This window comes from Pongo abelii, chromosome 20 (assembly GCF_028885655.2).
Source record: "Pongo abelii isolate AG06213 chromosome 20, NHGRI_mPonAbe1-v2.0_pri, whole genome shotgun sequence".
Lineage (NCBI taxonomy): Eukaryota > Metazoa > Chordata > Mammalia > Primates > Hominidae > Pongo > Pongo abelii.
In genome coordinates, this window is record NC_072005.2 from 17,936,964 (window position 1) to 18,073,961 (window position 136,998).

Genomic DNA, 136,998 nt, shown 5'->3' on the forward strand with positions numbered 1-136,998 from the left:
CTGTTAAAATGAGAAAATAATTGCCAGGAGAAGATGAGAATATCCAGCAGTCCTGAGGGCCCAGGGTTCCATTTTCCCCACAAACGCCATCATCTGACCCCTCTGGGGATGGTGACCTTGAAATAGTCATGGAGCTGGGCCAGAAACCAGAGACCTGAGTCCCATGCCTGGGATTTGAGCAGTGGTCTCAGAGGCTTCTCAATTTCTAGGGAAATGCACCCCACATGTCCCACACCAGAGTCCTCAAGCTTGGGAGATGCTTTGGCACAGGAAAACCTCATGGTTCCAGGTACTCAGGACATTATCTCCCAAAAACCTAATGGGGGAGACCTTCACCCCCAAATCAGATCCCCCTAGTGGAGACATTTCTTCAGGCCCTATAAGACCAACTAGTAATAGAAGTAATACCGACAGGCTGGTGCAGTGGCTCATACCTATAATCCCAGCACTTTGGGAGGCCAGGTGGGGCAGATTACTTGAGGTCAGGAGTTTGAGACCATCCTGGCCAACATGGTGAAACCCCATGTCTGTACTAAAAATACAAAAACTAGCCAGGCATGGCAGTGGGTACCATAATCCCAGCTCCTCAGGAGGCTGAGGCAGGAGAATCTCTTGAACTCAGGAGGCGGAGCTTGCAGTGAGCCGAGGTTACACCACTGTGCTCCAACCTAGCCTGCTTGACAGAACAAGACTCTCTCTCTCTCTCTGAGAATGATTCTGGCATGGGCGACAGAGCGAGAATCCATCTCAAAAAAAAAAAAAAAAGAATTAGTACTAACAATCATAACTCACAGTGTGGGCAGAAGGAAGTGGATAGACTTCCATTCAGAAGCTCCTGGGTTCGAATCCTGGACCCATCCATAAATACACAAGGAAGGAAGGAAGGAATGAATGAATAGTGGACAAATAGGCCTTTCAGCCCATTCCAAAAGACTTTATCATATCCCTTCTCAGATGCCCAAGCCTTGTGTTGCACAAGGCCAGGGCCCCAGAGAGGTCTCAGGCTTCCAAAAGTTTCCAGCCTTATAGGGGAGATAGTGCCCGACACAGACACTCCCACTACTATTACTGCTCACAGCAATAACAGAAAAAATCACAGGCAGGCGAGACACAGGGAAGGGAGCCAAGGGGGAGGGACAAGGATAGAGGAAGGATGCCAGAACCAAAAAGAGAGAGAGGAAGTGGAGTGCAAGAATGGTAGACGGCACGTGGCCAGTGGCTGTTACACACTGGCCAGGGAGGAAGTTGGGCTGAACAACCTAGATAATAAACAGCAGCGGGAGGCTGATTCGCCTTCCCAGATCTTTCCCATTTCTGTCCTGCTTTTCTTTGCATACTCCCGGAGACAGGGAGCTCACTCCTGAGGAAGGACGTTCAATCTTTCCTGGGCATGGGCCACTGTCCAAAAGTTCCAAGCAAGATGATCTGTCAAGTAGTAGCCCCTATGGGTCAAAGGGCTAAAGGGGGCCAGGCACAGCGGCTCACGCCTGTAATTCCAGCACTTTGGGAGGCCAAGGCAGGAGGATTACTTGAGGTCAGCAGTTCGAGACCAGCCTGGCCAACATGGTGAAACCCCATCTCGGCCGGGCACGGTGGCTCACACCTGTAATCCCAGCACTTTGGGAGGCCGAGGCAGGCAGATCACGAGGTCAGGAGATCGAGACCACGGTGAAACCCCGTCTCTACTGAAAACACAAAAAATTAGCCGGGCGCAGTGGCGGGTGCCTGTAGTCCCAGCTACTCGGGAGGCTGAGGCAGAAGAATGGCGTGAACCTGGGAGGTGGAGCTTGCAGTGAGTCGAGATCACGCCACTACACTTCAGCCTGGGCGACAGAGCGAGACTCCGTCTCAAAAAAAAAAAGAAACCCCATCTCTACCAAAATACAAAAATTAGCAGGGCACGGTGGTGGACACCTATAATCCTGCTACTTGGGAGGCTGAGGCAAGGGAATCGCTTGAACCCGGGAGGCAGAGGTTGCAGTGAGCTGAGATTGTGCCATTGCACTCCAGCCTGGGTGGCAGAATGAGACTCCATCTCAAGAAAAGGAAAAGAGAGGAGAGGAGAGGAGAGGAGAGGGGAGGGGAGGGGAGGGGAGGGGAGGAGAGGGGAGGGGAGGGGAGGGGAGGAGAGGAGAGGAGGGGAGAGGAGAGGAGAGGAAAGGAAAGAAAAGGCTAAAGAGGATTATCTGGGGAGAGAGGGGTACCCATGTACACAACGCAGGTAGTCCCTTGCACAGGCTGGATCTACAGTAAGACCCACTTGGGTTCAAACCTGCTCTACCACTTACAGGCCTGGTGACTTCATCCCTCCAAATCTCAGTTTCCTCTCCTTTCCTCTGAAAGTGACCACAGTAACTGTGCCTACCTCATCGCTTTGTGCTTGTATGTAATGAGCTAATGCAATAAAATGCCTGGCGCACAGGAGGTGCAGAATAAGTGTTGCCCTGTTCCAGGCAGGCCCAGAGTGCTCCGGTTGTGTCCCAAACACACATGTACTTTCTTACCTCTAAAACTTTGCACGTGCTGTAAACTTCTGCCTCACCTGCTCTTGACCCACCACCCACACAAGGCAAACTCCTTCACATCCCTTAAAGCCCTACCTACAAGATAGATTTCTTTTCTCTGTTCAAGCCCTGACCTAGAAAGCTGGGAGCATCCATAGGCACCGGGTTCTGATGCGGCCTACTGTCATGTGATGTGAGTTCCTGGAGGGCAAGAGTTCTGACCTACATGCGGCAGGCACGCAATCAAAGCTTGTTCAATGAAAAAAAAAATGAATGAATGAATGAATGGTCACTTGGGAGACGCGGCTCCCAAGCGGACACCCAGGAATCCGCCAACCCCTTCAGCGCCCGCATCCCCTGCTCTCCACGACCTCAAAGGGCCTGTAGGTGGTCGACAAAAAGGGGCGGGGATGGAGTGGTTCGGGGCGGGGATGGAGTGGTTCCGGGCGGGGTCTTCAGCCCTTCCGGTGCGGCCCCTTTAAGAGGCGGGGCCTGCGGGGCGGGCGCCGAGAACGCCGGGGCGGCCCGAAGATGGCGGCGGTAGCTGGACCTGGGGCTGCCGCGGCCCCGAGCTCGCTGCTCCTCGTGGTGGGCAGCGAGTTCGGGAGCCCGGGGCTCCTCACCTACGTCCTGGAGGAGCTCGAACGAGGTCGGGCTGGCCCAGAGGCGCGCGGGAGCCCGGGAGGCGGGCGCGTTCGCGCGTCTGGGCCTGGGGCCGGCGGGGTGGGGCGGCGGCGGCGGGGCCCGGGCTCCGGGGCGGGGGTCGCGGGCCTGGGGCTGAGTCCCCTTCATCGTTAGGCGCACGACGCGGGCAGAGGCGGGGTGCCTGTGGGTGCCCGCGGAGGAAGTGGCATCGGGGCCTGGGCTGGGCAGCGCTGCCCCGCCCCAACTCCGGGTGAAGATAGGGGAGGGGACACGGGCCTGGGCTTGGGGACCCTTGCAGTTGGACCACGGCTCCGCTTCCCGCCTGACTGGCCCCCCCGGGGGGAGGGCCTGGGGTCGCTTTGGATCTCCAGGTCTTAGCAGCTTAGAGATCTCCCGGAGGGAGAAGCAGATATGGGGGAGGCTGGGCCTGGAGCCCCGGGGCCCGCTTTCTGTTGCCGCACAAGGAGCTGCTAATTTGGATGTGGGCGGGTGCGGCCTGCCCTGGGGATTTGGCACCTAGGGAGGTGAGTCATAGGTGCACCTGCCAGGTTCACCTGCAGCCACTTGGCACAGTGGGACTGGCGGGCGTGATGCGCCCGTGGGTGGAGATGGGTGTTCATCCCCCATCCCTCGGAGCATCTGGACCTGCGCGTTTCATTGCGTGTAAAATGGGACAGGAACACGCACCTCGGCTCATGTGCTTGAGGAGTGTTTAGTGAGCACCTGCTATGCGCCAGGCCTTTGGGCAGTGGGCACAGGGATATGGCCGGGATGATAGACAGGTTCAGCCCTGCCAACACAGGTCTGGTTTGGGGATGGACCCAAAGCGAGTGAGGAGATGGAACAAGCTTCCAGCTCACATGGTGTCAGGAAGGATCAGAAGGCTGCAAGGGACTGAGAGGGCAGTCAGTCTTAGCACCTGAAGGTGCTGAGGGGGAAGGGCCCCTGGCCAGTAGGAACAGGTGGGGGCGGCAGGGGGATGGACTTACAGGCAGGGGGAACAGCTGTTGCAAGGGCAGTAAGTGGAAACGGGTCTGGCAGGGCATAGGAGCAGCGAGGAGGTGGAGATGGAGGAGGTGGAGGCTTTGTTGCTGATGAGTCTTGTCTGTAAAATGATGAGGTGTGCTCTGGGTTCCTTGGCTCAGCTGCAGTGAGACCTGAAGGTGTTCGGTACTTCTGAGTCTCCAAGCTGTGAGTGAAGGGAGGAGGCTGGGGCGCTCCCCACCCACGGGGTGCTAATTATTGAAATATTCTGGGAGCTGGGGGGCCCGGCTAAACTCCTGCCTTGATCCCGCCTTCCCACCAGGCATCCGGTCTTGGGATGTCGATCCTGGCATCTGCAACCTCGATGAACAGCTCAAGGTCTTTGTGTCCCGACACTCTGCCACCTTCTCCAGCATTGTGAAAGGTGAGGCTGGGGTCCCCCTGGCTGCTCCCTACCTCTTGTTCATTGGGCAAGTGCCAGCCGTGTGCCAGGCATGGGGGGTGGGATGCAGCTATAAATAACAACAGTAGTAGTACAGTTGAGACCTTTCAAATGCAAGCCGTGACCCGGTGATAACCCCCTCAGTCCTCAGCAACCCATAGTGCAGGAACTGGTGTTTTTGTCCCTGATTGACAGATGAGGAAACTGGCATTGAAGGGGGAAGAGGCAGGGAGATCTCTGAGGAGAGGGTTTTTTGATGAGAAACTGCTATGACTGGTGTGTCCAGTGGAAGAGAAGGGCTCCAGCCAAGACCCAGCAGTGGACAGAACATCTAGAATGGACCAGGCGCGATGGCCCACGCCTCTGATCCCAGCACTTTGGGAGGCCACAGCGGGCGGATCACTTGAGGTCAGGAGTTCGAGACTAGCCTGGCCAACATGGAGGAACCCTGTCTCTACTAAAAATACAAAAATAACGGCGTGGTGGCAGGCACCTGTAATCCCAGCTACTCGGGAGGCTGAGGTGGGAGGATCACATGAACCTGGAAGGCAGAGGTTACAGCGGGGCTGAGACTGTGCCACGGCACTCCTGCCTGAGTGACAGAGTGGGAGGAACTCTGTCTCAAAAACAAAACAAAACAAAACATCTGGAAGGTGGAGGGGGCACTGAGCAGGCCCTGGAAGATGGAGTGTGGGCCCCTTGCAGGCAGGGACTGAATTTGGTTCACAGCCACAGACCTGGGTATACAGTAGGTAGGGAACTGAAAAGGAGTGAGATCAAGAAGGGCCCAACTCAGCATGAGGCTCCCTTCTGGGGTGACCCAGGGTGAGCAGGGGAGCAGGTGGGCAGGCAGGGCTTAGGTGTTGCCTGCAGCCGCCCCCCTGCTCCTGATGGTCTCTTGAGTCACCTCCCGGCTGCTGCTGGAGAGGAAGGAAGTGTCTGTAGTCTCATTGTCCCAGTAGGTCCTCGTGGCTTCCTAACACTTCATGGGGCAGAAAGTGGAGCTGGAAATCCTGTCTGCTGTGTGTGAGCTTCGTGGCCACTTCCCTTCTTTATGGCTTGATTTCCCCACCTGAATGGGGCAATATCCCTGTGTGGCAAAAAGCGTGCTGAGGCTGGGTGGGGTGGCTCTTGCCTGTCGTCCCAACACTTTGGGAGGTCAAGGTGGGTGGATTGTTTGAGGTCAGGAGTTCAAAAGCAGCCAGGGCAACATGGTGAAACCCTGTCTCTACTGAAAATACAAAAATGAGCTGGGCCTGGTGATGCACGCCTGTAGTCCTAGCTACTCAGGAGCCCGAGGAGGGAGGATCGCTTTTACCCAGGAGGCAGAGGCTGCACTGAGCTAAGATTGTGCCACTGTACTTCCGCCTGGGCAACAGAGTGGGACCCTGTCTCAAAAAATAAATAAAGTTAGGCCTGGCATGGTGGCTCACGCCTGTAATCCCAGCACTTTGGAAGGCTGAGGTGGGTGGATCACCTGAGGTCAGGAGTTGGAGACCAGCCTGACCAGTATGGTGAAACCCCATCTCTACTAAAAATACAAAAATTTGCTGGGTGTGGTGGCAAGCGCCTATAACCCCAGCTACTTGGGAGGCTGAGGCTGGAGAATTGCTTGAACTCGGGAGGCGGAGGTTGCAGTGAGCTGAGATTGTGCCACTACACTTCAGCCTGGGCAATAGAGGGAGACTCCATCTCAAAAAAAAAAAAAAAAAAAAGAGAGGGAGGGAGAGAGAGAGAGAAAGGAAGGAAAGAGAAAGCTAAATGTGATAAGGGCGAGAGAGAGAGAAAGGAAGGAAAGAGAAAGCTAAATGTGATAAGGGCGAGAGAGAGAGAAAGAAAGGGAAAAGAAGGAAAGGAAGGAAAGAAAGAAAGTTAAATGTGATAAGGGCTGCCAACATCGGAGGGTCTCTGCCCCTCCAGACTCCTTTGTTCACAGTTCAGTCCTGCCTCAGGGCCTTGGCTGGTGCTGTACCCTGGTCCAGGTTGGCCCTCACTGGCCCTCCCCTGACTCTGGCTCCTTGCCACCCCTCTCTCTCAGTACTGATGTTTAAAACACATATGGACCCTTGGGGACAGAGCAGGGTCAGGATCCCAGAAACAGCCCCACTTCAGCCCCGGCCCTTATGCTGCTCCACCCCAGCTGAGTCCTGCCTCAGGGCCTTTGCTCTGGATATACCCTGGTCCACGTTCCCCCTCATTGGCCCTCCTTGAGCTCTGGCTCTCTGTCTGAAAAATAAATGTGGCCGGACAGGTGCAGTGGCTCACGCCTGTAATCCCAGCACTTTGGGAGGCCAAGGCAGGTGGATCACTTGAGGTCAGGAGTTTGAGACCAGCCTGACCCACATGGTAAAACCCCGTCTCTACTAAAAATTCAAAAAATTAGTGGGGCGTGGTGGCGTGTGCCTGTAATCCAGCTACTCGGGAGGCTGAGGCAGGAGAATTGCTTGAACCCAGGAGGCGGAGGTTGCAGTGAGCCCAGGTTGCACTGTTGCACTCCAGCCTGGGCAACAAGAGCAAAACTCCATCTCAAAAAAAAAAAAAAAGAAAAGAAAAAGGCTGGGTGCGGTGGCTCACGCCTGTAATCCCAGCACTTTGGGAGGCTGAGGCGGGCGGATCATGAGGTCAGGAGATGGAGACTATCTGGCTAACACGGTGAAACCCCGTCTCTACTAAAAATACAAAAACTTAGCTGGGTGTGTTGGCGGGCGCCTGTAGTCCTGGCTACTCGGGAGGCTGAGGCAGGAGAATGGCGTGAACCTGGGAGGAGAAGCGGAGCTTGCAGTGAGCAGAGATTGCACCACTGCACTCCAGCCTCCTGGGCGACACAGCGAGACACCATCTCAAAAAAAAAAAAAAAAAGAAAATGGTGGCATCACTCACAGGGGTGACAGCTGCAAACCAGGCCCTGCGCACGATGGGGCCCTCTGGTTACTGCCTGTCTTAGGCCAGCCGGGGTGGTTTGAGTTTCTCTTTCTTGCCTGGTCCTGACCTGCAGCTCTGCCGTGTGCCTGTTAATCTCCATATGATCCCTGGATGGGTTCCCAGAGGGGTTCGTGTTCCCTGAGGGTCACACAGGGAGGCAGGATTTGACTCCAGGACGGCCTGATTCCCCCACAGGCCAGCGGAGCCTGCACCACCGTGGAGACAACCTGGAGACCCTGGTCCTCCTGAACCCATCAGACAAATCCCTGTGTGATGAGGTAGGCAATGGCTGACGTCCTGGAGGGGGCAGGCTGCTGGGACCCGTGCCTTCTCTGTCTTCCTGTCTCGTGTCCTTGTCTTCATGCTGCCCCAGATCCTCTCAAGACACCCGGCGCCACACTTCTTCGCCCACGAAGCCTTCCCTGTGGCTCCAGCCTCCGCTTCTTCCCTCCTCTGGGGTGGGAGCAGAAAAGTCTGGAGTTTGGGAGGGAGGGGAGGGTAAGCACTGCCAGCTCAGGGCCCAGGACAGCGTGGGTCTGGAGGTGGGAAGGCCAGAGCAGACTGAGGTTTGCGTCCTGTGGGTTCCCTCCAGCTAGGCCCCAGGAGTTGTCTGAATTGACTCACTAATATTAACCGGCTTGTGGCCATCTGTACTCTACCAATTATACATCCAGAAGATGAACCAGACAGAGCCCTGGGGCATCCCACTACAGACCTTCTTACGGGTTGATTTCTTGGATCAACTTTTTCCTTTTGTTCCCTTGAGGGGCTCTCAGTCTTTAGGAGATAGAGCGAGACGCAGACGCCCCCAGCCCTGTGGCATCAGGGCTGGGCTGGAGGAAGAGGTGGACTAGAGAGAGCCCAGAAAGGGCAGGGAGTGCCTTCAGGAGGAAGGGACATCAGAGCTGGGCTTTGTAGGATGAATAGGAGTTTGCTAGGGTTGCTCCAGGGCCCAGCAGGAGACCTGGAGACTGCCTTCATAGCTAGTTGAGCACTGGGCTGGTCGTGGGGTGAGGACAGGAGAGGGGTGGTTATGTATCGACTTGAGGCTACCCCAAAGAGGACTGCTGGATGAGTCACTGCACAGAACAGGGCCTTTAGTGTTCACCCCCTCCCTCAGCTCCGGAACCTTCTGTTGGACCCTGCCTCTCACAAGCTACTGGTGTTGGCTGGGCCCTGCCTGGAGGAGACGGGGGAGCTGCTGCTACAGACAGGGGGCTTCTCACCTCACCACTTCCTCCAGGTCCTGAAGGACAGAGAGGTAAGCCACCCCTTTCTTTGCCATCCCCCGCTTCCGCAGCTCTGAATCCTGGCTTGTGTGCATCAGGCTGTGTGGCACCAGCGACCTGCTGTTTTCCATGGCCTGGTCTCCCCCTCCTGTGTAGGATGGCAGTGGTGACACATGCCTCCTGGCTGTCCGGGGTCAGTCCCATTGCCCGCGAAAGGGTGTGGTGTGAGCTGGGTTTGTAGGTCAGCAGATGTCCCAAAGTCCTGATGTGGGATGGAGCCAAATGGGTCCTTCCTGGTGCCCGCAGTCTGGGTAGGACACATGGGCCAAATGGCAAACCTCATTTTCACATTGTAGTGGGGCACTTAAAAGTGGTGAGAAAAGGTTCAGTAGACAGAGGTGGGGCGTGGAGAGTCTCCTTGGAGGGAGCTGTGCCCTGGGAGGAGAGAACGGTGAGTGTAAAGGCCCTGGGGCAGGGAGGCATTTGAAGGGGAGGGAGAGACAGGAGATGAGGCCAGATCGAAGAGCCTCGTGGCGCTGGAGAGGGTTGGGTTTTGGCGGGAGGGCCCTGAGGAGCAGGCCTGGGGGAAAGGATGAGGGTGTCCTCGCCCAGTTTTCCCACCGGGCTAGATGTTGCCTGGCTCTAGGTGGTGCTTTACCACTCCCCCTCCATACAGATCCGGGACATCCTGGCCACCACGCCCCCACCTGTGCAGCCGCCCATACTCACCATCACCTGCCCCGCCTTCGGTGACTGGGCTCAGCTGGCCCCCGCTGTGCCCGGCCTTCAGGGGGCGCTCCGGCTCCAGCTGCGGCTGAACCCCCCGGCGCAGCTGCCCAACTCCGAGGGCCTGTGCGAATTCCTGGAGTACGTGGCTGAGTCTCTGGAGCCGCCGTCCCCCTTCGAGCTGTTGGAGCCCCCGACCTCCGGGGGCTTCCTCAGGCTGGGCCGGCCCTGCTGCTACATCTTCCCCGGAGGCCTCGGGGATGCCGCCTTCTTCGCCGTCAATGGCTTCACTGTGCTGGTCAACGGTGGCTCAAACCCCAAGTCCAGTTTCTGGAAGCTGGTGCGGCACCTGGACCGCGTGGATGCCGTGCTGGTTACCCACCCTGGCGCCGACAGCCTCCCCGGCCTTAACAGCCTGCTGCGGCGCAAACTGGCGGAGCGCTCCGAGGTGGCTGCTGGTGGGGGATCCTGGGACGACAGGCTGCGCAGGCTCATCTCCCCCAACCTGGGAGTCGTGTTCTTCAACGCCTGCGAGGCCGCGTCGCGGCTGGCGCGCGGCGAGGACGAGGCGGAGCTGGCGCTGAGCCTCCTGGCGCAGCTGGGCATCACGCCCCTGCCACTCAGTCGCGGCCCCGTGCCAGCCAAACCCACCGTGCTCTTCGAGAAGATGGGCGTGGGCCGGCTGGACATGTATGTGCTGCACCCGCCCTCCGCCGGCGCAGAGCGCACGCTGGCCTCCGTGTGCGCCCTGCTGGTGTGGCACCCCGCGGGCCCCGGCGAGAAGGTGGTGCGCGTGCTGTTCCCCGGCTGCACCCCGCCTGCCTGTCTCCTGGATGGCCTGGTCCGCCTGCAGCACTTGAGGTTCCTGCGAGAGCCCGTGGTGACGCCCCAGGACCTGGAGGTGCCGCGGCGAGCCGAGAGCAAAGAGAGCGTGGGCTCCCGGGACAGCTTGAAGAGAGAGGGCCTGCTGGCCACCCACCCTAGACCTGGCCAGGAGCGCCCTGGGGTGGCCCGCAAGGAGCCAGCACGGGCTGAGGCCCCACGCAAGACTGAGAAAGAAGCCAGGACCCCCCGGGAGTTGAAGAAAGACCCCAAACCGAGTGTCTCCCGGACCCAGCCGCGGGAGGTGCGCCGGGCGACCTCTTCTGTGCCCAACCTCAAGAAGACGAGTGCCCAGGTGGCACCCAAGCCCCGCAAAGCACCCAGCACAGCGCCCAGCACATCCCACTCTGGCTTCCCGCCGGTGGCAAATGGACCCCGCAGCCCGCCCAGCCTCCGATGTGGAGAAGCCAGCCCCCTCAATGCGGCCTGCGGCTCCCCGGCCTCCCAGCTGGTGGCCACGCCCAGCCTGGAGCTGGGGCCGATCCCAGCCGGGGAGGAGAAAGCACTGGAGCTGCCTTTAGCCGCCAGCTCAATTCCAAGGCCACGCACACCCTCCCCTGAGTCCCACCGGAGCCCCGCAGAGGGCAGCGAGCGGCTGTCGCTGAGCCCACTGCGGGGCGGGGAGGCCGGGCCAGACGCCTCACCCACAGTGACCACACCCACGGTGACCACACCCTCACTGCCGGCAGAGGTGGGCTCCCCGCACTCGACCGAGGTGGACGAGTCCCTGTCCGTGTCCTTTGAGCAGGTGCTGCCGCCATCCGCCCCCACCAGCGAGGCTGGGCTGAGCCTCCCGCTGCGTGGCCCCCGGGCGCGGCGCTCGGCCTCCCCACACGATGTGGACCTGTGCCTGGTGTCACCCTGTGAATTTGAGCATCGCAAGGCGGTGCCCATGGCACCGGCACCTGCGTCCCCCGGCAGCTCGAATGACAGCAGTGCCCGGTCACAGGAACGGGCAGGTGGGCTGGGGGCCGAGGAGACGCCACCCACATCGGTCAGCGAGTCCCTGCCCACCCTGTCTGACTCGGATCCGGTGCCCCTGGCCCCCGGTGCGGCAGACTCAGACGACGACACAGAGGGCTTCGGAGTCCCTCGCCACGACCCTTTGCCTGACCCCCTCAAGGTCCCCCCACCACTGCCTGACCCGTCCAGCATCTGCATGGTGGACCCCGAGATGCTGCCCCCCAAGACAGCACGGCAGACAGACAATGTCAGCCGCACCCGGAAGCCCCTGGCCCGCCCCAACTCACGCGCTGCCGCCCCCAAAGCCACTCCAGTGGCTGCTGCTGCCAAAACCAAAGGGCTTGCTGGTGGGGACCGTGCCAGCCGACCACTCAGTGCCCGGAGTGAGCCCAGTGAGAAGGGAAGCCGGGCACCCCTGTCCAAAAAGTCCTCAACCCCCAAGACTGCCACTCGAGGCCGGTCGGGTAAGTACTGGAGCTGGGGCCCTGGGCTGGGTTAGCAGCTGCTTAGGCTGGAGAGAGCATAGCTCATCCTCCTGTTTTTACGTTTTCAGTTTTTTTTTAAAAGAGATGGTCTCACTCTGTCTCCGAGCTGGAGTGCAGTGGTGTGATCACAGCTCATTGCAGCCTCGAACAATGGGGCTCAAGCCACCCTCCCACCTCAGCCTCTCCAGTAGCTGGGACTACTGGCACGGCCACCACACCTGCCTAATTTTAAAATTTTGGGTAGAGATAGGGTCTTATTATGTTGCCCAGGCTGATTTCAAACTCCTAGCCTCAAGCTGTGTGCCCACCTCAGCCTCCCAAAGTGTTGGGATGACTGGCGTGAGCCACGGTGCCCTGCCAGTTCTGTTTTTTTTTTGAGACAGAGTTTCGTTCTTGTTGCCCAGGCTAGAGTGCAATGGCACGATCTTGGCTGACTGCAACCTCTGCCTCCCTGGTTCAAACAATTCTCCTGTCTCAGCCTCCCGAGTAGGTGAGATTACAGGTGCCTGCCACCACGCCTGGCTAATTTTTGTATTTTTAGTAGAGTTGGGGTTTCACCATGTTGGCCAGGCTGGTCTCGAACTCCGGACCTCAGGTAATCTGCCTGCCTTGGCCTCCCAAAGTGCTGGGATTACAGGCGTGAGCCACTGCACCCAACCAAGTCCCCCTGTTCATAATTACTTTGTGATCTCAGCCGTGCTCACCCTCTCTGGGGCTCAGTTTCTCCTGTGAAATGGAAACTGACCTCAGTGTTGAAGCACTTGCCATTCTGAGGTGCCTGGACAGGTGAGCACGTATGCCAACTGTGGGTTTCTAGAAGCCACAATAAGTAAAATGAAACAGTTGAAAATTTAAATAGCGTATTTTATGTAACTGATTGGTTAGGAGGACCCGGCCTATGGTTGCACTCATAGCAGAGCAAAATCACTAAAGAGAAAAGGCACATAGAGTGAAGTCCAAAGGAAACCAGGCAGAAGCTTCCAGAATCCTCTCCCAGTGGGGCTGCACACCACAGGCTTCATTTCTCCAGTAGCAAGTTGTAACAATGTGTCCCTCATGGAAGCTCATTAGACACAGCATGCCTAGGTTTCCTATGGGGCCATTGCATAGGAATCCTCTGTCTGGCACACACACTCTAGACTCCCCAAAAAGGAGAAATCAGGTGTGTGATCCAGTCCAGGCACAGGGAGCCCCTCTCAGATGGGGAATGGTGGGAACCCTCCGCCTAAGATCCAGATTCCCAGAGACCAGCCAAAGGCTCACATTTTAAGCAGGCCTTGCCGAGAGGAGGGTCTCTGGCCTGCTGTGCTGTTTTTTCTTTGTTTTTTTTCTGAGACAGAGTCTCACTCTGTCATCCAGGCTGGAGTGCAGTGGTGCAAACATGGCTCACTGCAGCCTCGACCTCCCGGGTTCAAGCAACCCTCCCACCTCAACCTCCCGAACAGCTGGGACCACAGACACGCACCATAACGCCCAGCTAAGTTTTTTTTTTGAGACGGAGTCTTGCTCTGTCACCAGGCTGGAGTGCAGTGGTGCGATCTGAGCTCACTGCAACCTCCACCTCCCGGGGTCAAGTGATTCTCCTACCTCAGCCTCCCAAGTAGCTGAGATTACAGGCACGCACAACCATGCCCAGCTAATTTTTGTATTTTTAGTAGAGATGGGGTTTCACCATGCTGGTCAGGCTGGTCTCGAACTCCTGGCCTCATGATCTGCCCGCCTCGGCCTCCCAAAGTACTGGGATTACAGGCGTGAGCCACTGTGCCCAGCCTATGCCCAGCTAATTTTTAAATTTTTCGGTAGCACTGGGGTCTCACTATGTTGCCCTGGCTGGTCTTGAACTCCTGAGCTCAAGTGATCCTTTGGCCTCGGCCTCCCAAAGTGCTAGGATTATAGGCATAAGCCACCACGCCCGCCTCAATGTTTAATTTTGGATGAACTGCCGGACTGTTTTCCACAGCAGCTGCTTGACGCTAGCCGGTCTAATGGGTGTGAGGTGGTATTTCATTGTGGTTTTGATTTCCATGTCCCTAATGATTAGTGATGTTGCATCTTTTCATATGCCTATTGGCCATTTGTCTGTCTTCTTTGGAGGAATGTCTATTCAATTCCTTTGCTCATTTTTAAATTTTATTTTACTTTTTAGAGACAGGGTCTCGGTCTGTTACCCATGCTGGAGTGTAGTGCAAACACAGCTCATTATAGCCTCAACTTCCTGGGCTCAAGTGATCCTTCCAGCTCAGCCTCCCAAGTAGCTGGGACTACACAGGTGCATGCCATCGTGCCTGGCTAATTTTTTAATGTTTTGTAGAGACGGAGTCTCACTATGTTGCCCAGGCTGATCTTGAACTCCCATCCTCAAGCGATCCACTCGCCTTGGCCTCCCAAACTGTTGGGATTACAGGCATGAGCCACCACACCTAGCCCCCTTTGCCCATCTTTAAATTGAGTTGTTTTCCGTTGCTGAGTTTTAGGAGTTTTTTGAATCATTCTGGACATTAATCCTTTAGCAGATAAATGGCTTGCAAATATTTCCTCCCATTCTGTGAGCTGCCTTTTTATTCTTTTGACAGTGCCCTTTGATGCACAAAAGTTTTAAATTCTCATGAAGTCCATTTTGTCTATTTTTTTCTTTTGTTATCTGCACTTTTGATGTCAGACCCAATAAATGATTGCCACATCCATTTTTTTTCTTTTTTTCTTTTTTTTTTTTTTCAGATGAGTCTCGCTCTGTTGCCCAGGCTGGAGCGTGGGAGCACTATCTTGGCTCACTGCAACCTCCGCCTCCCGGGTTCAAGTGATTCTCCTGCCTCAGCCTTCCTGAGTAGCTGCGATTACAGGCACCCACCACCACACCTGGCTAATTTTTTTTGTGTTTTTAGTAGACACAGGGTTTCACCATGTTGGCCAGGCTGGTTTCAAACTCCTGACCTCAAGTGATCTGCTTGCCTCGGCCTCCCAGAGTACTAACATTATAGACGTGAGTCACCACGCCTTGTCAAATCCAACATTGAGAAGCTTCTACCCCATGTTTTCTTCAAGGAGTTTTAAGTTTTCTGTTTCACATTTAGGTCCATTTGGAGGTAATTTTTGTATGTGGTGAAAAGATCCAGTGTCATTCTCTTGCATGTGGAAGCCCAGCTTTCCCAGCACCATTTGTTGAAAAGACTGTCCTTTCCCCATTGAATGTTTGGAACGCTTGTTGACGATCATTTGACCATACATGTGATGATTTATTTCCAGGCCTCTATTGTATTCCATTGGTCTATATGTCTGTCTTTATGCCAGTGCCACACTGTTTTGATTACTGTAGCTTCGTAGTAAGTTTTGAAATCCGGAAGTGTGAGTCCTCTATCTTGATTCTTCTGTTTCATGATTGTTTAATTTCCTTTTCACATTGTTCATTGTTCACATATAGAAATTCAACTGTGTTTTGCCTGTGGACTTTGTATTTTGCTTCTTTGCTGAATTCATTTATTATTATTTTTTGAGATGGAGTCTCACTCTGTCGCCCAGGCTGGAGTGCAATGGCACAATCTCAGCTCACTGCAACCTCCACCTCCCAGGTTCAAGCAATTCTCCTGCCTCTGCCTCCCAAGTAGCTGGGATTACAGGTGCCTGCCACCACGCCCAGCTAATTTTTGTATTTTTAGTAAAAGATAGGGTTTCGCCATGTTGGCTAGGCTGGTCTTGAACTCCTGACCTCAAGTGATCTGCCCGCCTCAGCCTCCCAAAGTGCTGGGATTACAGGCGTGAGCCACTGCACCAGGCCTGATTTTTTACATTATTGTTCATAAAGTCTGTTGAACTGGCATTTTCTTGTAGAATTAAATATCTGTGCCTGACTTTGTTATTAAGACAATTCTGGTCTTATAAAATGAGTTAGGAAGTGTTTCTTCCTCTTCAGTTCCTCGGAAAAGTTTGAGAAAGGCTGATGTTAGTTCTCTAAATGTTTGGTGGCTTCCCCAGGGCTTTTCTTTGTTGGGAGGTTGTAAGTTACTGATTCATTCTCCTTGCTAGCTACAGGTATATGCTGATTTTCTATTTTTGTGATTGTGTCTTGGTAGTTTTTTTGTTTCTAGGAATGCGTCCATTTCGGTTGAGGGTATGCATTTGTTGGTGTACAGACAGGGTAGCACTCTTACCCCCTGAGCTGGGCAGCAGCTGTGATTGTAAGATGCAGGGTCTGGCAGGCTTCTTGTGCCCGAGACCCAGCCGTATCCTTTCATTCCATTGATCATTCACTTGCCCAGGGCTGGTGGCCTTGTTCCCTTTGGCCCTAAGGTCAGGGTTTGGACAAGGACCCCAGAGCTGCTGTCTCATCCCCATCCAGCACCCTGCACTGATCTTGGGCCCGCCTCTCAAGGCTCTGTCCACCCACCCTGGCTCCCCATCACCCTTGGGGCAGGGATTCTGTCTGTCTTGGTCACAGCCCTGTTTCAGGGCCTGGTGCCCAGGAGGTTCTGTTAAATACCCCTTGAGCAAGTGAACCAGACAAATGCTGCAGAAGCAGCAGATGGTCCAGGCACTGGCTGCTTTCAGGGCTCAAACTCTTAAACCCTCTTCCAGGAAGCATTCCCTGATTGCCACCCACTCACCCCCCAGCCCTGAGGATGTCTGTGTCCAGGGACTGGCTGGGGATGAGTCAGGCTCTTGGCACAAAGGGGTGGCCAGTGGTGTTTGTAGAGTGAGTGAAGAGTCACTGGAGTCAAGGCGTGGTGACATGCACCTGTAGTCCCAGCTACTTGGAAGGCTGAGGCAGGAGGATCACTTGAGCCCAGGAGTTTGCGACAAGCCTGGGCAGCATAGCGAGACCCCATTTCTTAAAATAAGATTCACTGGAGTCATGAGCGCACCCGGGCTCCCCAGAAAACTCTTGAGTTCAGGCCTCCTGCTGAGGAGGGAGCTGCTCTGAGTGGTACAGGTCGAACTTGGAGCCTCGGCCCCTCCCCAGCCCCAGGAGCTCATCCCTGCCTCCCCATCCCGCCGCCTGCAGGGTCAGCCAGCAGCCGGCCCGGGGCGTCGGCCACCCCACCCAAGTCCCCGGTCTACCTGGACCTGGCCTACCTGCCCAGCGGGAGCAGCGCCCACCTGGTGGATGAGGAGTTCTTCCAGCGCGTGCGCGCGCTCTGCTACGTCATCAGTGGCCAGGACCAGCGCAAGGAGGAGGGCATGCGGGCCGTCCTGGACGCGCTACTGGCCAGCAAGCAGCATTGGGACCGTGACCTGCAGGTGCGTGTCACCCCAGGGCCTCTGGTGGTAAATGTAGTTAGCACAGGTGGGTAAAACCACCCTCGACCCTCAGAGACTAAGCTATGTCCCCCAGGCCACACGGGAATAGGGGCGAATGTGGGAGTCTCACATGGCTCAGCCCTTAGGGGTCTCTTCGGACTCTTGATTCTGTCGTGTCACTTGTCATCAGCTGTGCTGGAAGCCTGGGGGAGGACGCAGGGCCTCGTGAAGCCTCATGGTTCTATCCCTTCCCCAGACATCTTGTCACTTAGCCATTGTTCCGCTGTGAGAATTAGTCGGGATGGAATAGGTGGGCTGGGTGGTATCTGTGCGGCTGAGAACCCTCCCCCATGGCTGCATGAAGCTGAGAGACTGAAACCAAGCCCTGCAGGGTGAGGCACGTGTGGGCAGAGGGAGGACTGCCTCACACTACGGCTCCTGCCCTCTCACAGCTGCTAGGCTGGCTTCAAAGGAGCGTCCCTGTAGGGTGCACGACCCAGGAAAAGGTCCAGAGGTAGGAAAGAGGTTGGTGTGTTCAAGGAACAGGGGGAGATCCAAGTGAGTAGAGAGGGGTCTCAGGCCAAGGAAGGCCTTGCAGAGGAGGAGCTCTGTCTCCTGTGTGCTGAGAAGGCTCTTTGGGTGCTGGTTGGGAGAAGCAGGGACCTCACAGATGGGCTGACCACCCATTGCAGACCTCAAGGTGGAGCACACAAGATCAGGGAAAAGCCTGGAGGGGTCTCAAATGCCAGGAAAGGAAGGTGACTTGGGCCCCAGGCCAGAAGGGCAGGGGGCACCCCCCTCACTGGTGGTCTACTCTCCCCACACCTCCCCCACCTGCAGGTGACCCTGATCCCCACTTTCGACTCGGTGGCCATGCATACGTGGTACGCAGAGACGCACGCCCGGCACCAGGCGCTGGGCATCACGGTGTTGGGCAGCAACAGCATGGTGTCTATGCAGGATGACGCCTTCCCGGCCTGCAAGGTGGAGTTCTAGCCCCGTCGCCGACACGCCCCCCACTCAGCCCAGCCCACCCTGTCCCTAGATTCAGCCACATCAGAAATAAACCGTGACTACACTTGGCTGTGGCCTCTCTTCTTTCTGTGATGGGAGACTTGGCATGTACCTCCTGGTCCTGCGGGTGGGGACAGCTTCCATGGAATCCCCAGCGACTCTGCGGTCAGGCCCACTCTGGCCTCCATGTCGCAGATGGGAGAAACGCAGGCTTCGCCGGGCCTGGTTTGGGGAAGGAAGTGCCTCTCAGAGTTAATGACCGCTGGCCGGTGGAGCTCCTGACTGGCCTCCACCCCGACCCAGCAACTGTGAGGGGCCCAAGTTATAGGCGTGAAGTAGCTACCTGACTATCTGTCACACAAACCAGTTGGTGGCAGGGGGAGATTGAATACCTGTCTCTGCTCCAAAGCCATCAAACAAAAGCTATTCTGCTGTCCCTAGAGGAGTTGGATGCTTGTTCCAGAAAGTCTTACTCTGCAGGAAGGATTTACAGAGGAATCTGAAACCCAGAGATTACAGAACATCCACTTCTGACTAATGCACTCTGACCCCTCTCTGCAGAAATACAAGCACTTAGGTTTACTATTAGATACAATGTCATCTGTACTGGGTTGAATGGCAGCCAGCCCCCAAAACACATTCAACACCTGACCTCTGACACCTGTGAATGTGATGTTATTTTGAAAAATGATCTTTGCAGATACAGTTTTATTATTTTTTGAGATGGAGTCTTGCTCTGTCACCCAGGTTGGAGTGCAGTGGGGCGATCTTGGCTCACTGCAACCCCCGCCTCCTAGATTCAAGCGATTCTTGTGCCTTAGCCTCTCTAGTAGCTGGGATTACAGGTACCCGCCACCACGCCTGGCTAATTTTTGTATTTTTAGTAGAGACGGGGTTTCACCAGGTTGGCCAGGCTGATCTCGAACTCCTGACCTCAGATGATCCGCCCACCTCGGTCTCCCAAAGTGCTGGATTACAGGTGTGAGCCACCGTGCCTGGCCCTTCACGGGGTCTTATGGTCACAGGGTAGGTGATCAGGAAAGGCAGGTGGAGCAGAGGAGCCATGCCTGTGCCTGCCGCCTCCTGTCCGACGCCTGCTAGCGATGCCAAGATCGCTGAGCTCAGCCAGCCACCTCCCACTTCCACCTGCCTACCCTCCACACCTCTGCAGCGGAAACTGAACAGGGATGGGAGTCCTGGGAGAAAGGCCCCAGCCTAGGCGAGCTGACACAGCAGTGCAAAGCCAGCCCTGCCCAGTTCCCCATCAGCTGGGACTCAGGTTATGGCCTTTTCTCCGTTGCCAGGGTAAGGATGGACCTCTTCTGGGGTCACCATTTATACATGAAGACGATTCCCCTGGGTTTCTTGTTTTGGCCAAACTGTCTAGTGACCCCTGCTGCCTACTTGTTCTTATTTCAATTGTCCCATTATCAAGGAGGTTTCTTTCTATTTATGGGCTTTTTTTTTTTTTTTTGAGACAGTTTCTGTCTCTTGCCCAGGCTGGAGTGCAATGGTGCGATCTCAGCTCACAGCAACCTCAGGCTCCGAGGTTCAAGCAATTCTCGTGCTTCAGCCTCCCGAGTAGCTGGGATTACAGGCATGTTCCACCATGCCTGGCTAATTTTTGTATTTTTAGTAGAAATGAGGTTTCGCCATGTTGACCAAGCTGGTCTCAAACTCCCGGCCTCAAGTGATCCACCCACTTCAGCCTCCCAAAGTACTGGGATTCCAGGCATGAACCACCGTTCCCAGCCCAGGCCTTTTTCCTTCTTTCTTTTGAGACAGGGTCTCGCTCAGTCACCTAGACTGGACTGCAGTGGCTCAATATCGGCTCACTGCAACCTCTGCCTCCTGGGCTTAAGCGATCCTCCCACCTCAGCCTCCTGAGTAGCTAGGACTGCCTGGCTAATTTTTTGTATTTTTGGTAGAGCCGGGGTTTTGCCATGTTGGCCAGGCTGGTCTTGAACTCCTAACCTCAGGTGATCCACCCACCTTGGCCTCCCAAAGTGCTAGGATTACAGGCATGAGCCACTGCACCTGGCCAAATTGCAATTTTTTTTTTTTAAGACGGAGTCTTGCTCTGTCGCCCAAGCTGGAGTGCAGTGGCACGATCTTGGCTCAGTGCAAGCTCTGCCTCCCGGGTACACGCCATTCTCCTGCCTCAGTCTCCCGAGTAGCTGGGACTACAGGCACCCGCCACCACACCCAGCTAACTTTTTTTTTTGTAATTTTAGTAGAGACGGGGTTTCACCGTGTTAGCCAGGATGGTCTCAAACTCCTGACCTAGTGATCTGCCCGCCTCAGGCTCCCAAAGTGCTGGGATTACAGGCGTGAGCCACCACGCCCGGCCCAAACTGCAATTTTAAATGTCTCTCTTTTGTGCTTTGAGAGGTGTTTCCCGCTGTTGGTACAAATTCTCCTATGTTTTCTTCTTTTTCATAATTTAGAGAGAGGGATAGAAGTTGACTCACCCCAAGCGCTCCTTGATTGTCCTATGCTGTATACAGATTTGAAATGCCTTGTCCTCCTTATATAAGGTCCCCTGTGGGTCTGCATCTGTTTCCAAATCTGCTCTAATCCATCACCAACTTTTCTGGCCAAGTCCTTGTTGTTTTCCTTTTCCTTGGCATGGCTTTGTGGGTTTTTTGGTTTGGTTTGGTTTGGTTTTTTATGGAGTCTCGCTCTGTCACCGGGCTGGAGTGCAGTGCAGTGGTATGATCTCGCCTCACTGCAGCCTCCGCCTTCCAGGTTCAAGAGATTCCTCTGCCTCAGCCTCCTCCTGAGTATCTAGGATTACAGGCATGCACCACCACACCCAGATAGTTTTTGTATTTTTTTAGTAGAGTCAAGAGTTTCACCATGTTGACCAGGCTGGTCTCAAACTCCTGACCTCAAGTGGTTTGCCCACCTCAGCCTCCCAAAGTGCTGGGATTACAGACGTGAGCCACTGTGCCCAGCCTAGCTTTGCGTGTTTGTTTGTTTGTTTGTTTGTTTTTGAGACGGAGTCTTGCTCTGTTGCCCAGGCTGGAGTGCAATGGTGCAATCTCGGCTCACTGCAACCTCCGCCTCCCAGGTTCAAGTGATTCTACTGCCTCAGCCTCCCGAGTAGCTGGGACTACAGGCACGTGCCACCACGCTCAGCTAATTTTTGTATTTTTAGTACAGGCGGGATTTTACCATATTGGCCAAGCTGGTCTCAAACTCCTGACCTCGTGAACTGCCCGCCTCAGCCTCCCAAAGTGCTGGGATTACATGTGTGAGCCACCGGGCCCGGCTGCTTTGTGTGTCTTAATATCTTGTCAGGCACGTCCTTTCTCTTTCCTTTTATTTATGAAAGAAGAACTTAATTTCCAGCTATTTCCACATCCTGATTCCTCTTGGAGTTCTAGAATCTCCATGGAGGGGGCCCAAACCCATGGATGAGAAGTGCCATGAACTTCAGCTTCTGACCACATGGTGGACTAGATTCTCAAGATGAACAGCAAATAGAACTAAGAGAAACGAAGAAGCTGGGCCAAGTGGTGTGGCTCATGCCTGTAATCCCAGGACTTTGGGAGGCTAAGCCTGGCAGATCGCTTGAGCTCGGAAGGTCGAGGCTACAGTGAGCCATGATTGCACCACTGCACACGGCACTTCAGCCTGAGCAACAGACCAAAACTCTCTCTCAAAAAAAAAAAAGAAGAAAAGAAAAAAGAGAAGTGAAGTTAATGATTGAGATTTAAACCACTGGACAGGTTTAATAGTAGATTTGAGAGAGTTGAAGAGAAAATTGGGGAACTGAAAGATGGAGCTGGATAAGTTTCCCAAACATGGAACCAATAAAAACAACCAAAAATGCTGAGTTAAAACAAGTTCAGTATAATTTATCAGCAAGGTAATCAGAAAATAAAGAATGATAAGGCCAAAATGTCATTGTAGCCACAGGAGGGGACAGCTTAGGCATCAGACAAGGTGGGTTTGAGTCTGGTAAGGCCTCAAAGTGTGCCCACTCAACATAAAAGTGAACTGGAAATGAAAATAAGTTCCTTAACACACATGTCCCAAGAACTGAAAGGAAACGGTATCTCAGACTTTGCTGTTAGGAAGAGGGAGTGAAATCTTATGTGAGGATATGTAACCTCACATGAATTTGCAACTCCAACCACATGATCTCGAGTAGACAACATGGTTCAAAGCAGTCCAGGCTGGGCGCAGTGGCTCATCCCTGTAATCCCAACATTTTGGGAGGCTGAGGCAGGAGGATGGCTTGAGGTCGGGAGTTCAAGACCAGCCTGGACAACATTGCAAGACCCCCGTTCACCATGAAAATGAAAAATTTTTTTTTAATTAATTTATTTTTTTGAGACAGAGTTTCACTCTTGTCATCCAGGCTGGAGTGCAACAGCACAATCTGGGCTCACTGCAACCTCTGCCTCGTGGGTTCAAGCGATTCTCCTGTCTCAGCCTCCCAAGTAGCTGGGATTACAGGCATGCACCATCACACCCAGCTAATTTTGTATTTTTAGTAGAGACAGGATTTCACCATGTTAGTCAGGCTAGCCTCAAACTCCTGGCCTCAGGTGATCTGCCTGCCTCGGCCTCCCAAAGTGCTGGGATTACAGGTGTGAGCCACTGCGCCCAAACAAAAATAAATTTTTAAATTAGTCAAGTGTGGTGGTGAGAGGTGACAGCGTGCTGGCAGCCCTTACAGCCCTCGCTCGCTCTCGGAGCCTCCTCTGCCTGGGCTCCCACTTTGACAGCACTTGAGGAGCCCTTCAGCCCACCGCTGCACTGTGGGAGCCCCTTTCTGGGCTGGCGAAGGCCGGAGCTGGCTCTCTCAGCTTGCAGGGTGTGGAGGGAGAGGCGCGAGCGGGAACCGGGGCTGCGCGCGGCGCTTGCGGGCCAGCGAGAGTTCCGGGTGAGCATGGGCTCCGCGGGTCCCGCACTCGGAGTGGCCGGCCGGCCCCACCGGCCCCGGGCAGTGAGGGGCTTAGCACCTGGGCCAGCAGCTGCTGTGCTCAATTTCTCGCCGGGCCTTAGCTGCCTGCCCCCGGGGCAGGGCTCGGGACCTGCAGCCCACCATGCCTGAGCTTCCCCCCGGCTCCGTGGGCTCCTGTGCGGCCCAAGCCTCCCCGACGAGCGCCGCCCCCTGCTTCACGGCGCCCAGTCCCATCGACCACCCAAGGGCTGAGGAGTGCGAGCACAGGGCGCGGGACTAGCAGGCAGCTCCACCTGCAGCCCCGGTAGGGAATCCACTGGGTGAAGCCAACTGGGCTCCTGAGTCTGGTGGCGCCTTGGAGAACCTTTATGTCTAGCTCAGGGATTGTAAACACACCAATCAGCACCCTGTGTCTAGCTCAGGGATTGTGAATGCACCAATTGACACTCTGTATCTAGCTACTCTGGTGGAGCCTTGGAGAACCTTTATGTCTAGCTCAGGGATTGTGAATGCACCAATTGACACTCTGTATCTAGCTACTCTGGTGGAGCCTTGGAGAACTTTTACGTCTAGCTCAGGGATTGTAAATACACCAATCGGCACTCTGTGTCTAGCTCCGGGTTTGTGAACGCACCAATCAGCACCCTGTCTAGCTCAGGGTTTGTGAATGCACCAATCAACACTCTGTATCTGGCTACTCTGGTGGGGACTTGGAGAACCGTTGTGTGACACTCTGTATCTAGCTAATCTGGTGGGAAGGTGGAGAACCTTTGTGTCTAGCTCAGGGATTGTAAACACACAATCAGCGCCCTGTCAAAACAGACCACTCGCTCTACCAATCAGCAGGATGTGGGTGGGGCCAGATAAGAGAATAAAACAGGCTGCTGGAGCCAGCAGTGGCAACCCGCTCTGGTCCCCTTCCACGCTGTGGAAGCTTTGTTCTTCCGCTCTTTGCAATAAATCTTGTTACTGCTCGCTCTTTGAGTCCACACTGCCTTTATGAGCTGTAACACTCACCGAGAAGGTCTATAGCTTCACTCCTGAAGCCAGTGAGACCACGAGCCCACCAGGAGGAACAAACAACTCCAGACACGCCGCCTTTAAGAACTGTAACACTCACCGCGAGGGTCCGCGGCTTCATTCTTGAAGTCAGTGAGACCAAGAACCCACCAATTCTGGACACAGTGGCACATACCTGTACTCCCAGCTACATGGGAGGCTGATATGGGAGGATAGCTTGAGCCCAGGAGTAGGAGGCTGCAGTGAGCTATGATCACACCACTGGACTGCAACCTGGGAAACAAAGTGAGACCCTGTCTCTAAAATAAATAAATAAATAAATTTGGAGGATGAGAATGAAATGAAGACAGCAGGTGAGAATTTATCTCCTGCAGACCCTCATTCAAGGAAATTCTGAAGAAGTTTTTCAGGCAGAAAGAAAGTGATTAGGTAGAAGGCTGACATGCAGAAGGAATCGGTGAGCAGAAAAGTAAAAAATTTGTGTGTGAATCGATAAAAAATAACCACCATTAAAAATAATTATAACGTCCAGTGTGATAGGATTAAAAACTAAACTTCAAGGCTGGGCACAGTGGCTCACGCCTGTAATCCCAGCACTTTGGGAGGCCGAGGCAGGCAGATCACGAGGTCAGGGGACTGAGACCATCCTGGCTAACATGGTGAAACCCTGTCTCTACTAAAAATACAAAAAATTAGCCAGGCACGGTGGCGGGCGCCTGTAGTCCCAGCTCCTCGGGAGGCTGAGGCAGGAGAATGGCGTGAACCCGGGAGGCAGAGCTTGCAGTGAGCCGAGATAGCACCACTGCAGTCTGGCCTGGGTGACAGAGCGAGACTCCATCTAAAAAATAAATAAATAAATAAAAATGAATAAATAAAAACTAAACTTCAATAACAATGGCAAATAGGAAGAGCTGAGTGGAGGAAGAGGATCTTAAAATCTTTGTGGGTTTTGACATATTACTTGGGTGAACATAGGAGAAATATTAAAGATTTTGCAGTAAATGACTTCCACATAGTAGAGGGGGTAAAATTAGAATGAAAAAGATATATTCCCACCTAAGGCTCATAGGGAAGGGGTACAAATAGCCCAAAATAAGATGAGGAGAGTACATAGAACTTGCCAGTCATTTCAACAAATGTAGATGGACAAAAATCTCTAGTTAAAAGGCAAAAGGTGGCTGGGCACGGTGGTTCATGCCTGTAATTCCAGCACTTTGGGAGGCTGAGGTGGGCAGATCACTTGAGGTCAGGAGTTCGAGGCCCCCAACTTGGGCAATATGATGAAACCCCATCTCCACTAAAAATACAAAAATTAGCCAGGCATGGTGGCACATGCCTGTAATCCCAGCTACTCGGGAGGAGGCTGAGGCAGGTGAATCACTTAAACCTGGGAGGAAGGACGTTGCAGTGAGGCGATCGTGCCACTGTGTTCCAGCCTGGTCGACAGAGCAAGAGTCTGGGAAAAAAAAAAAAAAAAAAAAGCCAAAGAGTAAACTTTGTTGGTATTGTAAGCCATATAGTCTGTCCAGACCACTGAATTCCTTTGTTGTAGGCTGAACAGACTACAACAAATGGGTGTGGTATAAACATAGAACCAGTCCAATCTGGTTTGGTTTTGTTAGTAACAAAATGTAACAAAATGATGAGTTGTTTTTCAGTGCAATAGACCCCCAGGGTGCAAGTCACATATGCTGGAGCATTAACAGATGAACAAAGCATGCCCAATTCATAACCCTTGAGTGCAATGAAAAAGTCAACCACAGGTAGAACCCAAGTACTGGGATCAAGGAATGGGGACTATGCTGGGCATGGTGGCTCACGCCTGTAATTCCAGCACTTTGGGAGGCCCAGGCAGACGGATCACCTGAGGTCAGGAGTTCGAGCCTGGCCAACATGGTGAAACCCTGTCTCTACTAAAAATACAAAAGAAACTAACGGGGCATGGTGGTGTGCACCTGTAATCCCAGCTACTCAGGAGGCTGAGGCAGGGAGAATTGCTTGAACCCGGGAAGTGGGGATTGCAGTGAGCTGAGGTCCCACCGCCACATTCCAGCCTGGGTGACAGAGCGAGGCTCCATCTCAAAAAAAAAAAAAAAAAAAAAAAAGGAATGGGGACCAAATTAAAAAGAGAAAGCTGGGTGTGGTGTCTCATGCCCAGGAATTGGAGACTAGCCTGGGCAACATAGTGAGACCCCGTCTACAAAAAATACAAAAATTAGCTGTGTGTTGTAACATACGCCTGTAATCCCAGCTACTTGGGAGGCTGGGGTGGGAAGATCACTTGAGCCCCCGGAAGTTGAGGCTACAGTTAGCTGTGATTTCGCCATTGCACTCTAGCCTGGGCAACAGAGCAAGACCCTGTCTCAAAAAATAAAAGGGAGAGGGCGGTGCCTTGTTTATTGCAGCGTGGACTTGAGCACCAGAAACGCATCATCGCCCCTGCACGTGATGCAGTCATATCACCCCCATTGTATTTCTGTATCTCTCCCGTGGTAACCCTCTGCCTATGAAACCTGCCCCCAAGCTTCAGCTTGAAGAGACAGATTTGACCTTCGTCTACTGTCTCCTTGCCAGTTGACTCTCAAAAAAGCTTTTTAGGACAGGTGCAGTGGCTCATGCCTGTAATCCAGCACTTTGGGAGGCCAAGGCAGTCGCATCACTTGAGGTCAAGAGTTCAAGACCAGCCTGGCCAACATAGAGAAACCCCGTCTCTACTAAAAATACAAAAATTAGCCAGGTGTGCTGGTGCACGTCTTGTAATCCGAGCTACTCTAAGGCAGAAGAATTGCTTGAACCTGGGAGGCAGAGGTTGCAGTAAGCTGAGATCGCACCACTGCACTCCAGCCTGGGCAACAGAGCAAGATTCTGTCTCAAAACAAAATAAAAACAAAAACTGTTGGAAGTTCCTCCCACTGGGCAAACAGTGTCAAGTGGGCGAGTGAAACACAAAGAAGCAACAGCCCATGGTGTGAGGTGTGGGGAGGTGGCACGCGCACCCCGAGGGCTCAGAGGAAGCCTTTTAGCGCTGCCGTCTTGGGGGTTAGGAGGCTTCCCAAGGATGCAAAAGGGTGAGGCTTATTAGGGAAGGGGAAGGGCGCTCCTGGAGGAGGGACCGGCAGAGGCAAAGGCCTGGTTTGCTGGAGGAACCGAGAGAAGGGTGACATTGAAGCCCCCGCAAAGGGGGAAGAGTGTGGGAGGCAGCTGCCTGGAGGCCTCACTGAGCAGCTGGGACCAAATCCCATGGGGCCCTGGGGGAGGGGAGACTCAGGGGAATCGGGCTTAAAGTGGATTTGGGAGAGGCCCACCAGTGGAAGAGGGGTGGGGGTGGGGGTGCCAGGTCCTGGTGGGGTGTGGCCAGAGCTCATTTCTGGGAAGATATCAGCTCTTCCCAGAGAGAGGCAGTGATGGGGCAGGGCGTGGTAGAGCCCTGCCTGCTATGGTACCTCCTCCAGGTAGCCCTCCTTGCTACCTCTTAGTCCACTGCCTGGACCCTTCCTGACTCCCTCTCTTAAAAGTGTCCTGGCCAGGCATGGTGGCTCACGCCTGTCATCCCAGCACTTTGGGAAGCTGAGGCAGGCGGATCACCAGAGGTCGGGAGTTTGAGAACAGCCTGGCCAACATAGTCATACCCCATCTCTACTAAAAATACAAAAATTAGGGCTGGATGCAGTGTCTCACTCCTGTCATCCTAGCACTTTGGGAGGGTGAGGCGGGTGGCTCACCTGAGGTCAGGAGTTCGAGACCAGCCTGACCAACATGGTTAGTGGGGCGTGGTGGCACACGCCTGTAATCCCAGCTACTCCAGAGCCTGAGGCAGGAGAATCACTTGAACCTGGGAGGCAGAGGTTGCAGTCACCCAAGATCTCGTCACTGCACTCCAGCCTGGGCAACAAAAGCAAAACTCCATCTCAAAAAAAAAAAAAAAAAATTATTCGGGTGTGGTGGTGGGTGCCTGTAATCCCAGCTACTCGAGAGGATAAGGCAGGAGAATCGCTTGAACCTGGGAGGCGAAGGTTGCAGTGAGCTGAGATGGCCTGGGCAACAGAGTGAGACTGTCTCAAAATAAATAAATAAGGCTGGGTGCAGTGGCTCATGCCTGTAATCCCAGCACTTTGGGATCACCTGAGGTCAGGAGTTTGAGACCAGCCTGGCCAACATGGTGAAACCTCGTCTCTACTAAAAATACGAAAACTAGTTGGGTGTGGTGGTGGGCGCTTGTAATCCCAGCTACTCAGGGGACTGAGGCAGGAGAATCGCTTGAACTCGGGAGACGGAGGTTGCAGTGAGCCGAGATCACGCCATTGCACTCCAGGCTGGGGGACAAAAGCGAGACTTCATCTCAAAATAAATAAATAAATAAATAAATAAATAAATGTGTCGTCCTGTCCACCAGCACATCTCCCTGTTGTATTTCCTTTTAGTTCATAGCCCTAGCAGACTGTTGTTTATATGTTTATATGTTTATATGTCAATATGTTTATATTGGTTCCCCCCACTGTGAGCCCATGAGAGCTGCACCCTCTCCATCTTGGTTGTTTCTGGGTCCCCGCTGACCAGGACAGGACCCAGTACCTGTACCCACACAGCAGGTTCTTGGGAAATGTTGGTTGTGCCCCAGCTTGGCAGCACTGCTGGGTGACCTCGGGAATGTTACTTAACCTCTCTGGGCTTCTCCTCTTCCCCAATCTCAGAAATAAGAAAGTTGGCCTGAACCTCCAGGAAGAGCAGGGAGCCTTGAGCTGTTTTGGCAACTGGACCCTTGAGTTTTCTTCCCTGGCCTGTTCGGCCCCAGGCACCCCAGACAGGCCTGACCTATGTCATCCTGTCCTCCCCACCCCCTAGAGCATCCTTTGGGATCTGGGCCCAGGGCAGGTGTGAGCTGTGGTACCAGCACACCCATGTCAAGTCCTGCCTCTGACGTGTGTTTGCTGTGTGACTTCCAAGAGTAGCTTGCTTTCTCTGAGCTCAGTTTCCCCTGGCCCAGGCTTGGGAGTGGAGTGTCTGGGGAGTGTGGATGCAGTTCAGACACCTGACAGGTGTGGATAGTACCAGGGCCCCTAAGAAGCTCCCAGGCTGTAGGGGGAGGGGACAATGCCTAACATAACATCCCAGTCCTGGGGGATCAGCACTGGCTTGGAAGGAAAGCCAGATGGGTTTTCAGGAGCCTGGGAAGCTAGCTGGAGGGCTTCTTGAAGGAGGGGACCACATGGGAACTAAGAGCTAAAGGTGGGAAGGAAATCTGGGATGCCAGAAGGAGGACGTCCTGGAGGAGGGGACCACATAGGAACTAAGAGCTAAAGGTGGGACAGGAGCCTGGGAGGCCAGAAGGAGGGCTTCCTGCAGGAGGGGACCACAAGAGCTAAATGTGGGAAAGAAGCCTGGGAGGCCAGATGGAGGGCTTCCTGGAGGAGGGGACCAAACAGGAACTAAGAGCTCAAGGTAGGAAAGTTACCAGTCAGATGGGCCCTGAGGTGGAACTGCTTTTGTGCCCCCTGCATTGAGGTGGGTAGAGAGAGGTAAGGACAGGAATGTAGGGAGGGCTGGACCCCGTAAGCATGATGGGCTGCTGAGACAGGTTTGCAGTTTTTACCAAGAGTGCTGGGGAGTCTGGGGAGTGTTTCAAGCTGGAGAAGAAGGTGATCAGTTTCTGTTTGAAACCCCGCTGTGGGTCCCAGTTAAACATTCTGGAATTGCTACACGTGTGCATTTCAATGGAACAGCTGAGCACGTGAAGGTGATGAGGACAGGCAAGCCTCAAAATTGGGGTTGAGTCTGGGACGGTTCTTGGCTTCACCCAGGAAGGAATTCGAGGTCAAGTCAATTGTGTTAAACAGCAACTTTTCTTTTTTCTTTTCTTTTTTTAGATAGGGTCTCACTCTCATGCCCATGTTGGAGTGCAGTGCCATGATCTTGGCTCATTGCAGCCTCCAGGAGTCCTCCCACCTCAGCCTCCTGAGAAGCTTGGACCACAGGCACAGGCCACCATGCCCACCACCAGGCCACCATGCACTCCATCCAGGCTGGAGTGCAGTGGCGTGATCTCCACTTACTGCTCCCTCTGCCTCCTGGGCTCAAGGGATCCTCCCACCTCAGCCTCCCAAGTAGCTGGGTCTACCGGCACAAGCCATGGAGCCCAGCTAATTTTTTGTATTTTTCGCACAGGCAGGGTTTCACCATTTTGCCCAGGCTGGTCTCAAACTCCTGAGCTCACGTGATCTTCCCCACCTGGGCCTCACAAAGTGCCAGGATTACAGGTTTGAGCCACCGCACCTGGCCTAATTTTTGTATTTTTTTTTTTTTTTTTTTTTTTGTAGAGATGGGGTTCCGCCATGTTGCCCAGGCTGGTAAACAGCAACGTTTTCTTCTTCTTCTTCTTTTTTTTTGAGATGGAGTTTAGCTCTTGGAGTGCAATGGCATGATCTTGGCTCACTGCAACCTCCGCCTCCTGGATTCAAGCAATTCTTCTGCCTCATCCTTCCAAGTAGCTGGGATTACAGGTGCCTGCCGCCACACCCAGCTAATTTTTTTGTTCTTAGTAGAGATGGGGCTTCATCGTATTGGCCAGAATGGTCTTGAACTCCTGACCTCAGGTGACCCGCCCATCTCAGCCTCCCAAAGTGCTGGGATTGTAGGCATGAGCCACCACACCTGGACTTTTCTTTTTTTTTTTTTTTTTAGACAGGGTCTCACTCTGTCACCCAGACTGGAGTGCAGTGGCACCATCTCGGCTCATTACAACCTCCACCTCCCAGTATCAAGTAAATCTCATGCCTCAGCCTCTCCAGTAGCTGGGACTACAGGTGCCCACCACCAGGTCTGGTCTGGCTATTTTTTTTTTTTTTTTTGAGACAGAGTCTCAGTGTTGCCCAGGCTGGAGTGCAGTAGCGTGATGATAGCTCACTGCAGCCTCCAACTCCCTGGCTCAAGCAATCCTCCAGCCTCAGCCTCCCGAATAGCTGGGATTATAGGCATGAGCCATCATGCCTGGCTAATTTCTGTATTTTTAGTACAGACAGGGTTTCGCCATGTTGGCCAGGCTGGTCTCGAACTCTTGACCTCAGGTGATCCACCCACTTCGGCCTCCCAAAGTGCTGGGATTACACCGCGCCTGGCCCTAAACAGCAGCATTTACTGAAATGGCCATGTAGAGCAGCATCAGAGGTGCTGTTCCTTGCTGAGCAAGACCACTCTGCATAAGCAGTGCGCCCAGAAGAGTAGCTCGCAGGCACAGCTGCACTCATATGTATACCCACTTTTAATTATATGCAATTAAAGGCCAGGCGTGGTGGCTCAAGTCTGTAATCCCAGCGCTTTGAGAGGCCGAGGTGGGTGGATCACCTAAGGTGAGGAGTTTGAGACCAGCCTGGCCAACATGGTGAAACCCCGTGTCTACTAAAAATACAAAAATTAGCCAGGCATGGTGGTGTGTGCCTGTAATCCCAGCTACTCGGGAGGCTGAGACAGGAGAATCGCTTGAACCCCGGAGGCAGAGGTTGCAGTGAGCTGAGATTATGCCACTGCACTCCAGCCTGGGCAACAGAGCAAGACGCCATCGCAAAAAAAAAAAAAAAAAAAATATATATATATATATATATATATATATGCAAATTTAAGGGGCAGTTTATGCAGAAACTTCCAGGAAAAGGGTGACAGCTTCCGAGTCATCAGGGTTGTTGCCATGGAAAAGGGTGGTAACTTCTGCATGTTGTCACGGCAATGGTAAACTGACATGACACACCGGTGGGCATGTCTTAAGGAAAGCCCCTTCCCTGGGAGTCTGTTTTATAATAGCTAGTCCTCAATTTGGTCCAATGTCGCAGCCCCACCTCTGGAGTTGAGTCCTGCCTCCTACTTTGGAGGGCTGACAGTGGGAGCCAGGTTTCTCACGGATAAAGTAGAAGATCACAGACAAGCAAGGGGAGGAGGCTGAGCTCATGTTCAACCCAATATAGATAGTTACAGCAAAATATGTATAGATATGTGTATATACATATATACACACATACAGCTCCCTGCTCTGTCTGCAGACAGGGCCTACAAGACACGTCACCCCAGTAACAAGTACACATTGGCCGGGCATGGTGGCTCATGCCTGTGATCCCAGCACATTGGGAGGCCGAGGCAGGAGGATAACCTGAGGTCATGAGTTCACGACCAGCCTGGCCAATATGGTGAAACCCCGTCTCTGCTAAAAATATAAAACTTAGCTGGGCATGGTCGTGGGCGCCTGTAATCCCAGCTACTAAGGAGGCTGAGGCAGGAGAATTGCTTGAACCTGGGAAGCGGAGGTTGTTGCAGTGAGCCAAGATCACGCCACTGCACTCCAGCCTGGCAACAGAGCGAGACTCTGTCTCAAGAAAACAAAGAAACAAAAAACAAACAAACAAAACAAAAACTAAAAAAAGCCCCCAAACCTGACAGATGCCATTTGGCCAGGAAGTCAAGGTCAACACCAGCAGAGTAAGTCATGCTGACCGTTTGTACCTTTGATATGGTGTGATGAGATGGGTGCTTCACCTCTGTGGGCTTCCTTCCCCAAATCCATCACCCTCATTTAACTGTGAGAAAGACATCAGAGAAACCTCAATGGAGGGACATTCTACAGAACACCTGACCACCATTCCTCAAAACTGTCCCCCAAAACAAGACAGTTTGACAAACCGTCACACCCCAGAACAGCCTAAGGAGACATGAGGAGTAAGTGTCATGTAAGATTCTGGGACAGAAAAAAGACATTGCAACCAATGACCATACCAGTGGAAGGTGATAATCATGTGGGAGGCGGGCCGGGCGCACTGGCTCACTCCTGTAATCCCAGCACCTTGGAAGGCCGAGGCAGGCAGATCACCTGAGGTCAGGAGTTTGAGACCAGCCTGGCCAACATGACAAAACCGCATTTCTACTAAAAATATAAAAATTAGCTGGGTGTGGTGGTGTGTGCCTGTAATTCCAGCTACACGGGAGGCTGAGGCAGGAGAATCGCTTGAACCCGGGAGGCGGAGGTTGCAGTGAGCCGAGATAGTGCCATTGCACTCCAGCCTGGCCAACAGAGTGAGACTCTGTCTCAAAAAAAAAAAAAAAAAAAAAGGAAAAAGAAAAAGAAAAAAGACATTGTAACAAATGGACATACCAATGGAAGGTGTTAATCATGGGGGAAGCAGGCCAGGTACAGTGGCTCACGCCTATAATCCCAGCACTTTGGGAGGATGAGCGGGGAGGATGGAGTGAGCTCAGGAGTTCAAGACCAGCCTAGGCAACATGGTGAAACTCTGTCTGTACAAAAAAATACACAAATTAGCTGGATGTGGTGGTGCGTGCCTGTAATCCCGGCTACTCGGGACTCTGAGGTGGGAGGACTGCATGAGCCCAGGAGGCAGAGGTTGCAGTGAGCTGAGATGGCACTACTGCACTTCAGCCTAGGTGACAAGAGCAAGACCCCGTCTTACCAAATAAATAAATTAATAATAATAATAATAATAGGCCGGGTGCAGTGGCTTACACCTGTAATCCCAACACTTTGGGAGGCCGAGGCGGGCGGATCATGAGGTCAGGAGATCAAGACCATCCTGGCTAACATGGTGAAACCCCGTCTCTACTAAAAATACAAAAAATTAGCCGGGTGTGGTGGCGGGTGCCTGTAGTCCCAGCTACTTGGGAGGCCGAGGCAGGAGAATGGCGTGAACCTGGGAGGCAGAGCTTGCAGTGAGCCGAGATTGTGCCACTGCACTCCAGCCTGGGCGACAGAGCGAGACTCTGTCTCAAATAATAATAATAATAATAATAATAATAATAATAATAATAGACCAGGCACAGTGGCTCATGACTGTTAATCCCAGCACTTTGGGTGGCTGAGGTGGGAGGGTTGCTTTAGCCTGGGGGTTTGATACCAGCCTGGGCAACATAGGGACACCCTGTCTCTATTTAAAAAAAAAAATTAAAGAAAAAATAATAGGAGAAGCTGGGTGTAGGGTATACAGGAACTCTCTGTACTCTCTTCACAATAATTCTAAAACTGCTCTAAAATAAAAGGTTTATTTGGAAATAAAAGGAACTGGCCAGTTTCAGTGCTTCACGCCTGTTGTCCCAGCATTTTGGAAGGCTGAGGCAGGGGGATCGCTGAAGCCTGGGAGTTTGAGGCTGCAGTGAGCTATGATCACGCCACTGCACTCCAGCCTGGGCAACTGAGCAAGACCTCGTCTCTAAACAAAGAAAGAAAGAAAAGAAAGAACAACTATAGTTGCCTTGGAGAATAGGGATTGTCTAGGGCTGGGATGGAGGGAACAAGAAACACAAATAGGAAACCGAGGCGGCATCCAGGCTGAAGATAATTAGGTCTTCGCTGGGACCACTATGGGGTGTAGGAAAATGGACAATTTGGAACTGTTTCAGAGAGCACTGAATCCACAGGATGAAATGCTGGTAATGAAGGGAAGAGAAGAACCTTAGGGCCTCCCAAGCTTCTGGTCTGTGCTCTTGGGCTGCCCTGACTGAGCCTGGGAGGCTGGTGGAGGGGCAAGAAAATCAGCCGGCTGCCCTGTCCCTAAGCAGAGGGTAGGATGGGGGACTGGCGGGTGTTGTGTAAGTTTCTTTTTTCTTTTTCTTTGTTTTTGTTTGTTTGTTTGTTTTTTAAGATGACGTCTCACTCTTGTCGCCCAGGCTGGAGTGTAGTGATGTGATCTTGGCTCACTGCAACCTCCGCCTCCCGGATTCAAGTGATTCTCCTGCCTCAGCCTCCCAAGTAGCTGAGATTACAGGCGCCTGCCACCACGCCCAGCTAATTTTTGTATTTTTAGTAGAGACAGGGTTTCACCATGTTGGCCAGGCTGGTCTCGAACTCCTAACCTCAAGCGATCGAGTTCGAACTCCAAAAAAGAACTGTCATATGGCATAGGGGGGGATGACCTCCTCTGCAAGGGGCCGGATCCCGGGGCTGCCCTAGGCCGGCTGCAGGCTTGCTGTGTGGCCTCCAAGCAAGACCTTGCCCTCTCTGAGCCTCAGATTTCCCATTTGTAAAATAAAGACCAATAATGTCCAGGTTACAGGCTTGTGGGGGGGTCATCAACTGAGCCCTGCCTGGGCGCTCAATAAACGTTGATCGCTCCTTACCCCTTACCACTGAGTCTCAGGGCGAAAGAGTGTCGCCTGTCTCTTTAAATTATGCAAATAGACTGCGGGTGGCGTAAGGGGGGGGGGGAATATAAAAAGGATCCTGGTCTTAGGCTGGACCAATCAGCGCGCTGGGCTGGCGGAGCAGGCCGCCCAAATGGCCCAATGGGGAACCGCGCGGGATCAGAGCCCGCCCTGCCTGCTGGCGCCGTGGCGGGGGTGGGGACTTTCTAGGCCACGCCCCGGGGGCGGAGCCCGCCGGCAGCCGCGCCGCAGCCGCGGAGGGAGGGGCGGGGCGGGCTCGGGTGTCAGCGACCAAGCCGCAGGTGGCGGCGAGCGCGGGGCTCGGCCCGAGCTCAGGAGGTGAGTGTTGCCCCCCGGAACCCCCTGGGATACCCTGGCCCGCGCAGCCTCCCACGCGCACCGTGCCCTGCAGCCCCGGCGGCTGCGGAGGGCAAAGGCGCGGCGGAACGCGAGGGATGGAGAGCAGGGGGTTGGGGCTACGCGGTGGGCGCCCCGGCTTCCCCCCCAAGTGGTAATTGGGGGTCCGCAGGCGGAAATGGGGACCGCTCCCCAAATCCCCCGTCTCCTGGCCTAGAACACAGCGTGCACGGGGGCAGCGGCGACACGAGACCCCTCCCCAAATTCTTTTATTCTAAGCCTAGATCTGGGTTCTGGGGCTGCAAAGATGGGGGCGCCGCTCCCCTTCCAGCCTGGAACCCTGGGCGGTGGCTGAGATGGGGACCATCCCCAAATTCCCTCTTCCCAGCTCCGGCCTGCAGACCACCGGGGACCGAGACGAGGGACCCCTTCCCTTTTCCTCCACTGTGAACCCCTATCCAGGCCTGGTGGCTAGAGGAGCCGGGGGGTCACCTGGCCCCTCCTCTAATCTGCCCCATTCCAGTCCGCCACCTCAAGGATGGGGTGGGGGGCGTTTCACTGGCATCTTCTATGGGGACCCCAAGGTTGGAATTTTGGGGAGGAGGTCAGTGTGGGGTCTCCTGCCTGGCACGGTTTATCCAGGCCAGGCCTTGAAGGGCCTGGAGCCTGGACTTGGGGGGGGGGTCCCTCTTTTACTGAGGGGCGGGGTGTACAGCTAGCATCTGTTCCTGGGGATTAAAATAAATCGAGGTAAATTAGGATCTTGCCAGAGGCTGGCTGTGAGTGGGGTGCGGAGGAGGCTTGGGGGGTGGGGGGGGCCCTCCATCTGCCCTGGATCCCCCGAGTCACCTGCCCCAGCTGCACTGGGGACCAGGAGGCAGTGTCGAATGGACCTGCTTCACTGGTGACCTTGGGCAGGTGACAGCACCTTTCTGAACCTCGGTTTCTTCTTCTGAAAATTGAGGTTGGGAGCTTCGGACCCTGCATTTTACAGATTCTTAACTCACCCAGCCCACATTTTGTCCAATGGCGATTCACTCTTTTGCTTAACATGTGGGTGGTTTGGGGTCAAGACAGCATTGGGTTTGAAGACCCTCCCACAGTGCCTTGCTATCCTCTCAGCCTCAGTTTACTGCACTGCAAAATGGGTTGATGATGACACTCTGATATTGGGGCTGAGGGCATGGGGGCAGGGAGTAAAACAAAGGACCAAGCTGCAATCGCTGGGACGGGGCATCGCCACCCTGGTCTCACCAGTGGGGCCACCTAGGGCACACCCTGACCCACATACCATCACCCACGCCAGGGGCGAACCTGTTCTCGGGCGAGGTCCTGGGCAGGAGGGGTGGGAGTTGCCAGGCCAGCTCATCCCCTGTCCCTTGGAGCGCCCTCCCAGCGGTGGGCACGGGGCTGGGAGTCTGACACCTCCAGGTTTGAATTTGCCTCTACCTGTGTGTGTGTTTTTCTCTTGGTGCCTTTGTTTGTTCTTCTGTGAAATGGGCTGAATTCTTCTGGGAAGATCAGAGGAGTCTGTGGGAGGAGAAAGCTCTGTAAATACAGACATGATTATTATAATATTAATGACAGTATTAGTGCTCTGTAAATCGGGTCACAGCTGACCAGGAGGAGGGAGGGGAAGGGGGAGTCTACCAAGGGCATTGCCTGAGGAGACTCCAGCACCTGGGAAAATTAGGTACACAGTAGGCATTCAATAGATGTTTGCCAAATGAAGTGAGGAAGAGGGAGGGGACCCATGGGAAGGACAGAAAATTCCTGAGAATCCCTGGCTCAGATTCCCACTTGGCGGCCCGAGTCATTGTGTGACCTGGGGCACGTGCCTCAGTTTCCCCATCGTGGTGCTGGTTGAGATAAGATACTGCCTTGAGGTGCAGTGGCGAGAATCAAGCCAGATTGTCTTAAGTGATCGCCGCCCAGGTGGCGAGGCCAAGAGGGGAGACATGACATAGGGAATCATTGAAACAGCATGGTACCTGCTTGAACCAAGTGACTGGTCCTTGGGAAGGATGAGAAAACCCTTGCTACTGGCCCTACTGTACATACACGGGTCCAAGAGAGAGAGAAATGTGAGATCCTGTTTCCCAGGATCCTGGAAGCCAGATCCTGGAAGGTCAGGAGTGGCCCAAGGTCACCAGGCAAGACGTCAGCGGCTCCGGACACCCAGCCAGGCACCACTCGATTCCCAGGATGGGAGCTCGGGTCTTGCCTTTGTTGCTGATGTGGTTCCTGCTTTGTTTTATCTGTTCTGGGGCTGCTCACATGTCTCAGCCCCAGGTTTGCAAGACTTGGTGCCGGGAAGGCAGGATGGGGACCTCTGAGTCAGCTGGCAATGTGCTGTGTGACCTTGGGCAAATCTCCGGCCATCTCTGGGCTTTGTGCTGGTGCTGTACAGGCTGGGAGACTTGGGTTCTAGCAGGGCTGACTTCTCCATCAGACGCAAAATGCCCAATATCTCAGGCTCACAGCGCTTTTAGGGGTCCCTAGGTTGATGTTTTCACTTCTTTTAAAATCCAAAGGGAAAAAAAATGAACTTTTGGGTTGAAGGAAACATTTTTGTGTATAATATTAATATATTTGTCTTTATGTCAATGTAGTTGTAAAATATAGTTTTGTTTTGTTTTGTTTTTGAGACAGAGTCTCTCTCTGTCGCCCAGGCTGGAGTGCAGTGGCTCGATCTCCTCTCACTGCAACCTCCATCTCCCAGGTTCAAGCGATTCTCCTGCCTCAGCCTCCTGAGTAGCTGGGATTACAGGCATATGCCACCCCACCCAGCTAACTTTTGTATTTTTAGTAGAGATGGGGTTTCACCATGTTGCCCAGGCTGTTCTCGAACTCCTGGGCTCAAGCAATCCACCTGCCTCGGCCTCCCAAAGTGCTGGGATTCCAGGTATCAGCCACCACCTAAAATATAATTTTAAATTTCTTTTGTAGTGAAGGAAAGGGCTCATGAATGCAAAAATGTCTTCCCCTTTCTTTCTTTTTTTTTTTTTTGAGATGGAGTCTCGCTGTCGCCAGGCTGGAGTGCAGTGGCGCGATCTCGGCTCACTGCAACCTCTGGCTCACTGCAACCTCTGCCTCCCGGGTTCAAGTGATTCTCCTGCCTCAGCCTCCCGAGTAGCTGGGACTACAGGCACGAGTCACCACGCCCGGCTAATTTCTGTATTTTTAGTAGAGACGGGGTTTCACCATGTTGGCCAGGACAGTCTCGATCTCTTGACCTTGTGATCTGCCCACCTTGGCCTCCCAAAGTGCTGAGATTACAGGCGTGAGCCACCGTGCCTGGCCATGTCTTCTCCTTTGTGAGCGCATTTCCCTCTCTGAGCCTCAGTTTGCCCAGTCTGTGAAGTGGGTATCGGCCCACCTCGGGATGGCGAGATGTTGAATGCCTGGGCCAGGGTTGGTGCTCAGTTATTTCCCAACTGCCATGATTAATATTTGTTTGATAAGAACAGCTCTATGTTCAGGCTGGGGGGCTCCAGGTTCAAGCGCCTCTTGTTTACTCACCCATGGCCTGTGTGGTTCCAGGGAGGTCCCACGGGTGCTGATCGGGGCGGGAGGAAAGGTGGCGGTTGGATGGTAGGCGGGGCGGGGTGAGCTTCCTGTCCCCCCCCCATGCACACAAGCCTCCAACTTGGTGCTGACGGAAGTGGCCTCGTGGCTGTCTCCTGGCGCCTGCCCCATCAGACAGGGGCCCCATCCCACTCGCTACCCTGTCCGGTGAGTTTGAGCCCTGGCCAGTAGATACCCATCATCTCGCCTGGCCCCCTCAGGAACAGAGGGGAGGCCCCCCTGCCCGGAGCCTGGGTTTCAGGAGAAGTAGCAGGTGTCACTTCCTGGGCTGGCCAAAGCCTTCATGGGGCCACCCGTTGCCCTGCCCCCCGTCCCCCATTCCAGCTGTGAGTGGTGGTTTGGGATGGGGGGGCGGCAGGGGGGGCTTGGAAACCCAGAGAGCCACGCGTGATGGTTTCAAACAGGAGGTCATTGGCAGACAGACCAGGGGCAAAATCACAGTCAGCCGGGACCAATGACTGATCTCTCTGTGCCTCGGTTTCCTTCATAAAGTTGGGGTTGCCTCTGAGGGCATGGCATGAAGATTGGATGAGCAGATGTGTGTGAATAGTTCGGTACAGGGTCGCACACATACTGGTGCTCCGTGTGTATCTGTCTGCCAGAGGTGGCGTGAGGCAATCTAATTGAAACTGTAAAAACAGTAGTGAGATTCTTGGTTTCTGGGGAACTTGGGCTCCTTGGTTCTTGGGATCTTCTAGAACAATGTTGGCCGTAGGACTTTCTCATCTGTGCCATCCAATACAGCAGCCACCAGCCCCCATGTGGCTACTGAGCCTTGGAAGAGAGGCTGGCACAGCTGAGGAGCTGGGCATATAATTGTATGTATGTATGTATATATTTATTTATTTAATTATTATTTTTTTAAGACAGAATCTCACTCTTTCAACCAGGTTGGAGTGCAGTGGGGCAATCTTGGCTCACTACAACCTCCGCCTCCCAGGTTCAAGCGATTCTCCTGCCTCATCCTCCCAAGTAGCTGGGACTACAGGTTTGTACCAACACGCCCTGCTGATTTTTGTATTTTTTGGTAGAGATGGGGTTTCACCATGTTGGCCAGGCTGGTCTCGAGCTCCTGACCTCAAGTGATCCACCCACCTCAGCCTCCCAAAGTGCTGGGATTACAGGCGTGAACCACTGTGCCCAGCCAATTGTATTTAATTTTACTTGATTTAACATTAATACAAAAATTAATACAACAATTAAGGCCAGGGGTTGTGGCTCATGGCTATAATCCCAGCACTTTGGGGGTCCCAGGCAGGAGGATGGCTTGAGCTCAGGAGTTCGAGACTGGCCTGGGCCACACTAGTGAGACCTAGTCTCTACAAAAAAAAAAAAAATTTTTATTTTTAATTAGTTGGGCATGTAGTCCCAGCTACTCGGGTGGCTGAGACGGGAGGATCACTTGAGCCTGGGAAGTCGAGGCTGCCGTGAGCTGTGATCGTGCCACTGCACACTCCAGCCTGGGTGACAGAGCAAGACCCTGTCTCCAAAAAAAATTAAAAAAACTTAATACAAAAATTATTCAGGCGTGAGCCTGTAGTCTCAGCTACTCGGGAGGCTGCTATTCAAGGCTCCCTTGAGCCTGGGAGGTTGAGGCTGCAGTGAGCTATGATCGCACCACTGCACTCCAGCCTGGGCAACAGAGCGAGACCCTGTCTCCGGAAAAAAAAAAAAAAATTAAGTCACCACCTGGGGCTAGTGGTTCCCATGCCAGTCGGCACAGCTCTAAGAGATTTGGAGATGCTTAGGGTTCTGGTCATGGACAGGAGCTAAGAAATGATATGGAAATTTAGGGCTTTTCCCCTAGGGATGTCAGTGTAGCATGCTCACCACCCTACCCCTGCCACCAAACTAGGTTTCCTAAGGGGCTGTGGTGGGGACTGAAGTTTTTCAGGGGCCCTGTCATTAACCAGTGCAGGGTTGGGAATGTTTGTTGAAACAAATAATTCCTTGCCCAGTGAACTCCTATTCATGCTTTAAAACCCTAACTCCCATGAGCCCTCCTTTAGTCTAGGATCTTTTGGACCTTGTCCCTCCATCTGGCCCAACCCTGACCATGCAGGATGGGGATATCTGTGTCCAGCTCTGTCTCTCTAGACTGGGGACTCCTGCAGGGCCAGGCCCGGGGCTGAATCAACTCAGGGACCCTGACATTGTTCTAGTCTGGGTGAGCAAGTGGGAGGTCTTGGGTGACTCACAAAAGTCCCAGGATTGGAGGCTCAACGATAATGGGTCCAATTAAACTAACTTTCTTTCTTTCTTTTTTTTTGAGACAGGGTCTTTCTCTGTCACCCAGGCTGGAGTGCAGTGGGGCCATCTCAGCTCACTGCAACCTCTGCCTCCCAGGTTCAAGCGATTCTCCTGTCTCAGCCTCCCAAGTAGCTGGGATTACAGGTGCCTGCCACCACACCTGGCTAATTTTTGTATTTTTAGTAGAGACAGGGTTTTACCACTTTGGCCAGGCTGGTCTCAAACTCCTGACCTCAAGTGATCTGCCCGCCTCGGTCCCCCAAAGTGCTGGGATTACAGGCGTGAGCCACCACTCCTAGCCTAAACTAACTTTCAAGATTAGGTAAACTGAGGCACAGAGAGGGGCAGCCTTGCCCAAGGTCTTGCTCAGTCCTTTCCCAGGGAGGCCCCAGGAGTTTCCCCATCTTGTGGTCACGGGTCCCTGTCACTCCTGCCACTGTGCCTACCAGGCTCCCAGCTGCTACCGAGCTGCCTGTGGGGTCATGAATTATGCATGAGGCCTGCAGGCTCCAGTGACAAGCCTGGCCTCTAGAACATGCCAAGGACACTGCCTGTCCGTCCCCTGCCGGGCGGCCTGACCCAGCCTCTTGTGCAGAGACACCTGGGGCTCCCCGGCAAGATCCCTTCTAAGCATTCCTTCTTATTTTGCAGATGGGGAAACTGAGGCACGGAGCTGGACAGTAACTCAGACACCAGGTGAACATTGGCTTTTGAGGGCAGGGTTGGGACTCGTGGGGGCAGCAATGCCAGCTGGGTCATCACAGTGAGGAGTGAGCTCTGACTCCCAGGAGGGTACATAAGGTGGGGACTGTCCTAGAGGAATTCAGAAGACCCCAAGGGACCCTCAGGGACACTTCAGGGACCCCCAACCCCCATGTGGCTGATCACAGCCCCTGCATCTATTTCTCTTCAAACCCTTTTCCTGCAGGAGCCGCCTGGAGTGGAGCTGAGAGCTCAGGTCTGGGCTCAGCCAGTCCAGAGTGCAAATCTACTGTCCCTTCCTAGCTGTGTGATCTTGGCAAGTGACTTCTCCTCTGGGGGAGGGGAGGGCTCAGTTTTCCCATCTGTGAAGTGGATCAGAGCTTTCCTGTCAAGGTTAGGGGTCATCCAGCACTGCTCCTACCCACTGCTATGAACTCTTATACATACCTAAAAACCCCACATTCCATGCCCCCTCCTCCAATCTAGACTCCCTCAGCTCTTGTTCCTCCACCTAGTCCAGTTCTGACTCTGTGGAATTGGGGGCATCTGTGTCTTGTTCTGTCCCCCTCTACTGGAGCTACTTGGGACCAGCACTGGGGCTGAATTATCTCAGGGGTCCTGGCACGCTCTTAGCATTGGAGCTTTCAGTTCCTCCTTCATCCTTTCTCTCCTTCCTCTACAGGGAGGGACTTTCCCCCCACCAAGCCCACACTGGCAATGACTCTGTAGCTCAAACTTGCCTCTCTCTTCAGACAGGCACTGGACGGGGCCTGCAGGGGTCTCCACAGAGACCATCAGGATGTCGTATTTTGGGGAGCATTTTTGGGTAAGACCCACTCTTATTTTGGTGGGGGATGCTGTCAGGGCTGTGGGGACTTTTATGGAGATGGGGGGACTGGGTGGGTTGTGGGTACAGCCTTGGACAGGTAGAGGGTCTGCAAGGGATGGAAGTTAAAGTGGGAAGAGTCAGGCTGGGTTTGAATCCACACCCACCCCAGACCTCACAGCCCTTACAACCTTGGGCAAATCATAGCTTGTGTCATAGGGAGACCAAGGCCCAGAGTGGGAGCGTCTAGGCAACCTGAAGTTGCCCCATGAAAAAGTGCAGAGTCAGTGCTCAAACCCAGGGCCAAACTGAACTTCCAGGACCCAGGGTCATTCCAGCCAGGGAATTTCCACCCCCTTCCCATCTTGGAGAATTGGGGGGTTTTCCTGACCTGGCCTCTCATGGCCTGTGCACCCCTCCACTGTCCAGGCTGGAGATCACCTACTGTAGCCCAAGGGCTGCTGAGTGAGACAGAGTTGTTTCCATTCATTCATTTCCTCTCTCCCTGCCACTGTGACCTCATCCCCTGCCAGCCCAAGAAGATGCTGGGGCCTCCAAGAGAATCCATCCCAGCCCCAGCCCCAGCCCCAAGGGAGGAGTCCCCAGTCTGGGGGACCCAGAGCCAGCTTAGACACCTTCAGCCCTGCAGGACCAGGGCTGAACCCAGCCTTGGGGGTCCTAGAGTGGGAACCAGGACACAGAATCGTGTTTGCTGTGAGAAAGCCTGGGCAAAAGACCAGAGATGTGACATTGAGTGGCAAGTTCAGGGAACAGGGACTCCTCCTGCAGAGCCAAGCTAACAGGGTGCCACAGAGGATGGGTGAACAGCGGAGGGCCCAGGAGTCAGGGAAGGACCAGGTCAGAAAGCCCCTTCCCCAGTTGCAAGCCCTGAGCTTGCAGTTAGGAAGCCTGTTGCTAGGCGACTGGTTGCCCCTGGCAACAAGCCCCACTCCTGCCCTTGCTCCCTCCCCAGCTGGGGCTCCTCTTGAAAGCACTTGCTTTCTTAAAGAGGCCGCACTCCCTTGCCACCTGCAGGGGTGTGTCCTCCGCCCTCTCTCCAAAGGTCAGACTCCCCGATTTGCCCCTGAAAGGCTGTGTGACCCCAGTGAGGGGCTACCCCTTTCTGAGCTCCTGTTAGTACTGCTGTGTAATGGAGGTGACCGTTTGAGGATCAAAAGTCACCTGCATTTTGGAACCCCGACAGTGGCACCTACATTTATTTTAAATCCTTTTTAATTGCGTGAGGCGTGCAGGCTCGCTGCAGAAAATTCAGATCAGCAAAGAGAAAATAGAAACCGCCCCCGACTTCCCCACCCCACCCAAAGATATCCTGGTAGAGAATGGTTAAGAGCTTTGAGTTCAGGATTCGAATTGACTCTGCTGGAAGCCCTTGAGCAAATGACTTTGCCTGCCTGAACCTCTGTTTCCCCATCTGGGAAAAGGGGATGAAATTCCTGCACCGCCACTCCCACCCCATGCACCCCACACAGCCCCAGACTCAGGGAGGCCTCCTGTGACATCTGTCATCAGTTGCTAGTATTGAAGCCGCCACAGAAGCCTGGTTCTTTGCTGGGTGATGCTGGGGCCCTGATGGCTCAAAGGAGGCTCTCATCAGGGGAGATTAAGCCAGACAGGGATGCCCCAGTCTCATTGCGCCAGGGCAGGGCCGAAGCATAAAGTGTACTAGGGAGCCATGGGGGAAGTGTGAGCAGGAGAGGGACATAAACAAGGTCTGTTACAAAGACCACACTCTTGGCCGGGCGCAGTGGCTCATGCCTGTAATCCCAGCATTTTGGGAGGCCAAGGGAGGCGGATCACCTGAGGTCAGGAGTTGGAGAACAGCTTGGCCAACATGGCAAAACCCCATCTCTACTAAAAATACAAAAATTAGCCGGGCATAGTAGCGTGAGCCTGTAGTCCCAGCTACTCGAGAGGCTAAGGCAGGAGAATCGCTTGAACCCGGGAGGTGGAAGTTGCAGTGAGATCGTGCCACTGCACTCCAGCCTGCGTGACGGAGTGAGACTCCGTCCAAAAAATAATAATAATAATAAGACCACACTTTGGCTGGCACAGAGGCAAGTCTGAAGTCTAGAAGTTCTGGTGGGAGAAACAGACCTGAGACAGCCCCTCTGAGGACCCTCGGCTGCCAGCCCAGTCCAAGGGAGGCAGACGCCACTGGGGGTTTGCCAGGTCTGGGAAACGGGCCAGCAGTTGGCTCTGAGTCAGACCCAGATGCTGGCCTGGGCGGTGGTGCCTGGTGCAGCCTCACCCGAGGATCTCCTGGGGCCAGCACTGTGCCAGCCTCATCCCAGCAAGACCCTTGGGAGTTGGGTGTTGTTGTTGTCCCCACTTGTCACACAAGGAAGGAAACTGAGGCCAGAGAGGCGAAGTCACCAACCCAAAGTGACCCTGTGCGTATAAGGAGATTGGACACTTGAACTTTGAAAGTACAATTCCAAACACAAGAAGAGAGAAAATATAGGCGGAGCGCGGTAGCTCACGTCTGTAATCCAAACACTTTGAGAGGCTGAGATGGCGGATCGTCTGAGCCCAGGACTTTGAGACCAGCCTGGGCAACATAGCAAGACCCCGTCTCTACTAAAAATACAAAAAATTAGCTGGGTGTGGTGGCACGCACCTGTGGTCCCAGCTACTTCGGAGGCTGAGGTGGGAGGATCGCTTGAGCCTGGGAGGCAGAGGTTTTAGTGAGCCAAGATCATACCACTGGACTCCAGCCTGGGCAACAGAGCGAGACCCTGTCTCAAAAAAAAAAAAAAAAAAAAAAAAAAAAAAAGCCAGGTGTGGTGGCTCACACCTGTAATACCAGCACTTTGGGAGGCCGAGGCAGGCGGATCACAAGGTCAGGAGATCGAGACCATCCTGGCTAACACGGTGAAACCCCGTCTCTACTAAAAACACAAAAAATTAGCCGGGCGTGGTGGTGGGCACCTGTAGTCTCAGCTATTCAGGAGGCTGAGGCAGGAGAATGGCGTGAACCCTGGAGGCAGAGCTAGTGAGCCAAGATCGCATCACTGCACTCCAACCTGGGTAACAGAGTGAGACTCCGTCTTAAAAAAAAAAAAAAGAGAAAATATATTCCTGGCGAGCTGGAGGGAGCAACAGTGAAGTGGGGGAGGGGGTTGAGCAGGGTTAGGGAAGTTTCTAGAGCAGGTGGCAATGATCCTTGGGAAGTGGAAGGATGTGGATGGGTGGAAGGAGATGCAAGCTGGAGAGCTGATGGCGGGAATAGCCTGGACAAAATGTGATGGTGGAAAGGCACTGCCTGTCTTTGCTATTTGCTGTTTTGTGGGTGAGGCTAGGAAGAAGCTAGGAGATGAGGCTGGAGCAGCAATTCCAGGCCATGGACTTGGACTTCAGCATCTGGTGGGCAATAGGGACCCATTGATGATTCTAGAATGAAGTGTGACCATTGGGAGATTTGGGCTTGAGTCTGACCTGGGTCTGCCCCAGTCTTGGCTTCGGTTTCTCCATTGGTGCAGCAGGAAACGTTATCTAGCAGTGACTTCTGGCTTTAACCTTCAAGCTTCTGGCCAAGTGTGGTGGCTCACGCCTGTAATCCCAGCACTTTGGGAGGCTGAGATGGGAGGATTGCTTGAGTCCAGGAGTTCGAGACCAACCTTGGTAACATAGTAAGGCCCTGTCTCTACTAAAAATAAAAAAAATTAGCCAGGCATGGTGTCACATGCCTGTGGTCCCAGCTACTTGGGAGGCTGGGGTGGGAGGATCTCTTGAGCCCAGGAATTTGAGGCTGCGGTGAGCCATGATTGTGCTGCTGCACTCCAGCTGGGGAGACAGAGCGAGACCCTGTCTCAAACATAGAAAAGTATATTTAACATTCAAGCTTCCAGGTACCTGGGAGGGTGAACCCGCTAAGTTGGAGGAGGGCACGGGAAACTACCATTTATGGAAAACCCGCCAAATGCTGCCAGAGGGATGGCTTCACTGATGTGTGTTGGGACTTAAATGGCATCAGATCCCTCCACAAGCCTTCTCTTCCAGTGTTATTACAAGACCTGATTTGGTGCTAAAATGTCCCCAGTTCCCTCAGACCCCAGCTGATCACCTTTTTTTTTGAGACAGAGTCTTGCTCTGTCAGCCAGGCTGGAGTGTAGTGGCGATATCTCAGCTCACTGCAACCTCTGCCTCCCTGCTTCAAGCGATTCTCCTGCCTCAGCCTCCTGAGTACTTGGGACTACAGGCGCCCACTGCCACGTCTGGCTAATTTTTGTATTTTTAGTAGAGATGGGGTTTCACCATGTTGGCCAGTCTGGTCTTGAACTCTTGACCTCGAGTGATTTGCCCGCCTCAGCCTCCCGAAGTGCTGGGATTACAGGCGTGAGACACCACACCCATCTAGTCATTGATTTTAAAGTTGTAATGGTGAGTTTTAAGTCCAAATCTAAAGGTGTCCAATCCCAACAGCGGGCACAGAGGACCAGGTCTCCAAGGGGTGGAGAGAAGCGGGATCAGAAGGTGTGTATGAGGCTGGGTGTGGTGGTTCACGCCTGTAATCCCGGTACTTTGGGAGGCCGAGGGAGGCAGATCAGTTGAGGTCAGGAGTTCAAGACCAGCTTGACCAACATGGTGAAACCCTGTCTATACTAAAAATACAAAAATCAGCCAGGTGTGGTGGCACATGCCTTTAAAAAAAAAAAATCCTCATGTTTAATCTATATTGGTCTTGCTTGTAGCCTCTTCCTCAGTTCTATTCATGTTGTTTATTATTTTTTGTTTTCTGTAGATGGTCATATAATCTGGTCTCAATTATTTTTCTTATCTTACTGCATTTGCCAACACCTCTACATCGGCATTAAATATTAGCCATTATTTGAGGCATTCCTGCCTCATCCTGAAATATGTTGTGTCTCCTGTTTTGCCATCTTTTTTTTTTTGCATCGGAGGCCAGAGTCTTGCTATGTCACCCAGGCTGGAGTGCAATGGCACGATCTCAGCTCACTACAACCTCTGCCTCCCAGGTTCAAGTGATTCTCCTGCCTCAACCTCCGAGTAGCTGGGGTTATAGGCATGTTCCACCACGCCTGGCTAATTTTTGTATTTTTAGTAGAGACGGGGTTTCACCATGTTGGCCAGTCTGGTCTCGAACTCCTGACCTCAGATAATCTGCCTGCCTCGGCTTCCCAAAGTGCTGGGACTACAGGCGTGAGCCACCGCGCCCGACCTGATTACCATTTTTAATGGACAGCTTAGCAGTGTTCAGGCATGATGCCCTTCCCAGGTGACAGAATCTGGCTGGCATTAAGATATAGTTGTTGCCTCATTTTCTCCTACTCCTTTCATGCGGCAGAGGGTCCCAATTTTCCATTGAGAGTAGCAGAAAAAGTTGCCCTTTTACATAAATGTCTTTGGGGAAGAAACGGAAGCAAATTTAAAACAAATGCTAACTATTAATAACTAATGTTACAAATTAGCAAAAACTAGAGTGGACTTTGAGGCTTTGGGAAGCATTGACATGGATTATCTTGCTGCTTGTATCATCCCCATGTAAGAGGCAGATGTCTCCCAGGCTGTAGTGTAGTGACATGATTTTGGCTTATTGCAACCTCCGCCTCCCGGGTTCAAGTGATTCTCCTGCCTCAGCCTCCTGAGTAGCTGGAATTACAGGCACCTGCCACCGTGCTTAGCTAATTTTGCATTTTTAGTAAAGACGGGGTTTCACCATGTTGGCCAGGCTGGTCTCGAACTCAAGACCTCAAGTGATCTGCCTGCCTCAGCCTCCCAAAGTGCTGGGATTACAGGCGTGAGCCACCGCGCCTAACCTCCCTGCTCCATCTTAATGAGGAGCTGCTAAAAGCTCAGAGAGGGGCAGTGACTTGCCTGGGTCACACAGTGCAGCCCTGGCCTCCCCCACCATGACAACCCCAGAAATTGGAGTAAAGAGATTTTGTGCAAGGCATTCTCAGGCACCAGGGTAGAAATGCTCAGTTCCCACTGGCACTAGCAGGTAACAGCAGAATCATGTGTTTACTTATTCAACAAACTCAAATGCCCTTTCTGTCTCTCATTCTGTGCTGGGCTTTGCTGGGTCCTGGGAGAGAACTCAAACCTGGACCCTAATTTGGGTTCTCATAGGGGGAATTTCCATGTTGACAAGAACAGCAAACACAACTACAGTGACTTAAGCAACGGGGACTGTATTGGCTTATAAGATCGAATGATTATGGGGGAATGTGGCTTTCAGGGTTGGTTTGATGCAGCAACCCGATTTAACACACTTTTTTTTTGTAACTATTGTAAATGGGATCACTTTCTTGATTTATTTTCAGCTATTTTATTAATGCTGTATAGAAACGCTACTGATTTTCACATGTTGATATTTGTATTTTGCAACTTAACTGAATTTGTTTATCAGTTTTAGGAGTTTTTTGGTGGTGTGTTTAGGCCTTCCTATACATAAGTTCATGTTGCAAAGCGAGACAATTTGACTTCTTTTCTATATATATATATGCATATATATATATATACACACACACTATATATATATACACGTATATATATATACACACACATATATATACACACGTATATATATACACACACACACATATACACACGTATATATATACACACACACATATATACGTATATATATATACACACACATATATACGTGTATATATATACGTGTATATATGTATACGTGTATATATATGTATACGTGTATATATATATATATACGTGTATATATATATGTGTGTGTATATATATATGTGTGTGTATATATATATATGTGTGTGTATATATATATGTGTGTATATATATATATATATATGTGTGTGTATATATATATATATATATGTGTGTATATATATATATATATATATATATATACACACACTTCCCCCCTGCCCCGAGACAGAGTCTTCCTTTGTCGCCCAGAGCTGGAGTGCAATGGTGCGATCTCGGCTCACTGCAACCTCTGCCTCCCGCGTTCAAGCAATTCTTCTGCCTCGGCCTCCCAAGTAGCTGGGATTACAGGGGTGTGCCACCATGCCTGGCTAATTTTTGTATTTTTAGTAGAGACAGGGTTTCACCATGTTGGCCAGGCTGATCTCAAACTCCTGACCTCATGATCCGCCCACCTCAGCCTCCCAAGATGCTAGGATTACAGGCGTGACCCACTCCAATTTATTTTTATTTTTATTTCATTCATTCACTCATTCATTCATTCATTCATTCATTCATTTTGAGACAGTCTTGCTCTGATACCCAGGCTGGAGTGCAGTGGCAGGATCTCAGCTCACTGCAACCTCTGCCTCCTGGGCTCAAGCAATCCTCCTGCCTCAGTCTCCCAAGTAGCTGGGATTACAGGCACGCGCCACCACGCCCGGCTAATTTTTGTATTTTTAGTAGAGACGGGGTTTTGCCATGTTGGCTAGGCTGGTCTCGAACTCCTGACCTCAAGTGAACCACCCACCTTGGCTTCTCAAAGTGCTGGGATTACAGGCGTGAGCCACCGCGCCCAGCTCAACACACTTTTTTTTTTTTTTTTTTTTTTTTTTTTTTTTAAATACAAAAGCCCTCTGGTTCAGCTTCTTTCTAAGGTTCGTGGTTTCCATTTGACTTCCAGTATCCCCTGTGGCCACATAATTCCTCATTTATGGAAAGACACAAAGAGAAAAGGGGAGGAGACTGAGACAGAAACAGGCAGAGAGACTCAGAAAAACAGAGAGAAAGACAGAGACACAAAGACAGAAGGAGACAAAGACACAGAACAAATGAGATTCCTCCCCAGCAACTACAGGACAAAAAGAAAATCCCAGGCTTCTCTCTGATTGGACAAATTTAAGGTCCATAGACAATCCCTATGGCCCAGGGGAAATGCGGCAAGCTGATTCGCTTAGGCCTGATCGAGTCCCTACGGCCAAGGGGATGGACTTCTGCTCCTTGGCCACGCCCCCGTTGCTAAGCAACTATGATGTCCTCTCCATCCTTTCTCAATCTCTACTCCCATCCCCTGCAGGGCGAGAAAAATCATGGCTTTGAGGTCCTGTACCACAGCGTGAAGCAGGGGCCCATCTCCACCAAGGAGCTGGCGGACTTCATCCGGGAGAGGTGAGGTCCCCAAGCCCCATCCACCAGAGGCCACGCCCACCATCCTGTAGTCACGCCCACCTCATGGCTATGCCCTGCATGGTCAGGGGCTAGAACCCTGGGGATTCGAGGAACCAGAGGGGCTTGAAAATCCTGGAAATGACCGATTCTTAACCCGGTCAGGCCCATATCTCCTTTTAAACAACAATCACCTGATTTTGAAAGCTCCCCTCCTCAAAAAGAGTATGATTTAACCTACTCACGGTGGGAATTTTTTTTTTTGGAGACAAGATCTCGCTTTGTTGCCCAGGCTAGAGTGCAGTGACCCAATCATAGCTCACTGCAGCCTCAAACTCCTGAGTTCAAGAGATCCTCCTACCTCAGCTCCCGAGTAGCTGGGACTATAGGCATGTACCACCACGTATGGCTTTTTTTTTTTTAAACAGAATTTTGCTCTTGTTGCCCAGGCTGGAGTGCAATGGTGCAGTCTCGGCTCACTGTAACCTCTGCCTCCCGGGTTCCAGCGATTCTCCTGCCTCAGCCTCCCAAGTAGCTGAGACTACAGGTGCCTGCCACCACGTCTGGCTAATTTTTATATTTTTAGTAGACACGAGGTTTCACTGTGTTGGCCAGGCGGGTCTCAAACTCCTGACCTCAGGCGATCTGTCTGCCTCAGCCTCCAAAAGTGGTGGAATTACAGGTGTAAGCCACTGCACCCTGCCTTTTTTTTTTTTTTTTTTTTTTTTTTGGAGACGGAGTCTCACTTTGTTGCCCAGGGTGATCTGATCACAGCTCACTGCAGCCTCGACCTACCGGGCCCAAGTGATCCCCCCACCTCAGGATCCTGAGTAGCTGGGACTACAGGCATGCACCACCACACCTATCTAAGTTTAAAAAAAAATTTTTTGTAGAGAAGGAATCTCATATTTCCCAGGGTGGTCTCGAACCCCTGGCTTCCAGTGATCCTCCTGCCTTGGCCTCCCAAAGTCCTGGGATTACAGGCATGAGTCACCATGCCCGGCCTACTACTGTTGTTAATAAAATATATTACGTAAGAAAAAATCTTCTATGAATTTTCAAAACATCCCTCAGAGGGTTGTGTCATCCCCCCATCATGGAAAGCTACTGCTAAGGTGTTTGAGATGGGGAAACTGAGGCTCAGAGAAGCAGTACCTCTCTCAAGGGTGTCTGAAAGCTTCTTCATCTCTTTTTTTTTTTTTTTGAGATGGAGTCTTGCTTTGTCACCCAAGCTGGAGTGCAGTGGCACGATCTCAGCTCACCACAACCTCCACCTCCTAGGTTCAAGCGATTTTCGTGCCTCAACTTCCCGAGTAGCTGGGAATTACAGGCATGCACCACCACGCCTGGCTAATTTTTGTATTTTTAGTAGAGACAGGGTTTCACCAAGTTGGCCAGGCTGGTCTTGAACTCCTGACCTCAGGTGATCCATCCGCCTCGGCCTCCTGAAGTACTGGGATTACAGGCGTGAGCCACTGGACCCAGGCAGTTTCTCCATCTTTACCTAATTCTCCTCCCCAGGGCCACCATCGAGGAGACCTACTCGAAGGCGATGGCGAAACTCTCCAAGCTAGCCAGTAACGGGACCCCCATGGGGTGAGTAGAGTAGGGGTCACCAATGTGGGGACATTGGGAGCCTCCTCCTCGGTGGACATCTCTTCACACTCGGGGCATGTAGAATAGAGTCATCCACCTTGATTATGGGGCTAATTGGATAGAGGGATGTATATCATTCATTCACACACTAGCTCATTCATTCATTCCACAAATATTTATTGAGTGCCTTCTGTGTGCCAAGCACCAGCAGCAACCCACACAGATAAAACCCCAGCCACGTTCATGCAATGTACATCTGGGTTGCGTGACGAGAGAGATGTTAAATACAAACAAAAACTTTTTTTTCTGAGGTGAAAAGTGCTGGGAAGGGGGCCAGGTGCGGTGGCTCATGCCTGTACTCCCAGCACTTTGGGAGGCTGAAGTGGGCGGATCACTGGAGGTCAGGAGTTCGAGACCAGCCTGGGCAACATGGTGAAACCTCATCTCTACTAAAAATACAAAATTAGTTGAGTGTGGTGGTGGGTGCCTGTAATCCCAGCTACTCAGGAGGCTGAGTCAGGAGAATCGCTTGAACCTGGGAGGTGGAGGTTGCAGTGAGCCGAGACTGTGCTGCTACACTCCAGCCTGGTCAATAAGAGTGAAAACTCTGTTTCAAAAAAAAAAAAAAAAAAAAAAAGTGCTGGGAAGGGAATAAGATAGGAGTGTGAGAGATCAGCCACTTTCTCTGGGGAGGGCCCGACCTCCCTGAGCTGAGACCTTAATAGAAAGGGGCTGGCCATGGGGATGTCTGAGGGTCAGAGACCCGGGCAAGTGGCTCAGCCAGTGTAAAGGCCCTAAGTTGACAGGCATGGCATGTTTAAGGAAGAGTGAGGAGGCTGGCGTGGCTGCAGGGCTTGGGCAATGTGGAAAGGAAGTAGGAGGGGAGATGGCAGGGCGAGGTCTCAGGGGCCTGACACACAAATGACTACATGAACCTTATGCCTGGGTGCGGGGGCTCAAGCCTTTAATCCCAGCATTTTGGGAAGCTGAGGTGGGAGGATCACTTGAGGCCAAAAGTTCAAGACCAGCCTGGGCAACATGGAGAAACCCCTGTCTCTACTAAAAATGCAAAAATTAGCCAGGCATGGTGGCATGTGCCTGTAGTCCCAGCTACTTAGGAGGCTGAGGCAGGAGGATGGCTTGAACCCAGGAGATGGAGGCTGCTGTGAGCCATGATTGTACCACTGCACTTCAGCCTGGGTGACAGAGCCAGACCCTGCCTCAAAAAAAACAAAAATAAAAACAAAACACATAATGTGGTCCTGATGGCATTTGCAGTTTTCTTTGTGGCTGCTGTGAGGCAAAAGTTCTGTGGGAAGGGCAGGAGTGGAGGTAGCAGGAGGAGAAGGTGATGGGAGGCTGGACAGGGCTTCTGCTGAGTGGGGCAGGCCAAATTGACTTGATTGGTTGATTGGGGTATGTGGTGTCTTAGCCACTCTTTTTTTTTTTTTTTTTTTTTTGAGACAGAGTCTCACTCTGGTCACCCAGGCTGGAGTGCAGTGGTGCCATCTTGGCTCACTGCAAGCTCCGCCTCCCGGGTTCATGCCATTCTCCTGCCTCAGCCTCCCAAGTAGCTGGGACTACAAGTGCCCACCACCACGCCCGGCTAATTTTTTGTATTTTTAGTAGAGACGGGGTTTTACCGTGTTAGCCAGGATGCTCTCAATCTCCTGACCTTGTGATCCGCCCGCCTCAGCCTCCCAAAGTGCTGGGATTACAGGCGTGAGCCATTTTTTTTTTTTTTTTTTTTGAGCTGGATTCTCGCTGTGTCACCCAGGCTGGAGTGCAGTGGTGTGATCTCGGCTCACTGCAAGCTCTGCCTCCTGGGTTCAAGCGATTCTTCTGCCACACCCAGCTAATTTTTGTATTTTAAGTACAGACGAGGGTTTCACCATGTTGCTCAGGCTGGTCTGGAACTCCTGACCTCAAGTGACCTGCTCGACTCGGCCTCCCAAAGTGCTGGGATTACCAGGGCCTGGGTTTAAATTCCAGCTCTGATGTTGATTTGTTGAGGAGCCTTGGGAGGAGCTATAGAGCTCCCTATGCCTCAGTTTCCCCATCTGTCACAGGCCCGCCTCTTACAGCTGCTATGGAGATTAAATGAATTAGTATTCATTCATGTTTAGCAGGGCTCAGCGTGCAGCACATACCTGAGCCAGTGCCAGCGCTGTCCCGGGTTGGGGTGAGCCTGATGAACCCTGGGTGTGACCTTGCTTGCCCCCAGGACCTTCGCCCCGCTCTGGGAGGTCTTCCGCGTCTCCTCGGACAAGCTGGCGCTGTGCCACCTGGAACTGACACGGAAGTTACAGGATCTCATCAAGGACGTTCTTCGCTACGGCGAGGAACAGCTCAAGACCCACAAGAAGGTGTGTGTCGTGGGCGCCGCCCAGCGGCTGGGTGGGTGTGGAACACCAGCAGCTCACAGGACCCCAGATATTCTGGGGCTTTATAACCTGCGGATGTCCGCCTCCGAGAATTCCGTTAATTCCACAACGTCAAGCCCAGGGTCTAACAGACCTGAGCATTGTTGAATTTCAAACTTGCAAAATTCCAGACCAGGAGTTAGCACACTGTGGCCCACGGGCCAAATCCCGCCCACCCCCCACCAGTGTTTGTACAGCTAAGAAGGGATTTTTTTTTTTTTTTTTTTGCTTGTTTGTTTTTAAGAGACAGGGTCTCACTGTCACCCACATGCAGTGGCGTGATCAGAGCTCCCTGCAGCCTCAAACACTTCGGCTCAAACGAACCTCCTGCCTCAGCCCCCACAGAATAGCTGGGACTACGGGTGCACGCCACCATGCCTGGCTAATTTTTAAAAAATGTTTGGGCCTGGCATAGTGGCTCATGCCTATAATCCCAGCACTTTGGGAGGCTGAGACGGGAGGATGGCTGGAGCCCAAGATCCTCCAGGAGTTTGAGACCAGCCTGGGCAACATAGGGAGACCCCGTCTTTACCAAAAAAAAAAAAAACCACCCAAAACTACCCAGGCATGGTGGCACATACCGATAGTCCCAGCTACTCAGGAGGCTGAGGTGGGAGGATCACTTGAGCATGGGAGGTCGAGGCTGCAGTGAGCCATGATTGTGCCACTGCACTCCAGCCCAGGCAACAGAGAAAGACTATCTCAAAAAAAAAAAAAAAAGAGAGAGATGGGTTATCACTGGTTTTTACATTATTAAAGGGTTAGAAAAAAATCTAAAGAAAAATAAAATTTCACCGCATGTGAAAATTGTATGACAGTCACATATCAGTGCCAGTAAATAAAGTTTTATTGGCACATAGCCATGCCCATTGATGTGCCTGTCATCTGTGGCTGTTTGGCACTGCAGCGACAGAGTCAAGTGTTTGTATCAAGCCAAACGCATTTACTATCTGTCCCTTTACAGAAAACATTTGCCAACAGCTGTTCTAAAGCATTGGAAGATACTCATATTTACTATTTTTACACTCTTATAAACCTAGAATCTTAGAACTGTCTTAGACTCATAGAATTCCACAATATCCAAAGCTTATAATTGTAGAATCATAGATGCATCGCCTTTACAGAGTTCCAAAATCTGCATGTTTTTAACTCTTGTTTAAAAAGGGAGTTGGTAATACTTTGTTTTTGTTTTTTGTTTTGTTTTGTTGAGATGGAGACTTGCTCTGTCGCCCAGGCTGGAGTGCAGTGTGCACGATCTCAGCTCACTGCAACCTCTATCTCCTGGGTTCAAGCAATTCTCCTGCCTCAGCCTCCCAGGTAGTTGGGATTACAGGCGTGCTGGTGCACGCCTGGCTAATTTTTTGCATTTTTAGTAGAGACAGTGTTTCACCATGTTGGCCAGGCTGGTCTTGAACTGCTGACCTCAGGTGATCTGCCCTCCTCAGCCTTCCAAAGTGTTGGGATTACAGGTGTGAGCCACCGCACCTGGCTTTGCTGATTTTCAAATTTTTTGTATAGAAGGGATCTTGCTAGCCAGGAGTGATGGCTCATGCTTGTAATCCCAGCACTTTGGGAAGTTCAGGCGGGCATATCACTTGAAGTCAGGAGTTCCAGACCAGCCTGGCCAACATGGTGAAACTCTGTCTATACTAAAAATAAAAAATTAGCCAGATGTGGTGGCACACACACCTGTAATCCCAGCTACTCAGGAGGCTGAGACAGGAGAATGACTTGAGCCCGGGAGGTGGAGGTTGCAGTGAGTTCAGATCGCGACACAGCACTCCAGCCCGGGCGACAGAGTGAGACTCTGTCTCAAAAACAAAACAAAACAAAACAGAGAGAGAGAGAGAAGGGGTCCTGCTGTGTTGCCCAGGCTGGTCAAACATCTAACATATCTGCCTCAGCCTTCCAAAATGTTGGGATTACAGGCATGGGTCATTGTGTCTGGCCAGGAGTGAATTTTTAAGTGGTAAAAGCAGGCCAGGCGTGGTGTGCACGTCTGTAGTCCCAGCTACTTGGGAGGCTGAGCTGAGGTGTGAGAATTGCCTGAGCCTAATAGTTAAGAGACCAGTTTGGGCAACATAGTGAGACCCCATCTCTTAAAAAAAAAAAAAAGGCTGGGCACAGTGGCTTATGTCTGTAATCCCAGCACTTTGGGAGGCCAAGGCGGGCAGATCACCTGAAGTCAGGAGTTCAAGACCAGCCTGGCCAAAATGGTGAAACCCTGTCTCTACTAAAAATACAAAATTAGCCGGGCATGGTGGTGCATGCTTGTAATCCCAGCTACTTGGGAGGCTGAGGCAGGAGAATCGCTTGAACCCGGGAGGCAGAGGTTGCAGGGAGCTGAGATCGTGCCACTGCACTCCAGCCTGGGTGAAAGAGCAAGACTCTGCCTCAAAAAAAAAAAAAAAAAAAAGGCCGGGCACAGTGGCTCAAGCCTATAATCCCAGCACTTTGGGAGGCCGAGGTGGGCGGATCGTGAGGTCAGGAGATAGAGACCATCCTGGCTAACACGGTGAAACCCCGTCTCTACTAAAAATACAAAAAAAATTAGCCGGGCATGGTGGCGGGCGCCTGTAGTCCCAGCTACTCGGGAGGCTGAGGCAGGAGAATGGCGTGAATCCGGGAGGCGGAGCTTGCAGTGAGCCGATATCGCACCACTGCACTCCAGCCTGGGCGACAGAGCGAGACTCCGTCTCAAAAAAAAAAAAAAAACAAAAAACCACACACACACACACAAAACGGTGAGTTAAGCAACACAGTCTGCCACTGTTTGTCATAAAACATGGGTTAGAACAAGCATCTTTATCCATATGTGGATTATTTCTAGAGAAGTACCACAGTAATAATTGGGGACTTCTAGGCTGGAGGGCCCATATATGGGAGGCTTTTTCCTGGCTTACCCTTTACAACTTTCTGAAATATGAACCATGTGTAAATAATACTTTTTTTTAAAGTTAAAAATGTTTTGAAATGAAAAACGTACAGGCCAGGCATGGTGGCTCACGCCTGTAATGCCAGCACTTTGGGAGGCCAAGGTGGGCAGATCACCTGAGGTCAGGATTTAGAGACCAGCCTGGCCAACATGGTGAAACCCCGTCTCCACTAAAAATACAAAAAATTATCTGGGTGTGATGGTGAGCACCTGTAATCTCAGCTACTTGGGAGGCTGAGGGAGGAGAATTGCTTGAACCCGGGAAGCAGAGATTGCAGTGAGCCAAGATTGTGCCACTGCACTCCAGCCTGGACAACAAGAGCGAAACTCTGTCTAAAAAAAACCAAAACAAAACACACACACACACACACACACACACACACAGTGGAGCTGACATCACATGGAGTGTTTGGGAGGTCAGGAATTTCACAGTCTCCCCATGAAATCCCCTGCTACCCCCCCCCCCCCACACACACACACTGTGGAGCTGACATCACATGGAGTGTTTGGGAGGTCAAGAATTTCACAGTCTCCCCATGAAATCCCCTGCTACCCCGCAGTGCAAGGAGGAAGTGGTGGGCACCTTGGATGCTGTGCAGGTACTCTCGGGCATCAGCCAGCTCCTGCCCAAGTCCCGCGAGAACTACCTGAACCGTTGCATGGACCAGGAGCGGCTGCGGAGGGAGAGTACCAGCCAGAAGGAGATGGACAAGGTGGGCTCACAGTGGGGGGTTCTCAGGAATTTGCCGCGGGGCAGAGGGGCTGCGTGATCAGAGAGTGGAAACACGTCCCAGAGCGACGGTCCTGGAACCTGTGGGTGATCGCACTCTGGGTACCCCAAGAAGTTCACCTGCCAGGTGATGGGGCCTGGGGGAAGCTCCCTGAGTGTCCCCCTCCCATCCCCGTTTCCTCCCTGTGCTTTGTAGGCAGAGACTAAAACCAAGAAGGCGGCAGAGAGCCTGCGGCGCTCAGTGGAAAAATACAACTCAGCCCGAGCTGACTTTGAGCAGAAGATGCTGGACTCAGCCCTGGTAAGAACCAGGCATCTGTACCTTTAAGACCCACACATGCCTTTGCCCTGGAGGTTATGGACCGCAGAAATCCCAGGCAGGGTGTGGTGGCTCACACCTGTAATCCCAGCACTTTGGGAGGCCAAGGCGGGAGGATCACCTGAGGTCAGGAGTTTGAGACCAGCCTGGCCAACGAAACCCTGTCTCTACTAAAAATACAAAATTAGCTAGGCGTAGTGGCAGATGCCTGTAATTCCAACTACTCAGGAGGCTGAGGCAGGAGAATCACTTGAACCAGAAGGTGGAGGTTGCAGTGAGCCAAGGTGGAGCCATTGTACTCCAGGTTAGGTGATAGAGTGGAACCCTGTCTCGAAAAAATAAAATAAACAAATAAAAGCAGATTGGAATCTCAGGATTAGGAATCAGAACTTTTTTCAAGTTACAAGTGATAGAAACCTTCATTCAAACCCACAGATGTATATAAAAAAAAAAAAAAGAAAAAGCCTGGGCACGGTGGCTCACGCCTGTAATCCCAGCACTTTGGGAGGCCGAGGAGGGCGGATCACGAGGTCAGGAGATCGAGACCATCCTGGCTAACACGGTGAAACCCCCTCTCTACTAAAAATACAAAAAAAATTAGCCGGGCATGGTGGCGGGCGCCTGTAGTCCCAGCTGCTCCGGAGGCTGAGGCAGGAGAATGGTGAGAACCCAGGAGGGGAGCTTGCAGTGAGCCGAGACTGCGCCACTGCACTCCAGCCTGGGCGACAGAGCGAGACTCCGTCTCAAAAAAATAAAAAATAAAAAAAAAAAATAATAATAAATAAAATAAAATTTTAAAAAACTGACAAGCTCAGGGAACTGAAAAGTTTTATTTTTGAGTTGTGGAGGTTTCAGTCATAGCTGAATCCATGTGCTCAAATAGTGCTGGCAGGAAATTGTGAATTTCTGCTCCTTTTTTTTTTTTGAGATGGGGTCTCTCTGTCACTCAGGCTGGAGTGCAGTGGTGTGATCTCGGCTCACTGCAACCTCCACCTCCTGGGCTCAAGTGATTCTCCTGCCTCAGCCTCCCTAGTAGTTGGGATTACAGGCACACGCCACCACGCCCAGCTAATTTTTGTATTTTTAGTAGAAACAGCGTTTCACCATGTTGCCCAGACTGGTCTTGAACTCCTGACCTCAGATGATCCGTCCGCCTTGGCCTCCCAAAGTGCTGGGATTACAGGCATGACACACCACAGCTGACCACCATTTCTGCTTCTTAAGTCTGTTTTTCTCTCTGGGGACATCACTCCCAGGCAGACATGCCCGTGTGTGTGTGTGTGTGTGTGTGTGTGTGCATGTGTGTGCATGCATGCACATGTGTGCATCAAACTGGGCACCAGCAACCCCCACTTACATCCCATCAGCACATTGGCTCAGGAATGGAAGTGTCTTTTCCTACAGATACAACGAAAGTCCTAGGGCAGACTCTCATTGGCCCTTCCCCAAATCAATCACTGAGCCAAGGGCTTAGGGTGTTCTGATTGGTCAGGCTGAGTCACATGGCCACTCCTTCTTGGCCCTGACCTTCTTTGCACCTGCCTCTCCCCTCCTGCTTCAGCGCTTCCAAGCCATGGAGGAGACACACCTGAGGCACATGAAGGCGCTGCTGGGCTCCTATGCTCACTCGGTGGAGGACACGCACGTGCAGATTGGGCAGGTGAGTCAGGCAGGTGTGAGGAATGAGGCTGGGGTCACTGCTGGGCAAAGGGGCCTTGACCAGTTACACACCCCGCCCACCCGGCACAGGTGCACGAGGAATTTAAGCAGAACATCGAGAACGTCAGCGTGGAGATGCTACTCAGGAAGTTTGCAGAGAGTAAGGGCACAGGCCGGGAGAAGCCTGGTGAGTCAGGGCAGCCATTGGGGGTCGGGCTTTGGGGCCACAGCTGCAGGTAATAGGCAGGACTCCAGAGGCAGGAGACTGAACCTCCCTGGGCCTTGGTTTCTTTTCTTTTTTTTTTTTTTTTTGAGATGAAGTCTCTCTATGTCGCCCAGGCTGGAGTGCAGTGGTGCGATCTCGGCTCACTGCAACTGCTGCCTCGGGGTTCAAGTGATTCTCCTGCCTCAGCCTCCCCAAGTAGCCGGGACTACAGGCATGTGCCACCATGCCCAGCTAATTTTTTTTTTTTTTTTTGTATTTTTAATAGAGACGAGGTTTCACCATGTTGGCCAGGCTGGTCTCGAACTCTTGACCTCAGGTGATCCACCCGCCTCGGCCTCCCAAAGTGCTGGGATTACAGGCGTGAGCCACTGCACATGGCCAGGCCTTGGTTTCTTCATGGGAAAAATGGGCTGCTGACGAGTCCAGCTCTCCAGCCTGATCTTATGTGTTAATCTCTTTGAACCAGATCCCAGAGGAGCCTTGAATGCCAGGCTCAGCTGTTCAGACTTCACCCCCAGGGCCTAAGGGAGCCATTGAGGGTTGTTGAGCAAAAGAACAATTTGCGAATGCTCAGATGCAGGACGGGGGAGGAGTTAAGAGCAAAAGTTTTAGAGTGAGACCTGGGCTTGAGTCTTTTCTTCATCACTTGCTGTGTGACCTAGGACCTGTGCTTTGACTTCTCTGACCCTCAGTCTCCTCATGTGTAAAGTGAGGATGTTAATAATGTTGTAACATTCAGTAATTTCATGCAGGTAAAGGGCAAAGGGTGTGCCAGGCACACAGTAGGCACTCACTAAATGCTGGTGTACAGTTACATCCTCAAGTCTTACTAACTTAGCAAAACCTGTTCTTTCTTCGTCCTGTCCTTCCGGCTTGGCCCTGGCTCAGGTCACCCCTCCTGCATGGGGCCCCACTCTTGCCCTTCACAGGCCCCAGATCTGTTGTGTTCGCCTCCTGCTCGTACACCTTCCATGGCTCCCCATTGTTCTTGGGAGAGAGTTCCCACTCCTCATCCTGTCACTCAAAGCCTAGCCCACTGCACAGACGCATGGTCCATCCCTCGACCCAACCCAAGTTCCAGCCACAAATGCTGGAAGAATGTAGAAGTAGCTCATGTCACCCCCTACGGTGGCACTGCCCTGCTGGAACCAGACCAGCCCCTTGGTCCATCCCACTCCTGATGGTGTGGGGCTGGTTCTTGTCCAGGAGCCTGATGGACCTTGAGTTCAGATCCAGGTGCCATTTTGTGGCCAAAAGTGTACTACGCTTTCCAAGCCCAGTCTCCCCACCCTCAATTTAGTTTCTTTTTCTCTCTCTCTCTCTTTTTTTTAATTAAATTTTTTTGAGGCAGAGTCTTGCTCTGTCGCCCAGGCTGGAGTGCAGTGGTGCAGTCTTGGCTTACTGCAACCTCCGCCTCCTGGGTTCAAGCGATTCTCCTGCCTCAGCCTCCCGAGTAGCTGGGATTACAGGCGCCTGCCACCATGTCCGGCTAACTTTTTTGTAATTTTAGCAGAGACAGGGTTTCACCATGGTGGCCAGGCTGGTCTCGAACCCCTTACCTCAGGTGATCCGCCCGCCTTGGCCTCCCAAACTGCTGGGATTACAGGCATGGGCCACCGTGCCCAGCCCCTCAATTGAGTTTCCGTCTCCTGTCTCAGGACCTCTGGATTTCGAGGCATACAGCGCGGCTGCCCTGCAGGAAGGCAAGTACGTCTGGGCCTGGATGCCCAGGCTGGACCGTGGGGGTGAGGGAGGCTGATCTGAATGTGAAAGGAGGCACCACCCAGTGCTCAGCTGCCCCCCAATCTATCCTCAGCGATGAAACGTTTGCGGGGAGCCAAGGCCTTTCGCCTTCCTGGACTAAGCCGGCGGGAGCGGGAGCCGGAGCCACCTGCAGCTGTGTGAGGAAGCACCCCTGCCCAGTCTGGCCCAGCCTAGCCTGAGATCCCTTCCCCTGCCCAGGCTATCCCAGAAGTCCCCTCCTAGGATAGCCCAGGAGTATTCCAGACTGGACCAGGATTCCCTCTACCTGAGCTAGACCAGGAGTACCTCTGCCCCAGGCTAGCTCAGTATTACCGCTGCCCAAGCTAGTCCAGAATTCTTCCTTTTTCCAGGTTAGGCCAGGAACTGCGTGTCCCAGAGTAACCTAGCATTTTCCCTGCCCAAGCTGGCCCAGGATTGCTCTGTTTGCCAAGGCTAGCCCCGACTTTCCCTATCTTCATAAGGCAGCCCTTCAAATGAGTTCCAGGATTCCTTCCCTCCCAGGCTGTTTGAGAACACTCTCTACTCAGCTAACTTCAGATTCAACCCCCTCCCCAAGCAAGCCCCATGGTCCCACCGCCTCTAGGGCTAGCTCAGGGCAATATCACAGCCTGGGAGCTTCCCCAGCTTCCATGTCCAGTGTTGGGGGCTGACAGGGGGCACCAGATGGGCTGCGGAAGCTGACGCCAACATCTCTTCCTCCATCCCCAGAGATTTCCTGGAGCCCGATTCAGGGGTGAGTGATGTGGGAGGGGTCAGGCTGGGCTACAAGCGGAAGGAGTTTGATCCCACTCTTGGCTCCTAGAGTCCAGATCCCTACTGGAAACTAAAGAGCCGAGATTGAGGGGCGGGCTGGAGCCTGGGGGCTGAGTTCATATCCCACCTCAGCTGCAAAGTCCCGTGGACTATGTGGGTGTGAATAATGTCCCTGCCGAAGCTCAGTTTGTCCCAGGAACCTGCCCACACACCCAGGGAAGACAGTCATTGCCATCAGGGTTGGTTTTGAGGTCTGAGTCAAGGCCTGGGTGCGGGGCGGGGGGCGGTTGTCTGGGTGAGATGGAAGGTTCGATAGTGGAGAGCCTGACTCACTGCTGCCCCCCGACTACCCTAGACATGTCCAGAGGTGGATGAAGAAGGTTTCACTGTCCGGCCTGATGTGACCCAGAACAATATCCTTCTGGCACCCCCTGGGGGCAGTTGTTGGCACAGCAAGGACAAAATTGTCTGCAATAACCAGTCCACCTTCAGCAGTCCTCTCTGTGTACATCCTGGAGAGAGTCTCCTTTGTGGATGAAGCCAACCTAAATGTAAACACCCACTCTATGAGGTCAGCACTGGGCAAGAGGGAGAGAGAAAAGGAGAGCTAGCAGGGCTTCGTGGAGGAGGGGGCACCAGTGTTGGGGTTTTGCAGCTGAATAGGAGTTTGCCAGTTAGGTCTGGGCATGCTTGTGCAAAGGCTTGGCTAGGGGGTGGGAGTGCTAGTGGGACATGGTGTCAGGACTGAAGGTGGCGCGTGGTGAGCGATGGGATTGGGCAGGACCTCAAAGGGTTTGAGCAGGGAGGGACGAGGCTGGATTGGAGAGCTGACTGGGGGAAAGCTTGTGTTGGGATTGGCTTGGACCTTGACTGCAGCTCACGCACGGCCGAGCCCTCCCGTTTCTCGTCCAGCGACTCCGACTTCGACGATGAAGAGCCCCGCAAGTTCTATGTTCACATCAAGCCCGCCCCGGCCCGGGCTCCAGCCTGCAGCCCTGAGGCAGCAGCGGCACAGCTCAGGGCCACTGCAGGCAGCCTCATCCTTCCTCCTGGCCCAGGGGTGAGGCGTGGGAGGGGTGCCCTGGGTGTTGCTGGAGAGGCTGGCTGGATGCACTCGTGTGTGATGTTGCCCACTTTGTCCACAGGGCACCATGAAACGCCATTCTTCACGTGAGTAGCCTTTGGTTTTCAGAGTGGGGAGGATCCTAAGGAAGGGAGGCTATGGGTTTGGGCTTGAATCATAGCTCTGTTTTGTAACTTTGGGCAGGCTGCTTAAGCACACTGACCTTCAGTCTCCTTTTCTGTAAAATGAGGTCATTATGAAATTAAGTGAGAGCTGAAAGGGGTAGCTGGGGCCAGGAGGAGCCAGCATCTGGAGACAGGCTCTCTCAGGCTTGAATCCATGTCTGCCTGATTTGCTGATCACCTTGGGCAACTGGCTGGACACCCCCGAGCCTCGGTCCCTTGGTCTGTGGAGTGGGGAGCATTGCAGGCAGGGTGACAAGAAGGCTCAAGGAGGTGCATCTCTTGTAGGGGACGCTGCTGGGAAACCCCAGAGACCTCGGTCTGCCCCCAGAACCAGCAGGTGGGTTCCACACGAGTAGGCAGGTGGGGGCTGTCCCCACCTCCTCCCTCTGCCTCCCCATGTCTCCACCTGGTGTTCTCTTGTCCTGGCTGGGAGTTGACGTCATGCTGGGGTTTTTTTGTTTTTGTTTTTGTTTTGAGACAGAGTCTCACTCTGTCACCCAGGCTGGAGTGCAGTGGCGCGATCTCGGCTCACTGCAACCTCTACCTCCTGAGTTCAAGCAATTTTCATGCCTCAGCCTCCCAAGTAGCTGGGATTACAGGCACCCACCACCACGCCCAGCTAACTTTTGTATTTTTAGTAGAGACAGGGTTTTACCATGTTGGCCCGGCTGGTCTCGAACTCCTGACCTCAAGTGATCTGCCCACCTCGGCTTCCCAAAGTGCTGGGATTATAGGCATGAGCCATTGTGCCTGGCCCATGCTGGCTTTTGAGGGACCATTTAGTCATTCATTTGATGAACATTTATTGAGTGCCTGCTGTGTACCTGTGCTGTTCTAGGGCCTGGGTTCTGAGACAGGTCTCCCTTCTCAGAGTCACATTCTAGTGACTCAGATTTTAAGAATAGCAAATAGGGCCAGGCGTGGCGGCTCACGCCTGTAATTCCAGCACTTTGGGAGGCCAAGGCAGGCAGATCACCTGAGGTCGAGAGTTCGAGACCAGCCTGACCAACATAGAGAAACCCCGTCTCTACTAAAAATACAGCATTAGCCAGGCGTGGTGGCGCATGCCTGTAATCCCAGCTATTCGAGAGGCTAAGGCAGGAGAATCGCTTGAACCTGGGAGGCGGAGCTTGCAGTAAGCCACTGTTGTGCCATTGCACTCCAGCCTGGGCAGCAAGAGGAACTCTGTCTCAAAAAAAAGCAAATAAGAAGTTAGAGCATATTCGATACTTCTAAGTGCTACGAAGAAACTAAAGCCGATGACGTGAAGACAGGAGTGACTTCCCTTGAGGTGGGGATGGGAACCTCCCTGAGGGGGTAACTTGGAGCTAAGCCCCAAAGAGGAGCCAGCAGGTGGCTATGAAGAGAGCTGGGGAAATGGAACTCCAGACTGGGAACAGGCTGAGCACAGTGGCTCACACCTGTAATCCTAGCACTTTGGGAGGCCAAAGCAGCCAGATGACTTGAGGTCAGGAGTTTGGGATCAGCCTGGCCAGCATGGTAAAACCCCATCTCTGCTAAAAATACAAAAATTAGCCGGGCATGGTGGCGGGTGCCTGTAATCCCAGCTACTCTGGAGGCTGAGACCGGAGAATCGCTTGAACCCAGGAAGCGGAGGTTGTAGCAAGCTGAGATCGTGCCACTGCACTGCAGCCTGGCCGACAGAGCAAGACTCCGTCTAAAAAAAAAAAAAAGACTGGGAACAGCATGTGCAAAGGCCCCAGGGTGGGATGAGGCTTGGGAAAAATAGAAGCAGCCCTCTTGGCCTCACCCTCTCTAGCTGTGCAGAGAGATTGCAGTCAGAGGAGCAGGTGTCCAAGAACCTCTTTGGGCCGCCCCTGGAGTCAGCCTTTGACCACGAGGATTTTACAGGTGATGGGGATAAGAGATTGGAGGACATGGGTGTGGCCGGAGGGAGGATGGGTGGGGCCGTTGCAAAGTTAGGCCAATCAGGTCCTCTGGAGGCCAGGCTGGAGGGAGGCCTAGGCCTAGTCCGTGTAGGGGTGGGCGGGGCCATAGATAGGGCGGGGCCTTGGCCAGTGGGCGGTGACTGGGTGGATGGGCCGGACATTTGTGGAGAGGGAAGTCACTAGAAGGTGTAGCCTTGGGGGCGTGCACAAGGACTTTGAATGGGGGCCCCCTTGACCTTCCCTCGACGTGGCCGTGGCCTCCAGGAGGATGGGCAGGGACTCTGAGTGAGCGAGGGTCGGAGCTGACCGCCCGCTTCCCTCCCCAAGGCTCTAGCAGCCTGGGCTTCACCTCCAGCCCCTCCCCTTTCTCCTCCTCGTCGCCCGAAAACGTGGAGGATTCCGGCCTGGACTCTCCGTCCCACGCGGCACCTGGCCCCTCCCCAGATTCCTGGGTCCCCCGCCCAGGCACCCCGCAGAGCCCGCCCAGCTGTAGGGCGCCACCCCCAGAGGCCAGGGGTATCCGGGCACCGCCTCTGCCAGACTCGCCGCAGCCCCTCGCCCCGTCTCCAGGACCCTGGGGGCTGGAGGCCTTGGCCGGAGGAGGTGAGTCCAGCGGGCCTAGGCCTGAGAGTTGCTGGAACCCTGGGCGGGGGATTGAGCGCCTGCTGTGGGCAGGGCCTGATCAGGCTCCTGGAGACACAGGCAGGACCAGGCAGGCAGAACCTCCCACCGTTGCAGGGACAACAATGAGATGGACATTTAGCAAGGCAGGCGGTAGCGGGTGCCAGGTGGGGGCCCTCCCTGAGGAAGGGACATCTGAGCTGAGATTTGAGGGAGGTGAGGACAGAACCACGTGGACACGAGGGGAAAGACGTGCTGGGCAGAGGGCACAGCCCCTGCAAAGGCCCTGGGGCAGGAGCGTGCTAGGCCTGTCTGAAGAACAGCAAGGAGGTCTGCCTGCTGGAACGGGGTGATGAGGGAAGGAGGAGGAAGAGAAGGCAGGGACCAGGAAGGGCCTGATGGCCCAGGGAGGGCTTGTGAATGTTACCGTGAGTAACCTGAGGGCCATGAGCAGGCGAGGGGCGGGACCTGTCTCGGGTCACAGGCTCCCTCTGGCAGCTTCGGGAGTGAGGGCAGAAACCAGAGACTGGGGAGGCAACCAGGGAGGCAAGTAGGCGATGGGGGTTAACGGTGGCAATGGGAGAAGCGGGTGGACAGGTCGCTGCAGGGGAGAGGGTGGAGGAGTAAGGATGGGGAAGGGGCGGAGTCAAGGGAGGGAGGAGGATGGGGAAGGGGCGGAGTCAAGGGAAGGAGGCGGATGGAAAAGGGGCGGGGTCAAGGGAGGGAGGAGGATGGGGAAGGGGCGGAGTCAAGGGAGGGAGGAGGATGGGGAAGGGGCGGAGTCAAGGGAAGGAGGCGGATGGAAAAGGGGCGGGGTCAAGGGAGGGAGGAGGATGGGGAAGGGGCGGAGTCAAGGGAGGGAGGAGGATGGAAAAGGGGCGGGGTCAAGGGAGGCAGGAGGATGGAAAAGGGGCGGGGTCAAGGGAGGGAGGAGGATGGGGAAGGGGCGGAGTCAAGGGAGGGAGGAGGATGGAAAAAGGGCGGGGTCAAGGGAGGGAGGAGGATGGAAAAAGGGCGGGGTCAAGGGAGGGAGGAGGATGGGGATGGGGCGGAGTCAAGGGAGGGAGGAGGGTGGGGAAGAAGCAGAGTCAAGGGAGGAGGATGGGGAAGGGGCGGAGACAAGGCAGGGAGGAGGATGGGGAAGGGGTGGAGTCAGGGAGGGTTGGGGGACGTCGAGGCTGGGCCTTTAGGTGTTAGGTGCACAGTGGACCCTGAGTGTGGGGAAGGTCAGGTCAGAGCACCCCCTCCTTGAAGACGTCATCAAAACAGGAGGAGCAGCCACCCAGGGAGAGCAGAGGAGAGAACAGAGCCAGGGAGCCCAGAGGGGTTGGAGACCGGAGGACAGCAGGAGATGGGGGGAGAGCGGCGGGATGGGCTCCTGGGGGCTGCCTGAGGAGAATGGGAAGCCCCCGAGTCAGAGGGACTGTGGGCTGTGACCACCCGAGGTCCCCAGTAGTGTCAACAAGGGCGCCTGGCACCCTCCATAGGAAAGGGCCAGGCTGGAGCCCGTTCAAGGGAGAGCTGAGTGGGTGGAGACCACAGGGCAGAAGCAGCTCTTTTTTTTTTTTGAGAGGGAGTTTTGCTCTTGTTGCCCAGGCTGGAGTGCAGTGGTGTGATCTTGGCTCACTGCAACCTCCGCCTCCCAGGTTTAAACAATTCTCTGCCTCAGCCTCCCAAGTAGCTGGGACTACAGGTGCGTACCACCACACCTGGCTAATTTTTGTATTTTTAGTAGAGATGGGGTTTCATCGTGTTGGCCAGGCTGGTCTCGAACTCCTGACCTCAGGTGATCTGCCTGCCTCAGCCTCCCAAAGTGTTGAGATTACAGGTGTGAGCCACCGCACCCGGCCTGAGCAGAGGCTCTTATCCAACCCTGCAAATTCTGCCCCCCAGGAGACATTGTCAGTGTCTGGAGACATTTTTGGTTGTCACCACCAGGCAGGTGTGGTGCTCCTGGCATTCAGTGGGTGGAGGCCTGGGTTGCTGCTCAGCACCTTACAGTGCACAGGGCAGCCCCCACCCCCGAGAATGGTCCAGCCCCCAAATATCTGCAGTGCTGAGGGTGAGAAAGTCAGGTAGAGAGGGGAGCACAGCCTGGGGTACAGGTGAGAGAGGAGGTAGGTGGGAGGGGAGGTAGGCAAGCAAGGGAGCACGTTCGTAGATGGAACAGAACCAGGACCCTGAGGAAGCAGGAGAGGGAGGGGAGCTTGGGTGTTAAAGGCATGAGACTCAGACACAGACCACAGTAAGTGGCTGCAGTCAGGTTCTCCGAAAGGGTAGAGGTCACAAAATGGCTGAATGTTGGCTAAAAATCCTCTGTTGAATCCCCCTTACAGCATGCCTGTGTCTTAAGCCTTCAGTGCTTGCTTGTATACCCCCAGTGATGGGGAGCTCACCCCTTATTGGGCCACCATTCTGGTGTCTGGGAGGGTCGGGGTGTGGACAGTATCCACAGTCCTGTCTGGCACCTTTTCTGCAACCCCAAGACTTCAGACCCATTGGGGGTCTCTGCAGAAAACCCCACCTCCTAAGATTTTGGCTGAGTTTGTGCCTCTGGGGAGGCCCCAGAGGCCCCGGGCAGCATCTCAGCAGTGCCTCTTTGTACTCGCTCCCAGACCTGATGCCTGCACCTGCTGACCCCACAGCCAGGGAGGGCCTGGCAGCCCCACCCAGGAGACTTCGCTCTAGGAAGGTGTCCTGCCCTCTCACACGTAGCAACGGGGACCTGGTAGGTGGGGGGGCGTGGCAGGAGCTGGACTGGGGGTCGCCTCTGGGGTCCACTTTTGGGCACTAGTCCTGGGGCACTCACAGCCCAGATTGTCTCTTTCCCTTCCAGTCTCGTTCCCTGAGCCCCTCCCCACTGGGCTCTTCAGCCCCCAGCACTGCCTTGGAACGGCCCAGCTTCTTATCCCAGACAGGACACGGTACGTGAGGGCGGTCCTGGGCCTGGCTTTGGGCCTCAGTGTCACCTTCTCTGGTCTGGGTGGGTGGCTTCTCTGTTGGCAGAGGTGTGGTTGGGCAGGGGGAGTCTCGAGCCTGGAGCCTATATTCATGCTGTCTATCCGTTGTTCCCCATTCCCTCCCCACCACCCCCAGGAGTCTCCCGGGGTCCGAGCCCTGTGGTCCTGGGCTCCCAGGATGCCCTGCCCATAGCCACAGCCTTCACGGAGTACGTCCATGCCTACTTCCGTGGCCACAGCCCCAGGTACCCAGTGATGGGCAGACAGGGCCCGTGAGGAGTCTGTGTTGGGGGAGTCCAGCAGGGACAGCTTTCAGATGTGCTTCATGGTCTGTCTTATGGTGAAAGGGCCTTGAACACTGAGCCAAGTGACCAGGCCCCTGTCCTGAGGGCAGTGGAGCCATAGGAGGGCCTTTTTTTTTTTTTTGAGACGGAGTTTCACTCTTGTTGCCCAGGCTGGTGTGCAGTGGTGCAATCTCAGCTCACTGCAACCTCCACCTCCCGGGTTCAAGCAATTCTCCTGTCTCAGCCTCCCGAGTAGCTGGAACTACAGATGCGTGCCACTGCACCCGACTAAATTATTGTACTTTTTGTTTGTTTATTTGTTTGTTTGTTTGTTTTGAGACAGGGTCTCACTCTGTTGCCCAGGCTGGAGTGTAGTGGCATGATCTCGGCTCACTGCCACCTCTGCCTGCTAGGTTCAAGAGATTCTCCTGCCTCAGCCTCCTGAGTAATTCTGGGATTACAGGCACATAGCCACCACACCCTGCTGATTTTGTGTTTTTAGTAGAGATAGGGTTTCACCATGTTGGCCAGGCTGGTCTCGAACTCCTGGCCTCAAGTGATCCACCTGCCTCAGCCTCCCAAGGTGCTGGGATTATAGACATGAGCCACCGTGCCCAGCCATAGGAGAGCACTTAAGCAGGGCTAGGCATTGCTGTAGACTCCAAGGCTGCCGTGGGCATTGAGATGAAGGGAGTAATACTAGAAGTTAGGCCCAGTAAGGGGGTAAGGGGGTGGGTTAGGGACAAGCGGAGGGCAGGGATATAAATTGGGGTGGCCTTCAGCAGAAAAGATCTGAAAGTCAAACCATGAAGAAGAGAAGAGTGTCAGATCAAAAACCCAAGCAAAGGATAGCTAAAAAACTGAACATTTTAATTTGAGCCTCCTGGTGGCCTAGGAGAAAAGAGAACTAGGGAAGGAGATGTTCCTGCCTCCCTCAGCCCAGGGTGGATTCTTCCTGTCCAGGCAGGAACGAAAGTGGAGAAGGTTGGGGGAAAGGATACGGGGGATCATCAGGGCCATCTTCCTAGGTCTGAGGAGTCTGGGGAGCCACAGGCACCAGTGAAACCAGGACAAGGGGAAGGATGAGACACCAGGTAGAGCCCTAAGCCAACACCCAGTCCCCTCATCCTCCCCAGCTGCCTGGCTCGAGTAACTGGGGAGCTGACCATGACCTTCCCTGCTGGCATCGTGCGTGTGTTCAGCGGGACCCCACCCCCACCTGTCCTCAGCTTCCGGCTTGTACACACAACCTCTATTGAGCACTTCCAGCCCAACGCCGATCTGCTCTTCAGGTACTATGGATGGGCAGTGGGAGAGGGCCTCGGAGGCTGCTGTGGGTCAGGGGCTTCCGGACTCTGAATTCCCTCTCTGCTTCCTGGGAATTTTTTTTTCTTTTTTTTGTAGAGACGGAGTCTTGCTCTGTCGCCCAGGCTGGAGTGCAACGGCGTGATCTCGGCTCACTGCAACTCTGCCTCCCGGGTTCAAGCAATTCTCCTGCCTCAGCCTCCCAAGTAGCTGGGACTACAGGCATGTGCCACTACACCCAGCTAATTTCTTTCTTATTTTAGTAGAGACAGGGTTTCACCCTGTTGCCCAGGCTGGTCTCGAACTCCTGAGCTCAGGCAATCCGCCCGCCTTGGCCTCCCAAAGTGCTAGGATTACAGGCGTGAGCCACCACACTCAGCTTGTTTTTTTTTTTGAGATGGAGTTTTGCTCTTGTTGCCCAGGCTGGAGTGCAGTGGTGTGATCTCGGCTCACTGCAAGCTCCGCCTTCCGGATTCAAGTGATTCTCTTGCTTCAGCCTCCTGAGTAGCTGGGATTACAGGCATGTGCCACCATGCCTGGCTGATTTTTGTATTTTTAGTAGAGATGGGGTTTCACCATGTTGGTCAGGCTGGTCTTAAACTCCTGACCTCAGGTGATCCACCCGTCTCAGCCTCCCGAAGTGCTGGGATTACAAGCATGAGCCACCACACCCAGCCACCTCCTGGGATTTGCTGTGTGGCATGGGGCAAGTAACTTGCCCTCTCTGACCCTTGTTTTCCATCCCTCCTTTACTGCCCCCACCACAACTACCCAGGTAGGGCTTTGCTGGGCCCAGGGTGGGCCAGGAAATTGCATCTTTAGGAAGGGGTAGATTGAATGCTGGGAGCCCTGGGAGGGCATGTCCCGAGGATTGAGGTGATCAGTCCGGGTCTCTGCAGTGACCCCTCCCAGAGTGACCCTGAGACCAAAGACTTCTGGCTCAACATGGCAGCTCTGACCGAGGCCCTGCAGCGCCAGGCAGAGCAGAACCCCACCGCCTCCTACTACAACGTGGTGCTGCTGCGATACCAGGTGCGCCACCCGCATGGGGCTGGGAGGAGGTGGTGGAGTGGGGTACACGGTGAGCCGGCAGCAGACATGGAGGCGCCTGCATGTTGGCCAGGCTGGTCTCGAATTCCTGACCTCAAGAGATCCAATCTGTGAGAGCCAATGAGCTGGAGGGAGTAGGCCGGGTGGGTCGGGAATGAACGGTGGAGGAGTAGGCACTGTGGGAGAGCATGCATCCCCTGTTGCAGATAGTATGTTTATATGAACTAGAAGCAGCCCAGCCCCGGAACCTTACACTCGAACTTCCCTGGGAGACTTTGTCAGAATGAGGCGCTCTCCTGCCCCCTGCTGGAAACCTGGTGTAATACAGCCTCTCATCCATCAAATCTCCCTGTGATTGGGCCCCCTTGGGGCGGTGCGTGCATCGCAGGGTCAAGGTGGTTGAATAGCGCACGGTGTGGCAAGACGGGATGGCCCAAGCTGTGTCCTCTCTCCCATTCTCATTCTTCCTAGTTCTCCCGCCCGGGTCCCCAGTCTGTGCCTCTGCAGCTCAGTGCCCACTGGCAGTGTGGGGCCACCCTCACCCAGGTCTCAGTGGAGTACGGCTACCGGCCCGGTGCCACGGCTGTGCCCACGCCGCTCACGAACGTCCAGATCCTGCTGCCTGTGGGGGAGCCTGTGACCAACGTCCGCCTGCAGCCGGCCGCCACCTGGTGAGGGCGTGCGGGAGGCCAAGGAAAACTCAGCAGTTTCCCCTATAACCCCAGACCTTCTCCTTGATGCAACGATTAAGGGGTGCACCCTCGGCCTGACTGTTAACTGTGAGCCCACCCTGCTTAGCACTAAGGGTGATATTATGAGGGCCAGGTGCGGTGGCTCATGCCTGTAATTGCAGCACTTTGGGAGGCTTGAGGTAGGAGGATCACTTAAGGCCAGGAGTTTGAGACCAGCCTGGGCAATATGGTGAGACCTCATCTCTACGAAAAATATTTTATTTATTTATTTATTTATTTATTTAATTTATTTTGAGATGAAGTCTCGCTCTGTTGTGTGGATTGGAGTGCAGTGGCACGATCTCAGCTCACTGCAATCTCCGCCTCCCAGGTTCAAGTGATTTTCTCTGCCTCAGCCTCCCAGGTAGCTGGGATTACGGGTGCCTGCTACCACACCCAGCTAATTTTTGTATTTTTTTAGTAGACATGAGGTTTCGCCATGTTGGTCAGGCTTGTCTCGAACTCCTGACCTCAGGTGATCCACCCGCCTCGGCCTCCCAAAGGACTGCGATTATAGGCATGAGCCACCGCACCCAGCCTTACAAAAAAATATTTTAAAAAGTAGTTAGGCCGGGCGCGGTGGCTCACACCTGTAATCCCAGCACTTTGGGAGGCCGAGATGGGCAGATCACGAGGTCAGGAGATCGAGACCATCCTGGTTAACACGGTGAAACCCCGTCTCTACTAAAAATACAAAAAAATTATCCGGGCGTGGTGGCGGGTGCCTGTAGTCCCAGCTACTCAGGAGGCTGAGGTGGGAGAATGGCGTGAACCCGGGAGGTGGAGGTTGCAGTGAGCCGAGATCACGCCACTGCACTCCAGCCTGGGCGACAGAGTGAGACTCTGTCTCAAAAAAAAAAAAAAAAAAAGTAGTCAATCATGTGGTAGTGTGCTCTTGTAGTCGCAGCTACTCGGGAGGCTGAGACAGAAGGATCACTTGATCCCAGGAGTTGAAGCTTCAGGGAGTTACCCTGGGTGACAGCTGTCTCTTAAAAAACAAAAATTAAAAAAAAAAAAAAAATGGCTGCTGTGAAGAAGCCAGACTTGTAGGACACAATGTGTCATCTAAAAGTGCTGCAAGGAAGCCGGGCATGGTGGCTTATGCCTGTAATCCCAACACTTTGGAAGGCCAAGGCAGGCGGATCACCTGAGGTCAGGAGTTCAAGACCAGCCTGGCCAATATGGTGAAACCCCGTCTTTACTAAAAATACAAAAATTAGCCAGGCATGGTGGTGGGCACCTGTAATCCCAGCTACTCAGGAGGCTGAGGGAGGAGAATCGCTTGAACCCGGGAGGCATAGGCTGCAGTGAGCCGAGATCGCAACAATGCACACCAGCCTGGGTGACAGAGGGAGACACCATCTCAAAAAAAAAAACACACAGAAAAACACAAAACAAACACACACACACACACATAAAAGTGCTGCAAGGCTGTGTGGCTCCACGGCTGTTCCATATCTCACCCTCATTTCACAGATGGGGAAATTGAGTTGAAGTGGGGGAGAAGGTTTGATGGGGTCACACAGCCAGGAGGCAGCTGAGGCGGGACCCTGGGCTCTCAGCATCCTCTCTGGGGAAGCCCTGATCAAGATTCTTTCTCTGCCAGGAACCTGGAGGAGAAGCGGCTCACTTGGAGGCTTCCAGATGTGTCCGAGGCAGGGGGTGAGCTGTGGTTGTGCATGAGGGCTGGGTAGGAGGGACTGGGGTCAGGTGGGAGGTACTTATTTATGTTGGGGAAGAATTTGGGACATACTGAGGGTGAGCAAATATGGGCATTGAGGAAGTCTTTAAAAAGCTGGAGTAGGGCCGGGCTGGGTGGCATAGGTCTGTAATCCCAGTGCTTTGGGAGGCCCAGGCTGCAGGATCACTTGAGTCCAGCAGTTGGAGGCTGCAGTGACCCGTGATCGTACCACTGCACTCTAGCCTGGGCAATAGAGCCAGACTCTGACTCAAAAACAAACAAACAAAAAAGGCCAGGTGTGGTGGCTCACGCCTGTAATCCCAGCACTTTGGGAGGCCGAGGTGGGTGGATCACTTGAGGTCAGGAGTTCAAGACCAGCCTGGCCAGCATGGTGAAACCCTGTCTCTACTAAAAATATAAAAATTAGCCGGGTGTGGTGGCATGCACCTGTGATCCTAGCTACTTGAGAGGCTGAGGCAGAAGAATCGCTTGAACCCAGTAGGTGAAGGTTGTAGTGAGCCGAGATCGTGTCACTGCACTCCAGCCAGGGTGACAGAGTGAGACTCTGTCTCAAAAAAAAAAAAAAAGCTGGAAGAGGGCCGAGCACAGTGGCATAGGTCTGGAATCCCAGTGCTTTGGGAGGCCCAGGTGGGAGGATCACTTGAGCCCAGGAGTTGGAGGCTCCACTACACTCCAGCCTGAGTGACAGAGCCAGACCCTGTTTCTAAAAAAAAAAAAAAAAAAAAAAAAGCTGGAGGAGAGGGTGTCCCAGGGCCAAATGGCCAGACACAGCAGGTGCAAAGGCCCTGAGGCAGGACTCCCTTGCCAGCCAAAGCCCAATGATGCCATGAGAGATGGATGCAGGGGATCGAAGGGAGGTCTGATGGGGCACACGAAAGCCACAGAACAAAGGGCTTCAGCTGTGGGCCAAAGAGGAGCCTGCTTCACAGCTGGGACGGGGGCTGGTGCCAGGGCGCAGCTGACTGCAGGTCTCCCCAGGTTCTGGCCGCCTGTCTGCCAGCTGGGAGCCGCTCTCAGGGCCCAGCACACCCAGCCCCGTGGCTGCACAGTTCACCAGCGAGGGGGCCACTCTGTCGGGCGTGGACTTGGAACTGGTGGGCAGCGGTTACCGCATGTCGCTGGTGAAGAGGAGGTTTGCCACAGGTACTCCCCAACCCTGCTGCTGGGTGACCTCAGGAGCCGGGACCTTACGGGGGCAAGCCCCGGGGCGTGGGGAGGGATTGGGGCGTGGGGATCCTTGGGAAGGATAGGTGGGTGTTGGGGCCAGGAGACCCCAGATGGGAGGCACAGGTGGGCAAGGAGTCAGGGCCCTGTGTGTCTGGGGCTGGCCCCTGGAGGACATCCTTGAAAGGACCCCAGCCAGGGAGCCTGAAGTCCCCCCTGCCACCCCCTCCTCCAGCCCCACCCTGTTCTCCTGCCCCCAACAAGGGGCTCCTGGGGCCCAGTGGCAACAGGGACTCTGAGTTACGGGGGTGTTTTGAAGAGGACAAGGATGATTGAAGCATCCCAGAGTCAGAGCCGGGGAACCCCTCCCGTACCCCTCCTCTCCACCCCTCCCCCTCACAGCTGTGTCCCTACAGGGATGTACCTGGTGAGCTGCTGAACCCGCAAATGCTGCTGCCCCAGCTCTACACTGCGCCCTGGTGCTGGCTGACCGCCCCCTGCCCTCCTGCTGGACCCTGGGGCCTCCCACCCCAGCCTCCCTGAGGCCCATACTCCACGGAGAGGAGCCCCACGCCCAGCCTGGCTGAGCCCGAGATTCGCTCCTCCCCCTCATGCCAACCCCACACAGGTCCTGGCCTTTTAACGTTCTTTGAATAAACACTTTATTTTCTAATAAAATAAAAAAGGAAACCTTTTTCTGCTCCAGGAAGTATCCTTTGCATTGCCAGAGAGGGGAGGAAGAGAAGGTGGATGGATACGAGAGACCTAATGCACCTCCCTCCCTGCACTGCACTCAACCTGTACAGGGGCCATTCTGGGAGAGAAAGAACGACACAGACACCCCAGCCCCATGGGCTCAGACGTGGGCTATAGGGAGGGAGGAGGACTACAGAAGCCCAGAAAGGGGTGCCAGGAGTCTTCCCAAGCAGTCAGGAAGACTTTCTAAGGAGGGGGCATTATAAATGGGGTTTTGAGGTATGAGTAGGAGTTTGCAAGATAGGAATGGACATCCCAAGCAAAGTGATGGAAGGTTGTTAGTTCAATGAGGAAGCAATTAGTCAACCTACAAATGTTAATTGAGTATCTACTGTATACCACGTAGCAGGGAGAGAGCTGTGAGCAGGACAAAGTTCTTGGAAGCCAGGAAGTGGAGATAGGAAGGCTGAGTGAGGAGCCTGCTTGGCCGCCACTGGCTGTGTGACTTTGAGCATGGGACTTGAGCCTCAGCTCATCTGCAACACCTCACTGGATATCTGTGGGAGGTCACACACTTAGAAGAGTGCCAACTACAGGCCAAAACCCCCAGTAGTACCAGGCAGCTTTGGGAGCCCCAGGAGGAGGGTGGACCTTGGTGCAGGTGTGCAAGAGTGGCCCACTGGGGAGGGCAGGACAGAAGCAGTAACAGCAGACTGCAGTGGGGAGCAGGTCTGAGCCCAGTGGACAGTCTTGGGTCCTGATGGACATTCAAGGAACCAGGGCCCGTGTTCCTGACCTTGAGGCTGTACAGACCCCAGGGAGCAAGCCCAGACTGGACGAAGCTCAAAAGGAAGGAAGTAGGAGGCAGGATTTGGCCTGAGACCTGCTGCACTCTCTCTCTGATCATCCCACCCTGTCCTCCAAAGAGAGAGTGCCTCTGGCTGTGCCTCGGTTCCCTTATCTGTAAGATGGGAGGAATCCTGTAGTTGGCAGAGGTTCAGGGAGCATTCTTGGCACAAAGCAAGTGCATAATTAACATTGGCTGAGAGTCAGGCACCGTGGCTCACGCCTGTAATCCCAACACTTTGGGAGGCCGAGGCAGGAGGATCACTTGAGAGCAGGAGTTCAAGACCAGCCTGGGCAACATAGCAAGACCCCCTGTTTCTACAAAAATAGGAAAATTGACCAAGCATGGTGGCACACGCCTATGGTCTCAGCTACTTGGGAGGCTGAGGCAGGAGAATCGCTTGAGCTTGGGAGGCAGAGGTTGTGATGAGCCCCGATTGCACCACTGCATTCCAGTCTGGGTGACAGAGTGAGACCCTGTATCAAAACAAAACAAAACAAAAACAACAAAACGTCAACTGTAGGAAGGAAGGATAATTATAGGAGTTGGGGCATCAAATGGGGGCAGAGGTGGCTGCGGCACCTGCCCTGTCTGGCTACAAACAGCCCAGGGACTTCCCAGCCCTTCATGTCTTCTCCCTTGCGGGTCTTAGCACCTAGGCTGTAAATTCAGAGACCACACCTGCCCAGTGGGGCCCTGGGTGTCGGAGAGAGCTGAGCTTTATAGAGGTGACAAAATCAAAATCTGTTTGCCACCACCTCCTCATAATGTAGCCTAATCTGGACATGGGTTCTTGCCTGTCTGATAAGTGGCGGGTACATTGCACCTCCTAGTAGCTTTTATTTGCCTTCCTCGGGACACAAATGAGGCTGGGCACCTTTTAAAATGAAGAAGGCATCTGGACATGGTGACTCATGCCTGTAATTCCAGCACTCTGGGAGGCCAAGGCAGGTGGATCACTTGAGGTCAGGAATTCGAGACCAGCCTGGCCAACATGGTAAAACCCCATCTCTACTAAAAATACAAAAATAAGCCAGGCATGGTAGTGGGCGCCTGTAATCCCAGCTATTCGGGAGGTTGAGGCAGGAGAATCGCTGGAGCCCAGGAGGAGGAGGTTGCAGTGACCTGAGAACACGCCACTGCACTCCAGCCTGGGAGACAGAGACTCTCTCTCAAAAACAAACAAACAAACAGGGCTGGGCACATTGGCTCACGCCTGTAATCCCAGCACTTTGGGAGGCCCAGGCTGGTGGATCACTTAAGGCCAGGAGTTCGAGACTAGCCTGGCCAACATGGTGAAACCCCATCTCTACTAAGAAAACAAAAATTAGCTGGGCGTGGTGGCAGGTGCCTGTATTCTCAGCTACTCGGGAGGCTGAGGCAGGAGAATTGCTTGAACCCGGCAGGCGGAGGTTTCAGTGAGCCAAGATGGCGCCACTGCACTCCAGCCTTGGTGGCAGAGCAAGACTCCATCTCAAACAAACAAAAACAAAAAACACAAGCGAACAAAAAAGCGCAGAAGGCACTTTTCCCAGGTGTGGACTTCTAACTGCCCAGCCTTCCAGAGCAGGTGTGACGTGACCTATCTCAGAAGAGTGAATTCCAAGAGAGAGGGCGCGGAACCCGTTAAACCTGCCAACCCCAGGCAGGCGTGATGCCATTATGCAGTTTACATGCCCTGGTCTCTTCCACCCGGGTGGCCTTAAAACCTCAGCTGTGGTACAGAGTGATCCACTGGCACAGTGCTATCAACTGGGCCACGTGTCAGAGGCCACCCCCAGCTGGTAAGTGGCCTAATTGGATTTTCTTTTGAGCTGAAATTCACAAAACAAAAAATGAACCACTTTAAAGTGAACAATTCAGTGAGTTTCAGTATATTCATAATATTGTGCAACCACACCCTTTATCTAATTTGAGCACATTTTCATCCCCTCCAAAAGGAAACCCCGTCCCCTTCAGCAGTCATGCCCCATTTCCCCTCCCACAGCCCCTGGCAACCACTAATTCGCTTCCTGTCTCTGGATTTGCCTGTTCTGGGCATTTCATATAAATGGAATCATACAACACGTGGCCTTTTGTGTCTAGCTTCTTTCACTCAGCATCGTGTTTTTTATTTCATCCCTGTTGTAGCAGGGATCAGGACTTCAATCTCTTATCAGGACTTCAATCTCTTTTTTTTTTTTTTTTTTTTTGAGACAGAGTCTCACTCTGTCATCCAGGCTGGAGTGCAGTGGCATGATCTCGGCTCACTGCAACCTCCGCCTCCTGGATTTGAGCAGTTCTCCTGCCTCAGCTCCCCGAGTAGCTGGAATTACAAGCATGCGCCACCTTGCCCAACTAATTTTTGTATTTTTAGTAGAGACAGGATTTTGCCATGTTGGCCAGGCTGGTCTCGAACTCTTGACTTCAAGTGATCTGCCTGCCTCAGCCTCCCAAAGTGCTGGGATTACAGGAGTGAGCTACTGCACCTGGCCAGGACTTCAGTCTTTCTGATGGCTGACTAAGACTCCAGGCAGGGCACAGTGGCTCACACCTGTAACCGCAGCACTTTGGGAGGCTGAGGCGGGTGGATTGCTTGAGGTCAGGAGTTCAAGACCAGCCTGAGCAACATGGTGAAACCCCCATCTCTACTAAAAATACAAAAAAGTAGCCGGGTGTGGTGGCAGTTGCCTGTAATCCCAGCTACTCAGGAGGCTGAGACAAGAGAGTTGCTTGAACCTGGGAGGTGGAGGTTGCAGTGAGCCAAGATCCTGCCACTGCACTCCAGTCTGGGCGACAGAGCGAGACTCCGTCTCAAAAAAAAAAAAAAAAAAAGACTCAAGACTCCACTGATGGACCACATGTTGTTTATCCATTCATCCATTGGACACTTGGGTGGGTTATCTCCACCCAAGTAGCTGAAAAGAACACTGTGAATCATGCTGCTATGAACTTCCCTATGCAAGCATTTGTTTCAACACCTATTTTCAACTCCTTTGGGTAGACACCTAAGAGGGCAATGGCGGGATCATAGGATCATTCTAGTCCGGATTTGAACCCGGGCCCTCCAGCACCAGAATTCACGCTATTGCGTCCAGTGAACCTCGGAAGCACCCGGTTTAAAAGGACTGGGGACTCAGGATGTCTGTATGTCTTCCACATGGGAAAAGGGGGGGAGGGTTCAGTTTCCCTGGGTGAGTGGGGCGGGGCTAGAGCTCACATCCTCCCAGCAGCCTGAATTCTGGAGGGCCTGTACCTGGCGGAGGAGGGGATGGGCGGGGACCCTGTCACAGGATGGTACTTTTTTTTTTTTTTTGAGATGGAGTCTCGCTCTGTCGCCCAGGCTGGAGTGCAGTGGTGCGATCTTGGCCCACTGCAACCTCTGCCTCCCAGGTTCAAGCGATTCTCCTGCCTTAGCCTCCTGAGTAGCTGAGATTACAGGAGCCCGCCACCATACCTGGCTAATTTTTTTGTTTTTTGGGTTTTTTTGAGATGGAGTCTCACTCTATCTCCCAGACTGGAGTGCAGTGGTGTGATCTCTGCTCACTGCAACCTCTACCTCCCGGGTTCAAGTGATTCTCCTGCCTCAGCCTCCAGAGTAGCTGGGATTACAGGCGCCCACCAGTATGCCTGGCTAATTGTTGTATGTTTTAGTGGAGACGGGGTTTCGTCATGTTGGCCAGGCTGGTCTCGAACTCCTAACCTCAGGTGATCCACCCACTTTGGCCTTTGGAAGGTGCTGGGATTACCGGCATGATCTGCCCACCTCGGCCTTCCAAAATGCTGAGATTATAGGGGTGAGCCACCCCGCCCGCCCAGGATGGGACTTTTGGTTCTGGCTCCTTCCCGGCCAACAAATCCCTTCTTGGGGCCATGACTTGGGGAACCCAGGGACCCAATAGGGTGAGCATAGACTCTGAATCAAAGTCTGAGGATTTATCACAGTAAGAAAGTGTGTGCACCCAGAACCGAGGCCAGTAGTGCCACATCTGACACTATGACATTTCCGGTAATTGCCCTCCATACAGTTTTAATCATGCATTTGCTCTGAGGGTTCACTCCCCAGACCTCTCCCATCTAGAGGACCCAGGAGCTATTTCTTACATTTTACAGGTGAGGAAACTGAGGCACAGCCAGGCCACGTATACACCTCGGCTTCCTCCTCGGGAAGAAACAGGGATGAAGGAGGAAGGAGGGGTTTCCTGAAACCATAGCCCAGCTCACACACCTGGACTTCCCCAACCCCAGAGCTCCAAACGCTGGGTCCAGGCTAGAATCTCCTAGAGATTCAGAGGCAGCACAGGGCAGGGTTCAAATCCTAGCCAACCTCAACCCTAAAAATCTACAAATCTGAGGCCGGGTGCAGTGGCTCACATCTATAATCCAGCACCTTGGGGATCTGAGGCAGGCGGGTCACTTGAGGCCCACAGTTAAGACCAGCCTGGGCAGCATATCAAAACCCCGTATCTAGAAAAATGACAAAAAGTAGCCAGGCATGCTGGCGGGTGCCTGTAGTCCCTGCTACTCAGGAGGTTGAGGTGGGAGGATCACTTGAACTGGGGAGGTCGACATTGTAGCGAGCCGAGATCACACCACGGTACTCTAGCCTGGGTGACAAAGCGAGATCCTGTCTCTCAAAACAAGAAAAAAAGAAAAAGAAAAGACTACAAATCTGATTTTTGACTTCCAGAACCTTTCCAAATGCCAGCAGGTGGCATCTGGATGTCTGCGGGCACATCGTAGGTTTTCGGGTCCTGGAATTCTTTTAAATATAGAGATGGAATCTCACTATGTTGCCCAGGCTGGTCTCAAACTCCTGGGTTCAAGCGATCCGCCCCCCTCGGCCTCTCCAAGTACAGGAGTGAGCCACTGCGCCGGCCCCAGCTTCAGGAATTTTTGAACCCTCTGCAGGGAGCAGAGGTGCCGCAAGGTTTAACCTGCCTCCCTCCCTCCTTATCCCCACCGCCTTATCCAATCATTTCTTCACGGAACACACGTGGGCCAACGCTGACCGGGCTCTGGGCCAGGAACCCGCAAGGTGCTGCTTGTTCATCTCCAGCCACGGGGAGCTCATTTCCTAGCAGCTGGCCAGACCCAGGGTGGGGTCGTGAGTCCCGAGAGGGGCGAGGGTGGCAAGAGCGGGATGGTAGAGGTGGCAGCCGGGACCGGAGAGGGCAAGGGGCGTGGCCAGGGAGGGAGGAGCCGGCGGAGAAACTCGCCTGGGCCACCAGGAAACTCAGCCCAGCTAGGAAGAGGGGGACTGGTAAGCGGCCAAGGCGGAGGGAGGCAGGAAGGCGTGAGGCCCCCTGGGAGGGAGGAAGCGGGAGAGGGGCGGGGGCTCTGGCTCAGGTGAAAACTCTTTCTTCGGCTCGCGAGCGGAGAGGAGCAGGTAGAGGGGCAGAGGCGGGACTGTCGTCTGGGGGTGAGTGTCGGCAGCCCCCGGAGGATCTGGCGGACCCCAGTGGTGGGGGTTTGGGGGTGGGGAAGTTGGGGCTCTGGAGAAGCCCCTGCCGGTCTCCACCGCGCATACCCTGCAGATGTGGGAACATTCGGGAGCCCCGAGTCTCGAGAACCCGGTTGCCCTCACCCATCCGTAATTGTCTCCGGCTTACCAAGGCCAACTCGGACCTGGGTCGGGGAGGAAGCCTCCCCTACAGCTGGCGAACCGGGACCCCGGCCCCCCTCCCAGATTGGGCGGGATCAGACCCCCGAGGCGGATGCCGCTTAGTCAGCCTTGGCTGTTACTGTTACCTGTGTTGTTGAGATTGTTGGCCCCTTGGTTGGGAGTATCTGGGCAAGCCAGCGCTGGGGTCCCCTGTTGGGTTTAGGAACTGCAGGTGACCCCCAGTCTCTCCCTGCGGTTCCGGTGCTGCAGGCCCTGCCAGGTGGCTGGGCGGCATTCCAGGGGCCCTGGCTGCGTGGCATGGACACATTGCTCTTGGTCTCTGAACCGGCCTCAGTTTCCCCTCCGTGAGGTGGAACAATGACCCAGCTGGGATGAGGATGTCCGAAGCGTTCAGTCAAAGGAAATTTTTGTGATGAGGTGTACTGCTGGCCACTGGGGGCCCTTGCGTGAGTGGTGTTAGGTCTCCGAGCCTCAGTTTCCCTGTGTGCCAAGGGGGGGGTCTCATGGCATGGGACCTTGGCGAGGATGAGTTGAGTGGATAAGAGCTGTGGCCACTCAGTGGGTGCCCAGGGACAGTCAGCTGTCATCATAATTATATTAATAATAATTGTGTCTGTAGCCACTGTTCAGATTCATTCCTGTTCCAAGAATCCTGACCACCTTTTCCTCTGGGTCAGATTTAAACTTTTTGTTTGTTTGTTTTATTTGTAGAGGTGGGGGTCTCACTTTGTCACCCAGGCTGGAGTACAGTGGCTCGATGCACTGTGCTCACTGCAGCCTCAACCTCCTGGGTTCAAGTGATCCTTCCACCTCAGCCTCCTGAGTGGCTGGGACTACGGGTGCACACCACAGGCAGCTAATTTTAAAATTTTTGTGTGTGTGGAGACGGGGTCTCACTATGTTGTCCAGGCTGGTCTCAAACTCCTGGGCCCAAGCAATCCTCCTGCCTTGGCATCTGAAAGTGCTGGGATTTCAGGCATGAGCCACCATGTCCAGCTCTGATTTTTTTTAAATGGACACTTCTCAAGAGGAAACTGAGTTCCCCCCTCAACTTGGGCCGGGGACTCCTGCAGTCCAGATCTGGGATTCAGGGCCCAGGGGAAGCCACCTGGCTGTCTAGGTCTGGGGCCAGCCCTGGGGGCCATCACTTTGTCCCACTGGCCTGTTCTCAAGGTGACACCAGGCAGGGCTGGTGTCAGGAGGAAGAGGTGTGGCCCCCAGGTCAGGCAGCTGGGCCCCCACATGGCCTAGGTGAGCAGTTGGGTGTTTGCTCAGTCCAGCCTGGACACCCTCCCTCACCCTCACACCTAGGGTGTGGCAGTTCCCGGCAGGTGCTCTGGGTGCGGGGCCTTGGTGCTTCTCTGTTCCAGGCCAGACTTCAGGAATCCAGACAAGCCAGGTCAGCCCAGGAGGAGCAAGTAAGGGCTCACTGAGTGACATTTCCTCCTGCCACCAGCCTCTGAGGCCCAGAGCAAGCAGGAATTTGCTCACTCCCCCAACCCCATGAGCCAGGGAGGATGCCTATTGTGGACCCTCTTCCTGGTGGGAATCTGGCTTGCCTTGATCGCTCCTCATGATGGTGAGCTCACTACCAACATGGCAAACTAAAGGAAGTCTCATCAGCTGGGAGTTAAAGACAGGAACTAGGCTCCCACTCAACCTTTCTTAGATGGATTTCTAGGCCTCTCTGTGCCTCAATTTTCCTATCCATAAAAATGGAGCTAATGCAGCCCTACTTCTCAGCACAGATAGAGAGTTTAGATGGACAGATGGTGACCAGGCTGCACACAGGACCTGGCATATTTATCCTAGTCCTAATTATGCAGCTCATTATGTTCTCATTTATAACATGTGTCTTTGCACACAGAAATAATATCATGAATATTTCTGAGCTCTAAGTAGAAGGCTTGGAGAAGAGCTCTGACCAGCCTGAGGGTGTGGGGGTCCAGGAAGTCCCTAGAGGAGGGGCCCAGGAGACCTCAGTTCCCCCATCACTCCTGGATTGTGGGAAGGGTCTGAGGTTGAACTGCAATGCACGGCCTGGCTTCCCAGCCTCAGTTTCCCCACCTATGGAGTGAGCCCAAAGATGCCCTTTGAGACTCCACTGGGCCAGGGCTAGTGTTATTCAGGGATCCCTTTCCAGTCTCACACAGGTTCCCCAGGCAGTTCCTGCAACGGGGTAGGGCTGGCATGGATGACATACAATTAGTCATCCATGACAGAGCCTCGGGACCTAGAAACCCGGGACACCAAGGTCTAAAGTGCATGTGTCACCCTGCCCAACCCCACCCCTTTTTCCATACCCAGGCACTCCCTGGTGCAGATATTGAGTATATATTGACATAGAACTCACTAGCACACATGGTTTCACTAAGGCAGGGTCCGGCCATTGTGAACCTAAAGGATTTACTGGGCTATTTCTTCTTCTTTTCTTCCCCTTCTGTTTGCAAAAGCAACTCCTGCTCCTTGTAAAAAGGGACCAGCCTATCATTACTGGGAAACCCAAACTGGTAAGAACTGATGAGGAGCCACCCTCAGGGGCTGGCAGATCGGGGTTCAAATCCCACCAGCCCGCCCTGGCCTCAGTCGGCTGTGTGACCTTGGACAGAGGTGCACCCTCTCTGCACAGATCATCCACCTGGACCCTAGGCTGCCCTCTGGAAGGCTCAGTGAGACTCCTCGGGTTCCTCCACAGGCCAGGGGCTCACACCCTCTCCTGCAAGCGTCCCCAACTTCCACCCTGGAGTTGCTTCACCCCCAGAGGTTGCACTCCTCTGGAAGATTGTCCTGTTTGCCACTTCTCTGTCCCCTGTTAGTGTATCAGCGTCCTGGGCACACGAGTGATTCTCTCCATCATCTTGGCTGTGTCCTTGGAACCTAGACCTAGATGTGGCATACGCTACGTGCTCAGCACTTGCTCAGAGCAGTCACAACTATGCAGGTGATAAGGGTGGTGGCAGCTGCTATTAAATCTCATTATGGCTGGGCGTGGTGGCTCACACCTGTATTCCCAGCACTTTGGGAGACCGAGGCGGGCGGATCACCTGAGGTCAGGAGTTTGAGACCAGCCTGGGTGACGTGGTGAAACCCCATCTCTACTAAAAATACAAAAATTAGCTGGGCATGGTAATGCACACCTGTAATCCCAGCTTCTCTGGAGGCTGAGACAGGAGAATCGCTTGAACCCTGGAGGCAGAGGTTGCAGTGAGCCAAGATAGCACCACTGCACTCCAGCCTGGGCAACAGAATGAGACTCTGTCTCAAAAAAAAAAAAAAAATCTAATTGTGGCTGGGTGCAGTGGCTCACAACTGTAATCCCTGCACTTTGGGAGGCTGAGGTGGGAGGATCACTTGAGCCCAGGAGTTGGAGACCAGCCTGGGCAACATAGCGAGACCCATCTCTACAAAAATGAAATTAGCCAGGGGTGGTGATGCACGCCTGTGGTCCCAGCTACTCAGGAGGCTGAGGCAAGAGGATCTGTTGAGCCCTGGAGTTGGAGGCTGCAGTGAGCTATGATCGTGCCACTGCACCACTCCAGCCTGGGTGACAGAGCAAGATCCTGCCTCAAGAAAAGAAAAAAGAATCTCATTGTTGGTGCTTCACATATGTGCCACTTGGAGAAAAGGCCACCGCTTGGAGCTACCACTTGACCCTCTAGCCTTTCCCAGGACTCACGTCCTTATGTATTCAAACAGGATTCTTCCAGAAGTTTCTCTCACCCTCCACCTCTTGCCTTTTGGTGGCCTCAGAATATTCCACACCTCCATCCAAATCTCAATTTAGGATTGGTGAGAACTGGAGAAACAGCAGCCACAACAGTGCTGATAGTCAGTTGGTGGCTCTGCCACCATCCCAGCTTTTTTTTTTTTTTTTTTTTTTGAGATGGAGTCTCATTCATCTGGGCTGGAATGCAGTGGCGTGATCTCGGCTCACTGCAACCTCCGCCTCCTGGGTTCAAGCGATTCTCCTGCCTCAGGCTCCTGAGTAGCTGGGATTACAGGTGCCCTTCGCTATACCTAGCTAATTTTTTGTATTTTTAGTAGAAATGGGGTTTCACCATGTTGGCCAAGCTGGTCTCGAACTCCTGACCTCATGATTCGCCCGCCTCTGCCTCCCAAAGTGCTGGGATTACAGGTGTGAGCCACTGAGCCCGGCTGACCATCCCAGCTTTGCAGAGGAGGATGCTAAGGTCTGGGTGGCCCCAGCTACTCAGCCCAGGTCCCATGGATGGTCAGTAGCTGGGTCAGAAGGCCCTTCCTCAAGGGCTGTCGGGGGTCCCCATGGCTGCTTCAAAGGCATCAGCTCACAGACCAGTCCTCCCAGCTGCAGGCAAGGCAGAGACTGAGAGCCAGCGACCAGGCTGGTTAGGGATATCCAGGCCTGGGAGTCCCTGAAGAGGGATCCAGAAGTAGCCCTATCTGGGCCTCAGTTTCCTCATCCGGAAAGTGGGAGTTTCACAGGGAGAATTACCTTAATGCTATGGAGACCTCTGAATCAGTGTCAGGCAGGACATCCCCTGCCCCCCTGTGCCACTCCCCATCACCTGTGGTCTCCAAATAGTCCTGGGAGTGAGGGGGGCAGATCTAGCCCCAGGTGGTGCCAGCAGGGTCCTTGATGACTTTCACATGCTCCACATCTCTTACAGACAGTGACAAGAACAGGGTTGAGACCAGGCACAGTGGCTCAGCCTGTAATCCCAGCACTTTGGGAGGCCTAGGCGGGCAGATCACTTGAGGTCAGGAGTTTGAGACCAGCCTGGCCAACGTGGTGAAACCCTGTCTCTACTAAACATACAAAAATTAGCTGGGTGTGGTGGCGCACACTTGTAATCTCAGCTACTTGGGAGGCTGAGGCAGGAGGATCGCTTGAAACCAGGAGGCAGAAGTTGCAGTGAGCCAAGATCACACCACTGCACTTCAGCCTGGGGAACACAGGGAGCGAGACTCTGTCTCCAGAATAAAACCAAAAAAAAAAACAGGGCTGAGGGCGACAGAGGTGTCTGGAGCCACTTGCACCTGGGGCAGGGGCCCAGCCTTGACTGCCCCCTGGGAGTGGCAGAGGACATGGGGCCAGGGTGCAGCTGCCAATACCTACGATTCTGCTGAGCAGACAGCCCTTCTGCATATTTAGTGGTCATTAATTTTCAATGAGTCATTGATACTTAGTATCACCTGTGCATTGAAGCATGAATATTCAGTGACCATGAATATTTGGTATCTGAAGACTGTTTGTGGCTTGTTAATATTCCTCATGATACTATTAGGCCGGGCGAGGTGGCTCATGCCTGTAATCCCAGCACTTTGGGAGGCTGAGGCGGGTGGATCACCTGAGATCAGGAGTTTGAGACCAGCCTCGCCAACATGGTGAAACTGTCTCTACTAAAAATACAAAAATTAGCCGGGTGTGGTGGTACATGCCTGCAATCCCTGCTACTCAGGAGGCTGAGGCAGGAGAATCACTTGAACCCAGGAGGTGGAGGTTGCAGTGAGCTGAGATCGTGCCGCTGCACTCCAGCCTGGGCGACAGAGGCTCTATCTAAAATATATATATACATATATATACACACATATATATGTATATATATTCCTCATGATACTATTTTCATGTATCATGTATGTGACTCGTAACTTTTAAAAAAATTCAGTATATTTGGACACAACTTGCAACTTTTCATTATTGCTTTGCAACTATTTTGTATATTACAAATAGTAGGCACCTCCTCTGTAGTTAATGGATTGTTAATGTTCAGTACTTCACTAACACTCAGCACTTTTTTTTTGTTTGTTTGTTTTGTTTTTGAGACAGGGTCTTGCTCTGTTCCCCAGGCTGGAGTACTGTGGCGAGATCATGGCTCACTGCAGCCTTGACCTCCCGGGCTCAAGCGATCCTCCCACCTCAGCCTCCCAAGTAGCCAGGCGCACACCACCATGCCTGGCTAATTTTTGTATTTTTTGTAGAGATGGGGTTTTGCCATCTTGCCCAAACTCTTGGGCTCAAGTGATCCTTCCTTCTCAGCCTCTCAAAAAGCTGGGATTACAGGTACAAGCCACAACACCCAGCTGTTTTTTGTTTTTTTGTTTTGAGACAGGATCTTGCTCTGTTGCCCAGGCTGGAGTGCAGTGGTGCTATCATAGCTCACTGCAGCCTTGAACTCCTGGGCTCAAGCGATTCTCCTGCCTCAGCTTCCCAAGTAGCTGGGACTACAGGTGCACGCCACCACACCTGGCTAATTTTTAAACTTTTTGTAGAGACGGAGTCTCACCATGTTGCCCAGGCTGGTCTTGAACTCTTGGGCTCAAGTGATCCTCCCACCTCAGTCTCCTGAGTAGCTGGGACTATAGGCACTCACCACCACCACACCAGGCTAATTAAAAAAAATTTTTTTGGCCAGTCATGGTGGCTCACGCCTGTAATCCCAGCACTTTGGGAGGCCGAGGTGGGCGGATCACTTGAGGTCAGGAGTCTGAGACCAGCCTGCCCAACATGGTGAAACCCCGTCTCTACTAAAAATACCAAAAGTAGCCGGGCATGGTGGCATATGCCTGTAGTCCCAGCTATTCAGGAGGCTGAGGCAGGATAATCGCTTGAACCCGGGAAGCGGGGGTTGCAGTGAGCTGAGATCATGCCATTGCACTCCAGCCTGGGTGACCTAGCAAGACTCTGTCTCAAAAAAAAAAAAAAAAAAAAATTATTGTAGAGACAGGGTCTTGCTGTGTTACCCAGGCTGGTCTTGAGCACCTAAGCTCAAGTGATCCTCCTGCCTCGGCCTCCTAAAGCACTGGGATTACAGGTGACTTATCTTGACTGAATCATGGGTGCCCAAGGCTTACTAGTCTCCCAAGCTATAAATCTGTTTTGTCTTCTGAGGTAGAACCTGTGCGGCAGGGGACTGTGGCTGCTGCCTCGTGGAGTGGGGGCGAGGCTGCAGTGAGATAGGAGGTGATGGCTATCGTATTTTTTCCCTTCTGCAACAAACTAGGTAGCATCCTGTGGGAGCACAGTTGCAGGAGATAAGATGCCCAGCCGTGGGGCTTCAGGCTGGCTGGGCAGATGGACAGGAGAGAAGCGAAGAGATTTCCCGTGTCTGATGGTGGTGAATGCTACAGACATCAGCAGTGCTGGGGCTAGGTGTTTTAGCCGGGAGGTTGAAGCCTCTTGGAGGTGACATTTCAGGGGAAGCCTAAATATGAAGACTACGGAAAGAGCTGGAAAGGAAGGGGGTCCTAGGTGGAGGCAATGGCAGGTGCAAAGGCCCTGAGGCAGGGCTGAGCTTGGGTGGTTTTTGTTTGTTTTGAGACAGGGTCTCGCTTTGTTGCCAGGCTGGAAGTGCGATCACAGCTCCCTGCAGCCTCCACTTCCAGGGCTCAAGTGATCCTCCCACCTCAGCCTCCCGAGTAGCTGGGACTACAGGCATACACCACCGTACTCAGCTAATTTTTTTAGTTTTTTTTTTTTTTTAATTTTTAGCACAGACAGGGTCTCCCTTTTTTGCCCAGGCTGGTCTTAAACTCCTAGGCTCAAGCAATCCTCTTGCCTCAGCCTCCCAAAGTGCAAGGATTATAGGCATGAGCTACTGCATCCAGCCTGAGCCTGGGTGTTAAAGGATTTTTTTTTTTTTTGAGACAGAGTCTGGCTATATTGCCCAGGCTGGTGTGCAGTGGCACGATCTCGGCTCACTGCAACCTCCACCTCCCGGATTCAAGTGATTCTCCTGCCTCAGCCTCCTGAGTAGCTGGGATTACAGGCGCTTGCCACCACGCCTGGCTAATTTTTGTATTTTTAGTAGAGACACAGTTTCACCATGTTGGCCAGGCTGGTCTCAAACTCCTGACCTCAGGTGATCTGCCCTCCTTGACCTCCCAAAGTGCCAGGATTACAGACGTGAGCCACTGCGTCCGGCCATGTTTAAGGAGGCTGGTGCAGCTGGAGCAGATGAGTGAGGGCAGAGATTGTGTGGGAAAGATGGCAGCAGAGGGGACCCACATCCTGCAGCCACACCCCAGGCGGAGGCTTCTGGGTCTTGGCAGAGGAAATAAATGGCTTTTCTGTGCATTTGAGGAAGTGGGTTCTGGAGGATGGCAAAATCGCACTGGCACGTGAAGTGCAAACAGCTCCAGGCAGGACCGACTGGTCTGGCAGCGGGCGGCCAGGCGAGGGTCCCCAAGAGTCAGCCTGGATGTCACTGCTGGACACTGGGGGCACCGTGTCTGGCTTGGGGTGAAGTTTTTTCACCCATCTTGAACAGGAGTGCAGGGGTGGCGCTGTAACATGCAGGGAACATATGACAAATGCCTGTTGGCGCCAGGCGTGGTGACTGGTGCCTGTGGTCGCAGCTACTCGGGAGGCTAGGGCAGGAGGATCACTTGAGCCCAGGAGCTGGAGGGTGCAGTGAGCTATGATCGCCACTGCACTCCAGCCTGGACAACAGAGCAAGTGAGATCCTATCACTAAAAAAAAAAAAAAAAAATTTTTAAATTAGCTGGCAAGGTGGCTTATGTCTGTAATCCCAGCACTTTGGGAAGCCAAGGCAAGAGGATTGCTTGAGGCCAGCAATTCAAGACCAGCCTGGACAACATAGTGAGACCCTGCCTCTTAAAACACAGCACACACAATCAATACCTGTTGGGCCTTCCTGGCTTACAGGCCATGGTGTGCCAACAGCTCTCACCTGGATACCAGACTGAGCTTCCCACTGCCCAGAGGTTCCTCACATTCTGTTCCTTCTGGTCCTTCTTTTTCCACCCCCTAACAACTGGGCTGTAATCGAAACATTGATGACTTTCTTCACCTTATTTTCTTTTTTTTTTTTTGAGACAGAGTCTTGTTCTATCGCCCAGGCTGGAGTACAATGGTGCGAACTTGGCTCACTGCAACCTCCGCCTCCCAGATTCAAGCAATTCTACTGTCTCAGCCTCCTGAGTAGCTGGGATTACAGACACGCACCACCACACGCGGGTAATTTTTGTATTTTTAGTTGAGACGGGGTTTTGCCATGTTGGCCGGGCTGATCTCGAACTCCTGAGCTCAAGTGATCCACCTGCCTCGGCTTCCCAAAGTGCTGAGATTATGAGCCACCACACCCAGCCTTTTTTTTTTTTGAGACATAGTCTTGCTCTGTTGTCCAGGCTGGAGTGCAGTGGTGTGATCTTGGTTCACTGCAACCTCCGCCTCCTGGGTTCAAGCGATTTTCCTTCCTCAGTCTCCTGAGTAGCTGGGATTACAGGCATCAGCCACCACGCCCTGCTAATTTTTGTATCTAATATTTTGTATTTAGTAGAGACGGGGGTTTCACCATGTTGGCCAGGCTGGTCTCGAACTGCTGACCTCAGGTAATCCACCCATTTTGGCCTCCCAAAGTGGTGGGATGACAGCTGTGAGCCACTGCACCCAGCCCTTCACCTTATTTTCCAAACCTGCCTACTCTCCTATACCCCAGCAGCCAGCCTCCGTCCAGGCCACCAAACTCTTCCACCTAGATGTTACCCAATCTGCCCCCACCTCAGCCTCCTGAGTAGCTGGGACTACAGGTGTACACCACCACACGCAGGTAATTTTGTTTCTTTTTTTATTTTTAGCAGAGACAGGGTCTCCCTTAGTTGCCCTGCCCTGATTGAAATGTCCCTAATCCCTTAGTGACCACAGGGAACTTTTTTTTTTTTTTTTGAAATGACAGTCTCTCTCTGTTGCCCAGGCTGGAGTGGTGTGATGATATAGCTCACTGCAGCCTCAAACTCCTGGGATCAGGCAATCTTTCCACCTCAACCTCCCAAATAGCTAGGACTACCAAGTATGCATCACCACGCCGGCTAACTTTTGTATTTTGGGTAGAGACGGGGTTTCACCATGTTGCCCAGGCTGGTCTCAAACTCCTAAGCTTGAGCGATCCTCCTACCTCAGCTTCCCAGAGTGCTGGGATTATAGGCCTGAGCCACCTTGCCCAGCCCACGGGGGACTTCTTAAAGGCATAAATCAATCTGATCCCTCCTCTGCTCATAGACCCTCCATGGCTCCCTATTGCTTCTCACAGGAAACATAAGACATTCTTCCTGTCCTGCCCATTCTATTCTTGTACCCCAGTAGGGTCCCATAACTCCATCATCACCTCCTTTCTCTCCCCCTGTCCCAACCACATCAGCCTCCTCGCTCTGCCACCAATACCCTACATTTATATCCATCTCAGGGCCTTTGCACATGCTCCACTCTGTCTGGAATGCCCTTCCCCACAGTCTGCCCAAGTGAATTCCCATCATCCTTCAGGACCTCCCTGATCCTAGGTTGCTCAGGTGCCCTGTGGACCTGCCTCAGTAGCAATTAGTATGGCTGTCACTAATTGTTAATTTCATTTACTTTTTTTTTTTTTTTTTTTTTTTTGAGACAGCGTCTTGCTCTGTCGCCCAGGCTGGAGTGCAGTGGTGTGATCATAGCTCACTGCAGCCTTGAACTCCTGGGCTCAGGTGATACTCCCACCTCAGCCTCCCAAATAACTGAGACCACAAGCACATGCTACTACAGCCTGCTAATTTTTTGTTTTGTTTTGTTTTGTTTTGAGACAGAGTCTTGCTCTGTCATCCAGGCTGGAGTGCAACGGTGTGATCATAGCTCACTGCAGCCTCCACCTCCAGGGTTCAAGTGATTTTCCTGCCTCAGCCTCCCGAGTAGTTGGGACTACAGGCGCCCATCACCATGCCTGGTTAATTTTTGTATTTTTTTTTTTTTTTTGTAGAGAGTGGGTTTCCCCATGTTGGCCAGGCTGGTCTCGAACTCCTGACCTCAAGTAATCCACCTGCCTTGGCTTCCTAAAGTGTTGGGATTAGGGTGTGAGCCACTGCACCCAGCCTAATTTTTGTGTTTTTTGTAGAGACGGGGTTTCACCATGCTGCCCAAGCTGTTCTAGTTATTATTAGATTGAGGGCAGGGCTGGCTTGGTCACGGCTGCATCCCCAGCATCTAGCATACAGTAGGTGCTCAGTTAACACTCAAGGGCTGATGAGTCACTGTGACAGTTAACAGGATTGGACTCATGCACGTTCACGGATATTCACGTCTCTGTGCCCCAGGTTCTCTTTGAGGGATGTTTGGTGCCATCCATGATGCAGTCCCTTGTGATAGATTCTGGGAGGCCTTGAGGTCTGGGAAGGGAGTCTCCCAGTGACCCCGAGTTGAGGGACGTATGAGGTGGGCATACAGCACCCATCAAAGTTCTGGGTTCCGGCTGGGCACGGTGGCTCATGCCTGTAATCCCAGCACTTTGGAAGGCTAAGGTGGGAAGATCATGAGGTCAGGAGATCGAGACCATCCTGGCCAACATGGTGAAACCTTGTCTTTCCTAAAAATACAAAAATTAACTGAGTGTGGTGGCGCATGCCTGTAGTCCCCGCTACTCTGGAAGATGAGGCAGGAGGATCACTCGAATGCAGGAGGCGGAGGTTGAAGTGAGCCGAGATTGCGCCACTGTACTCCAGCCTGGGCAACTCCATCTCAAAAAAAAAAAAAAAAAAAAAAAATTCCTGGGTTCTGATACTGCTCCATGCTGAGCCTCAATGTCCCTGTCTCTAAGTGGGGAATAGCTGGGGAATCAAGGTAGCCAGGATGGTGGACTCACAGTCACTGAGGCAGTCACCACACAGCTAATATGCATCAAGCCCTTTTGCAGTCAGGGAGCACTGGCCCCATTGCGTGCGTGTGTGTGTGTGTGTGTATTGGAGCAGGGAACCTCGGCACCCCCATGTCCTAATAAGGAAACTAAGACTTCACACAGAAAGCAGGGCACGGTGACTCATGCCTGTCATCCCAGCCCTTTGGGAGGCCAAGGCAGGTGGATCACTTGAGATCAGGAGTTCAAGACCAGCCTGGCCAACAGGGTGAAACCCCGTCTCTACTAAAAATACAAAAAAATTAGCCAGGCACGGTGGCTTACACCTGTAATCCCAGCTACTCAGGAGGCTGAGGCAGGAGGATCGCTTGAACCCGTGAGGTGGAGGCTGCAGTAAGCTGAAATTACACCACTGCACTCCAGCCTGGGCAACAGAATGAGAGAGAGAGAGGCGCTGTCTCAAAAAAACAAAAAAACACAAAAAATGAAAAAAATTAATCCCCAGCAGGGAGGGCCAGGACACCTGTCAGAGCCAATAGGGTTTGGAGTGCTTTGAAATGGGTCTTGCAAGGGGTGGAGGAGTTAAGTGGGGGGTGAATTTCAATATTTTGCCAACCTGAGCAACTGTACAGGTGCAACCAGGTGTTGGAGGCCACAGGAAAAGCGCTTTGCTCATGGCGAGTGTTCAGTGAGTTTTGTTTTCCACAGGAGCCACCCAGGAGGCTCCTCAGGCCGACCCCAGACCCTGGCTGGCCAGGATGAGGTATCTCCGGCACCTGCGGCCCAATGCCACCCTCATTCTGGCCATCGGCGCTTTCACCCTCCTCCTCTTCAGTCTGCAAGTGTCACCACCCACCTGCAAGGTCCGGGAGCAGCCACCGACGATCCCCGAAGCCCTGGCCTGGCCCACTCCACCCACCCGCCCAGCCCCGGCCCCGTGCCATGCCAACACCTCTATGGTTGCCCACCCGGACTTCGCCACGCAGCCGCAACACGTTCGGAACTTCCTCCTGTACAAACACTGCCGCGACTTTCCCCTGCTGCAGGACGTGCGCCCCTCTAAGTGCGCGCAGCCGGTCTTCCTGCTGCTGGTGATCAAGTCCTCCCCTAGCAACTATGTGCGCCGCGAGCTGCTGCGGCGCACGTGGGGCCGCGAGCGCAAGGTGCGGGGTTTGCAGCTGCGCCGCCTCTTCCTGGTGGGCACAGCCTCCAACCCGCACGAGGCCCGCAAGGTCAACCGGCTGCTGGAGCTGGAGGCACAGACTCACGGAGACATCCTGCAGTGGGACTTCCACGACTCCTTCTTCAACCTCACGCTCAAGCAGGTGCGCTGGACTGGGGTCACCTGATCGGGGCCACCTGTCCTTCTTGTCCAAATTACTACCCACTCCTGGGGTACCCAGGGGACCAGAAGCCCTCGTCAGTCCATCACAGCCCATTCTGCCCCTCTGCTGTCCCCACCAGCCTCGTGGAGACCCAAAATGGTCTTTTTCTAGGGGAGGCTAGGGGGAAGGGCAGAGGAGCTAGGTTACTAGCACAGAGCTCAAGCCTGATGATGAGGGTTCGAATCCAAGCTCTGCCTCTTACTTGGTGTTCGACCTTGGAGGAGTTCATTCACCTCTCTGTGCCTCAGTTTTCTCACCTGGAAAGTGGGATGTGAATGAGTCCCACCCACCTCTGAGGGCTGCTGTGAGGTTTACAGGAGATGGAGTTTATAAGGCACCCAGACCAGTGCTGGATGTCCAACTCAACTTGGCAATGACGGGGGACATATCTCCCTGTTTATTTTTATGTTTATTTATTTATTTTTTAATGGAGTCTTGCTCTGTTGCCCATGCTGGAGTGCAGTGGTGCGATCTGGGCTCACTGCAACCTCCACCTCCTGGTTTCAAGCGATCCTACTGCCTCAGCCTCCCAAGTAGCTGGGATTACAGGCACTCACCACCACGCCCAGCTAATTTTTGTATTTTGAGTGGAGATGGGGTTTCACCCTGTTGGCCAGGGTAATCTCGAACTCCTGACCTCAGGTAATCTTCCCGCCTCAGCCTCCCAAAGTGCTGGGATTACAGGCGTGAGCCACTGCGCCCCGCCAACATCTCCTTGTTTATTTGTTCCGATTCTGTCTCCCCATGAGACTGGAGGCCGTGTCTGTTTCACTCGCTGCTGTGTCCCTAATGCCTAGAATAGATTCAGGTGCACAGCAAGTGCTCAATCAAGACCTTTTTGATGGACAAGAACCCACGAGAGGTAGCTAGGCGTGGTGGCTCATGCCTGAAATCCCAGCACTTTGGGAAGCTGAGGAGGGAGGAACGCTTGAGCCCAAGAGTTTGAGGCCAGCCTGAGCTACATAGCGAGACCTCATCTTTTTTAAAAAAACATTGAATTAATTAATTTTTATGTTTTTTTAATTAATTTTTTTTTTTTTAGATGGAATCTGGCTCTGTCCCCCAGGCTGGAGTGCAGTGGTGCAATCTTGGCTCACTGCAACCTCCACCTCCCAGGTTCAAGTGATTCTCCTGCCTCAGCCTCCTGAGTAGCTGGGAATACAGGTGCACGCCACTATGCCTAGCTAATTTTTTTGTACTTTTAGCAGAGATGGGGTTTCAAACTCCATCAGACCAGCCAGGCTGGTCTCAAACTCCTGACCTCAAGTGATCCTCCTGCCTTGGCCTCCCAAAGTGCTGGGATTACAGGCATGAGCCACCACGCACAGCCTTGTCTCTATTTTTTTAAAAAAAGAAGCCACGAGAGGTGAGAAAATCCTGCCCATCTGCAGATGAGGAAATGGAGGGGCTCTAAGAACCCCTCCTAGGTCCTCAAGTAGAGCAAGACAAGTAGAGACAACATTTTCAAGGAGGAACAGGGAACTCCGCAGGTTCCTGCTCATAGGAGGTACAGACAGGCCTGGGTTCAAGGCCTCTGGTAGCCGTTTCTCTGCGGGTGACCTCACTGCAGTTTTCTCTGGAGAGCCTCTGTTCCCTCGTCTGTAAATAAGATTGAGGACCACTTCTGCCTCCTAAGGGTGCATTCAGGATTCAAGGTAGGGTAAGCACCAAGCACAGCGCCCGGCAACAAACAGATACCCAGCCTGTGTAGGTTACCATAGGGGAAACTGAGGCTGAGGCGGGTAGGGGCCATGGCCTCTTAACATGCTGTATTCTGAAAACACAAAAGTGGCCAGGCACAGTGGCTCACACCTATAATCCCGGCAATTTGGGAGGCCGAGGTGGGCGGATCACTTGAGACCAGGAGTTCGAGACCAGCTTCTTGGGAGGCTAAGGCAGCAGGATCGCTTGAACCCTGGAGGCGGCGGTTGCAGTGAGTCAAGATCGTGCCACTGCACTCCAGCCTGTGTGACAGAGTGAGACTCTGTCTCAAAAACAAAAACAAAAAACCCTTTAAAAGTATGTGATAAACATCAACTTGACAAATATGAACCTAGCACCCATGAAGCACCGGCACTATGCTGGGTGCTGAGGGAGATGGCATGAATAGGAAAGAGAGACACAGGCCCAAGGAGGGAAGCCCAGTGTTTGGTGGGAGAGGTAGATGTTAACAATCACACAGGCTGGGCACGGTGGCTCCCACCTGTAATCCCAGCACTTTGGGAGGCTGAGGCAGGTGGATCACCTGAGGTCAGGAGTTCAAGACCAGCCTGACCAACATGGTGAAACCCTGTCTCTACTAAATACAAAAAATTAGCCAGGTGTGGTGGTGCATGCCTGCAATTCCACCTACTTGGGAGGCTGAGGCAGAAGAATTGCTTAAAACTGGAAGGCGAGATTGCACCACTCCACTCCAGCCTGGGCAACAAAAGCGAAAACTCCATCTCCAAAATAATAATAATAATAATAATAAAATAAAAATCACACAAAGGCCAGGAGTGGTGGCTCATGCTTGTAATGTCAGCATTTTGGGAGGCTGAGGTGGGGGGATCCTTTGAGGTCTGGAGTCTGAGACCCGCCTGGGTAGCATAGCAAGATCCCATCTCTTAAAAAAAAAAAAAATTTTTATTAGCCAGGAGTAAGTAGCGGCATGTGTCTGTAGTACCAGCTACTTGGGAGGCTGAGGTGGGAGGATCACCTGAGCCCAGGAATTTGAGGCTGCAATGAACTATGATCATACCACTACACTCTAGCCTGGGCAATAGAGCAAGACCCTGTCTCAGAAACAAACAAAATTCATACAAATGATTATTTAACAACAGGGCTTGGCCAGGCAGAGTTGGAAGGAATAGCAATAAATGTAAATGTAACAATTTTCCAGCATTTCTTGATGCTTCATGGAGCATGGTCTCCATGGATTCCCCAACACTCCTAGAGGCACATGATAAGGCCTGTTTGGAGAGTTGAAACCAAGGCACAGAGAGGGTTTCCCAAGTAACCCCACAGGGCAAGGCCTCAAACCCTGGCTGGATTGTGGACACTTCCTTTCCTGGGCTCAGTGGGCTGGAGTGGCTAACAGAGACCCAAGGCCAATTTCTCCAGCCCTCAAGCAAGCATGCCCTGTCCACCCTGCTTGCAGGTGCTGTTCTTACAGTGGCAGGAGACAAGGTGTGCCAACGCCAGCTTCGTGCTCAACGGGGATGATGACGTCTTTGCACACACAGACAACATGGTCTCCTACCTGCAGGACCATGACCCTGGCCACCACCTCTTTGTGGGGCAACTGATCCAAAACGTGGGCCCCATCCGGGCTTCATGGAGCAAGTACTATGTGCCGGAGATGGTGACTCAGAATAATCGGTACCCACCCTATTGTGGGGGTGGTGGCTTCCTGCTGTCCCGCTTCACGGCCGCTGCCCTGCGCCGTTCTGCCCATGTCTTGGAGATCTTCCCCATTGATGATGTCTTCCTGGGTATGTGTCTGGAGCTTGAGGGACTGAAGCCTGCCTCCCACAGCGGCATCCGCACGTCTGGCGTGCATGCTCCATCGCAACGCCTGTCCTCCTTTGACCCCTGCTTCTACCGGGACCTGCTGCTGGTGCACCGCTTTCTACCTTATGAGATGCTGCTCATGTGGGATGCGCTGAACCAGCCCAACCTCACCTGTGGCAATCAGACACAGATCCACTGAGTCAGCATCAGGGTCCCCAGCCTCTGGGCTCCTGTTTCCATAGGAAGGGGCGACACCTTCCTCCCAGGAAGCTGAGACCTTTGTGGTCTGAGCATAGGGGAGTGCCAGGGAAGGTTTGATGAGTGAATATTCTGGCTGGTGAACTCCTACACATCCTTCAAAACCCACCTGGTACTGTTCCAGCATCATCCCTGGATGGCTGGAGGAACTCCAGAAAATATCCGTCTCCTTTTTGTGGCTGCTAATGGCAGAAGTGCCTCTGCTAGAGTTCCAACTGTGGATGCATCCATCCCGTTTGAGTCAAAGTCTTACTTCCCTGCTCTGACCTACTCACAGACGGGATGCTAAGCCGTGCACCTGCAGTGGTTTAATGGCAGATAAGCTCCGTCTGCAGTTCCAGGCCAGCCAGAAACTCCTGTGTCCACATAGAGCTGACTTCAGAAATATCTTTCAGCCCAGGAGAGAGGGGTCCTGATCTTAACCCTTTCCTGGGTCTCAGACAACTCAGAAGGTTGGGGGGATACCAGAGAGGTGGTGGAATAGGACCGCCCCTCCTTACTTGTGGGATCAAATGCTGTAATGGTGGAGGTGTGGGCAGAGAGGGAGGCAAGTGTCCTTTGAAAGTTGTGAGAGCTCAGAGTTTCTGGGGTCCTCATTGGGAGCCCCCATCCCTGTGTTCCCCAAGAATTCAGAGAACAGCACTGGGGCTGGAATGATCTTTAATGGGCCCAAGGCCAACGGGCATATGCCCCACTACTACCTGAAGAAGGGAGAGATTCAGGTCCTCCAGCGGCTCCCCCACCCAGTATGTTTTACAGATTAAGCGGGGACCAAGTGAGCCAGTGACCCCCTGCAGCCCCCAGCTTCAGGCCTCAGTGTCTGCCACTCAAGCTTCACAGGCATTGCGATGGGGCAGCCTTGGGGAATAAAAAGTTTTGTGAAGACTTGGAGATCTTTTTTTTTAAGCAAATTTACAAGTTTCAACAGACAAATCCACATTCATCCCTAAAAGTCTCATTTTCCAGTAGAAAATATACACTGGTAAAACAGGGCATGGGGCCGTGGCTCAGGGCTGTAATTCTAGCACATTGGGAGACCAAAATGGGAGGATTACTTGAGCCCAGGAGTTCTGGATCCTGTCTCTGCACAAAATAAAAAATTACTCGGGCGTGGTGGTGCTCACATGCCTGTAGTCCCAGCTATACTCGGGAGGCTAAGGCGAGAGAATCGCTTGAGCCCAGGAGTTGGAGGCTGCTGTGAACCATGATTGCGCCACTGTACTCCACTGGGCAGCAATAAGAAGACAAAAACAAAACAGGACATGGGTGAGGCAAAAGCTGCAGGAATTTCTTTCAGGCAGATCTGACCTCATCCCACCCACCCCCTGCTCAGATACCCTTCATAGCTCCTTATTGCTTTCAGCTTATATCCCCACATATCGCCAAAGACAGATTTTTTTTTCTTAAGACGGATTCTCGTTCTGTTGCCCAGGCTGGAGTGTAGTGGCGTGATCTCGGCTCGTTGCAACCTCCGCCTCCCAGATTCAAACAATTATCCTGCCTCAGCCTCCCAAGTAGCTGGGATTACAGGTTACAGGCATGTGCCACCATGTCCAGCTAATTTTTGTATTTTTGATAGAGACGGGGTTTCACCATGTTCAGCCCAGGATGGTCTCAAACTACTGACCTCAAGTGATCCACCCGCTGGCCTCCCAGAGATGCTGGGATTACAGGCGTGAGCCACAGTGCTTGGCTAGCCAAAGATAGATTCTTGCTTCCAGCTTGTCAGCAGACTCAGGAGTGGGAGGTACAGGGTGAGATGCTCTTAGCTGGATTGGACACTGTGCGCACCTTGGCCTCCTGCTTCCAGCAAGGCCCCCTCTGAATACCATCCCAGCCACCAGCAGCCTTCCTCTCCTTACCAGGCTTGCCTTCCCTGGTTGGAACCTCAGATCTACTGCTGTCTCTAACTCATCCTTTCCTCCCCTCCTCAAGTATTTATTATGCACCTGCCGTGTGCTACACGCCTTGCCCTGTACTCCTCCTCCCTCCTGTGGGAAGGGTCAGCAGAGACAGACCCACCTTATGGCGAGGAAACAAACCTGAAAATGATCAAATGGGAAGTTCCCGGGAGCAATAAGAGCTTTGAGCAGAATATTTTTTAATTTTAATTTAATTTTATTTTATTTTATTTATTTTTGAGACAGAGTCTCACTCTGTTGCCCAGGCTGGAGTGTGGTGGCATGATCTCATCTCACTGCAACCTCCGCCTCCTGAGTTCAAGCGATTCTCATGCCTCAGCCTCCCAAGTTACTGGGATTACAGGCATGTGCCACCATGCCTGGCTAATTTTTGTATTTGTAGTACAGACAGGGTTTCACCATGTTGTCCAGTCTGGTCTGGAACTCCTGGCCTCAAGAGATCCACCTTCCTCAGCCTCCCAAAGTGTTGGGATTACAGGCACAAGCCACTGCACCAGCCTGAGCAGAATTTAAATGGGTGATAGGGCCAAACACAGTGACTCATGCCTATAATTCCAGGGCTTTGGGAGGCCGAGGTGGGAGGATCACCTGAACCCAGGAGTTTGAGACCAGCCTGGGCAACATAGCGAGACCCTGTCTCTACAGAAAAAAAAATTAGCCCTGTGTGGTAGTGCCCACTTATGGTCCCAGCTACTCGGAAAGCTGAGGCGGGAGGATCACTTGAGCCTGGGAGGTTGAGGTTGCAGTGAGCCAGGACCATGCCACTTCACTCTAGCCTGAGTGAGAGGGAGACCTTGTTTCAAAAATAAAATGAGGCTGGGCATGGTGGCTCATGCCTGTAATCCCAGCAGTTTGGGAGGCCAAGGTGGGTGGATCACCTAAAGTCAGGAGTCCAAGACCAGCCTAGACAACATGGCGAAACCCCGTCTCTACTAAAAATACAAAAGTTAGCAGAGTGTGCTGGCACATGCCTGTAATCCCAGCTACTTGGGAGGCTGAGGCAGAAGAATCACTTGAACCTGGGAGACAGAGGTTGCAGTGAGCTGAGATTGAGCCACTGCACTCTAGTCTGGGCGACAGAGTGAGAATCTATCTCAAAAAAAAAAAAAAAAAAGGCCAGCCATGGTGGCTCATGCCTGTAATCCCAGCATTTTGGGAGACCGAGGTGGGTGGATCACGAGGTCAGAAGATTGAGATCATTCTGGCCAACATGGTGAAACCTCGTCTCTACTAAAAATATGAAAATTAGCCAGGCATGGTGGTGTGCACTTGTAGTCCCAGCTACTCAGGAGGCTGAGGGCAAAAGAATCGCTTGAACCCGGGAGGCGGAGGTTGCAGTGAGCTGAGATCATGCCACTGCACTCCAGCCTGGGCGACAGAGTGAGACTCAGTCTCCAAAAAAAAAAAAAAAGATGGTTAAAAATGGCTGCTCTGGGGACTGGAGGGAGCTGGGAGGCTGAGACATCATCCTGCAAATCAGGCCTGGATGAGATGGGGCTGCAGGGCTTTCTAACAGGCACATCTGACCTCATTCTGCCCCTGCTCACACAACCCTCTGTGGCTCCCTATTGCCATCAGGGGAGACTCCCAGCTCCCCTGCTCCACTGGATTGAGTAGTGTCTGGCAAGAATTCATGTCCACCTGGAACCTCAGAATATGGGCTTATTTGGAAATAGGGTCTTTGTAGACAGAGATGAGGTTGTCATGGATTAGGGTGGACCCTAAATCCGATGACTGGGCCAGGTGAGGTGGCTCACTCCTGTAATCTCAACACTTTGGGAGGCCAAGGTGGGCGGATCACTTGAGTTCAGGAGTTCAAGACCAGCCTGGCCAACATGGTGAAACCTTGTTTCTACTGAAAATGCAAAACTTAACTGGGTGTGGTGGCGGGTGCCTGTAATCCCAGCTACTTAGGAGGCTGAAGTGGGAGGATCACTTGAGCCCAGGAGTTGGAGTCTGCAGTAAGCTATGACTGTGCCACTGCACTCCAGCCTGGGCGACAGAGTGAGACCCTGTCTCAAAAAAAAAAAAAAAAAAAGACCAATGTGTTTTGTGATGATCATTTTCAGACATTTGTTTTGTGTCTAATGTCTACCATTCTAAGTTCTCAATGCTAAGGACTCCCATGGGCCTTGGTAGAGACCTCGGCTCAAGTCCTGCACTGAACCCTTCCCTCCCTGTCTGACCTTGGCAAGCAGCCCTCTCCCTGGGCCTCAGTTTCCCCACTTTGCGTTGCAATGCCTCGCTAGTTATCAAGCTCCTGGAAGGCCAGTGGGTCCATGGCTGCTGGGGAACAAGCCCACACAGGGACTGACTGAGGCTTGTCCCTTTTTCTAGAGAAAATGCAGGAAGCTGCTTTGGGTCGTTTATTTACTAAGAGACAGCAAGAAAGGGTGTTACACATGCAGGGAGCGGAGCGTCTGGGGCTCCTCTGGAGTGAGGACATTTGGCTGTCAGTGTCCAGCATCTGTGAAAGTGGAGATCCTCCAAGCCAGGGCTAGGATGTGATTTATTCTGCATTTAACTCCACATGCTGCAGGTGGTATTGGTCTGGGGTAGATAGTGAGCACCCCATCCCAGGAGGTAATCAAAGGCCTGCAGACGTGAGACTTTATGGTGCTGTGTGGCCTCAGGAGCTCACCAGACCAGACCCTCTGGGCCTCAGGCCACTCTGAGGCTGCACCCAAGGAGGAATCAGTAGGGACAGAGGGTCAGCAGGTCTTGTTGGGTACAGCCACTGAGGCAGCAGTAGCGTGCAGGGTTGGTGGCAGCTGCACGGTGGTGGCGGTGATGGTAAAAGGTCTGGGGCAGGGGCTGCAGGTCAGGTCCCAGCGTGGGATTACTGTCGGCCACCAGCCCATGGAGCAGATGTCGTCTCTCCAGCCACTGTAGCAACTCACCTGGGGACAGAGTGAAATTCAGCTGGAACGGAAACGATAGAGGACATGCTACCCCATGCTGCATGTGCACAAATCCACACACATCCCACTGAGTGACCCACCAAACACTCATCAAGCATGCAAATAAAAAGTGAGCACTGGCCAGGTGCAGTGGCTTACACCTGTAATCCCAGCACTTTGGGAGGCCGAGGTGGGTGGATCACGAGGTCAGGAGTTCGAGACCATCCTGGCTAACACGGTGAAACCCCGTCTCTACTAAAAAAAAAATACAAAAAATTAGTCGGGCTTGGTGGTGGGCGCCTGTAGTCCCAGCTACTCGGGAGGCTGAGGCAGGAGAATGGCGTGAACCCAGGAGGCAGAGCTTGCAGTGAGCCGAGATCACGCCACTGCACTCCAGCCTGGGCGACAGAGTGAGACTCTGTCTCAAAAAAAAAAAAAAAAAATGAGCACTGGCCGGGCTCAGTGGCTCACGCCTGTAATCCCAGCTCTTTGGGAGGCCAAGGTGGGCGGATCACTTGAGGTCAGGAGTTTGAGACCAGCCTGGCCAACATGGTGAAAACCTGTCTCTACTAAAAAATACAAAAATTAGTCAGGCGTGGTGGCGGGCGCCTGTAATCCCAGCTACTGGGGAGGCTGAGGTGGGAGAATCACTTGAACCCAGGAGGTGGAGGTTGCAGGGAGCTGGGATCATGCCATTGCACTCCAGCCTAGGTGACAAGAATGAAACTCCGTCTCAAAAAAAAAAAAAAAGCGAGTAATTATTAAGCACCTACTGTACGCCAGGCACCTGGTTAATCCTCTCATCCACTCAACTCATGTCCACACTCACATCCCCAGCTGCGTGGGTCCCCATATGCCACCTGAGTGCCCCATGCCCTGCCCAGGGAGTGTCAGGAGTCTTGGAGCTACAGAGGGTGTCAGTTTCCCCAACAGGTCCAAGGGTCCATGAGACACCCAGAGCAGGTCTGAGACCCACCCACAGACTCCTCGTGGCACAGAGACATGCGGGGGTGTACATGTGTCTGTGGGTCCACTTCCTGGTCACCCACGCATGTGTGGTGGACCCACAGACACACACACCCCTACGTGGACACACCCTTGCAGACCGCCTCCCCTGGATCCCTAACACTGCAAGTGGAGTGGCACACAGAGACATGTGGACACATGTTAACACATCTGCACAAACTTGTCTTATATACCTGCACCAGGGCCAGGACTAGGGTATGGACAGGGAGGCACGAAGCCATCAGGATATTTTTTTGAGGCCAGGCACCGTGGCTCACACCTGTCATCCCAGCATTTTGGGAAGCCTAGGTGGGGGCGTTGATTGAGCCCAGGAGTTCATGACCAGCCTGGGCAATACAGCAAAACCTCGTCTCTGCAGAAAATACAAAAATTAGCTGGGCATGGTTCTGCATGCCTGTAGTCCCAGCTACTTGGGAGGCTGAGGTGGGAGGATCGCTTGAGCCTGGGAAGGCAAGGCTGCAGTGACCCGAGATCGTGCCACTGCACTCCAGCCTGAGTGACAGAGCAAGACTGTCTCAAAAGAAAAAAAAAAAACTTATGAAAATTTAGAGGGTTGTTTACCCTCTACCCAATCTGCAGTTTACAATTGACACCAGTGGTTCTCAAACCAGGGTGATTTTGTTTCCAGGGGATACTTGTCTGGGGACAGTTTTAGATGTCACAACTTGGGTGGGGTGTGAGGCTATTCATGGCATTAGGGGGCAGAAGACAGAGATGTTATCTAACACCCTACAATATACAGGACAGCCCCCACTACCATATACATCCCCAAATGTCAGCATCAGCTTTTTTTTTTTGAGATGGAGTCTCGCTCTGTCTCCAAGCTGGAGTGCAGTGGCGTGATCTCGGCTCACTGCAACCTCCACCTCCCGGGTTCTAGTGATTCTCCTGCCTCAGCCTCCCGAGTAGCTGAGACTACAGGTGTGCGCCACAATGCCTGGCTAATTTTTGTATTTTTAGTAGAGATGGGGTTTCACCATGTTGGCCAGGATGGTCTCGATCTCTTGACCTCAGATCCACCTGCCTGCGTCTCCCAAAATGCTGGGATTACAGGCATGAGCCACCGCGCCCAGCCAGCATTAGCTTTTTTAAATAAAATAGAGATGGGGTCTCCCTATGTTGGCCAGGCTGCTTTTGAACTCCTGGGTTCAAGTGACCCCCCTGCCTCAGCCTTCCAAAGTGTTGGGATTACAGGCGTGAGGTTGGGAGTTCAAGACCAGCCTGACCAACATGGAGAAACCCCTTCTCTACTAAAAATACAAAATTAGCCAGGCGTGGTGGCGAGTGCCTATAATCCCTGCTACTGGGGAGGCTGAAGCAGGAGAATCGTTTGAACCCAGGAGGCGAAGGTTGTGGTGAGCCGAGATCGTGCCATTGCACTCTAGCCTGGGCAACAAGATTGAAACTCCGTCTAAAAAAAAAAAAAACAAACTTGGTGGCTGGGCCTTGTAATCCCAAGCCTTTGGGAGGCTAAGGACTGCCTGAGCTCAGGAGTTTGAGACCAGCCTTGGCAACATGGTGAAACCCCCATCGCTACTAACAATATAAAAATTAGCCAAACATGGCGACATGTGCCTATAGTCCCAGCTACTCAGGAGGCTGAGGTGGGCAGATTGCTTGAGCCTGGGAGGCAGAGGTTGCAGTGAGCCAAGATCATGCCACTGCACTCCAGCCTGGGTGATAGAGTGAGACCCTGTCTCAAAATATATATATATATAATAATATCAATATTTTTTCTTTTTTTGAGACAAGGGTCTCTGTCTCAGGCTGAGTCTCATATTGCCCAGGTTGGTCTCAAACTCCTGGCCTCAAGTGATCCTCCCTCCTAGCCTCCTGAGTAGCAGGGATTACAGGCATGAGCCACCACGTCCAGCAAGATAAGTATTTCAATGCAATACTTTTAAAATCAAATTTAAAATATTTGTAAAAAGGCCAGGCACGGTGGCTCACGCTTGTAATCCCAACACTTTGGGAGGCTGAGGCTGGCAGATCACCTGAGGTCAGGAGTTCAGGACCAGCCTGGCCCAGGCACGGTGGCTCACGCCTGTAATCCCAGTACTTTGGGAGGCTGAGGCGGGTGGATCACAGGATCAGGAGATTGAGACCATCCTTGCTAACATGGTGAAACCCCATCTCTACTAAAAATACAAAAAAAATAGCCGGGCGTGGTGGTGGGCACCTGTAGTCCCAGCTACTCAGGAGGCTGAGGCAGGAGAATGGCGTGAACCCGGGAAGCGGAGCTTGCAGTGAGCTGAGATCACACCACTGCACTCCAGCCTGGGGGACAGAGTGAGACTCAATGTCAAAACAAAACAAAACAAGACCAGCCTGGCCAACATGGTGATACCTGTTGTTTCACTTGTTCACCTGTCTCTACTAAAAATACAAAAAAAAAAAAAAAAAAAAAAATCAGCTGGGCATGGTAGTGGGTGGCCTGGGCAGTGGCCTATAGTCCCAGCTACTTGGAAGGCTGAGGCAGGAGAATTGCTTGAACTCAGGAGCCAGAGGTTGCAGTGACCTGAGATCATACCACTGCACTCCAGCCCGGGTGACAGAGCGAGACTCCATCTCAAACAAACAAACAAAATACAAAAATTAGCCAGGTGTGGTGGTGCATGCCCACAGTCCCAGCTACTCTGGAGGCTGAGGCAGGAAAATTGCTCCAACCCAGGAGGCAGAGGTTGCAGTGAGACAAGATGACGTCACAGCACTCTGGCTTGGGTGACAGAGCGAGGCTATGTCTCAAAAATAAATAAATAAATAAATAAAATAATAAAATAAAGTAAAATAATTGTGAAAAGCAATACTTTTCAAAAGCAATACTTTTAAATACTTTTAAGGCTGGACACAGTGACTCACGTCGCTAATCCCAACACTTTGGAAGGTCCAGGTGGGAGGATTACTTGAGCTCAGGAGTTTGAGACCAGCCTGGGAAACAGAGTGAGACTCCCTCTCTACAAAAAAGAAAAAAAAATTAGCTGGGTGTGCTGGCAGCACCTGTATCCCAGTCACTCCGGAGGCTGAGGCAGGAGGATGGTTTGAGCCCAGGAGGTTGAGCCTGCAGTGAGCCGAGATCTCACCACTGCACTCCAGCCTGGGCATCAGAGTGAGACCCTGTCTCAAAAAACAAACAAACAAACAAACAAAGCAAACTTAAGGCAAAAATTCATGAAGATCAAAATATTGAAATTTTAAGACAGGATCTCACCATGTACTTGCAAAAGCCTACCTCTCCTGCCTCACTCTGTTTTTGGCCACTCAGGGGACTCATGCTCTGGGGACTTTCTTTTTTTTTTGAGACGGAGTTTCGCTCTGTCGCCCAGGCTGGAGTGCAATGGCATGATATCGGCCCACTGCAACCTCTGCCTTTCGAGTTCAAGCGATTCTCCTGCCTTGGCCTCCCAAGTAGCTGGGATTACAGATGTGCATCATTACCCCCGGCTAATTTTTTTTAAAATTATTTTTAGTAGAGAGAGGGTTTCACCATGTTGGCCAGGCTGGTCTCGAACTCCTGACCTCTAGGGATCCACCCGCCTCACCCTCCCAAAGTGCGGGGATTACAGGCGTGAGCCACCGCGCCTAGCTAATGGCTCCGGGGACTTTCACACGCGCGCTCACACACACTCCAGTGCGGACCCACGATCTGTGCACGCAGCCGGCAGGTGAGCCCTGGGCATACGCATGCAAACCTACCCACCTCCCTGCACGTGTGCATCTGCGCCTGCGTGCACCTGCCCCACCTCGGCTTCCCAGAGCGCTGTCCCGGCCCGTCCCCACTCACGGTCGCCTCCGGCCGCAGGCCTTCTGGCCTCCGTGGACCAGCGGGGGCCCCCGCACACGCGCACCAGCGCGCGCACGAAGTGGTGACCGCACAACTTCTCACGCATCTCTGGGGTGGGCGCGGGGCCCAACGCGAACACCAGGGCAGGGCCCAGCAGCACCAGCGCCCAGGCAGGCAGACGGGGGTCCATGGCGGTGGGTGGCGCCAGGGCCAAGCGGGGACCCCCTTTATAGGCGCCTGGGCCGCCCCAGCTGGGGGCCTTGGAGAAGGGACAGAACATTCTTCAGGACCGCCCAGGAAGAAGGTCAAGGGTGGGGTTAGTGCCAGGGCCTTTCTCCCAGGGCCAGGGCCTTGGATGTACTTCTCCCAGAGGGAGCACTGGGCAACGAGTCTTTCTTTTTTCTTTTTTTCTTTTTTTTTTTTTTTTTGAGATGGAGTCTCGCTCTGTCGCCCAGGTTGGAGTGCAGTGACTTGATCTCGGCTCACTGCAACTTCTGACACCCGGGTTCAAGCAATTCTCCTGCCTCAGCCTCCTGAGTAGCTGGGATTACAGGTGCGCACCACTGTGCCTGGCTAATTTTTTTTTTTTTTTTTTGCATTTTTTTTTTTTTAGTAGAGACTGGGTTTGCCATGTTGGCCAGGCTGGTCTCCAACTCCTGACCTGAAGCGATCCATCTGCCTCGGCCTCCCAAAGTGCTGGGATTACAGGCATGAGCTGTGCCTGGACTATTATTATTTTTATTATTATTATTGAGACAAAGTCTTGCTCTGTCTTCCAGGCTGGAGTGCAGTGATGCGATCTCAGCTCACTGCAACCTCTACCTCCTGGGTTCAAGTGATTCTCCCACCTCAGCCTCCCAAGTAGCTGGGATTACAGGTGTGAGCCACCACGCCCAGCCACCTATTTTTATTTTTTATTTTTGAGACGAGGTCTTGCTCTGTCACCCTGGCTGGAGTGCAGTGGCACGATATGGGCTCACTGCCACCTCCCTATCCCTGACTCAAGCAATTCTCCCACCTCAGCCTCCTGAGTAGCTGGGACTACAGGCCCACGCCACCACACCCGGCTAATTTTTTTGTATTTTTTTGTAGAGATGGGGTTTCACCATGTTGCCCAGGCTGGTCTCAAACTCCTGGACTCAAGTCATCTTCCCGCCTCAGCCTCCCAAAGTCCTGGGATGACAGGCGAGAGCGACCACACCAGGCAATTTATTCATTTTTGACATAGGATCTCTCTGGGTTGGCCTGTAATGGCAGGATCATAGCTCACTGTAACCTCATTCCCCTGGGCTCAAGCAATCCTTCAGCCTCTGCCTCCTGAGTAGCTGGGACTACAGGCCTGCAATACAATGCCCAGCTAATTTTTAATTTTTTTATTTTAATTTTTATCTTTTTAGACAGAGTCTTACTCTGTCACCCAGGCTGGAGTGCAGTGGTGCGATCTCGACTTATTGCAACCTTTGCCTCCTGGGTTCAAGCAATTCTCCTGCCTCAGCCTCCTGAGTAGCTGGGATTACAGGCGCCTACCACCACGCCCGGCTAATTTTTGTATTTTTAGCAGAGACGGGGTTTCACCATGTTGGCCAGGCTGATCTCAAACTCCTGACCTCAAGTGATCCACCCGCCTCGGCCTCCCAAAGTGCTGGGATTACAGGTGTGCACCACCGTGCCTGGCCATTTTTAATTTTTTAATTGTAGAGGCAGGGGTCTTGCTATGTTGCCCTGGCTCATCTAGAACTCAAGTGGTTCTCCCTACTCGGCCTTCCAAAATGCTGGGATTATAGGTGTGAGGCACCACACACGGCCAAGTCTTCGCTATTGTCTTAACCATTTTAAAGAGATGAAATAGATCAACTGAAAAGTAATAATCCTGCATTTTCTGGGGGGCAGGGGGGAAGACAGCGGGCATCTCCCAAGACCAGCAATGTTCAGAATTTTATTGTTTCTATTACTGTACAAATGAGAAAAACTGAGGCATACAGGCCAGGTGCAGTGGCTCATGCCTGTAATGCAAGCACTTTGGGAAGATGGGGCAGGTGGATCACTTGAGGTCAAGAGTTCGAGACCAGCCTGCCCAATATGGTGAAACTCTGTCTCTACTAAAAATACAAAAATTAGCCAGATGTGGTGGTGCATGCCTATAATCCCAGATACTCGGGAGGCTGAGGCAGGAGAATCACTTGAACCCAGGAGGCGGAGATTGCAGTGAGCTGAGATGGTGCCGCTGCACACCAGCCTGGGGGACAGAGACTCCTTCCCCTCATCAGAAAAAAAGAAAGAAAAGAAAAGAAAAAAAGAAAACTGAGGCACAGAGAAAGGACCCCAAACTTGCCCAAGGTCACAGGAGGCCGAGCAGAGCCCAGGTCTTCTCAAGGCGCCTGACACGCAGGGCTGGGGGTGTCCCATCCAAAGCTCTGTCTCCCCAATACGGTTGTCCCCTCTGGGTGAGCAGGGGCTGGGGGACCCAGAATAGAGCAGGATTTATTTGTTCAGTGGATGCTTGGCCCCCGCTTCATGCCTAGGGGGTCTTATAGCTTTGTTTTCCCAAGGAGGGAATCTGAGGCTGAGAGAGGGAAGGATGCTTGACCCTAGGCAGGAGAGAACCTGGGCTGGAACTCAAGTCTTGCTTGACCCCAGAGCAGCTCCCTACCTATTTCTACCAAATTAGGGGGCTCTCTGGGGCTAAGAGAGCAGGGACAGGGATCTCCCTCTCTCCCTCTCTCTCTCTCTCTCTCTCTGAGTCTCTCTTGGCCTTCATCTCTGTTTCCCTCTGTCTGTCTCTCTCCGCATTTTTCTTTTTTTTGAAACGGAGTCGCTCTGTCGCCCAGGCTGGAGTGCAATGGCATGATCTCAGCTCACTGCAACCTCCACATCCCAGTTTCAAGCAATTCTTCTGCCTCAGCCTCCTGAGTAGCTGGGATTACAGGCATGTGCCAGCACACCAGGCTAATTTTTGTATTTTTAGTAGGGATGGTTTCGCCATGTTGGCCAGGCTGATCTCATACTCCTGACCTCAAGTGATCCTCCTGCCTTGGCCTCCTAAAGTGCTGGGATTACAGACGTGAGCCACTGAGCCTGGCCACTCTCCACATCTTTCTAGCAGTTATGAGGTGCACATGACAGGGGCCGGTCGGGGGAGAGGTGGTCTGGCCCCAGTGATGTTGGTCCCCTCCCCACAGCCTCGCTCCCGCAACCTGGCCTTGTCCTCTGACCACCGGGAGAGCATCCTGTTCCTTCCCCACCCACAGAGAGCCTGTAATCAGCTCCCCCAGGCTGCAGCCAAGGCCAGCAGCTGGGGCTGGGAGTGAGGGGGCTCTGTCTTCGAGGGCCCCAGCCAAGCCCCACCCAGTGGTCCTCCTCCACCAGCCTGCCCTGGGGCCCCCACAGTGGCTCCCTGAGAGGTCTCTGGCCCACAGCTCTAACTGCATCCCTCCCAGCTCACACACCCTCTGAGGCTCCCCATCGCCCCAAGTCCAGCACAAACCATCTTTTCCACTGAATTCCTTTATTCAGTCAACAAACACTCCCAGAGCCCCCTCTGTGTTGAGGCCTCGGCCCGGCCCCCAAGGAACCCTGAGGTCAGGGGAGACAGCTGGACACAGACACTTCCCCAGCCCCAGGGTCAAAGTGGGGCTGGAGGGAAGGACAGGGCTACAGTAGTGGTGGGGGTATATGAGGGAAGGCTGCAAGGATGTGGTAGCTGGAGTTTTGAGAGATGGATGAGAGTCTTCCAAGGAGGCAAAAGTGGCAGAAAAGCTTTGCAGGTAGGTGAGGAGGAGCAGCAGAAGCTTAGCCTGCATAAGAATCCCTCTCGCCAGTCAGAAAGTTGACCCTGCACAGCCAAGGAGTAAGCTCTGACCATTTTGCAGGGGACAGAACTGAGACCCAGAGAGGGAAAGGAACTTGCCCACTGTCACACTGCATGGAAAGGGCAAAACTGTAGGCTCCAATACTTGGGCTCTTAACCTCCTTACTCTGAGCCTTCTCACACTTGGCATGCTGTTCCCTCTGCCAGGAATGCCTTTCCTTCCCTTGATTGCGTGAAAAGTTCCTGCCAGGTTTGGTGTCATCCCTTTGTGCCCCTTGTAGGGTGAGGACAGAAAGGGTCCCATTGGACAGGTGGGAAAACTGAAGCCCTAGGACACTCAGGTACCATTAGGGTGGACTGGGACCCCAGCCTCTCCTGCCCCCTTACAGGATCCCAAAGAGATACACGGGCTCCCCTAAAAGGCAGAGTCCCAGAAACAGCAACTGCTCTTGTCCTTGGCTTCCTCCAGAGAAACAGAGATTGGGGAGCAGAAGTCAGATCATACATTCAAAGCTACATGAATGTCCCCATTGGAAATAAGACAGGAAACTCAAAACTAGGTGCCCGTAGTCCCAGCTGTTTGGGAGGATGAAGCAGGAGGATCACTGTAGCCCAGGAGTTCAAGACCAGCCTGGGCAACATAGCAAGATCCTGTCTCTTAAAAATAATAATAATAAATTAAAAAAAATAAAAGCCCAGGTGCGGTGGCTCTTGCCTATTATTCCAACACTTTGGGAGGCTGAGGTGGGAGGATCACTTGAGGTCAGGAGTTCGAGATCAGCCTGGCCATCATGGTGAAACCTCATCTCTACTAAAAATAAAAAAAAATAGCCGGTGTGGTGGTGCACACCTGTAATCCCAGCTACTCGGGAGGCTGAGGCAGGAGAATCGCTTGAACCTGGGAAGCAGAGGTTGCACTGAGCCAAGATCGCACCACTGCACTCCACCCTGGGTAACAGAGGGAGGCTCTGTCTCAAAAATAAAAATAAAAGTAAAAGTAAAAAAATAAAAAGAGAGAGAGAGAAAAGGAAACTCAGGGGGCCAGGGCTTGAGGGGATGGGAAGATGCGAGAGTTCCTTGCTTCTTTGGGCCAGGACTCAGAGAGCCCCACTGACACATCTGCCCATCTGTCTTGAACCTTAACAAATTGCAAAGGCCACAGGCTATTCTACAAGCCACGGGAGCCCCCCAAATGCAATGTCATGGGGGTGTTCCTGAAGTAGAGGACCTTCATAAGGCCTCTGAGGCCCAGAGAGGGACAGCTCCCTGCCTAAGGTCACACAGCCAGTCAACAGAGACCTAATCCAGAGGTCTGCGGGCAGGAGCTATAAAAAGGACAGGGAGTGGGGTTTGCCCTCTGGGTGAGCAGTGAAGGCATGAGTCTCACACCCCCGGCTTCCGCTCCACAGCATGTCCAGCTGGGGGCCCAGGGTGCTGAATGATGGCCGGTCCTGTGGGCTAGGGGCCCAGCACAGCTTCATGAGCTCGTGAACCTGAGGGGCAGAGGACAGATAATGGGGTCGTGCCTGAGCAGTCCAAAGGACACAACTCCCATTCAGTGTATTCGTTTTTGTTTTTTTGAGATGGAGTCTAGCTCTGTTGTCCAGGCTGAGGTGCAATGGCATGATCTCAGCTCACTGCAACCTCCACCTCCCGGGTTCAAGCAATTATCCTGCCTCAGCCTCCTGAGTAGCTGGGATTATAGGCACGTGCCACGACGCCTGGCTAATTTTGTATTTTTAGTAGAGATGGGGTTTCACCATGTTGGCCAGGTTGGTCTCAAATTCCTGACCTCAGGTGATCCACCTGTCTCGGCCTCCCAAAGTGCTGGGATTATAGGCATGAGCCACCGCACCGGCCCCATTCAGTTTTAAAACACAAATTAAATTCCATCCCATCTCTGCTCCAAAACCTCCCATGGCTCCCTATGGATCTTATTTATTTATTTATTTGAGATAAAGTTTTGCTCTTGTTGCCCAGGCTGGAATGCAGTGGTGCGATCTCGGCTCACTGCAACCTCTGCCTCCTGGGTTCAAGGGATTCTCCTGCCTCAGCCTCCCAAGTAGCTGGGATTACATGCACACACCACCACACCTGGCTAAGTTTGTATTTTTAGTAGAGACGGGGTTTCACCATGTTGGTCAGGCTGGTCTTGAACTCCTGACCTCATGTAATCCACCCACCTCGGCCTCCCAAAGTGCTGGGATTACAGGTGTGAGCCACCGCGCCCAGCCCCTATGGATTTTAGAACACACTTCTCCTTTGAGACCACCCTGACCAACATGGAGAAACCCTATCTTAACTAAAAATATTTTTAAAAAATTATCTGGGCATGGTGGCATGCGCCTGTAATCCCAGCTACTCAGGAGTCTAAGGCAGGAGAATTGCTTGAACCTGGGAGGCGGAAGTTGCGGTGAGCCGAGATTGCTCCATTGCACTCCAGCCTGGGCAACAAGAGTGAAACCCCGTCTCAAAAAAAAAAAGACCACCTCTCCCTGATGCCCTCCTTTGCTCATCTCCATCCCTCCCGCCCTCATTTGTTCCAGGCAGTCACACCTGCCTCCATCGCACTGGTGCTTAAAGGCATCCAGCTCATTACCTCCCCAAGGTCTTTGTCCCTTCCGTGTCCTCCACGGAAATTTCTTCTCCTAGCTTTACTCATGGGTAGGCTCCTCCTCCTTCCAGCATCGGCCCCTTAAGAGGCCATCTTTGACCACCCCACCCCACCATTTCCCTCGTTCATCTCCTTCAAGGCACTTATCACTACCAGAATTTTGTTTGTTTTGTTTTGTTTTGTTTTGAGACAGGGTGTCACTCTGTTGTCCAGGCTGAGTGCAGTGGCACAATAATGGTTCACTGCAGCCTTGACCTCCTGGGCTCAAGCAATCCTCCTGCCTCAGCCTCCCTAGTAGCTGAAACCACAGGTGCATGTCACCACACCGGCTATTGCCTGTATTGTTTGTAGAGACAAGGTCTCACTATGTTGCCCAGGCTGGTCTTGAACTCCTGGGCTCCAGTGATCCTTCTGCCTCAGCCTCCCAAAGTGTTGGGATTACAGGCATGAGCCATTGTGCCCAGCCTAGAATGTTCTTATCAGATTTTGCTAGTTACTGGGAGGACAGGATCTTCAGCACCCAACAAGCCCTGGCACACAGTTGGCACTCAATAAATGTTTTCGGCCTGAGCAAATTAATTTATCAATGACCAACTGCATGTCAGACACTTCCACAAAGGTTATGATTATATGATTATAAACCATGAGAAGGTGGGATGTGGTGGCTCACGTCTGTAATCCCAGCACTTTGGGAGGCCGAGGCAGGAGGATCACTTGACCCCATGAGCTCAAGACCAGCCTAGGCAACACAGAGAGACTCCATCTCTTTAAAAAATTTTTTTAAATTAGCCAGGCACAGTGGCTTATGCCTGTAAATCTCAGCACTTTGGGAGGCCAAGGCAGGAGGATCGCTTGAGCCCAGGAGTTCAAGACCAGCCTGGGCAACATAGCGAGACCTTGTCTCTTAAAAAAATTATTTTTATTTTGTTTGTTTGTTTGTTTATTTATTTATTTATTTTGAGATGGAGTCTCGCTCTGTCGCCCAGGCTGGAGTGCGGTGGCATGATCTCGGCTCACTGAAACCTTCCCCTCCCAGGTTCAAGCAATTCTCCTACCTCAGCCTCCCAAGTAGCTGAGATTACAGGCACCCACACACGGGTAATTTTTGTATTTTTAGTATAGACAGGGTGTCACCATGTTGGCCAGGCTAGTCTCAAACTCCTGACCTCCGGTGATCTGACCGCCTCAGCCTTCACAAGTGCTGGGATTACAGGTGTGAGCCACCACACCTGGCCAAAATTATTTTTAAATTAGCCAGGCATGGTGGTGTACACCTATAGTCCCAGCACTTTGGGAGGCTGAGGCAGGAGAATCGCTTGAGCCCACGAGTTCAAGACCAGCCTGGGCAACATAGTGAGGCTCCCATCTCTAAAAAATTATTTTTAAATTAGCCAAGTGTGGTGGTGTACACCTGTAGCCCCTGCTACTAGAGACGCTGAACTAGGGGGATCACTTGAGCTCAGGAGTTGGAGGCTGCAGTGAGCTATAATTGCGCCCTAGCCCGGGCAACAGAGTGAGCCCCCATCTATTAAAAAAAAAAAAAAAAAAAGAAAAAAAACCCATTAACGTCACCACCATTTATAGAGCATCGACTATGTGCTCGGCTTTGAGCTGAGCCCTCATAGGCACAGGTGTTCAGGAGTCTAATCTTCCCTCACCCTATAAGGCATTACTATTCTCATTTTGGAAAAGGGTAAACTGAGGCTCTGAAAGTGCTCTGACTTGCCACACAGTGAGAGAGTAGCCAAGTGGGGGCCAGGATCCTCATCAGCCTCACACTCCAGCCTTTCTTCTCAGTACAGAGACTCAGGCGCCAGCTGGCTTGCCCGAGACCCCGGCCCAATCTACAGACTGGGAAACTGAGGCTAGCCCTGCGGCGCTCACCTCTGCAGGGCAGGCAGGAGGCGCCGGCAGCCTCTGGCCCTCCTCCAGCAGTTCCAGGAGGCGGCAGAGGGCGGGGACATCCCGCTCACATCCCATCATCCGCAGGAACTCCTGGAGCCAAGGAGGAGCGCATGTGGTAGGGTAGGGGCCTCCGTGGGTGGAGGGGGAGGGGCCACCCGTGGTGGGGGGAGGGGCTATCTGTGATGAAGCGGGGAGGGGCTGCCTGCACCGTGAAGGGGTCAGAAAGGTGAGGAAGGGTCCTCCCCACTGGGGCCTATGATGCTGGGACCAGGTGACCCCATGCTAAAGAGCGACGCAGGCGCAGACAGGTTGGAGATTGGCCACGAGGGGCGTGGAGGGAGAAGGAGGCTGGGGGCCCAGGGAAGCCGACTCACGGCCGAGGGACTGCAGCTTTTGTCGCAGTAGGTGAAGAGCTCGTACAGGACGACCCCGAAGCTCCAGACGTCTGACTGGCGAGAGAAGATATTGTCCGAGAGGGATTCGGGGGCATACCTGGAGAGGGCACAAGGTCTTGAGATGCGAGGGTGGAGAAAGGACAGGAAGAGGGGGGCGGCCTTGGAATGGGGAACTGGTCAGGGTAGGTGGGGACTGTGAGCAGGTCAGTTCCGTCTCCAGGGTCTCGGTTTCCCTGGCTGTGGGATAGGTGGATTCTCCAGCCCTGGGAGGTGCCTGGGAAGAGCTAAGGCTGTGGGGAGGAGGCGGGGGCAGCACGGAGGGGCGGAGATGGGGCGGGGCCAGAGCCGTGGGAGGGGGAGGGGCCAGAACTGGGGGAAGGGCGGAACTAAGAGGGGGCCAGCCCTGAGGGGCGGAGCCAGGGTGCTGGAGGGGTGGGGATCTGAAGCTTGGGCGGGGCGAGAGCGGAGAGAAGGGGGCTAAGGCTGGGGGCCGCTGACAGCAGGGCAGCGGGAGACGGAGGAGCCAGTGCTGTTGAGGGGGCGGGGCTCTGGGGAGTGGGAGGGGCCAAAGCTGCAGCGGAGGAAGGGCGGGGCTAAGGCTGGGGAGCAAAGCAGCTAGAGGGGGCGGGGCATGGCTGGGGGCGGGGCCAGAGCCGTCGGGAGTAGGGGCGGAGCCTAGGTGCGGGTTCCCCACCAGAAAATGGGGCTCTGGCCCGGCTCGCGGACGACGTAGTAGTCTTTGTCAAGCGGCAGCAGCTTAGCTAGGCCGAAGTCAGCGATCTTGACGTGTGCCTCGCTCTCCACGAGGATGTTTCGGGCGGCCAGGTCGCGGTGCACGCAGCGGCGGGAGCCTAGGTACTCCATGCCCTGCGGGCGGGCGGTGTGAGCGTGCAGAGAGGATCCCAGGGTAATCCGGCAGGTACCCCAAGCGTGACCTGGCACCCCAACCCAGACCCCAACTCTAACCCTACCCCCGAGCCATCCTCCACTGAAGTTCTGATCCTGAGCCCTAAGCCAACCCCACCATCCCCGAGACCTGGACCCCAAACCACTCCTCAGCCTTCACCGCGACCTCCAAGCAGACCCCTGCCCAGGCCGAGCCAGCTGAATCCCCACAAGTCCCGGGGCGCCCCCTCGCACCTTGCAGATCTGTGAGGAATAGAGAAGGAGGCGGCTGGCATCGAGGCGCGCACGGTGCCGCTGCAGGAAGTCGCGCAAGCAGCCGCTGGGCAGGTACTCCATGACCAGCCGCAGGCTCTGGCGGCCTGCAGAAGGCAAGAGCTGTCACAGCAGGACCCAGCCCTGCTCCTCCCCCCATTCTTCCCCCCTTTCACAGTGGGACCTTGTGTCCCTCTCGACCTCAGTTTTGCTGACTGTAATATGGGAACCACAACAATGACACATTGCTAATACCTCTTGAGTACTTTCTACAACATACATTGATGTGTTTATATATCACGGCCAGGTGCAGTGGCTCACGCCTGTAATCCCAGCACTTTGGAAGCCTCACTTGAGGTCAGGAGTTCAAGACCAGCCTGGCCAACATGGTGAAAACTCATCTCCACTAAAAACACAAAAATTAGCCGGATGTGGTGGCATGCTCCTGTAATCCCAGCTACTCTGGAGGCTGAGGCAGAAGAATCACTTGAACTTGGAAGGCAGAGGTTGCAGTGAGCTGAGATTGAGCCACTGCACTCCAGCCTGGGTGACAGAGCGAGACTCTGTCTCAAAAAAACAAACAAACAACAACAACAACAAAGTAAATATCACAATGGCCCATTTTTCAGCTGGAGAAACTGAGGCTCAGAAAAGTTAAGGTTTCACAACTGGTAAGGGGTAGAGTCAGGATTCAAACCTGTAACCCATGTGAATCTGGATCAATAATCACGTTCCCAGCCTACCTAAAGTGGCCTGGCAGGAGGGTAAGAATGTGCACTTTGAAAAGCACCCATACGTCTTGGTTCACTCATCTGGGAGCTGGCTCACCCGGGCCGTAGCTGACACCACGATACTTGACAATGAAATCACTGTGCAGTGCTTTGAGGATCTGAATCTCCCGCTGAAAGTCCCTCTGCTGGTCTGGCCCGCTGTGCTGCAGCTGTTTCACGGCCACCAGGGCACCTGTATTGTCACCTAGCGGGTCATAGCGGCACAGCTCCACGCTGCCAAAGTTGCCCTGGGGGATAGCGGGACTGATGTCCAGGCACCCGGATGCTGCCTTGCCCTCTCCAACCCACCCTGGCCCTGCCCACTTACCTTGCCCAGCTGTGAGATGTACTTGAGGTGTCTCTCCTCAAAGATCGTGGGGTCTTGGCAGGCATAGAGCTGGGCACCATTCCACAGCCCATCACGAGGTGCCAGGGCTCCAGGTGTGGGGTCTGAGAGGAGCTCATAGTCTGGGGTGGGGGCATGGGCAGTGGTAAGCAGTGCCTCTCATCCTGGGCCCCACTCCTGAGTTGACTTGCTGTGCAACCTCCATCTGCATATTGACCCTCTCTGTGCATTATGGCAGGGTCATTGCAAGCCAAAGGGTACCTTGTGGAGACTGGAAAAAGGTGTCTCCCACTCTGTCCCAGGCAAAGGAAGCCTCCTTGTGCAGTGCACACCCTGTGCAACTCCACATGGCTACAAAGATGGAGGACATAATGAGAACTCATTTCCCCAGTTCCACTGCTATGAAATGTGGCCACATGACTGAACTCAGGCTGATGGACAAGATATGCTGGGTGCCCCTCCAGTCCTGGCCCATGGAAACCTAGTATGGGGCCCTCCACGCTCTCTCTATCTGCAGAGGATCCAACGGGGACCCAATGCCTGAGGTGAGTGCAGCCACTAAGTGAGAGGTTCCTGTGGGCCTGGACACCCTCATCGAATGCAGACTAAATATCACACTGGGCATGGTTGTGTGTGCCTGTAATCCCAGCTATTTGGGAGACTAAGGCAGGAGGATTGCTTGAGCCAGTAATTCAAGACCAGCCTGGGGAACATAGCAAAACTCCATCACAGAAAAAAAAAAAAAAAAAAAAAATCCAGCCAGGCGTGGTGGCTTATGCCTGTAATCCCAGCACTGGGAGGCTGAGGTGGACAGATCTCTTGGAGACTGGGAGTTCGAGACTAGCCCGGCCAACATGGCAAAACCCTGTCTTTACTAAAAAATACAAAAATTTAGCCATGTTTGGTGGCACACCCTTGTAATCCTAGCTACTTAGGAGTCTGAGGCACGAGAATTGCTTGAACCAGGGAGGCGGAGGTTGCAGTGAGCCACGATCATGCCACTGCACTCCAGCCTAGGTGACAGAGGGAGATAGTGTCTCAAAAATATAAAATAAAAATGCATACAGGCATGCATCACCATGCCTGGCTAATTTTTTGTTTGTTTGTTTGTTTGTAGAGACGGAGTTTTGCCATGTTGCCCAGGCTGGTCTTGAACTCCTGGGCTCAAGCGATCCACCTACCTATAGCTGGAACTATAGGCATGAGCCACTGTACCCAGCCAAACATTTTTTTAAAAGAATGAAATAGGCCAGGCACGGTGGCTCACGCCTGTAACCCCAGCACTTTAGGAGGTAGAGGCAGGTGGATCACCTGAGGTCAGGAGTTCGAGACCAGCCTGGCCAATATGGTGAAACCCCACATCTTCCAAAAATACAAAAATTAGCTGGGCGTGGTGGCACGCACCTGTAATCCCAGCTACTCAGGAGGCTGAGGCAGGAGAATCGCTTCAACTAGAGGTTCAAGGAGGCAGAGGTTGCAGTGAGCTGAGATTGTGCCACTGCACTCCAGCCTAGGCAACAGAGCAAGACTCTGTCTCAAAAATAAATAAATAAATAAACAAACAAATAAATAAATAAACAAATAAAATATCATCATGTTGAACCTTGAACTGAGGGGACTGTTCGTTACAGTAGCCGTTGAAGCTCACACTGACTGTCACAGTCACCAACCCCTCCAACCTTGCCAGACACACAGGGCGTGGACCGCTGCAAACCACGATCCTTCCACTGGGCTCAATATGACATCACAGCCCTTCCCACCCAACCTGGCCCAGCGGGCACCTGAAGAGATGAGGCTATTTAGGTCACGAATGACGGCTCGGAAGGAGGGCCTCTGGACTGGCTCATAGGCCATGCACTGTTGAATCAGCAGGGCCAGCTCTGTCCACTTGGGGGCCGGCAGCTGCTGCTGGTCCTCATAAAATTGGAGTTTCTGAGGGTGAGAGGAGGAGTTGGTAATCCCCAACCCAACAGACCCACCCCAATCTCCCCAGACTGGATGTCAGTCTGCCCTTCTGTCAAAGTGGGGGCTCGGAGACCGATGCCAGGTGAGGGGCTCTGACCTTAGCAGGATCCAGGGCGCTGATGGGCATGGTGACGCCACTAAACACTTCCCAGACCGTGGCGCCGAAGCCCCACTTGTCAGCTTCCAAGCTAAGTGTCTGGGCCTCCCGGAGACACTCGGGGGCCACCCAGGGGATCCTGTCAGTGAGCACTGAGGGAATGGAAGTGGGATCAGGGATCCACTTCCTTGCCCTGCTCAGCCCCTCCCTCCTCCACCTCCAGGAACTTACTCTCCAGGCTTAACACAGCGGGGCTGACCCCAGGGTCACTCAGCTTGATGAAGGGCGGGCTCCCATCAGCCCCCTCCCGAGCCAGGAGCACCTTCCGGGCAGAGACATTGCCATGGGGGAGGCCTTTGTCCTCCTAAGGGGGCCAGGCACAGGGAAATGCCCAGGAGGGTTTGATGAATGAAGAGTCTGTTTGGCAAACTCCTATACATCCTTCAAACCCCACTTGGTACTGCTCAGACATGCTCCAGCATCGTTCCTGACTCCTGACATCCTGTCTTACCCCTCTAGTTCACCCCCTACACTGACCTGGCTATGTCCCTCCCCTTCTCAAACACCATCCCATCCTGTGACTCCCCAGTGCCTTTGACACAAAGTGAAAGCTCCTCAGCCTGGCATTCAAGGCCCTTGCTCAAGCTTCCAATGAACTTCCCTTCCACACTTGCACCCTGGTCTCCTGCCAACAGAACTGCCTGATAGGCCCCAGGGGATGCAACACACTATCTAGCCTGCAGGCCTTTGCCTAGGCTGTTCCCTCAGCCTGACATTCCTTCCTTCCTTTCTTCTCTTGATGAACTTCTACTCAACCTTCAAGGCCCTACCTCCAATGTTCCTTCTTCTAGGAAGCCTTTCTTCCTGCCCAGCCTCGTCATTCACTACACGCCCTGACATCCAAGAATGACTTGTTCTCTTCTAGTGTTCTCACAACCTCAACCTAAAATGCCCTCCCCTCGAACCCTTATCAAACTCCTATGCATACTACACGGCCCACTCCCAATTCCTCTTCTACCCAGAGAAAGCCTTCCCTGGGAATGGAGGGTGGAGCAGGCAGAGGAGCACTCACCAGATAGTTGAGGGCGTAGGCCAGCTGTTTGACCACCTGCAGCTTCCAGCTGGCTGGCACCAGGTGGCCACGTTTTCGAAGATACATGTCTATCGCCCCCAGGTGTACAAATTCCTGCACCATGGTGCCTGGTTGGCAGCAGGGAGAGGCGGGGTTGGGAGACTGAACTGCACTTGTGTTGAGCAGGTTCTGCCAACACCCTGGCTCTCAGGGTCTCTTAAACTCTCATCTCTGTCTGTTCCCTCCCCTGCTGCCTCTGTTCATACCGTACTCACCTCTCCTCCCACCTCCATCTCTGAATGATTTGCCTGGAATGCCTGGAAGGTGCTGAGCCCTCTCTGTATCTGTATCTCACTTTTTTTTTCTTTTCTTTTTTCTTTTTTTTTGAAACAGAGTCTTACTCTGTTGCCCAGGCTGGAGTGCAGTGGTGCGATCTCGGCTTACTGCAACATCTGCCTCAGCCTCCTAAGTAGCCGGAACTACAGGCGCATGCCACCACACCCGGCTGATTTTGTATTTTTAGTAGAGACGGGGTCTTGCCATGTTGGCCAGACTGATCTTGAACTCCTGATCTCAGGTGATCCACTCGCCTCGGCTTTTCAATTACAGGCATGAGCCACCATGCCCAGCCTCTGTATCTCACTTCTAACCCTTTGCATGTTCTGTGTCCTCTGCCTAGAACACCCCTTTTCCTTTCCTAATCCACACTTGTCCTTATCTTTCCAGGTTAGAATGCATCTCTGTCTACCCACAAGCATCGCCCAACCCCCAGGCTGGCCCAGCAGCCTCTCTGACCATCCACAGTGCCCCGTGCTGCCCTCCTCACACCTCATCACACCCTGCCTGTCACATTCTAGGCTCTGTCCCCAGCTCCTGGCCCATCCTGGACTCCCAACCAATGAAACCAAGGCTCAGAAAGGTTACGTGACCCGTACAAAGCTGCAGAGATTAGAAAGCCAGGTTTGTCTGACTTCAGATCATTCTGGGGCTGGATATGGGTGGGAACCTGGAGCCGCTTTCCAAGGAGTGATGATGGAGAGACATAAATAAAGGGTAATGAACACGGCTCCCATCCAGGATGGCCCAGTGTGTTGCTGGTGCTGTCATATAGCGGCTCAGAACAGAGGTGGGAAGAACAGCCTGGACTTGGGTGAGGCAAGGGTGGGGTGGGTGGGTGGGGGGCTCTCACTGTCTCCAGCCATGCACACGCCGTGGAGCAGCACGAGATGCCGGTACGACACTTGGCTCATCAAGCTCGCTGCTTCCAGGAATGACTGGGGAAGGTGGGAAGGGAGAGAAGATGCGTGGGTTTCTTCCACTCCAATAATCCCAAATTTTGTGCTCACAAACCTGCCTTAGGGGAACACTTGGCCACAGGTCACCTTTGGCCCTGGAGTCTGCCATTAGTGCACACAGGACTACCATGATTTTCTGATATGGGACAGAAGTTCCCACTATCATCTATGCTTTTTTTTTTTTTTTTTTTTTTTTTTGAGACAGAGTCTCCCTCTGTCACCCAGGCTGGAGTGCAGTGGCGCGATCTTGGCTCACTGCAATCTCCACTTCTCAGGTTCAAGCGATTCTCCTGCCTCAGCCTCCTGAGTAGCTGGGATTACAGGCATGCACCACCATGCCCGGCCAATTTTGTATTTTTAGTAGAGATGGGGTTTCTCCATGTTGGTCAGGCTAATCTCGAACTCCCGACCTCAGATGATCTGCCCGCCTCAGCCTCCCAAAGTGCTGGGATTACAGGCGTGAGCCACCGCGCCCAGCCTAAAATTTTTTTGTAAAGACAAGGTCTCGCTATGTTGCCTAGGCTGTTCTTGAACTCTTGGCTTCAAACCCCTCCTGCCTCAGCCTCCCAAAGTGCTCGGATTACAGACATGAGCCACCACACCCAGGTCCCTGTGTGTTTTTAAATTTCTCTGCATCCACGACCCCCTCTCCAGCCAGCCCTGACTCTAAAAGTCTGGTCCCCATCGCTCTCACCTCCATGCAGTTCTTGTGCTTAGCATCCATCACCTTCAGCAGCACCTCTGTCTTTCGGGCCTCCCCATCCACCACCTCATGGCGACAGCCCCGGTAAATCTTGGTGAAGGACCCATGGCCCAGGTTCTCATGCTGAATGGTGAGGGGACAGCAGAAGAGGCCAGTGAGGGGGTTCCTGCAGGATCCCAGCCCAAGCGAGACATAGCTGCTGGCCCCATTTTACAGATGCGAAAACCGAGGCAAGGTAAAATTATAGCATATGCCTGAGGCCACACATCTGAGTCTCTGGACCCCAGACTGAGGTATCGCCTCATTTCCCAGGGCCTCTTACCCACTCCAGGCTGTCAGCAGGGATCTTGTGAAATGTCATCTGACTCAGCTGGTATTGGGATTGGGGCTGAACCAAGGATGATGTGGGTGGGCTGTGACCTCTCTGGACCACGATCAGGTTGGACTTTTCTATGGGGAGAGGATGAGGGAGAAAAACCAGAAATCAGAGGTGAAAAGTCCCCAAGCGTTAGCTAACTCATGCCTTAGTTTGAGGTACCCTCTAGAAGCCGACCCTGAGATGAAGACTCCAGGGCACATGGTTTTTTGTTGTTGTTTTTGTTTTGTTTTTGCTGCTGTTGTTGAGACGGAGTCTCACTCTGTCACCCAGGCTGGGTGGGCAGTGGCGCGATCTCAGCTCACTGCAACCTCCACCTCCCAGGTTCAAGTGATTCTCCTGCCTCAGCCTCCCGAATAGCTGGGACTACAGGTGTGTTGCCACCATGCCCGGCTAATTTTTTTTTTTTTTTTTTTTTTTTTTTTGAGACGGAGTCTCGCTCTGTCACCCAGGCTGGAGTGCAGTGGTGCAATCTCGGCTCACTGCAACCTCTGCCTCCCGGGTTCAAGTGATTCTCCTGCCTCAGCCTCCCGATTAGCTGGTACTACAGGAATGTGCCAGCACACACGGCTAATTTTTGTATTTTTAGTAGAGATGGAGTTTCACCATGTTGGCCATGCTGGTCTCGAACTCCTGACCTCAAGTGATCCATCTGCCTCAGCCTCCCAAAGTGCTGGTATTACAGACGTGAGCCACTGTGCCTGGCTGGCACATGGTTTATTTGAAAGGAGATCCAGAAAGCCCCCACAGGGATTTGGGATGAGCGACAAGGAAGGAAGGAGCCCTGCAGGGGGCTTTAATGAGCAAGTGGCACTGTGGACAACCAGAGATTGGTTCTACTAGGGATTCTGGGAGACTCAGAAGAACTCACATCTCAGAATTGTCCCATCAGAGGGGTTTGTCCAGGAATGAAATTCACCCAGAGGAAGAGCTGAGAGCTGGAGAGAGACTAGGTGCAGATGACATGGCTCACATCTAGCTGTGCCTAGATCAAGCCAGACCTAAAGGTTATATATCTCTAACTTCCTGAGCCAACAAATCACCTTTTCTTCCCTAACCCACCTTGACCTGCAGTTTCTGCCACTTGCCACCCACACAGGAGCTGTCACAGACATAGAAAGCCAGGGTCCCAGATCAGCCACTCATTTCAGGGGAGGAAGGGGCTCACCTTTGGGTCTGGGGATACAGCAGGAGGTGAGGGTCACTGCCACCCCATCTACGTGCAGCCCCCCATCCCAGCACGTTGCCAGGAGCTCTCGAAGACTGCTGTGGGGTCGGCTGAGGCCAACCAGAAGGAAGGTTCCTGTGGGGCTGCGCCGGATGAGGCAGCCCTTATAATCAGGACCAAGGGGGGTCTGCAAAGAAGAGTGGCTCCTGAGTAGGAGTGAGCGACACTCTCCCTCTCAGTCCTTCTTCCTTTTTTTTTCTCTTTTTTTTTTTTTTTTTTTTTTTGGAGACAGAGTCTGGCTCTGTCACCCAGGCTGGAGTGCAATGGCGTGATCTTCGCTCACTGCAACCTCCGCCTCCCGGGTTCAAGCGATTCTCCTGCCTCAGCCTCCCGAGTAGCTGGGACTACAGGTGCCCACCACCACACCCAGCTAAGTTTTATATTTTTAGTAGAGACAGAGTTTCACCATTTTGGCCAGGATGGTTTCGATCTCTTGATCTTGTGATCTGCCCACCTCGGCCTCCCAAAGTGCTGGGATTACAGGCGTGAGCCACCACGCCCGGCCTTTCTTTTTTTTTTTAAGACAGAGTCTCGCTCTGTTGCCCCAGGCTGGAGTGCAATGGCACGATCTCTGTTCACTGCAAACTCCATCTCCCAGGTTCAAGTGATTCTCCTGCCTCAGCCTCCCGAGTAGCTGGGATTACAGGCTTGCGCCACCACGCCCAACTAATTTTTGTATTTTGAGTAGAGACGGGGTTTCACTATGTTGGCCAGGCTGGTCTCGAATTCCTGACCTCAAGTGATCTGCCCGCCTTGGCCTCCCGAAGGCTGGGATTACAGGCGTGAGCCACCGTGCCCAGCCTCAGTCCTTCCTCCTAAAGCACCATGAACTCATTCCAGTCTCTAGACCTTTGAATATGCTGTTCTGTTCACTGGGGGTGTCTTTTCCCTCCTATTTTTCAGGAACCAAATGCTGACTGATCTTTTAAATCGCAACTCAAACGTCACCTCCTCCAGGAAGCCCTCCACTACCCACCCTAGCAGTAGACCGACCTGGACACAGACAGTGAGGAGGAAGCTGTCAAAGTCCTGGGGGCTGCGGCGGAGAACATAGGAGCCAGGATGTGAGCCCCCAGTCTTAAGCTTGTTGATGGCAAAGTCCAGACTGTGGGGGAAGGTGAGAGGGAATGGGGAGGAGTCAGAGATAGAAGACAGAGAGACCTGGGCTCAAATTCAGGTACCTCTGTAGCCCTGGGATCTTTGCCAGGTGACACCCTCCCCCCATTTATAAAATCAGCCATGGGCTGGGCGCAGTGGCTCACGCCTGTAATCTCAGCACTTTGGGAGGCCAAGGCAGGTGGATCACGAGGTCAGGAGATCAACACCATCCTGGCTAACACCGTGAAACCCCGTCTCTACTGAAAATACAAAAACTTAGCCGGGCGTGGTGGCGAGCACCTGTAGTCCCAGCTACTCGGGAGGCTGAAGCAGGAGAATGGCGTGAACCTGGGAAGCGGAGATTGCAGTGAGCCGAGATCGCGCCACTGCACTCCAGCCTGGGCGACAGAGCCAGACTCCGTCTCGACAAAAAAAAAAAAAAAAAAAAAAATCATCCGTAAGTCTTGGCCTCTTCTGGGAGATTGTTTGTTTGTTTGTTTGTTTGTTTTAATAGAGACAGGGTCTTGCTTGGTTGTCCAGGCTGGAGTGCAATCTCAGCTCACTGCAGCCTCCAACTCCTGGGCTCAAGTGATCTTCCTGCCTCAGCCTCCAGAGTCGCTGGGACTACAGGTCAACCACCACACCCAGCTATTTTTTTTCTTCTTTTTTTGTAGAGAGGGGGGTCTCTCTTGTTGCCTAGACTGGTCTCCAACTCCTGAGTTCAAACAATCCTCCCGCCTTGGCCCCTCAAAGCGCTGGGATTGCAGGTGCGCACCACTATGCCTGGCCCTTCCTGGGAGATTAAACAAGAGGCTGTAAGTGAAGGTGGGCGACTTGTCCATCTCCAGGAAATGGCCCTGGGGTCAGAGAGAGAGAGAGTAGTGGTCGCCCTGTGCAGCAGAAGGAATACTTCAGCTTCACTGAGCGCTGACTGTGCAGCAGGTGTGGTTTGAAAACTTGACCCCTGTCCAGGGCTCCTGGAAGGTGAAGACACTGAGGCATAGAGAAGGGGAGGGGCCCTGAGTGGCCACAGAGGCCGGGAATGGGGGACAGGTCCTTACGTGATGGGGCCGTGGCACTGCTCGGCCACTTCCTCCAGCAGCCTCGGCGGTGCCACCTCCTTGCAGAAGAAGTGCTGGGAGTCCGTGGTCAGCCGGAAGTAGCCGTCCACGAGCGCCACGAACGACAGAGCCTCGGGCAGCCCTGGGAACTCGGCCTCCTGCGAGGGACAAGCGTCAGAGCCCAGTGAAACCCGAGGGTGCCGGTCCCGCCCTCGGGGTAAGGCTGGAGGGGAGAGGAATCCTGCACCCACCAAAATCTGGTTGTCTGTCCTGGTAAGAGTGACCAGGCGGTGCTCCCCGGCCGGGCCAACGCGCGGGGCCTGCTTGATGCTAATGTCTACGATTTCTGGAAAGTCGCAGAAGGGCTGGAGGACCTGGGAAGGAGGGGGAGTACCGAAGTGGGGGCCCTGCTGGACCCCGCCAAACCACGCCCATGAACCCCCTCCAAGCCACATCATCCACTCCCTACCCCTTTCCCACTCAACCCTTCCAAGCCGCGCCCCCTCCTATCAACTCCAACCCTCTCAACACCTCCCCTACCCATCCCCAAACATCTCCCACCGCCTCTGCCAATCCCCGCCTCCCTCTCTCTGCCGGACCCCGCCCCCTTGATCCCTGCCCCGCTTCGCAGCCTCCCAGCTCTCGGAGCCTCACTCTGTCTCTTAGTCTTGCCTCGTTCCAGCGCCCACCCACCCACTCCTCAACCCCACCCATTTTCATTCCCGGTTCGCTCAGCCCAACCCTTCACTCAGCTTGCCCCTCCCACTCCCGTAGTCTCCTCCCTCCCTAAGCCCCGCCCCTCATTAAGCCTCGCCCACTTCCCCATCTCTTTCGCTTTGGCTCCGCCCCACATCCCCTACCACTCTCCGGCGCCTCCCCGAGCCCCGCCCCCACGTTGGCCCCGCCCAGCTGGGGGTCCGCCCTCACCTCCTGTTCTCCCTGGGTCCAGGAGATGCCGCTGTCCCCAGCCACGCGGAGCAGCCCCAGCCCGTCCTGGCCACCAAGGGCCCCAGGGAGGCCCACGTGGAAGGTCTCGGCGGCCCCGGCTGGATCCAGCCGCTCCAGGTCCATGATGTACTTGGCCATGAGCGAGTGCCGGTCTGCCTGGCAGGCGGCCACGCGGCGCAGGGCCCTGCGCACCGTCCTCCGAATACGCCTCCGCGTCACGAAGCTCAGGCCCTGGATCAGGTCGCGCAGGCTTGGGGGTAGGCAGGCCTTGTAGCTGCAGGGGTTGGAGGGGAGGGAGCCGGCCCTCAGCGTCGGGATGGGTCCCCGCGGGGACACACACAAGCCCAGGGGCTGGGGTGCGGCCCCAGTTGGGGCACGAGGCACACACACACTCTCATTCAGGGTCAGGTATGAGGACCGGACCTCAGAATAGGGGAGGGCCATTGGCGCCCACAGGTCGGACAGGGACCCCACAGGCCTTATAGCTGGGGGAGGTCAGGTGTCTGTCCAGCTGGAGCCTGGGGGTGGAGAGGGCTGGGTTCGTGGGAGGCCCTGGGTCATAGGAACACCCTGAAAGCTTGCAGGAGAACTCCATGGTGGGAGTCCGGCAAAGCCCCGATGGAGCCCACCTTGCTCACTCCCAAGCAGAGGCCGTCCCCACAGCCTGGTGGCTCTCACCTGATAGTCTTCAGCAGCTCTCCCGGCCGCTGGGACTGCTCTCGCGCCATCCGGGCCAGGTCCAGCACGGCCAGGCTGAGACACTCACCCTGCTCTTTGAGACTGAGGCCCACGGGGAGGCGCCCACTCACCAGGTCACTGCGGTGCTGGGGGGCCGCCACAGGGAGCATCAGCTGAGGCCACCCAACTTCAAGCCCTGATGTTAACCTGCAGACTCCCCCAATCCTGGGCTGACCCCCATCCCTGCACTGCCACAGGGAGGGTCAGACAGGCCCCACCTGATTGCAAGCCAGCCCTGATGTTGCCCCTTGGGCCCCCAACCCCCTGGGTCAAACCCCAGGCAGAACCCCACCTGGGCAAAGAGGTGCTCCAGGACTGGCAGGTCAAGGATAGCGCTGGCCAAATCCTTGCGTAGCCCAAAGCGGTGGCACTTCTCCAGCCCAAACCAATTGGGGAAGTAAAAGCTGTGAGGAGAGGAGAGAACCCTGGGATGAAAGTGCAACCCAGCCTCAGTAGGAGTGACAGTATGGTGGGGGCGAGGGACAGATTCTGCAGAGACCTCACAGAGCCCAGCTTGTACCTTTAAGTTGCTGTGTGACCTTGGGCAAGTGACCCACCCTCTCTGGTCTGTTTCCCCATCTGAGAAATGGGTAGTGATCATATCTCCCTGGGGCAGGGGTGTGGGCACCTCAAAATGCAAGGAGATGATAAAATTGTACAATCTCTGGGGGCTGGGGGGGCACTTCCTACCGAATCCTGTAGAGCAGGACTTGGGTGCTGGCATCCTCCACTGAAAAGATGTGGCTCGGGGGGAACCAGCAGGACAGGTCCTCCGTGGCCAGAGCAAAGAGGGAGTGGTACACAGGCAGGATGCCTACAGGAGATGGTCCCATCAGCTACCTCCTGAGTCACCCCATCTGTGCCCTTCAGGAGTGCCAGCATCATACCCAACCTTCCAGATCCTTCCATACCTCAAAGGATGACCAGCTGTTCCCTTCATGTGCCGTCACACCTCTCAGTCTGCACAGGCCATTCCCTTTGCCTCAGAAGCCCACCCTGCACACCCTTCTCCATTACCAAACTCCTACTCATCCCCCAAAGCCCCAGCTCCAATGCTGACTTCTGCAAGCAACTATTCCAGCTTCTAATCTTGGCCCCACACAGCCCTATCCTTCCCTCTGGCCCGATCCACTAGGGATGCACTCACCGCTGGCCTTGGCAGCCTGCACGCACAGGTCCTCAGCCAAGTGGTCCCCAAAGGAGAAAGATAGGCGCTGGGGGGGCCCGGGGCCCCGAGCGGGCAGCAGCACATGCAGGGCACCAGCCTCCGTGGACAAGAGGCTGCATGAACGCTGAGGGATCAGGGGCGTCTCTTCACTTGGAGGTGCCATGAGTGCAACTTGCCTGGGGCACAGAGAGAAAAAGCCCCTCAGTCCTGGTCAGAGGGGATTGGACTTCTGAGCAGGGCGGGCATGGAAAGGAGGGCTGGAGGCTGGGCGTGGTGGCTCATGCCTGTAATCACAGCATTTTGGGAGGCCGAGGCGGGGGGATCACTTGAGGTCAGGAGTTTGAGACTAGCCTGGCCAACATGACGAAACCCTGCCTCTAAAATTGCAAAACTTAGCCGGGTGTGGTGGTGCATCCCTGTAATCCCAGCAACTCGGAAGGCTGAGGCAGGACAATCACTTGAACTTGGGAGGCAGAGGTTGCAGTGAGCCAAGATTGCACCACTGCACTCCAGCCTGGACAACAGGGTGAGACTCTGTCTCAAAAAAAAAAAAGAAAGAAAGAAAGAAAGGAAAAAGGAAAGCCTCCCTGGGATGGGCCCAGCAGGAAACTGGCCCCCTGCTTCCAGCCCCCAACACCTCCTACCCGCTCGCTCACTTGCCCTGAGAAACCTCAGCACTCAGGGCCCTCAGCTGGGTGGAGCAAGGGGTGAGAAAAATTGGGGAGAAAAAGCAGGTCACTCAAATTGACCTGAATGAAGAAGATCTGAAGAAAATGTTGGGAAAAACAAACACAAACAAACAAAAACCTAAGTTCCAGCAGGGCGCAGTGGCTCATGCCTGTAATCCCATCACTTCCGGAGGCCAAGGAGGAAGGATAGCTTGAGACCAGGAGTTTGTTTTATGTTTTTTGCTTTTTTGAGACAGTCTCGCGCTGTCACCCAGGCTGGAGTGCAGTGGCGCGATCTCAGCTCACTGCAACTTCCGCCTCCCAAGTTCAAGAGATTCTCGTGCCTCAGCTACCCCAGTAGCTGGGATTACAGGTGGGCACCACCATGCCCAGCTAATTTTTTTGTATTTTTAGTAGAGATGGGGTTTCACTGTGTTGTCCAGGCTGGTCTCAAACTCCTGGCCTCAAGTGATCTGCCTGCCTTAGCCTCCCAAAATGCTGGATTACATGTGTGAGCCACCGCGCCTGGCCGAGACCAGGAGTTTGAAACCAGACTGGGCAATATAGTGAGACTGCCTCTCAAGAAGAAAAAAAAAGCCTTGTAATCCCAGCACTTTGACAGGCTGAGGCGGGTGGATCACTTGAGGCTAGGATTTTGAGACCTCATCTCTAAAAAATTAGCAGGGCATGGTGGCACACCCGCATAGTCCCAGCTACTTGGGAGGCTGAGGTGGGAGGATGCCTTCAGCTCTGCAGGTTGAGACTGCATTAAGCTATGATTACACCACTGCACTCCAGCCTGGATGACAGAGCAAGACCTTATCTCTAGAAAAAAAACACAATACAAAAACTATGATCCAAAATAATGCCCCGGGGCTGGGGTGGGGCAGCATTAATGAGGGTTTTTTGTTTTTGTTTTTTTTTTTTGAGACAGAGTCTAGCTCTGTCGCCCAGGCTGGAGTGCAGTGGTACAATCTCAGCTTACTCTGCATCCTGGGTTCAGTGATTCTCCTGCCTCAGCCTCCCAAGTAGCTGGGATTACAGGGGCACGCCACCATGCGCGGCTAATTTTTGTGTTTTTGGTAGAGACGGAGTTTCACCATGTTGGCGAGGCTGGTCTGGAACTCCTGACCTCGAGTGATCCTCCCGCCTCGGACTCCCAAAGTGCTGGGATTACCGGCGTGAGAAACTGCTCCCGGCCTAATGAGGTTTAAGACAATCAGAGGACTAGGAACCCCTAGGACTCAGCTTTCGCAGCTGTGAAATGGGCTGACTCCCCAGCATCCTCATTGAGGTGGTTTGCTGAGCCCAATCCAGGCCTAAAGTGTCAACTCAATTAATCTGCATTAATTTGTATATTTCTTGATGATGTGCCGGTAAGTGATCAACAAACGCCTGTTAAACCAAACAGGAAGGGCAATTAGCACAGCGGTGTGGTGGTTACTGTGGGAAGGGAAGTCTTGTGGGGGAAAGAACCTTACCAAAGGGACACTTTGATGTCACCGATGCCCAGACCAAGAATGAGCACATTCCTAGTCCCAGGAACCTTGGAGGAGCCCCATCTCTCCCACAGAGAGATGATGCCTAGTTTTGCCCTTTATAGAAATAAAATCACACAGAATGTCCTTTCTATCGTCCCCTCAACATCAGCCAATCAAGTTTTTTTTTTTTTTTTGAGACGGTGTCTCGCACTGTCACCCAGGCTGGAGTGCAGTCGCACGATCTTGGCTCACTGTAGCCTCTGCCTCCTGGGTTCAAGCGATTCTCATGCCTCAGCTTCCCGAGTGGCTGGGATTACAGGCGCGCACCACAGCGCCCAGCTAATTTTTGTATTTTTAATAGAGACGGAGTTTCACCACGTTGGCCAGGCTGGTCTGAAACTCCTGGCCTCAGGTGATTCGCCTGCCTTGGCCTCCCAAAGTGCTGGGATTACACACGTGAGCCACATTGCCCAGCCTTTTTTTTTTTTTTTTTTTTTTGCGGGGGGAGGACGGATTCTCGTTCTGTCTCCCAGGCTGGAGTGCAGTGGCATGATCTCGGCTCACTGCAAACTCTACCTCCCAGGTTCAAGCGATTCTCCTGCCTCAGCCTCCCAAGTAGCTGGAATTACAGGCACCCGCCACCAAGCCTGCCTAATTTTTGTGTTTTTAGTAGAGATAGGGTTTCACCATGTTGACCAGGCTGATCTCGAACTTCTGACCTCCAGTGATCCGCTGGCCTCAGCCTCCCAAAGTGTTGGGATTAAAGGCATGAGCCACTGTGCCCAGCCCCAGTCGAGTTTAAAATAAAGCTTCGGTGGCAGTGGCGCCCCACTGCAATCCCAGCTACTCGGGGGACTGAGGCAGCAGGATAGCTTGAGGCCAGGGGTTAGAGACCTGCCTGAACAACACAGCAAGACCCCCATCTCCAAAACAACAACAAAAAAATCTTAACAAAATATTATTATTTTGTAATATTGAACAATAAAAATGAAAAGTCCGAGGTGATGTTTGGTCCCAGAAAACGCCATGGTTTTTTTGTTTTTTAAAAAATGTTTGTAGAAATGGAGGGCTGGCTATGTTGCCCAGGCTGGTCTTGAACTCCTGGCCTCAAGCTATCCTCCCGCCTCGGCATCCCCTGTTTATAATCCCCGACGTTCTGCATCCTGGCATGGTCGGGCACCCTGTGTCTGGACCGGGAAGGCTTGGAGGGTCGGGGCCGGGAACTCCGCCCCCCAATCCCTCCTCCCCACCCCGCAACCCCGCAGCTCCCGTCGCGCATGCGCAGTGACTCCTCCAGGTCCGCAAGGCAGGCAACTCCGGGCCTTAGTCAAAGCCGAAACCCAGAGAAGCAAGCGATCGGAGGATGCGAGTCTCGGCTCACGTCTGTCTCGCAGCTTTCCTCCGAGGCCTGGATGGCGAGCTCGCCTTTGCCCTGGCAGCACCCTGCTCCAGCCCAGCCATTCCCAGCCACCACCGTCCTCCCCCAGTGTCTGGGCAGAGCCCTGCGGCATCGCCAGCTCTTACCTAGCGGGCAGGGACCCTGGGCCTTCGAAGGGAGGGCAGAGCTGGGAGGCAGCGAGAGGAAAGTCCCACTCGGCTCCTTCCTGTGTGGGCCCCTTGGTTTCCTGAGCCACTGTCATTTACCGAAAGTCAGGGCCCTGTGGGAGACGAGGGCGGGGAGGCGGGCAAGGAGGGGCGGAAAGTTCCGGAAGCCTCTGCATCAGCCGCCCCGTTCAGACAGGCTGCTGGAGACCCCTAAGCCAAAGGAACTGATGATAGCACAGAGAAGGGTCTGGGTCACACCAGGGGCTCAGCCGACTCTAGACCCACTTGTTAAGTGGGGATCTGGCCCGGCCCTTGTTGCCTCAGTTTACCCATCTGTAGCATGTGTGAGTCGGGCACCCAGTGGAACTAATTTTGCACCCAGGGAAGGAAACCTGGCTGGATTTGCCCAGGAGGGAAGCAGGGAAGTTGCCCCAGAGGAAGGTCAAGTTCTTCTTTGAGGTATTTCTCCCTTAAGACTCAGGGAGACGCTGGGCGCAGTGGCTCACGCCTGTCATCCCAGCACTTTGGGAGGCTGAGGCGGGCGATCACTTGAGGTCAGGAGTTTGAGACCAGCCTAGCCAACATGGCGAAACTCCGTCTCTACTAAAAATACAAAAATTAGCCAGGCGTGGTGGCCTGTAATCGCAGCACTTTGGGAGGCTGAGGCGGGCAGATCACTTGAAGTCAGGAGTTTGAGACCAGCCTGGCCAACATGATGAAACCCTGTCTCTACTAAAAATAGGAAAATTAGCCAGGCCTGGTG

The 136,998-nt window shown here is 53.4% G+C and overlaps 5 protein-coding genes across 14 annotated transcripts; 3 read left to right on the top strand and 2 right to left on the bottom strand.

The window, feature by feature from the left end:
- Nucleotides 1-2,990: 2,990 nt before the first annotated feature.
- MAP1S (microtubule associated protein 1S) lies at nucleotides 2,991-18,096 on the top strand. Of its 2 annotated transcripts, none has more exons than XM_002828903.6 (7): nucleotides 2,991-3,153; nucleotides 4,456-4,557; nucleotides 7,693-7,775; nucleotides 8,618-8,758; nucleotides 9,403-11,761; nucleotides 16,779-17,014; nucleotides 17,855-18,096. In XM_002828903.6, exons 1-7 carry the CDS (start codon nucleotides 3,036-3,038, stop codon nucleotides 18,008-18,010), a joined length of 3,195 nt encoding a protein of 1,064 aa, XP_002828949.6. In that variant the 5' UTR covers nucleotides 2,991-3,035; the 3' UTR covers nucleotides 18,011-18,096. The 2 variants fall into 2 exon arrangements, with proteins under 2 accessions (XP_002828949.6, XP_054394714.2); XM_054538739.2 differs by having other exon boundaries at nucleotides 3,005-3,153; nucleotides 16,779-17,008; nucleotides 17,849-18,096.
- Nucleotides 18,097-35,348: 17,252 nt separating this feature from the next.
- On the top strand, nucleotides 35,349-77,904 carry FCHO1 (FCH and mu domain containing endocytic adaptor 1). Of its 8 annotated transcripts, XM_054538742.2 has the most exons (30): nucleotides 35,380-35,435; nucleotides 39,932-40,029; nucleotides 41,943-41,987; nucleotides 42,220-42,386; nucleotides 42,746-42,819; nucleotides 50,822-50,913; nucleotides 52,432-52,506; nucleotides 54,731-54,872; nucleotides 58,425-58,577; nucleotides 58,791-58,895; nucleotides 60,475-60,573; nucleotides 60,663-60,759; nucleotides 62,457-62,501; nucleotides 62,615-62,699; nucleotides 63,271-63,295; nucleotides 63,671-63,728; nucleotides 64,197-64,375; nucleotides 64,461-64,485; nucleotides 64,849-64,900; nucleotides 66,344-66,435; nucleotides 66,801-67,076; nucleotides 69,710-69,822; nucleotides 69,931-70,018; nucleotides 70,191-70,299; nucleotides 71,475-71,630; nucleotides 72,543-72,675; nucleotides 73,165-73,364; nucleotides 75,031-75,086; nucleotides 76,105-76,269; nucleotides 76,707-77,176. In XM_054538742.2, exons 5-30 carry the CDS (start codon nucleotides 42,793-42,795, stop codon nucleotides 76,727-76,729), a joined length of 2,670 nt encoding a protein of 889 aa, XP_054394717.2. In that variant the 5' UTR covers nucleotides 35,380-35,435; nucleotides 39,932-40,029; nucleotides 41,943-41,987; nucleotides 42,220-42,386; nucleotides 42,746-42,792; the 3' UTR covers nucleotides 76,730-77,176. The 8 variants fall into 8 exon arrangements, with proteins under 8 accessions (XP_054394719.2, XP_054394720.2, XP_054394715.2 ...); XM_054538744.2 differs by lacking the exon at nucleotides 39,932-40,029 and having other exon boundaries at nucleotides 35,349-35,435; nucleotides 66,918-67,076; nucleotides 76,707-77,903; XM_054538745.2 differs by lacking the exon at nucleotides 39,932-40,029 and having other exon boundaries at nucleotides 35,349-35,435; nucleotides 42,220-42,309; nucleotides 66,918-67,076; nucleotides 76,707-77,903.
- A 5,144-nt stretch (nucleotides 77,905-83,048) lies between these two features.
- B3GNT3 (UDP-GlcNAc:betaGal beta-1,3-N-acetylglucosaminyltransferase 3) lies at nucleotides 83,049-101,545 on the top strand. Its single transcript, XM_024236445.3, has 3 exons — nucleotides 83,049-83,234; nucleotides 95,741-96,357; nucleotides 99,557-101,545. Exons 2-3 carry the CDS (start codon nucleotides 95,791-95,793, stop codon nucleotides 100,106-100,108), a joined length of 1,119 nt encoding a protein of 372 aa, XP_024092213.1. The 5' UTR covers nucleotides 83,049-83,234; nucleotides 95,741-95,790; the 3' UTR covers nucleotides 100,109-101,545.
- Nucleotides 101,546-104,442: 2,897 nt separating this feature from the next.
- INSL3 (insulin like 3) lies at nucleotides 104,443-109,999 on the bottom strand. 2 transcript variants are annotated; one of them, XM_024236447.3, is made up of 3 exons: nucleotides 109,797-109,986; nucleotides 108,875-108,969; nucleotides 104,443-104,989 (listed from the first exon to the last, which is right to left on the bottom strand). In XM_024236447.3, the coding sequence occupies exons 1-3, from the start codon at nucleotides 109,984-109,986 to the stop codon at nucleotides 104,801-104,803; spliced, it is 474 nt and encodes a 157-aa protein (XP_024092215.1). In that variant the 3' UTR covers nucleotides 104,443-104,800. The 2 variants fall into 2 exon arrangements, with proteins under 2 accessions (XP_024092215.1, XP_024092216.1); XM_024236448.3 differs by lacking the exon at nucleotides 108,875-108,969 and having other exon boundaries at nucleotides 109,797-109,999.
- Nucleotides 110,000-113,284: 3,285 nt separating this feature from the next.
- On the bottom strand, nucleotides 113,285-136,372 carry JAK3 (Janus kinase 3). The gene is made up of 24 exons (XM_024236446.3): nucleotides 136,215-136,372; nucleotides 132,521-132,717; nucleotides 132,064-132,187; nucleotides 131,666-131,777; nucleotides 131,314-131,459; nucleotides 130,615-130,909; nucleotides 129,939-130,061; nucleotides 129,688-129,845; nucleotides 128,522-128,633; nucleotides 127,469-127,655; nucleotides 126,247-126,374; nucleotides 125,916-126,047; nucleotides 125,116-125,200; nucleotides 123,927-124,054; nucleotides 123,086-123,218; nucleotides 122,855-123,006; nucleotides 122,574-122,724; nucleotides 120,775-120,914; nucleotides 120,505-120,694; nucleotides 119,659-119,783; nucleotides 119,213-119,385; nucleotides 118,498-118,615; nucleotides 118,103-118,213; nucleotides 113,285-115,097 (listed from the first exon to the last, which is right to left on the bottom strand). Exons 1-24 carry the CDS (start codon nucleotides 136,328-136,330, stop codon nucleotides 114,930-114,932), a joined length of 3,504 nt encoding a protein of 1,167 aa, XP_024092214.2. The 5' UTR covers nucleotides 136,331-136,372; the 3' UTR covers nucleotides 113,285-114,929.
- Nucleotides 136,373-136,998: the final 626 nt, after the last annotated feature.

What these genes read in the sequence shown, in the direction of transcription:
- MAP1S (XM_002828903.6), top strand. Translation starts at nt 3,036, where the DNA reads ATGGCGGCGGTAGCTGGACCTGGGGCTGCCGCGGCCCCGAGCTCGCTG. An exon ending in CCTGGAGGAGCTCGAACGAG is followed by an intron (nt 3,154 to 4,455) that starts GTCGGGCTGGCC and finishes CCTTCCCACCAG; the next exon opens with GCATCCGGTCTTGGGATGTC. An exon ending in TGCCACTCGAGGCCGGTCGG is followed by an intron (nt 11,762 to 16,778) that starts GTAAGTACTGGA and finishes CGCCGCCTGCAG; the next exon opens with GGTCAGCCAGCAGCCGGCCC.
- FCHO1 (XM_054538740.2), top strand. Translation starts at nt 42,793, where the DNA reads ATGTCGTATTTTGGGGAGCATTTTTGG. An exon ending in TCCTGGAGCCCGATTCAGGG is followed by an intron (nt 63,296 to 63,670) that starts GTGAGTGATGTG and finishes CGACTACCCTAG; the next exon opens with ACATGTCCAGAGGTGGATGA. An exon ending in AGATGTGTCCGAGGCAGGGG is followed by an intron (nt 75,087 to 76,104) that starts GTGAGCTGTGGT and finishes AGGTCTCCCCAG; the next exon opens with GTTCTGGCCGCCTGTCTGCC.
- INSL3 (XM_024236447.3), bottom strand. Translation starts at nt 109,986, where the DNA reads ATGGACCCCCGTCTGCCTGCCTGGGCGCTGGTGCTGCTGGGCCCTGCC. An exon ending in GCCTGCGGCCGGAGGCGACC is followed by an intron (nt 108,970 to 109,796) that starts GTGAGTGGGGAC and finishes TCTTTTTTGTAG; the next exon opens with AGAGGGAGTCTCACTCTGTT. An exon ending in AAAGTGTTGGGATTAGCGAC is followed by an intron (nt 104,990 to 108,874) that starts GTGAGTCACTGT and finishes CTCTGTCCCCAG; the next exon opens with GTGAGTTGCTACAGTGGCTG.
- B3GNT3 (XM_024236445.3), top strand. Translation starts at nt 95,791, where the DNA reads ATGAGGTATCTCCGGCACCTGCGGCCCAATGCCACCCTCATTCTGGCC. An exon ending in TCAACCTCACGCTCAAGCAG is followed by an intron (nt 96,358 to 99,556) that starts GTGCGCTGGACT and finishes CCCTGCTTGCAG; the next exon opens with GTGCTGTTCTTACAGTGGCA.
- JAK3 (XM_024236446.3), bottom strand. Translation starts at nt 136,330, where the DNA reads ATGACAGTGGCTCAGGAAACCAAGGGGCCCACACAGGAAGGAGCCGAG. An exon ending in GTCCTGCTCTACAGGATTCG is followed by an intron (nt 131,778 to 132,063) that starts GTAGGAAGTGCC and finishes CTCTCCTCACAG; the next exon opens with CTTTTACTTCCCCAATTGGT. An exon ending in GAGCTGCTGAAGACTATCAG is followed by an intron (nt 130,910 to 131,313) that starts GTGAGAGCCACC and finishes CAACCCCTGCAG; the next exon opens with CTACAAGGCCTGCCTACCCC.